We start from the raw sequence: 116,728 nt of genomic DNA, 5'->3' as shown, positions 1-116,728 counted from the left end.
ATGCAAGTGAAAATGCTGCTGGGCATCTCACGCCCAGCACAAAGGCAGCAAGCTCAGCAGCTCATTAAAGCACAACTCTGCTACCTTTAAGTCCTGTGCCATGCAGACCAGAGGCAGTAGGAGCGGATGAGCCAAGGCCCACCACAGATGAAGAGCAGCAGAGGTGCAGGACTGCAGCATTTCACAGCAAAAGATACTCAAATGCAACAGCACAGCATCAAGCAAAGGCCTGTAAAGAACAGGGAGTTCACGTCGAGCCAACCCATCCTCTGGTTTTATATGGACTCAGATACAAGGCTAATAGCTCCATGTCTCTAAAGCCTCCATTTGCATCAGTGATGAAAGGCACTGTAACTCGCTAGATAGTCCTGGGCACTTGCCGAGGCAAAGCAGCTTGCTATCCCGGTTTCTCCTAAACAACCTGCAGCGCTGTCTTCAGAAGGAGAGAGTTCCTTTCCAGTTCTCCTTTGTGAGAGATGCTGAGCGCAGGGAAGGAGTGAAGGCAAGAGTCCGTGACAGTCAGACTATTTATCCTGCCGCTTACTGCTGCCCCTCATTATCTCAATTAAGACAAACCTCTAGAAGAGTGTGGTTTAAAATCCTGGTGACTTAGGAGCCCTTGCATTTAAGTAAGAGCAATCACGTTCCTTTTGCTGAGGAGAACAAACCAGCTGCTGACTAAGGGTCAGAAGCTCCAGAGCTGCCCCATGCAGCAACCAAAGTTCAAGAGCTAGCTTGGACTAACTTGGCACAGAAAGTCTTTGCAGGAACCCACCCCCTGCACTGCAGTGCAACACTGCTGCTCAGGAGTAACAGTTACCTGGGGGATTTAAATAGGCCCTAAGAAACAGCAGAGCTATTTACAACAAGCTTCAATTTTGCTCTCGTGCTCTGAAGACCTAATGAAAATCGTTTTTGGACGATTAATATTTTACCCACAGCTCTATGCATACAGGTAATCACCACAATAGGGCACAACTGGATCTAACTACTTCCTAACCCTGTATTTCTGGTGCCGAGAGCCCCATACAAAGAAACAAGGTGTAGTTCACTGTTGTCTAGACAGCTGATCATTTTCACTTCTAGAGCAACAAGCCTGGCTTGAAGTTACTTAAAAGCAAAAATGCCTTCAGCAACCAGAAGTCTGATTAAAATGGTATGAGCTATATTAATATGTAAACGAAGTACACAGTTCCTGCAGCAAGGTTTCCCGTGCCTGGAAGTGTGTGCTCACTCCTGACAGTCAAAGGCCCCTGTTCCATCCCGTCTGACTTGATCTTTAGGTTCACGCTTTCATAACTGAGGCCGCTTCCCTTCCTCCCTCTCCCAGGCTCAGCTTGTCAGCTCGATCTGTGTCCCTGTCTGCAGGCTGCATGGCCAGGAAAGCCATCCACAGCTGAATCATAGCAGCTTCAAGGTTTATCCACAGATAAACCCCATGCCAAGCAGAAGAGCTGGTCTGCAAACCAACCACCTTAGGTAACAAGCCTGGTTTCTGTGCAGTTAAGGCAACACTTCAGTCACCAAGCCAGTAGTTTTACAGGCTAAACTGCTCGATAACACCAACAGGCACGCTTCCCCCAGAGATCTTCACGGAGAACTTAAGCAAAGCTCCATTAATTCCCTCAAGTGACCACACAGAGCGTGGTCCCACTACATTTAAGAGGTCCTTTAGTCACATTCAAGTCTCAGGGTGCTTCTGCAGGAAAATCAGTAGTCAGATCCACCCTGGAGGCAACAGGACCAGCCTACTCACACCTACTGAGGTTCAAATCACTTGCAGATACCTGGCTTGTACTGCAACTACATAGCCCAGAACCAACAAAATACTCCCATTCCCACAGTAAGGCAGACTGCTCAGATCTCCTCACAGCTCAGCAAGTGGGCAAATTACAATAAATACACACAACAGCTATTGACAGTGAAGCATTGCCCTAAAGATGTCTAACAAACTTTTCTGCGGCCACTTAAGGGGTTTAAGTATCTGCTTTCCCAAGAAAATTTCAGTTGACTCCAAGCAAATAAGCCACCATCAGAAGTTACCCAGAAAATACTTGGAGTGAGACAGACAACCTGATGTAAAACAAACCTTGAGGGCCAAACAGCGCCTATAAACTCCACTGATGCTTCTACGCTAAGCAGGTGATGCCCACCTGACCCAGAGCCCTCCTGTGAGGTTTATCAGGAGATAAAGCTATACACAGCAAGCTACCACCTAGCATGTAGCTTCCACACACATTCATGGGCACATTCATGCTAGGTTTCCACCCCTGACAGCTATTTCTAAAGCAGAAGCTTCAAGCACAAGCACGTTTTTGCTCCATACTCCACAAGCTAAGCATAGGAGCGCTTACGAGAAAGAAAAGGCATAAGTTGGGACTCGCAAGTTGCGAGGTCCCAGCCCCAGCGCCGCCGACTCACCTCGGATCAAGTCGTCCACGATGTACTGGTGGACGGGCGGCGCCTCTTCGTACTCCTCCTCATCCTCCTCGTAGTCAGGAGCCGGCACGGGCTCGCCCTCGCGGCTCCCGGGCTCCCGCTCCTCGTGCCGCTGTGGCTCCGTGGCGTTGGGCGAAGACCCGGCGGCCGCACGGTTCGCTTTGAGGGAGGGGAAACGGCGCCGTGAGCAGGGGGCAGAGGGGTCGCAGCCGAGCGCGGCGCCGCGGGTCCCTCACTCGCCGCGGGTCCCTCACTCGCCTCAGCACTTTCCCGCCAATGGCCGCCGCGCGCGGGCTGCCCTCAGGCGCGAGGCCCCCCCCTCAGGCGCGAGGCCCCCCCCTCAGGCGCGAGGCCCCCCCCTCAGGCGCGAGGCCCCCCCGCCAGGCGCGAGCCCCCCCCTCAGGCGCGAGGCCCCCCCCGCCAGGCGCGAGCGCGGGCTCCCCTCGAGTCCCGGTCTCCCCCGTTCCCGTCCCGTCCCGCCCCGTCCCGCACGCACCTGCCAGCACGGCCAGCGCGGCCATCAGCACCACCGCCCGCATCGTCCGTCCCGGGGTGACAGAGACACTGAGAGAACGGGGGAAGGAGTCGCTGTGCCTCAACAGGTGCCGGCGGCGCACAGCGCTCCATGAGGAGCCGCCGGCCGCCGCCGCCCACTTTATGGGCGGCTGGAGCTGGGGGCGCGGACGTGGAACGGCGTCAGCAGGGCGGAGCGGGGCGGGATCGTAGAATCCCAGAATGACGGAGTCCCGGAATGGTAGAAACACAGAATCTCACAATGTTGGTGTTTTTTTTTTGTTGCAAGGGACGCTGAATACCATCTCATTCCACCCCTTGCCGTGAGCAAGGACACCTCTGGAGCAGGTTGCTCCAAGCCCCGCCCAGCCTGGCCTTGAACACCTCCCGGGATCGGGCACCCAGAGCTTCCCTGGGCAGCCTGTATCCTGCGCGGGTCACGGCGTCGGGGGCGCGCCGGGTTATTGCGGGCACACCTGTCTGTCGGCTGGCTCCGTGCTCCTTGCTCTTCCCGCAGCTGCCGGAGGAATATTTTCCAGGGTTAAACCCGGCCATCAACTCCCCTCTCGCCTCGGTGGCACTCACCGGGCAGGGACAAATGCGCTCCTCGGGGGCACTGCGACTCACAGCTGCACCGGCAGAACTCCCCGGAGGGCACCTCTCCGAGCTGCTGTGTGAAGAAGCGGGAAGCAGACCCGCTGAAGAATCCCAGGATCACCGAGGCTGGAAGAGACCTGTAAGATCACCAAGTCCAACCATCAATCCGGCACTGCCACCGTGACCCCTAAACCACTAAACCGCATCGCACAGATCCAGATGCTTCTTGAACACCTCCAGGGATGGTGAGTCCACCACCTCCCTGGGCATCCTGTTCCAGTGCCTGAGCACCCAAACAGTGAAAACATTTTCCTAGTATCTAATCTGAGTCCCCTCGTCTCATCTTAAGGCCATTTCCTCTAGTACCCTCACTGCAGGCACAGCAGAAGCAACCAGGTGCTCCACATCACTACAACCTCCCTTCAGGTAGTTGTAGAGGGAACTCCTGCTTTGAGGGGAGAAAAACTGGGACAGTGGGCTGCAACGTGCTGGTCTAGCATGGGAACCCAGAGAAGCCCAGGGAGTCAAGGATGAAGGCTGTGGTCCCCCCCTGCTCTGGTCCCATGGCACAGCGGGCTGGGAGGGCAGCGGGTGGCAATGCTGTGTTGGGAAAGGAGCATCTGAACCTCTTAACTGAGAGGGGACAGAATGTTACTCACTGCTCAGGAAGCTGATGGAGACTTTGCTCGAGGTGGCAGGGATCCAAGTCACTCAGTCATCGAACCCTCTCCCCTCGTCCACATATCACATACACGATATGTGGCTCATGGTGCCTTTGCAGGTCACGCCAATCCCAAGAGGCAATGCTCGAGGTCTGGAAAAGAAGATGCTGAATCAGTCGCTCAGCTGTTAAGCTGATACAGACAGCTCTAGCAAACCTTCGACAGCCCTTTGGTGCTACTGAAACTGTCTGAAACAGCTGGCACGACCTGACAGCTTTACTTCTGGGGTTTTTGTTGTGTTTCCCCTTTGTGGTCTGTCCTCAGAGGTACAGCACAGAAAAGGCAAATCCTGCTCATCAATCCTGCAACCCCATGTCAGAGAGCTCTGCAGGCCCTCAACAAGCAGCTCCTGGGCTATTTGGGGGACAGTCAGGGGCTTCACAGGACTCCTCCTTTCCCCTTCAGACTGGAGTTCCCTTCCCGCAAGACCTCTGTAAGTCTCAGTGCCTGAAGTTCACAGAGATCATTTGCATGTGAGGGGAGTTTCTCCAAAGGCAGAGACTTTGGGGTTTGGGATCTCTTCTGCCAAAACATGGGGCTGGTGATTTGAGAATGGCCAAAGCAAGGTTTTTCAGCCAGGAATCCTCCCTCTCTTCCTCCCTCCTGTTGTGCTCAAGGCTGGATTCCTCAGCCAGGCACCACAGCTTCCGCCACAAATTTTCTTTTCTTCAGGTGTTAAAACAAAAATATTTCTATTTTTTTTTTCTTTTTTTAATCAGAGATTCACTGGAAACATTTCAATTTTTTTTAAGTCCATTCCGAGAAAAATACTGAGCACTGAACATTCCAATCCCATTTACTGCACTTGGCAAATTGCTGAGCAATCGGAAGAGGCTTAGTGGGGGGGGAAGGTTGAATGTCCCAAGTGCAATTGCCCGTGTTACCTGCACTGTTTAGAGACCAAACACCCAAACACGGCATATCCAGCAGGTGACTCACCGTGTTCCCTCTCTTCTCCAGTCTCCAGCTGATAGCTCCATCTCACTGACTACCAGCAGTGAGGAATTTGGCTTGCCATGCTTTGAATTTGGCATTTCATCAAATTTCTCCCGCTATTCCTGTGACCTTGAAGAAGAAGCAGCACCCTGACATCAACCAGCACAACTCCTCAGAGTCCAGAAAGTCCAGCAAGATGGTCATGGGTGCTCAGTTATGGACAGAGAGGTGCTGATGGGACATCAGGGGATCTCTTCCCAAATGGCAGCCTCCTGGGAAAGCCCTGCTTGTCTGTTTCTTGGAGAGAGAACACCCTTCAGAGGCCACACATTCCAGGACATTCTGGGTGGGATCTGCCACAAGCCCCAGCTCTTATGTGTGCTGTGAGGGAAAAGGCACTAAGCTTGGCCGTTGCCCTCTTCCAGGGCTGGAAGGACATTTGGATTCTGTCTCCAGGATGAACTTCCAGAGGATATGCCCAGGCGTGGTGCCAGGGGAAAAGCCTTGAGAGGGGCTGCAAGGCTCACCCCCCTGGGCTGCCCCGCTGCAGCGGAGCCTGTGGGTGAGCTGCTGGGGCTGCAGGGGCAGGGCTCACCTTTGGGAAGGTGCTGCTTCCCTGTGAATGCAGAGTGCCACCTACTGAGCCACCACTCGCTCCCGGTAACACCCGGGGTTTTCTGCCAAGACACTCAGGCTGGAGCTGCTGCTCAGAGAGTCCTTGCTCTGGCTGTTCCATGAGGTTGGTCCCAGGGAATAGGGAGCTGCCCCAAAGGCTGGCGAGCCCAAATGGGTGCAGCTTGCAGATGAGCAAGGAACCTGTGCAGGGGCCCGCACGCTCAGCCACAGCTCTTGGCAACTGCTCTGAGCCAGACCTGGTTTTCCGTAGGCTGGCAGTGAAGTGAGGCTCCCTGGGGCAAAACCATCATTTTGAAAACCTTCAGCACAGACTGGGATCGGACAGCACCTGGCAGCACCCAGAGCAGGTGACACTGGTGATATCTCTTTGCCCCTCTGATCCCTATCCTTGTTTGTGGAATAGGGGGTGGCCAAGACACAGCCATCACTTCCCAGCTGTGCCATGATGATCTGGGGCATGGGCATGGACCTGTGGAGGAGCAGTGCCACCCATGCTGACAGCTGCGGGGCCTTGACGGAGCGCACTTGCACATCATTTCTTCCAGGAGACTCTGAGTGCCTGCTGGGATCTTATTCACTCTCCTTGCTTTTGATAAAACCCCTGAGAAATGCGTGAAGGGAAAGGAAGTATCTGAATTACCATCCCATTAATTTTCTTCACTGACATAAAATGTTTATTTTGCAAGGGCGGGCATAGCTGCCCTGGTGTTTGAACATGAGTTATCCTTTCTCATCCATCCAGCTGAGAACAGGTGGAAAAGGGTAATGACTCAAACCAGAGTGGTGTCTGTCTGGGCAGCTCACCAGACTTTCACTTCACTTGTGAGCTGCAGACACCACTATCTGCTGCTATCAGCAGCTCCCTCACAGGCAGGGAGGGAGCTTTGAAGTGAGGCATGTGTGACTCCAGTTCCTGCTGATGTAAATCAAGATTGCTGTAATAAAGAGCATGCAAGTGCATACCCAGGGTGTTGGGGAGGAAGGAAGGGAAAGCCCTAGATATTGCCTGTATGGATATTGGTAGAGTTTGTTGGCCTCTGAGACACGCAGGCATTGAGGTGGCTATACCTCCCTGCCGAGAAAGCCCTCAGCAAAGAACCAGTTTCCTAAGATGGTGTCATTTTCCCTGTGCTCCGCTCCTTTCCTGAAGACCTACCTGAAGCAGGGATTGCATGAGCAAAACTTGTGCAGAAGGGGAATAATATATGCACTGTTCCCCCAGGAAGGTCTGCCCAGTGCTCTGTGTTTTCCATCACTCCACATTAGAGCATGTCTTTTGGAGCATGTTTAAGGAGAAAAATCAAAAAGAACAGAATCTGCTGGCCCTGTGATGACAAGATTTTGTGGCATTTTCTGCCACTTATATCAATACAAATGAAAAAACAGTCCCTCCTGAAAATCTAAGGGGTATCTTCTCAAACAACATCAACTCCAGGGACCCAGAGCATCCCTGCTGAATCTGATGAAGCATGCAGCAGCGCTAAGGAGTGCGATGCTACCAAATCACAGCAGTGGGGTTTTACACTTGCTTTCCTCAGGCTTTCCTGAATGACAGGCAATGGGAAACACAGCCTGATCATTTGTAAAATGCCCTGTGCCATGTTGTGGCTCCAGCTGCTGCCTCTCACTGGCACTAGGCAGAGTTCAGCAGGTCATGCCCGGCTTGGTTTTGACGCAGGCATGGGGCAACGTGCTGCAAGCCTGCCCAGGACAGCCATCCTGCCACCTGCTAGGAAGATTTTGGGGAAACTGCCTGCTGTTAGCACACTGTCCTGGGTTTCAGCTGCTCTGTTTTTCACACAACATGCACTGAACAGCTCTCCTTTGACCAAACACATCCTCCAGCACTCACTCGTTTTTGTGCAATGGCTCAACCTGCAAATGCTCAGGGGCACATCCTGACCCCAGCAGTAATTTTAAGGGCCTTGAAGCCAGGACGTGGGTGAAGCAATACTGGATTTACACTAGGACGGGGAGCTGTCCCTCAGCTAACAATCTTCTTCATGAGAATACCACATCCTGCCACGCTGCACTGAAAATTGCTGCCCTTTCTTCTGTTTCCCTGGGGCAATTCGCAGGAACTTCTCCCAGGGCTCTCTGAAGAGGGCAGGCTCATGGCTATCCCCACGTGCACCCCAAGCCAGGCTCCCCAGTGGTACCCCAGTGCAAACCCACCCTGCTGACACCACTGGACAGAAGGGGGAGGATGCTTTAGATAGGAATCTCTAAGGAAACAAAGGCCTAGCTGTTGTAGCCAGTGCCTGACATTCATTTACCTGGCAACATTACTGTAGCCCTTTACCTTCAGAATGATAGTGCTTCACCCCCCGTGCACATTATTTTAGATATTCAGCTTACCACACCACTGTTAGATGAGCAAAATAATCCGACCATCTCTCTAATGTCTCCATTATTGCAGCCCAGAACAGTGCCTGGCAGAGGAGAGCACCCAGCTCATCAACCTTTCCTCACCTTGGGGGCTGGGGGATGAAGTCAACAGGGAGATGTCTATCACAGCTCATTTGACAGCACAGACCCTGTGAGCAAATTATACATTACTGCCTGTTTTGGGGGAATGCAGCCTCACATAAGGTCTGGCACCATGTGATGTTTCCCCCCTGTCTTGCACATTATTTCCAGCTGCGTTCAGAGGAGCAGAGAAATAAAGAACATGTGAGGACTGTTTGGGAATTTTCTCCTGGAAGTGCACCTTCAGTCTTAGCTTTTTTGCTTTGAGATCTTCCTAGAGCCGTCCCATCAGTGCACCGGGTGGTGAATTTTCTTTACCTATTTGAAGTCATTTGGTATGTGGAGAAAGAATGAATCACAGGAGAAACCTACAGCAATTAGCAACTTCTTTCCTCTCACCTTTGCCATAGCTAAGTTTTTTCCCTAGCACAAAGCCCAGGCAAGGCTTCCTACGCACAACAGTGATTACGTAGATCACTCTGGATTTTGATTTTTTCACAGGCCATGAGCAATCAAAGCAGTTCAGGAGAACACTCCATTTCACAGGCATGTTAGTTATGCTCCCTTGGAAATCCCATTGTTTGCTGGCGGAGCCTGCCTTTGACTACCGGTGCTGTGGCCTCGTGACTCTGGCTGCCTTGACCTGTGCCGGGGTGCCAGCAAAGGAGCATGAAATTTGGCAAACTAGAAAGGTGCTGCTGGAATCAGTCAGTCCTGGCAGCTGGCGCGTTCATGTCAGCTTGCTGAAGCCGGGGTCAGTGAGGGCTTTGTAAGCTGCTTCCATCCGTCAGCAGAACCTGAGCAGGTGGAGCACCTGGTGTCCCCCCCTTCCCCGTGTGTCACCTGGTGTCCCCCTCACCTGTGTGTCCCGGCAGCGTGGGACCAGCGTGTTCCCAGGACAGCGCTGCTGAGACACCGCGTGAGTAAGGGCTCATTTGCATAAAGATTGGACACTCATGCTGCGAAGGAGGTTTCCTGGGCACAGGCTCATTTCCTCCTATAGGCAGGTTTGCCTTCATGCAGGAGAAACCCTATTCTTGAAGGCCTTGGACAGGACCCAGTTTACACTGGCACGCCTGGATGCCATCCTGGCATGTTTGGCTCCGCCCAAGCCTGACTGCAGGGAGGCACACACTGCCCCTCTGGAGCAAAGCCCAGTCTCTGCTTTGAGATGCTCTCAGATATCCCACTCTCAAAGCTGTCTTGTCTTTGCTGACAAGAGGCCTCACCACTCCTAAAATGTCTCAACATCACCACTGTACCGGTGTCTGCACGGCTCCTCTCCTTGTAGGCTTCCCCCTGGACATTTCAGCAGGAGCCCAGGTCTGCTTCAGCAGGGAGGGAGAAACCTGGAAGTGGCAAGTGCAGGGCTGAGAGCTCAAGTTGCCTGGGACTAACATGTTTCAGTGTAAAAAGAGGAATAAAATTCAATGGTGTATGACTACAGTTAAATTTCTTTAGGATTTAAAGACAGTTTATCTTAACGTGCATGACATAGGCCTCTAAACATTGCAGCCAGATAGCCATTTTCCCCTCCCATTGGCAGAGTGGTGGCAAATAAAATAAAAAATACTTAAAAGGAGCTGAGCTGAAAAAAATGCGTAAGACTGTATGAAAATTCGGAACTGGTCCTACAGTGACATTATAAGAATCACATTTCAAGTATCCTGACCCCTGTGAATGCCAAATTCTCCATTTCGCAGGTGTTAGGAATTACACATGAAGCCACGGAGGAAATAAGCACTTTGTTTTGGAAGAAACAAAGGAGAGAAGGAGAGCTGAGGATGCTCGAGGCCCTCTTGGCCTGCAACAAGCGGCCTTTTGCTCAACCAGCCTTAAAATGCCTCCACAAAAGGGATTTTCACGCTGGCTCTGTCCCAGCCCCACTCCTGAACACGGGGTCCTTATCCTCCCAGCGTGTGCCCCAGTGACGGAGCCACCATGCCTGTGCCCATAGTTGCTCTCGTCCCTGCCGCCCTTCCCCAGAGCCCAGCCCCGGCTCTCTGAGCTTTTCAGCCCAACTGGACTGTGCCTGTCGGCTGTGGCTGTCAAGGTGCCACGTACCCACCTCAGTGTCGCTGTGCCCTGCGGCACTGCCAGACCGGCCGGCCCCCACCCAGTCATCGCGGAGCTTTGGTGCAGCAAGTGGGGCACATGGGCAGCCTCTCCCCAGCTCCTGAAATCTGCTGCTGGAAACGGTGACTCTGCACTGTACCATGGGCAGAAACCTGCAAAGGAGACAGACAGGTAAAGCATCACTTCAGCAGCAGAGAGGGGAGGCCACGGGCAGCCTTCTCTGACACAGGTCTGAACCCCATGCCAGGAGAGACACAAACTGCATTTCCTTGCCACCCACAGCCACCACGGCAATCAGAGATCCCGGGTGTCCGTCGGTGGGCTCAGTGCGTCAGGGCTGAGGTCACTGTCAAAACCCTGAGAGGGCACGGTGACTCTTGCATTCTCAGACCATGAACCTGAGCAGCTCATTTGGAAGGTGATGAATTTGCAGGAAGGGCGGCTGTGGGATGAATAAAATCTGTCACAGAGCTTGGCATGGCTTCCAGCCTCTGCCAAAAGCAGGCTGAGCTGAGGGCTCCTGCAGAAGTGATGGAGGAAGCTGACAAACGCTCTTGGTGGCTGCGCAGCTCTGACAGCTGACGCTCACCTTTAGATTTCCAAAGAAAGGAAAACTTTGCCATAAATATCAGGAAACTGAATCTTGCATTAGTGATTAATCACTCCAAGGACAGGTGAGAACTTTGCAGAGAAACTCTGCATTTAAGATCGGGACTGACCAAGGCCATGTATCTGCCCCTTTGGGAAGTCGGGTTTTCCAGCTTCCACTTCTAGTCCCAAACAAGGCATTATGCCAAAAATGTTATTATTTTATCCATGTCGGGGGTGGCGGTGCTCCAAATTTTGCATTAAGAAAATGCTGAGAGCCATAACTTCCACCTTTTTTTCGGATGCACACAAAAATATCAATACTTCTAAGCTCAGAATGTTCGCTGTCTTTTTTAGGATGAGCATAAACCACTGCTTTTCCACAGGAAATTTCCCAGCTAACTGCCCATGGCCTGCCGTAAGCAAGACAAGAAGGCTGTGCTCCCACCCTCCTCCGTCCCGCCTGCCAGCGCGGGAAGACACTCTCACCAAGACCTGGGGAATCTGGAAGTGTAATCTTCCAGGTGGCCGCTAGATGGGAACGAAAGCAGCGCTAGGAACTTCAAGGGTGGCCGAACCTGTAAGGAATACCAGCTGATGGACAGGTATTTTTATCGCCTGTTTGATACAAATTCATTGGAACAAAACAACCTGGGTGAGCTGGGAAAAAAAAAAAAAAACAACGACAAGCTTTGACCAGTGATGAAGTAGCTGAAATGGAATACTCTAGCTCAGTTATCACAGCAGAAAGGAAATCCAAATAAATAGGTGAATGTGCTGGGAGAAGAAACAATCCTGAGTCTGATTACCAGTCTGATTTCTGATATTTGCCCTTCCCCCTTTAAGTGATCCTCTCCTCCTGGTGAGAATTGACAGGGGCTGGGTGAGCTGACCCCGAGTGAGCTCCATGTGTTTGGGAGGTCGCAGGTGCTCTGATTTTGTGAGGTACCAAGACCTCTTACCTCCAGATTTCGCTTCTGCATCTTTTTCTGCTCTCAAAACCCTCACTGGGTTTTCTTGCTCTCACTGGGACTCTATTCTCGAATTTTCTGTCCTCTTATTACAACTCCTCAGTCAGGTTTCCCTCGTCCCCCTCTCAGCAGTGACCTGAAGGCTTATTCCCCTGTTGTTGTGTGTATCCAGATGGATATCCACTCCCATCAGCCAGTTTTCTCTGCTAAAATTAAGCTCCATTCCCCTACCTGTACCACACAAATGACAGCAGCTCTGGGAGAGGCAGCTGAACTGACTTCTCTTCCTCTTCACACGGATTTTCCAACTTCCTCAGCTTCCCATTATAATGTAGGGCATCAATAACCAGCCCAACAAATCAGACCAGAAAGAGCCACTGTCACAGGACCATTGGGAACAAATGTCCATGGACAAACGGTGTTTCAAAATTGTGGCTGGTGCCTGTTCACTACTGTATCTCATCTCCTAACTGCCAACTGGATTTTCCTATCAAGAGGATGATGCCCTCTGGTGGCAGGGTCAGAAGGATCAGACTGGCATCCAGCGGGGTAGGGCACAGGGAGTTCTCAATATTTTTTGATCTGTTTTCTTAATCTTCAAGTTTGCTGGGAAATCTTTTAATCATATAGGATGGGATTATATCATGGGAGTGTTTGGGTAATTTAGGTTTGGCACCGGCTTTATTAAAATAATGATGTCTATTTGTGCAAGACTAAAGTTCTACATTTACTGATGAAACACTTTCCATCTATCCTTCCCTAGGTCCTTCCTTTCTTCCCTTGTTCCATCTGTTCATTGGTCCAGTAACCCATCCTTTCTTCAGCACAGACACAAAGGATGACTGCTACTGACCCAGGTCAGATACGCAATGAATACATGACCTGTGAATCTTTCCAGCCCACTTAAGCTCCTCTCTCCTCCCTGAACTCCATCCCTGCCCTTCTCACGAGCAGCCCCGGGATGAGGCGCCAGATGCGCTGTGCAATCCGAGGCTTGCCTCAGCAGGGACAAGGACCAGTTGTCCAAATGTCCTCCGCCTCTGTGATGTAACCAGGACAGTCACCGAGGCTTCCTGAGCTCTGCGGCTGACGCACTGCGAGGAAACCCGCTGAGGGGAACACGTGAATCCCAAAGCGCTGAGATTGCCCAAGCCGGGGAGGCACGCGAAGGCAGCAGGCCTATGGAGACAGGAGGGTCAGCTCTGGAGCTGCCTGCGCTGCCCTGTGGCTGCAGCTGCAAAGTGTACTGCAGGGGGGCTGCTTTGAAACACTCCCCCAGCCAGAGACGCTGTGCAAATGGCAGTTCCAGCTTTGCTACCTAGGCACGGCACAGACACTAGAATGTTTGTCCCTCAAGAGGTGATCAGGTGGTGGGTGGCTTAATGCTGTGAGGACTGGTGCTCTGATCTTTTTGCAGTTCTGAGGTTGGTAGCTGCTTTTGGAAAAGTTTTTCTTCTGATGCCCTCTTAAAACAAGTCAGCCATGTAGTGACCAGAGGAAGCAACACCAGTGATGTTTGCACAAAGCCAGAGCATTTTGGAGGGTTTACAGTGAGCCTTCGCGCAAGCACAATCCTTCCATGGGACACCAGGAAGGAGCTGTTGCTGTTGCTTTCCAGGTCAGACAGCCCCAGGCCTGAAAACAAGCATCAGCTGGCCTTTGCATGAATCCCAAGAGGCTGGAATGAGTTTTGGGTAAAATATACAGACCTGTGGGCAAGAATCCCAGGGTAGGGTTTACCAAGAGGGCAAATCTGATGAGACAGGTTTGAGAGAGATAGGGATGTCAAACCAAGCACCCCTGCAGCTATGGGAGCTGTGGCTGCTCAGTCCTCCAGAGAGCTGCCAGCACAAGTGTCCCAGGCAGAAACCCTGCACGGTGGCCCTGAGGACAGATTGATGGCCACCCATCACCTACTTGTATGATGACCAGGTCATCAGGTGGGTTTCTCCAGCACCAGCCTTTAGTCCCTGTCCCTCACCTTCTGCTGTGACACAGTTTGTCACAGGCAGGGAAAAACTGCCCTGGCAGGAGCCTGTAACACTCATGCAGCAGGCAAAGCCATCGTGTTGGGAAGGCTTTGGCAGAGCCACCTGGGAGACACCCCACAGGTGCTCTCACCGCAGGAAAGAGACAGCCAGAGGTGACTCTGACAGTGGGTGGTGCAAGTGAGGAAGAGCTGCACCGGAGGGACAGAGGTGGTGCCAGCAGAAACCATGGAAAGAATGAGGGAGGTTCACTCTCAGAGACAAATTATTTGGGGTGTGTCCCCAGGACCCGGCTGTGTGGTAGCTGGACTTGCAATCTACGTCCACCAGTTGAGGTGGCAGGCTGGTATGCGGCCCTAAGCTCTGCAGTTTCTCAATCATGTGCAAGAGTGAGAAAAACACAGGTGTTAGAAAGGGCTGCTGTGGGCTGGGAGACAGATGAGCAACAGGATAGATGGAGAAAGCCCAAGCCAGATAAGGTCAGCTAAAATTTAAGACAGATGAAAAACTCCAAATAAATCCTGCACAGGCCTGGAAGTGGACTACTCCTGTTAGATGTGACTGACCCTAAGTGTTAAGGCATGATAAACCCCAGGCTGCTGCTGTTACTGCAGGTGTAACCTTCTCTGCAAGAGCAGCCAAGGGCATGTGAGTTTGAGTGCTGCAGCAGAAAGAGGCATCTGCAGCTCCAGAGCCTGCTCAGGTCCCCTTTTGGGATTCTTCTGCCTAGTGGAGCAGAGCAGCAAAAAGGTCAGTGTTTGGGGGCCAGGCCTCTGGGCTGAGTCTCTCCAGGAGTCCAGGAAAAGTTTCTGGAGGATAAACAGGGACAGGCCAGAGTAGTTCACAGACAGGCAGGGAAGCCTGAGGGGAAAAAAGATGTGTTGCCACATATCCTAACTGGGTCACAGCAAGAATGGAAGGAAGCTCCAAGAATCGATTTTTGACATATCTTCCCACTGGGAAAGGCTGTGTAACAATGAGGCTGTGGCTGGAATTGCCATTAGCTGCTACCAGTTACCCAGCAGAACAGGTTTCCGTGTCACAACTGGATTACAGGAGAAGGAGAGAGGAAGTGAAAAGCTGAAGAGCAGCTAATAAGGGCCCTGTGACACAGAGTTAACCCAGTTAACTGGGAATGACCAACAATCCTCTTTTAGTTCAAAGCTGAAGGGAGACATGAGGGTCCGGGCAGAGCAGGGAAAAGTTTGCACCAACCAAACTCATCTCAGCCACTGACTGACCTGGACTGAGGGCTGGGCGAAGACAGCCCTGTAGCACTGCCAACAGTGAGCACTTAGGACACTTCAGAAGGCGGCAGAAGGTAGCCACAGGCTACCTGCACGGACCCAGCACGGCGAGCATAATCGCTACGGGATAAACCGCTGTTGCACAAGCCGAGGGATCACAAGTCTCACACCCATGAACACCCAGTAACACAGCCCAACATAGCCTGCCTGGGTATCCGGCAACAACCAGGAATGACGTAAAGGTTGCGCTTTTTCTCACATCTTCTGAAAGTGTGAGAAGGGATGGGATTAACAGGGATGATTCAGGTGCTGCAAGAATCCTTCGTCTTCACAGGGAGCCAACACTTGGTGTTCAGCTAAACTCAGCAAGCTACTTTATCATTATTTTAGGCCAACAAGATATTTATGGTCAAACTCAAAAATTTTCCTTGTCCTGCTCCAAGCTGTACAATGGATGCCGTGGCAGAAACTCTAGAGGGGGGACTCATTTTTGTTCCGAAGCAGGTGTCCTGCTGTAGCTACATTCACACCCTGAGCTGCCACGTGTGTGTTCAGCTACAGAGACTCATCAGCTTGTGCTGCTGCCTCCCTGCTGAAATCCAAAATATAGCCAGCACAACCTTCCTGAGAGTATGGATGAGCCAAGATCCGTGCTGCTGTCACACAGTACATGTTGGCTATGCTGCACTAGGAGCTGTCCCTCAGCCTTCCTCCAGTTGTGCCAGTTAAAACTACCCATTGGAACTAAGGGGCATCAATACACTTTATAAATAATACTGTGGTTTTTCTCTCCAAGAATAACTGGTGAGGCTTCAAAGACACTGCTCAGTCAAGCCACGCTGTGTTTCACTCTAAGATCATAGAGTCCAAGCATTAATCCAGCACTGCCAAAGCCACGAATAACCCATCTCCCCAAGTGCCACATTGACATGTCTGTCAAACCTCTCCAGGGATGGAGCCTCCACCACTGCCCTTGGCAGCCTCTGCCAGGGCTGGACAGCTCTTAGAGTGAAGAATTTTTCCCCCAAATCCAATCCAAACCTCCCCTGGCACAGCTTGAGGCCATTTTCTTTTGTCCTGTCCCTGTTCCCCGGAAGCAGATCCTCTGACCCACCCCAGCTGCTCTGTCCTCTCAGGGAGTTGTGGAGAGACAGAAGGTCCCCTCCGGAGCCTCCTTTTCTCTCTGCTGAGCTCCCCCAGCTCCCTCAGCTGCTCCTCATCAGATGTGTGCTCCAGACCCTCTCCCATCTCCCTTCTCTGGTTATGCTCCATGCTCTCAATGTCTTTCCTCTCATGAGGACTTGTTGATAAAGATACTAAACAGGACAGGTCCCATTACCGAGCCCTGGGGAACACTCCAGTGACAGGCTGCCAGCTGGTGGTAACTCCATTCACCACCACTCTCTAGAAGCAGCAGACATTTTGACTTTGTCTAGAACTTTTATTTCAAGGAATACAATTGCTTTGAGTATATTCACAAGAATAAATACAAAATTCTTCTCTCCAGAGCAAGAAGACGAGTTTTTATAAAAATATATCTCTATCCCAAAGAACCACTTAGGTGGTATTCCCTTTAGGAAATATTATTAAATAAAAAAATAAAACACTGAAAATAAAATGCTTGACCTATGCTTATTGGATCACCAAACAATTGAAATTTTTAAAAGGTTATAAATATTGTAAATATTATTAATAAAAATAACATTTAAATAGACGGGTTGTCACTGAGTTCATCCAGATGAACAGAACACTGCAGGGAGCCACAGTTTCTCCTATAGGGCACCAACTTCCTTGTATTCACTGGCATTTGGTTGTCTCCTCTTGTTTCGGTACCTGGAGTAGAAGAGAGAAATGTGAGTTCCAGAACGCAAGTTGCTTTTGGGGAGTGATGGGGAGTGGGGGGTGAAGGAAGGAAAAAAAAGCTGTATGAGCTCCTCACATGCTTTAAATCTCTAGCAGCTAGTCTCTGTCTGTGCTCATCTCCAGGTCTGATATCACTTGAATGCAGCCTCCTTTCTCGACTCTTCACTGAAAATTCCACATCTGCATTAAAGTCTTCCTGCTGGTTCTAGGTTTGTCTTTGAGAAATCCTTCTGGTTACCATCTAGCTACTTACAAGGTCTGGGGAGCTGAGCTCTCCCTCTGGAGCTGTTCCACCTCCTCAGCTCTCTGACAAATGCTTATCATTTGCTCGTGGTATCGCACTCACCACAATAACATACCAGAGCAACAAATTGGCTGGTAGAAATCCAGCTGCTCTCCAGGACCTGATGCCTGAGGGAATGGCCTTACCAATGAAAGAACTAGAGTTTTCCTATTCCCTGTCTGCTCTCTCCTTGATCTCAACACACCCTCTACGAAGCATCCTACAGAGCCCCGGTACCACAGTGAACAGGTGCCTGGCCTGCAGTCTGGGCCATGCCAGCACACTGCCTGTCCTGAACACTTCAAGCGCAGGTGAGCGGGTCTGTGCTCCAAACTGTCCGGTGAACGAGGTGTTCCAGGCTACCCAGGGGTGCTCAGAGGATGCCTGACGCCTCCAGCTGGCTCGGCCTCCCCAGCCACCAGGAGCACAAGTCTCACCTTCTGCAGATGTAGTAGCCGGCAAGAGAGAGGGCAGCAAGGAAGAGCAGGACCACGATGACGGTCAGCGCCACGTACTCCTTGCTGAGGGGCTGCCGGACGAGCTCCGAGTGCACACACCGCACTCCGGAGAAGCCCACGTCACACCTGAGGGTGAGAGAGGCACAGTCAGAGACACGGTGATGGGGTGACACCTCAGCAGCTCACTGACCATCCCATGCTGCTGGCCTGCTCTTTCCTCAGGGACAGGACACTGAAACGGATGTAACTCAAGCCCATGTGGTCCTAGAGACGGTTGCAAATTGTTCAGGAGCAATACCCTTAAAAATGCCTAAAGCGTCTTTATTTCATAGGCTGGATCAAAGGAGAGACCTTGGTGCTGTGCCTGAGTTCTGGATCTCATACTACTATAAATACAGATGGACAGGGAAGCACATCAGAATGAAGTCTAAGCTGGGTTGGTCACTAATTTCAGGTGTCTGAGACTCTCATAGAGATCACTGGAGGCAGCACATGTGCTTAACATTTCCTTAAATGCAGCTGAGCATTACAGACATGGTGCTCCTCTTCGCTTTCTCGTGAGCATTTAATGCTTGGCTGGATTGGTGTTCCACCTAAGTGCCAATGGCAGCCAGATCAAAATTCACCTCAAAGCCCACCTCAGGGAGATCTGCAGGATGAGTGGGGCCTGTCCATACCTGCAATAGTGCTCATCCAGGTCCACAATGTACACACACTGCCCATGGAAGCAGTAGTCCTTCATTTCAGGCTTGCATCTCGTTATCCCAACTTGGGCCACGCGTGGGCTGTTCTCTGTCTGGACTGCAAGGATATTTCATTAGCACCTCCGGATGTGGGCGATGTTGCTCAGAGAAAAATGATTCCCAAGGGCACCTCTGTGAGGCTGCCAGCCCAAGGAAGATGGGAACCAAAGATCTGTTATTTACAAAGAGCTGTGCAGTACTTACTGAGCGCTGTTGTGCAGTTCTCCATTTCACCAGGCCCACATAACGGGATCACTGTTGTGCCCAGGACCACTTGCAATAAGTAACCTATAAGAGAATAAAAACAAAAGTCAAAACTAGATGCATCTTGAGTTCAGTATTTAAGCTGCAGTAGTAATTAATAAAAGAAGAACAAAAGCTTCTCATCATGGTAGGAAAGACCCAAAATTGAAAGCTGAAAAAATACAGGTCTGAGTGATGTGCTGCCCGCATTACACATGGCAGCCCAAAGAAACATCTCTGAAATACAAACTTAAAATGCAGAACAAAGATTCAACAGAAACCTGGTGTCTGTGACCATCTCTCGCCAACACTCTGAGTGAAACTGGGCAGGAACAGGCTTGGAGAGATTATGGGGAGAGGCAGGAATTAGGCCATTTGATGATTATGTTAGGTTTCTGACTGGTCGGGCATGGCACCTGTGCAAGGGAAATAGCCAGACTCCCACAATTAGGCATGACAATCCAGCATTCATCACAGGAGGAGTCCTTTTGCTGATCAAAATCAGGATATGCTTGACTCACTACAGCCCACAGGAAGAGAATTTCCTAGGAATCTGCAAGTCAGTGCAGTTGGTGACTCAGCACACCAGGTCAGTGCTGAGCCGGGCTCAGCACCCCACCATTGGCTTCAGACACCACTAACTGCTCGAGGTAGGCTTAACACAAAAGCTGCTCTGTACCAGCAGAGAGCTTCCTCATCCCTCTCCTTGCTGAAGACAGCTGAAGGGCTGGACAGTTCCTGCACTGACACCCACTCTTTCGGCAGTTCTTCGGTTAAAAGCCTCCTTGCAAAGCCGCTAACCCGAGATACTAAACACTCCTTGTTTGCCCATGGGCTTGGAGAGGTTTACCAAGCACTTTATGGACCCTGGGCCACTGTTAGTTAGCAGAACACCAGAAGAGACAGGCATAGCTTTCAGGTATTCCCCTAGTCAAAGGAACATTTCCAAACAGGATTCGAAAGCCAGAGCAGGTACCTGTAGCTTCGTGGCTAGTCCATGAGGAATAGTGAATGTCTGCCATGGCTGGCCATGAAATCCACCTGGCTAACGCTCCTGCTATGGTCACAAACTAACCTGTTCATGAACTGCTTAGTCATCAGCCCCATTCCACAGAAGTCTGTAATTTGTGTCTTTGGGCTGTTTGCCTCTATTAACTTGTCAGGTCATGCATGTCTAATGGAGGGAGTGTGCCTCCATAATTTCCTGATTGTTCTAATTCAACTCCAGTTATTAGAAAGTTTCATTACATCTCAGGGTTAAATCTAGTAGTGATAATTTATGGATTTCCGGCAGCTCATCTATTTCTGGGTGATTAGTAGGCTTCCTTTATCCTTCATTCCAGCTACACACAAAACCAGCAGGAATATCTAAGCAGGACAGGGCTTCTTCCCGTGCTTGCATTTTTAAAAACACCATTCCTCCTCCTTACCTCCCTCTACACTGCATTCCTTGCAAAGCTAATAAACCAGATTTCCACCAAGTTCTAGAAGAATGAACGCAGCCCAGGTCCCCCAGAGCCAGATCAACAGTAGCAGATCCATGATGTGCCAGCTGGAGACTCCTGTGCCTGCCGGCATGACTCAGCAGGGCCTGCCTTTCCCTCCAATGGGGCAGGACGTGCAAGTTTACTTTCAGGGTGGGATTTTTTTTTTTTAAGCAGCAGTGTGCTCACTGTAGATTTCCTCAGCAGCAGCAGTTTAACACTTCTGCAAGGCCAGTCTGAGTTGCTAAAACAGAAAGTTCAAGTGTGTGAAAGAAGAGGTTATCAGCTGCCAGACAGTGGCAGCCCAGGGACCTGGGGTCCCAAAAGATGCTGGAAAAAGATTTAGTTATTCTTCCCAGGGATTAGGGGAACATTTCAGGAGTGCTCCATGGACTCAGCTGCTCCCTTAACAAGGAGGAGCTGTGGCACAGGACAGCAGTGTCCCACTAAGGATACCTCTTATCACAGAAAGAAGTAAGGACAGAAATTAACAAAAGTCAAGGCCAAATATGCCAGAGGGATCCCAAATACCCGCTTGTTAAGCAGATGGATTAAGCCAGCTGAGGATCTCATGCAGCCTACACATTTCTGTCGCAGTTTGCGCACTTCCTTGACCTGGGCATAACCCGAGCAGCTGCTTTTAAAGCTGAAATTCCCAGTTTGAGACTTAGCAGACCCTGGCTTTCTCATTTGAGAAAATGCAGGTCCATGGAAGAGACAGGTCAGCTCTCCTCCTGGCCCCACAAGGAAGCATGGCTTTCCAGTTAAAGGCCACAACTCAGACATCTATGAGGGACAAATTAAAAATAACCTCCTCCTCCAACACGGCCCAAGGGCTTTCCCAGTCCCAGCCATGTGCAGGCGCCTCCTCCACCTGACTGCAGGCACTCAGGGCCGGAAAGGCTGGACTGCAGGCGTGGATATTTGCTGACAACCAGCAGTATTTGCTGCTTTTGGGCAAAGTTCTTCCTGCTCTGAACTGCTCTGTTTTGCCCTTTTCCCCATGCACATATTTTCCCTCTGACATCACTGGGAGGATAAGGGATCTGCACACAGCAATGGCAATGGAGAGCCTTTCCCAGGGTATTTATCAGATGATGCAAACTAAACACAACACCTGGGAGAGGTTATATTTTTATTCCTTCGCTGTTCATTAAGCAAACACAGGGTACAAGATAACAGTAAGGAGGTGGTGGATTTTCATGTGCGTCTTGCAGGAATTAGAATGTTACACGTCGCATTCCTACATCGCTGCACGAACACATAATCCCGTCTGGCTTCACAGGTGTTCCTGCAAGGTTAACACTAACAGCACTTGCTGGAACAGGAATAATGCTGCTGCTTACTTGTCCTTCTGTGAGGGAGGAAAGGAAAATGAGGGCCAGTGACCAACTGCCTTTGCTTCCAGCAGCCTCCATCAGAGACGACTCGGAAGGGTTAATCATCACTTTGCCCACTGTGAGCCAGCTGTAGTTTCCAGTGGCAGGATGACTGCTAAGGGTGAAGGATGCACATGTGAGATACACTAAACTGAGGACTACGCTGTGGAGGATTAACACTAGGGTAACTGTCAAGTTTCTGAGAGCTCAATCATTATTTGAGTTGGCTTTGTTTGTCACCGAGATTGCCAGTCTTGAATTAATCCACCTGAACGAGGCTACCTCCCATTTGGCATCTCTGGTTTCTCTGCCACAGCAGCAGCACCTACACCCTCGGCAGGGGTTGCACTTCCAAAGCAGGGGTGCCTGGGTGACAGGCACCTGAAGGATCTCAGCCCATTTTAACTGCAAAGACAGATCAAGGTGCACCCCTATCATCTGATTTTGGACATGCAGAGCATGTCTTAACTGTTTAAGGCCTTCTTTGGGTAAACCAAGTAGGGAGCATGGAAGTTAGCCAATCTGTCCCACTGGCTTTGTGAGCGTCCCTACTACCACTGTTTAACAACTGCAGACTCACAGTCGTGGATGTCCAGGAGCAGGTCACAGCAGCTCTAAGGCAGCCCTAGAAACTCCAGTCTGTCATGGGAAGACCGGTGCTCCAAAATCGCTACAGACCCACACGATCATCTTCAGCATTGTACCAGGACTTACCCTTAAGCAGAGATAATGCAGTTACGTGCACCCAGTCGCCCCAGTACTGCTCCCACCCCTCTGGAGACCTCTGCACCAGTGATCTTACTCACACGCTGCCCCCGTGCCTCGGCCACACTGCCTTCCACCACTTGCATTGGGGCTGAGCTCCCTATGAGCTGCCACAAAAGCAGAAATCCATTATTACTTCCAGCCAGACACATCAGACACTAACACTTTCCCCATCGTCAGATGCAGCGATCTTTATGTTGAGCCAATTTGCTGACAGCCAGGAGGATCTGACAGAGAAAAACATGTCAACAGTTCCTGGAACTGTCCAGTGAGCCTGGAGGTCCAACGCCTGCCCTCCCCACTGAGTGGGCATTACAGTGAGCACAAGGAGACTGGTGCCAAGGCTCCTTCAGTAACTCCCAGAAAAGGCAGAGCCTGGGCTTATCCGCATCACCGCCACTATGTAGCTGGCATAGTACCACGTCTCCTCAGGAGTGAGTGACATCTCTCTCCCACGACTGCCTTTCTGCTGTGCAGTCTCCAAGCCCACAACAGCCAGGATATGAACCTGGCAAAGACTGCCAGTTCAGTAAGGCTTCAGCCTTACACTTCAGCAGGGAACCTCTTCCAGTCTGGCATAACACCAGTGACAGTCTTCCCAGAAGCACCAAGCTCTGCTTACACTCCTGCCCTGGGAGGGGAAGGCAGTAAAGTGCTCATAGCACTTGTTATGATGCCACCTAGCTATGACTAATTCATCCCTTACTATTAGATGTTGTGCCTGCCCCGGAAACAAAGAAATTCATATACAGATCCATGAAGACATACCTGTTCCTACCAGTGTCAGTTTTGTGCAAAGCATGGCTGACTCACAGACTACAAGATGTTTAGCCTGCTGTCCTGGCAAGTGAGATGCTGTGCAGCAGCTGATGCTGTTATGGAAATACCCAGCTAAGATGAAAGACACAAATTCATACTGCAGTGGGCTTAGAAGGTGAGAAAAACATCTGTCCCAAAAGAGAAGTCTCAGGGACTGACTTTGTCCATCAACTACAACCTCGAGCCCAACATCATGAGTGTGAGAATATGCTTTGTCATTAAAGCAAGGTGTGAGTGTGCCAGGTCTCAGAATTTTGCTGCCCACACAGCTCAAGTTGTCCAACAGGGTCAGCTCTCAGCCGTCGCCACATGCCACTGCCAGCGCGCCGTGGAGGTGCGTGACAAGGATCAGCTCTTGCATCACAGCACACCCAGGCCCCAGGACTCTTGATGCTCTATGGATACATGTGTTCACTTGAGACTTTCAGGTAGCTTATGTCATACAATAGAGTAACACGCTCCCAGTAGGGAGGTGGAGAAGTGTCAAGCTGAAGGAGGCCACAGCCTGTTTTGTTATCGCAAGAAAGTTTCTGCAGTTGTGAGGATTCACCCACTGAGCTCGCCCACAGCATGGCCTGGGTGAAGGCAGCAGGACTGGGCTACAAACAGGACAGGTCAAGGTGAAAAAGAACAAACTGCACTGGGAGCAGAGCCGGGGTGAAGGGAAGTGGTCACCTTCACTCAGTCGCAGGACACACCTGGGCATCGCACAAGCAACAAAACAGGCTCTAACAACACACCACAGAGCGTGGCGTGCACTCCACTCCTCAGCTCGTACCAGCCACCCGGGTACACCTGCCAGCGCCTGGGACTTCATCCCGGAGAATGACCCATCAGCTTCATCTGAAGGCAACCTGAACTTTACGCTTTGACGCGGATTTCCCAACAGCCAAAGAACGCTCCTGCCCCAGTTCGCGGCACCCGATGCCCTCCCAGCCCTTGCCCGCGGGAACGGGGACCTCGCCGCTTACCAAGGAAGAGCAGCAGGCTGCGGGGCCACAGGCAGCCGGCGTCCATCGCCCTCGGTCCCCAGGGAGCAGAAGCAGGAGGCAGAAGGCGGCGGCAGGAGCGGCGCAGCGGTGTGGAACGGGCCGGCCGCCCGGCCGCCCTTTTATTGCGCCCGCGGAGGGGCGGGGCCCGGCTCGGTGACACCGGGCCCGCCCTGCTCGGGCCAGCGGCCCGGCTCGATCTCCGCGCTCCCCGCCTCGCCGCCCCCGGCCTGCGCGCCGGGCCGGGCCCCCCTGCTCTGCCCCCAGGGCCGGCAGGGGCAGGGCCAGCGCCCCGGCCCTCGCCGGGAGAGGGGGGCAGTTCTGCCTCTGTCGGCTGGTGCCCGGGTCCATCAGATGTCCCTCGTTCCATCAAGTAGCACTGCAAATAGTTCCTGGAGCCCTAAAATTACCAGAGCCCTGTGAGCAGCCTAGCCCGGGCACTGATGTGCAGGACTTTCCGGGGCTGTGGATGCCTACGCACAGCCTCGGGACCGCTGTCTCTGCCTGCCCTCAAAGCATCTGTGCCATCTGCAATGGCACCAGGTCCTACGGACCCGGAGCCAGCTGCCCGGGGGGCCCTGCCAGCACACAAGGAACCATCGGGCCATTGCATTGTCATGAACACCGCCTGTGCCTAAACCAAGGTTTGGGAAACCCCCCAGGGTGGGCAGCTGGAAACTTGCTGGCCTAATCTCCCATCTCCTGGCGTTTCTGAAGTGAGCCTCAGCCCACACCTGCAGCTGCCACGGAGCCCCGGAGCTAGGGGCAGAAATGGTTTAAGAAGCTACAGCACGGGCACCAGGAATGCCAGCACCTCACCTGGCACCTAGGCTGGCTGCAATGGTCTTGAGCTCAGGGGATGGGTATGCCATGTTTCCCCTCCAGCCCTTGGCCTCATCATGGCCCAGCAGCACAGGCAGCTCCTGGAAGCAACACCTCTTTCAGCTACAAGATCCTTGAAAGAGCAGCCAACCAGTCACAGCTATTTAAAAAACAAATACCTTTCAAGCATCCTGTTGAAGCCCATGCACCCTGTCTATATTAGGCAAGACCTCATTCAGCAGTTACATCCCACCACTGGATAACTGAGGGATCCCACCCATCAAATCCCTACTACACACATTTGCCTAAAATATGAAGTGTGTTTTATCTCAACAAGCTGCTCAGCAATGATGGTTAACTTCTTTTCCTTTTAAAGGAAAAATCATCTTCCCTTCCCTTACTGTTCTCCATAAAGGCACATCGATACCCAGTTTATTGTGGCACTGATAAGCCTATCTCACCTGAGTATTGATACTGACCTACACTGGAACAGATGATGACTCAAGTGTCCCTAGTTTCTCTTTTAGAAGCAGTTATTGATACAAGAGAGGTAACAGTAGAACTGCAGAATATCATACACCACAACTCCATCTTCAGAACGTGGTTCTAAGTAATTAAGACATCCATTCAGGGGGCTGCAGTAGATCTGGTACTTACAAATCATATTCCTTATTTTCAGAGCATTTTCTTAGGTCAACAGAGGCATGGAGCTGCCGAAGTGAAAAAAGGCAGCATGTTGCCACAGAATTGTGTGTCAGCCTCACTTATTAATTGTGTCAGCATCACTTATTAATTACCTAAATGGCATGAGAGTTGGCAAGATAAATGTATTAAAGCTCAGTGTGAAAGTAGCATTTAGAAGGATGCCCTCCACAGGAAGTGGGACATGATATAGCTGGAATCTTTTTCTAAGTCCCCTTTTTTCCCCCCTCTAATTAGTCATGCCATGATGATGGTGCCTTTTTTGATGCTGCATGACTGTTTTTGTTGCTTCTTTAATTTGTGCTGATCTCCCTATTAAGGATTTTATTGTCTGCTCTTTCAGGGATCGTAATGAGTAAAGGCAGGAATTGCAATTATTAGCAACGTGTTTCTGTGTGTGGGCTTACAGATGCCTTAAAAAGCAGCATCACTGAAGAACTTCCACTTTATAATTAATTCCTGCATGATTTATCCTCTGAAGGGCAACATTTAATTACAGCCTTGTACCGGTACCCAGATACCGAGTAACGCTGACACAATTGGAGCAATTCATTGGAATTTCCTCTTTCAGATTCCAGAATACATGGAAAACAAATATCATGGACACATCTTTGTTTCATCTTTCTGTAATGTTCTTTGTTTCACAGTACCTGATTTTGCATCCAGCATCCCCACGTGCGGCTTTCACCATCCCCCCCCTCCACGTGGAGGATGCCTCTTGGGATAAGGCTGGTACACACCTTAAGAGCCAGTTTTCCAAGAGGCCTTGCAGCATCAATGGGGTCATTGTAAGGCAGGCGCGTTGCATCCCACAGGTCCCGGTAGGAGCGACAAGTCTGTGCAATGCTGGGAGGCAGCACCGGTTGGGCAACAGAGCATCACGGGTGCATCTCTGCTGCTGGCCTCAATTTCAGCTGGGGTGAAGAGGCACGCCCAGGGCAAGGCTCCCATGGATTTGTGCCCCTTGGTACCCAACCAGTGAGTAGCCCCCTGAATGCTTTGACATTTCAGGATTCCTTTCTTTACTAAGTGTAATGAGAATGTGAGGAAATACCTTAGGAACTTGCATGAAAGACTTGCTTGCTTTTATTACCTTGCACTGCCTTAATAACCACCTTTAAATTAAGAAAACCTCTCTTTACGAAGTACAGAGGCTCAGCTGAAGCCCTTGCTTCTCAAGCATTTGTCTCCCCTTCTGTGACAGAGCAGCAGATCCACAGCAGTGATTATTGCAAGGGTATGGACTGAGCATTGTCTGTCAGTGCATCCATCACTGACGATGCACAGCACTTCCTATGAACAGCGTGCCCTTTTTGATTTAAAGAGAAAAACCCCACAGTTTAAGTGTATGTTTTATTGTGGTGTCTGTTTTCCTCATGGGGACTTGCTGTAGAGGAATACATGCGTTCACAGCAATGAACTGCCCCTTCATCTGTGTGTTTTTACATAACTAAAATCATACATGGCAAGTGTCTGTACCACTTACTTTAGCTGCCTTCTGTAGGACTCGCACCCGGTTTTATGCATTCCTGCTGGGGGCATGGAACTGCATTGGTTCCATGTCTTGAAAACAGGACAAATTTGTGTAATCAACTTCTTTTCCTCCTAGGAAGTATTTCTGAAACAGAAAGAAGATCATTCCTAGTCTTGCACTGATGCACTCACCCACTGTTACGCCTGCCTGCAAAGTAACAAAAAGCAGTAATTTTGTAAATCCTTGGGAAAATCATCCAGAATTTTTCAAACAGCATGAGTGCCCATGTCAGTATGTCTATAAGCAGACTTACATATAGCAAGCCTTCATTGCACAAAATAAGGGATGCTCAAGAAATACTCTCAGGAGGTCAGACATCAGTTGAAATGCACCTCACTCCTGACAGCATTTTCATTTGAACTACACAAGATTATTATTAAGTTCCCAAAGGGATATAAAAGGCATGTAGATGTGACATTGGAGCCACAGTTCAGCGGTGGGCTTTGCGGTGCTGGGGGGAATGGTTGGACTCAATGATCTAAGAGGGCCTTTCCAACCTAAATGATTCCATGATTTTGTGAAAATCATAAATGGTAGAAGTCTTGGGACTCACGGGAACACAAATGCCCTAAGAAGGGAATCTATTTTTAACTGGAATACGTAGATGGAACTGTCTGGAGGAAATGGGGTAAAGAAAAACCTTGAGCCAAATTACTCCATCTAAAGGTCAGTTTCAAATTTGCTGTGTGAGGGATGAATTAAACAACCAGTCTCTCCTATAAACTGTGAGAGTTCAAATTCTGCACCCACGGCTGAAAGTGGCCAATGCCTCTTCCTGTAAACACAGCATGAGGTCAAAGTTACCGGACAACATAGATGTTTTGCTATTAAAAATAAAGAACAATTCCCCAAATTCACTGATTTCTTTGCCAACTTCTTTGTCAGCATTAACCAACAATTAAAAAAAAAGGAAAAAAAAACCCCGCCAAGCAACTAATTCTCATCCATCTCGGAAGATGGCACTGAAAAGGGAGACAGGTCTCCCAGCTCATGCTGCATTCCTCCCTAAAGGGCAGTTTTTAAAACTTCGTTCTCTTGTCTTGTTTGACTTTGCCATTACTCTCCCCTGGGCAAATCCCAAATGGCTCAACACATCTCACGGGCAGCAAGAACTTCTTAATGCTCAGCTGGTGATTTCCCTTTCCTAATTACAGCCCAGTGCTCCATGCTGAGTGATTTCTTAGCCTCCAAGGGGTTGAAGCCTTTCTCATTTGTGGAGTCTTTCCATGGCTTCTGCCTTTACTTGGTGCTAAACAAACCCGTGCCCTTGCTGAGGGTGCTATCAAGCCAAGTCCCCCCCGTATCACTGTCCCTATATCTATTAATGGCTTCTCCTTGTTTTGGGTGAACTGTTTAGAACAATTACATAGAATGGAATAATAGAAGGACAAAGCTTGAGGCAAAGGGGATTTCCCCACAGCATGTAGTAGGTTGCAAGCAAGCTGGGAGGACACCAGCCCCTTAGCCATCAGTCCTGCGTGCTGTTCTGTTCATCAGCACCTCCTTTGAGTTTATAAAGTCATCTCTTCCACAGAATTTCTTATTCTCCAGGGACAAGGATTAACAGCTGAGAGACAGAACACGTGCAAAGGTAAAGATTGCCTTCTCTGACAAGTCACCATGTGCACACATGGGTGCCCCATCGTTTATGCCCCTGATCAGTGAGCTGAATTTCAGAACTGAAATTTCTACTCGGCAGCATGTTCCCGGTGGATGACTGTACGTCCCACCCACTTGATGGCGCTGCCCAGAGAGGGACATCCACCTCAGGACAGGGAAATGATAGCAAACCCACTTCGGTGGGGGCCGGTGTGACTCACCAGCTGCTCTCAGGTTTTCTGCACAGCAGCCCCTCCTGGCTGTGGGCTCTCCATCTCAACCTTCCGTGCCTCTCTTGTACCTCCCGTTGGGACAGCTGGTGCCTGTATGGGGAAGACAAGAGGAAGGCGCCATCAGAGAGAAGCACAGACCTGCTGAATCACGGTGCCAGCCACGAAGGCCTGCATTAAAGCCTGAGCAATATGTGCTGCACACACACACCATCAGCAGAGCCCCTGACTCCTCACTGCTCCATCTGGGAATCTTGGCCGTCACAGGCCCCAGCTGCATTGGCTTCAATCCCTTTGGCAAGTTTATTTTGGCCCTCGATAAATATTTCACTCTTCTATCTCAAGCATATATGAGCAGAGGAAAGGCTGCCTAGCGGGCTGTTTCCCTGCCTGTGCTTGGCCTGCTGAATCCAAAGCAGCACTGAGCTATGACTCACCCTGTGCTCCAGGCCCCGTTCCACTTCCACCGCTGGTACTCCAGCTATCCGCAGACTCCATGTTTTGGCTGCAACACAGCGGTGACTGTCACCTGCACGCCAGCCATGCACACCAGGAGCTGAGGCACCCTGGACAGGAGGAATGTGTCATTAGGGATGATGGAGTAAACAGCAATCCACCTGAAACCAGCTTAGCCAGCACATGTTCCAGAAACCAAATCTAGGAAAGAGCCACAGGTCTCTGGTGTATTTGTTTGGCCTGGTAACCAGCACTAAGCATTGTAGCAGACGTGCTTAGTGGAATTCCCCCATCCACTAGCATTATGGGACACTCCCACAACTGTTCTGATAATTACTATTAATCATTACTATTACTGAAGCGACAAAAAAAAAAAAAAAAAAAAAAAAGAAAAAAAGAAAAAAAAAGCTGTGGGATCAGAGGATGAGGCCTTTATTGTGCTGGCTGTTGTCATGCAGAGGTGATGAGACAGTCTGCCTCAGGGAGCCTATAAACACTGGTGCCCAATTCATCACTGCAGTCATATTTCAAACTAGGACACCGTGGTCCCCAATGAAGCTCCCCTACAACTCCAGCAAAAATAATCCATGGTCCTCCCTCCAGCTCACATCAGCTGGGAGCCCGGCTGGGTATCATGCTCTCTGCCTGCAGGTAGATGCAGGTGGAAGGGAAAGAAGATGATCAGGAATACTTCCATGTTGCAACACCCAACGACACATCTCCATTCGGTGTTTTCCCTGACTGGGCCCAACCTGCTATAAAACACCATATTCTTTGTTCTCCAGTGAATTCAATACCACCAACTCTTGAGAGACCATGAGTCACATGGTATGTGGAAACCTCTGGGGTTTGGTTTGGGAATGACCAAGATTATATGAAATCATCTAGTCACCTTCTCGTCCCATCAATAGTCTGAACATCATCTCAGGTATCCAAGTCTCCCTGGACACCATTCCCAGGTCACACACAGAAGAAATGGATTAGCCAACTTTGACACAGACTTGGGTACTGAGTGGAAGTCACAGGGAACAACTGTAGGCCTCTGTGGGGCTGAGAAGGGCAGGGAGAGCTCCTGTACAGGTGGAAACTATTCGCCTACAATGCTGATTTTTCCTCCCATTTATGCAGGTCAGGCTGCTGTCAGCTACCAGGAGACAGACCTCAGGTCTCTGGTCAGAGCTGGCTGTTCCCCAGCCAATCTCAAGAGTGCAGCCTGGATTCCTCCCACACTTAAAAAGCGAAATAAAAAGTATTCAGTGCCTGCATGTTTCTCTGCTCTCTCAGTAAGGAGCTGGGATTTTGCCCAAGGGCCCAAGGCAAGGCAATGGCCCAGGCCCCAGGGAACTTGTCCCATCTGTCCATCCATGGGTACAGAGGGTACTGGTCATTTGAAGTGCAAGTAGGAGATGGGACAAGACAGAAATCTGCAACTGGATGTCCTGGGGGGGAGGTGGCAGCAGCCAGTTGGCTGACTGTGACATTTCCCGAATAACTCCTCCATGTGGGATCTACACATCCACCCCCTCGTCCTCCTTCCTGCAGCTTAGTGTTATTTAAGAGAGGCAGATTTCCTTTACGACACTGGGAGCACATGCATGTAAATCAAGTGGGACAGGACAAAAGCCAGGGCTGGGTTCAATTAGATCAGCAATGCTAGTAAATTAACAACTCTAAACTATGGCTGACAGTTCTTGATCAATCCTCCTGCAGCCAGGGTCTTTGTCCTTCATATAGGAAATCAAGGGCTAGGGAACAAGGATGAATTCGCCAAGGCTGCCAATCACAGATTTGGTCTCTGAACTTTGTTAAACTTCTGAACAACAATAGTTCCTCTATAAACAACAATAGTTTCTCTATAGGATTTTCAACAGATATCCCTGAGAACCCCTTTCTCATGAGGCTGCACATCAGATGCTCAGGATGAGACTGACTTGCAGCATGCCCACAGCCGAGGTCACCCCCTCAAGCATCACACACTCACTTTTGCAGCTCCACACCCAGATTAAGGTACCCTGCCCAAACCCAGACCACAAGCAGCCTGACATCAGCCTGAAGCCCATTAAGCCAGCACAGGAGACGACCTGTCTCAGGTGAAGCATGCCAGACCTGAGAGCCCATACAGAACACAGCCCTGCTCTTCTATCTCCATCCTGCCTCCTCCGCTCTTCCCCCCATTTTGTTCCCGTAACATTCCCCTTTGTGAACCAGGAGAGAGACTTCCAGGAAGAGCTACAGTACACAAAGCTCATTACCCATCTTTCCAAACCAGCCACTTTAAAGGGCGCACAGGTTAACTAAACTAAACCAGAGGTCTCTCTGCAAGCCTTTTCCCAGTGTCTCACACTGCACCTTATGCAACGCGCTGTGCATCACTGCACACGTTTAATTACAGCGGAGTGGCTTTGATTGCCATGTCGCATCATCAGAGCTGCCCACTGCATTGCTCGTGTCGGAACTGTTTTTTACGCAGATCTGAGTAACAGTGGAGCCTTTGGGCAACGGCCTTTGATTGTTTACATGGTTCCTATAAACAGGATATCACCAATTTGTAAATATCCTGTCAGAAGCCCCTCAGCTGCACTTAACCAGTTTGATACATGCCCGTCTGCAGCAAGTCTGTCTTCTCCAACTGGTAATATTGCACAACCCCTACTGACCCTGCATAGCCTCTTGTGGTGCGTACCAAGACTTCTACTTCATGGTTTCTACAAGCTGTTTGTAGAGTTGGTGCATTTGGAGAGCGTTTGCTGGAGAATTTTAAATCAAAGGAATGATACATTACTGCTGGCATTATTTCCTGGAGGCTAATGCTGTGTGGTTCTCACTCAGGTAGAGAAGGCAAGGGAGTTACACTGATACCAATGCTTGTTGCTACAGCTTACCTAGAGACAGGGGTTTTTTTCTCTTTCGTATAAACAATCCATTCCAGATGAATGAAGACAGTGACACACAGAGAAAAATCGAAATTTTCCTGTGAGTTTCTTCAGTGTTGCAAAACAGGGTTTTTCAATGGTCAGTTATTAGATACTTGTCTGTAATCTGCAAATTTTCTGCAGTAAATATAAAGACACCTTTCAAAAAGAAGTCATAACACCAAACTCTTAAGTTTTGGCAGTGCACCTCAGGACAGAACCTCCTAGTGGAGCTGGAGAGAAGCTCAAAGTTCCCTGACAGCTAAACACTTTATTAAAAGAAAGGCACACCTATCCTGGTTGGCTCATATTTGATTAACTGAGTAGCCAACTCTGAGGAATGGAGGAATTGCTTTTACGCAGAGGGAAGCTCCAGCTTGGAAGCAAACAGAAGAGCAACACGAAGAACTGTTGAAGTAGAAGTAGAAGCACCGAGTTGAGTCACTGCTCATTCACATGTGAACAACCCACTACTGGCAGTGTGCTGATGCCAAGTAGTCTGACAGGACATCCTTAGCTCCAAAAACAAGTGCCTTGAAGAACTGTAACTCCAGGCTACAATCATGGTAGCATCAGGTCAGATGCCAGCAAAGCATTCAGCTACTTCCCCCAGACTTTGGCTAAAAGTGCAAAACTCATATGCTATGTCACAAGCAAGAAAAAAGTAGAGCAAGTCTCATTTCAGTCTGATTCCCAGCATAATCTCAGTGATGTTCCCAAAATCTTCATAGACAGGACACCATTTCCTTCTCCTCTGTTCCTGTGAGTGGCACAGACTGCTCTGGTGTCATCCCTACAGTCACCTGGAAATGTCAGGCCTGTGTTACATGCCTCTAACCCATCATTAGCTGTGAAGGCCTAGGGGCCTGCCACCAGGGTAGTTATGCCTCAGTCCTGGAGGGACCGATGCAAAAGGGAAGAAACATCCCTCTAGGTTATGGCAAGAAGAGCCTCCCTCCCATGGGCCTTCACAGCCATATGATAACAACTTTTACGTTCTGTTACATTATTGGTTAGTTAGTTGATGCTACCCCTGTTCAGCCCCCATCTACCATTTATGTACCCTTTCCAGAATGTTCTTCTCCCCCTTAACCCCTATTGGCCTAATTTTGCCACACTGCACTGCCCATTATCCTATTAGTTCCCCTGGTCCCTAGCTACTCCCCTGCACCACTTCCCTTTATCCCTATTGACCCTTGACCCTCTGATCTGCCCCTTCTGTCCCCTGTGCCCTCGGCCCAGTCCTGTTCTCATCCCTGAACCTATTCAGAGCTACTCTCATCCCTGGACCCCTTTGCTGTTCCCTGTTCCTGAATAATCACTCTTTGGATACCCAAATGAGAACAAGTCCCTTCTCTTTGTGGTCAGCGACATTACAGCAGTGTGCTCCAGGCTCAGAGACACAGGCTGTGCTCTGGGACCGTGTGACAGCAGTGACAATCAGCACCACCAGAACAGCCACAGCCACTCCTGAAATAGATGTTTGCTGTACAGGAAATCATCGGGTACTTGTTTAATTTAAAACAAGGGGGGAAAGGCAGCAGCGTGAAGTCCTGACCCTACTTGTTCTAAGGTAGATCACTGCATACTGCACTATGGACTCAGCTGGGATCCAGATTGCTCTGCAGATAGAGCAGGAGGAAGTTATAACTTATACTTACTATAACTGCGCCTACAGCCAAGGAACGAGATAACTAAATGCCCTTGGGGAGATATGAGAGGCATTTGAAACATAAAAATTGCTCACCTTTCCCTTACCAGGTAGGCAGATAAACACAAATGTCTCTGTTCAATAGTGCCTGAAATCTGATGCAAGTCCTCAAAAGCAAAGAAAATTCGGGCTTAAGAGTAAACCATGGTGCAAGGATGTGCATCCCCAGTGACAGAACATTCCCTATCATTTCCAAAATAAGCAGTTCCAGAGAACTGCATGAATTGGCAGAGATCATGGGCCCAGTGAGCATGGGGGAGCAGAGGCTGGTGCTTCTGTGCAGGACACGGAACCTTGCCTGTTTCACATGGGCATTCCCAGCCTTCCCAGGCATTGCACGGAGTTCAGACTTTCAGTCATGTGGCTGCTGGGACACACACAGCTTACTGCATGCTAAGGGAGGGTGGGAGCAATTTGCTTTACTGCTCCCGTGAAAAGCCTTGATTACTATATGTTATGAAAGCTCTGGAGAGGCAAAAAATTCTTAAAACCACTTCCTTAAAATTAGCAATGCCTGAAACTCCAACCAGTTGTTTATAGATGTCAGGGCTGAAGGAGGCAAAGAACAAAAGCAAAAGCAGAGGCAGAGAAGGCTCCACTTTCTCTGCAGCGTAAGGCCAAGGGAATATTTGGATAATTTCAGCTGGATCATTTCAGCTGGCTACTGAAACATTGCCTGCTTCCCCCAGAGTTCACGCTGGGAGCAAGACTGGTTCTCCATCTCCAGATGCATGGACTAAGTGCTGGTTTACCATACTCCAGCACCTCTGAACTACCTTCAAAGTCTGTAACAATTTCATCCCCATGGCATCCTCACAGCTATTTGGGTATTTGTCTGATGGCAGCAGGGAGGCAAGGACAGGGTCTGCAACTTACCAAACATGCAGAGGCAGGGACTCCTACCTTTGTCCCTGTCCACTCCTACTCTTCTCATGGATCACTTCCTCTGTGGATGCTGACCCAGAGCAGCACTGCTGCCTCCAAGGCTCCTGTTCCTGATTCTGCAGTCCTGATCTATACTGCAGGAGAAGGGAAATTTAAACGTGACCACGGAGAGCGCTTTAAGAGTGGAAAACCATCAGGTCATTATATATTCCCTTGCCATGACCACTCTGTCCCTTGGGCCTGCTTCCCCTGGGACACGTCAGACCCTGTGCATAGCCTTAGCACAGGGTAAATAAACATTTAGCTCCTGCCTGGCACCCAGGTAGCTTGTTGCGTTACATAAGAGACAGGAGACACATTCAAGCTCAAGGTTCTGAATTAACAGGCCACCTGAAGCAGATCAAGCTGCTTTTGTACCATCTCACTCTTCGTGATATGTGGAAACTTCTGCTTGGACTTCTTTGGCAATGAATTGCATGAAGCATATGGAACTGTAATGCTGTCTTATTTACATTAATTGTAATATCTATCAGTTATCATTTCTGCATTCTACACAGGACCATAGACCTTGGGAGAATTTGTGTGTGGAAAGGACTGGCCTAAATCTCTGGTGCAAAATAAGGAGATGGTGCAGGCCCTGATCTGCACCTTCTGCATCCAGACCTGCCCCTGTGCCAGGGCAGAGCCCCCCACTCCAAACCCTCCACGGGCTGCAGGAGGGACACAGCAGGGGGCACAGGGACTCCAACTACCCCCACATTGGTGGGGTTTGGATTTCCCTGAGTTCTTTGAAGGATAATGGAATGTTTTCTGCAGGGCTTTCTGTACATGTACTGATCTGCATGAACCCAAGCTCTGGGTCAACAAAGATTATTTTTATGAGAAATAAAGACAAACTTGCTGTTCAACATTACCAAACCACCTGACATCTAAGGGCAGAGCCTCAGCTCTTCATCAGCACAAGGTATGGTATGCACATTGAAGTCAGAGGTTGCTTTTTTTTTATCAGACACATACAGGGCACCTCTGTCAATATTTGACTGTGTTTTTCCATGTCACCTGGACACTGATCACAAAAAATATCATTTGGCATAACAGGGATTCAGCACGGGGCTTAAGTGCTGAAGGAAGGGTGTGCAAATAATGAAGCAATGCTCAGTCTTAAACAAATGTATTCCAGTGTTTGAAAGACAAAGGGAATTCGTCTCCCATCTGTGTCATGTTTTCTTTCAATGCACATACACAGAACTATTTGTACTGAGGGAGAGAAGCAGTCTCACTTCAATTTGCTGAAATTATGGACAATGCCCCAGGAACCCTGTGGCAGCCCAAGACTTCAACAGGCTTTACCCAAATTGTGCCTGTACACACACACACACACACACACACACACACACACACACACAGGGCCAAGTGCCCCTGAGTTTCCCCCTCCACCCAGGGTTTTTAACCTTCAAGTAGCATTCAAAGCACACTTACATCTCTGAGTTGATGTCACTGAGTGTCATGCTGGCTTGTACCTCTCACCTTGCTCTTCTTATGTATCATGGTACTTTCCACTCAAGAAACCGCCACAAACAAATAGGAATATTAAGAATCCCACAGCACTCAAAAGCCATGAACGCTTCAATACCCACGGACTGAAGGCAGTGCAAGTAGCCTGAATCTGCTCCCACTGAAGACAACAAATGCTTTATTACAGCCTGCAGCAGGGCTTGGAGTTAGGCCAGACTGGGAAAATCACAGAGCCCTACTTTATGATTAACTGTCTTGAAAAGCCTTCAGTGGAGGCATTCCACCAGCACATTTCACAAATCCTTAATGGTTTAGAAGGCAATCAAACGAACCCTTACTTGGAATCATCTTAAACACCCTTCTAAAGCCCTTTCAGGAGTTGCAGCTTGAACGTGGCACCTGAACTACACAAGGGACCTGCTCCTGGCGGGGAGACACCTCTTTTGGGTAGGCCACGAAGGATGAGGCTGAAAGGAACTCTGCTGGGCCAGAAGGAAAAGGTCAGGGACAAATGCAAGGGGATACCCAGCTGGGTCAGACCAGCCCCAGATTCCTCATTGTCGTGCTGAGGTCACGGACATTTCTGTGCAGGTCTTGGAGTGTGTGTGTGTGTTGGTGTAAGGTTGTGCCCTTCCCCTGCGTCACTCTCCATTCTTCTTAGGAACAATCAGGAAGAAACTCCTAGTGTTTCTTGGCTCCTGCACACACTTTTCACGCACAAGGGAGCACCTAGCCCATAGAGAACATTTTTTTCCTGCTGTAATCTTGATGGAAAACGTCGTTAGTGATGGAGAAAGGAATTCAGGAGACGGCTGAGAAGTGCCCGAGGGAGAACTTCCATATCTATTTGCACAAGAGACATCATGAACATGCCACCAAAGAAGTCAAGAGAAGCATTAACAAGGCAAGGGGAAAGGGCAAGAGAATTTCCTCTCTCTCAGCTCTTTGGGAGTCCTGCCTGTGTTTCAGGGCATCGGTTTGCTCTGGCAAACCCAGACAGCCTGAAAGGGCACAGCCAGCACTGCAGGAGTCATCCATCCTGAGACAGAAGGCAGATTAAACTACTGAAGTACGGTGTCATAACTACAAAGACTTATACCCAAAAACTCAGCACCTGAGATGCTGAGTTTCCAAAAATCACGACCACAGACAAGGCCACTTGGAGGCCCTCCTCGAGTTTCCCTTCCTGAAGAGCATCCCTCCGAGAAACACCCGTGAACATGCAATGCCATAGCCTTGAAAAGAAGGAGAAAAGGACAAAATTCTCAGCCAAATCTTGCATGTTCTGGCATGGCCTGCAACTCAAGGTCCCCTTCCCACCCCGTGTCACTGACTCATGCTGCGCTGCTGCTTCCCTCGCCCGGCTGGCAGATCAGGGATGCCCTCAAGGGAAGCGCTCAGGCCCTCCCTGTCGTGAAGCTGCCACAGCTCCCTGTGAGGCCCAGCTGTTGCCCCACAGCTTTTGAATTCGGTGTTGGCATCTATTAAGGCAGCTTCCTGGAACAGCGCTCACGGCCAAATCCGCTGCCGCGCTCAAACGGCCGGCAGAAGTCAATAAAACGCCGTTCATCGAGGGATTTGCCGTAACAATGCGACACAAATGACTTTAGCCTTACGTACTGAAATGATGTCAAACAAATTAGCTTTGCCCGAGTTACTCAGACACCCCTGCAAAGCTCGGCCCTGTCCTCTTGTGTCTCAAGCCTGGCTGTGCTGTTCGCCAGAAGGAGCTGTGGAGAGGCCTCTCTGCACAACAGCCTTGGCCAAGGAGGAGAAAGGAAAGGTTCTTACATTCCCTGTGCCCCCCAAACAAAACAAACGGAATGATAATTTTTAAAAAAGGCAAAGAGCGTGACAGATTTGGGGTGACGGGGCCCATGCTCTCGCACTCCTATAACTGGATTGTAATGTTCCCCTTGGCTTGGAAGCTGAAGGCGATGGCAGATGAACCGGCACGCAGCAATAGTGCTCCAAAAACTGGGCTTCTAGAGCAATTCAGGCCTGAGGCAGCTGGTGTGGACACTCAGCTCTGGGCTGACAGACATATCCTGCCTAGGAAGCTGTCCCGCACTGGGCACTGCAGGCTGGCTCTCCAAAGGCCTGGCTTCCATCAGCCAAGGGCAATGCTGCTATGCCACATTTTGGTCAGTCCTGGCCAGGAAACACACCTGGCATTTGAGTATCAGGTATTCAAAATGCAGTAAACTGTATTTTTGCTTATTAAAGGAAAATAAACAAAAATTTTCTTCAGAAAAAAATACCTTCAGAAAGAAATGCCACTAGGGAATCTATATAAGGAAACTTCCTTGCCAATATTCACCAGATAAATTCAACAAGAAGTGTTAATTAAAAATTAGCATTTAAGTGACTCAATCTTAGACATGGAATCAAAACCTCACCTTTGGATACCTTTAACCTTTCTCTGAATTAGAAAACTGAGCCCAGAGCTAAGGTAGGTGACATTCACAGATGGCTGTAATTCCACAATAGGGCAAAACCCCCAAACCATCAAATGGAAAACTCCTCCAAGAATGGCTATGCAAGACATGCCTCGACTACCAAGTTCAGCTCATCCCAAAGAATAAGGATTTAAAGCAATTTTAACCCTCATTTGTCTGTGAAACTGTGTGTCATAGGCTATTTTTATGTTTATACCTATGAAAAATGGAATCAGAATTTTAATTTGACGCGAGCAACCTCTCATTTAGAGGTTTGCTTGCCTACAGGCCATGGGCTTCATACCAAGTCAAACCCTGCTCTCAACCAAAACCAGCATGAGCCCCAGCTCCCAACCCCGGCGGCCACACAGAGTGAGCTCTTCCCACCTGTGCAGCCAAGAGCCAGAAGGGCCCGGAGTAGCAGAGCTCCCAAACCAGCCCAGAGAACAGTTCCCTCTTGTGGGTACCTCCTCCAGCTCGCCAAGGTCTGCTACTCACAGAACCTGCTCTCGCTTCCACTCCGTTCAGCGAGAGTAGGAGCAGCCCCAAGTCTAGTCACAGTACATGATTTTATTGCTGTCATGATAATTAATGACTACTTACACTGAGATTTTAATGAGTACCTGCACTTTTTTGTTTGTTTGTTTCTTAACTGGATCATAAAGGAGGAGCCCCAAGTGGTTTCCTGGATTTGCAGTACAATAGGGACCTCTAGAGGCGTTTCCCTGTTCCGAGCAAGGCTCAGGACAGGTAAGAGCAGCCACACCAGAGCTCTGTGATGCACAGACCGTGGGGCAGCCAGGTTGGGTTCCGTGCCAGCATTCACTGAAATCAGCAGGGCTGTGAAGACCCTTACTATGACAAGACTGGAGCTGACTCAGTCCAGACTTCTGATTATTTATCTGCATCGTGCAAATTGTCTGCTTTCAAACGCTTAACACTTTGCCATGATACTTTTCAGAAGTGCTCTAAAAGTTGAAACACAAACAGAAAATCTGCACTCATATCACATGAGAGAGAGAGAGAGAGAGAGAGAACTGAAATGAATATTCAAAAAGAAACTCTTGCTGTTTGTCACCGAACTTGCATTTTACCAAATCTGACCCGTATTTCCCCTCTCTCAACACTCACTGTGTTACTGATCTACGCAAGCATCATTTCTTAAAAGAACTCACAGATTATCTACTTTTTAAAAAGGTTTGAAGTTTGATGTCTCTCCATCATGTGACTTTAATCTCTCCTCGTTTTAGTTTTCCACAGAACATGATTCTTAAAGCCTTGCTTCCTAGGGATGGTCTAAAGGCAATCCATTAAGAACTGCAACCTTCAGGGTGACAGGAGATATTCTGAACTTAATTATGAAATTAATTGCATTGCCAAATTAGCCTTCTCCTTGTGAGATGCTTTGCCACCTACAGTGTATTTCATGGACCAGAAATGAAACAAAACAGGTAACAGGTGTAAAGAATTACAAAGCTCTAAAATTTTGCTGAGAGGAGTATGATTTTTTGGGTTTGATTTTTGGTGTTGGGGATTTTTTGGAGGGGGCTGGGAGAGTTTGGGTGGGTTTTTTGGGTGGGTTTTGCTTTGGTTTCTCTTTTTGCAGGAAGTTGAGAGTCGCTAAGAAGTAACCAGTTTCACAGCTACTTCTTAGCACACAAACACAAGGCAGGACTGCACTGCTGCATTCATCGAAGCAGCACGAACCAGATTTGTACTTCTACTGTAAGTAGGATGGAGAAGAAACCCTGGTGTGTCATTTTCCAAATATATTGTGGGTTTCTACAAGTAAGAGAAAACTTCCAAGGAAAAACTGTCTCCCACTTGCCTGCCAGCCACCAGTGTGCCCTGGCAGGCAGGCAGAGCAGGGACACTGTGCACTTGGAGCATCAATCCAGCTCCTTACACTTCTCTCCAAAACCAGAGGTAGTGTCTTTAAAGCCATCTTTTTCCCAGGCTTGCATCTCACTGTTTGAAACAGACCTTGCTGTGATCAGGGAAACTGCAGGCCACCCACACACCTGAGCAGAAAATGGGAATTGAATTCAGGGAAGATGTTCCAGGGGCAGCCTAGCACACCTGCACAGTGGCTGTAGATGCCAGTGAAGCAGCTTCAGGGCTGGGTGGCTTAAGGGCAACTCAGCTGGAGAGATGTGCTGCAGGAAAAGCCAGTGCGCTTCCACCAACCTGGATCATTCACAGGGCAAGTGCTCTGTCCTTCAGAAAGGAAGATCCTGGTCTCTGATGTCTCTGGCTTGGCCCTGCTGAGCTGCTGCCCCTCACAGCTGAGGCAGCCCTGCCTAGAAGTCACACAAACACAGGGGCTCCTCTTGAAATGACAGGTTTTGGCACATGCAGCTGGAATGGGAAGGAGAAGCTTACGACTCTCTTAATTATGCCACTACAGAAAGAGTCTGAGCCTGATAAATGAGCTAGGAAAGATGATCCTGATCCTCTGACAGGCCTGTTCTGCAGGAAATTCAGCACTGTAAGCAGCAACATACCATTCCAGGCTGGCAGCATCTGTCACTTATCAAGGCAAGGCTCAGCAGGGCTGACTCCATGAAGGGATCTGAGGCCCTGCAGATTCCCTCAGCCAGACTGCACCGTGAGTCACTCGTGCAGCGATGCCTCACAGACAGCTGGGGCCTGTGCTTCTGCAGGATGGGCACACAGCACACAGGTGGAGAGGAACTCACTGCTGAAAGCTGTGACACCACTTGGAAACAGAAAACTAAAATAAAGCAAGCAAGCATCTTCTTTTCCTTCCTTGCCTGCCTGCCTGCCTTGCATTCCTGCCTCCTCATCTTCATCTTTCCATTTTATTCTCATTCTGCCCTGACACAAAGTCTCAGTTTGCACGGTACAGGCTTATCTGGTGTTTCAGTCTCCAACTTTTCTTCCAGTGAAAATATCAGCAAACTCTCACTTCCAAAGCCACCTTGGTCCTGAAAGCCAACTAGAAAAACTATTTCACTATGTGGTCTCCGGCTAAATTGTGGCCCTTAAGTACACATTCCTTTTCACTTATGTGTAACCAAACATTGAAAAAATCGAGTCAGTGTATGTTGTTGTAGGTACAAAATGGCTCACTGCAATGAGTAAACACCACTGAAGAGCCACTTGCATATCCTGCAGGGCACCTGCTTGGCCTCTGGTACACAAAGGGTGTAGCAAACATCAGTACGAGGACATGCAAACAAAATGCATCTCTCTCCAAGTTTTCTTTGGGCAAGGTGAAGTCCAGTTGCTCCAACTTGTGCCCTTAGAACTTCGGTGACAAGTGCACGTGTCCCCTGAGCCAGTTGTGTAGGGAGTGCATCTGCTCCAACACAGCCGCTGCAGTGGAGAAGGGCTGGTCCTTGGGAAGTGAATCCAACACCAACAGTGTGAGCACAGGAAGAGACAAATCACTGGGGACACGGAGATTCACTCACGTGACAAAAACTCTAAGGCTTTTCATCTTTTGGATACTCAGCTCTACAATTTTCTCCAGAGACCAACGAGAAAGATTTCTCACTGAGTTTTCCTAATAACATGGGCATTTTCAATTTCCATGTGAGATGGGTGAAGGGTGTTTTTTGTTTGTGAGGATGTACAGACTGTAATCTACACCTAATTGCCCTCTCACCACATATGTGTGAGAGCACTACTGAAAGCTGACTTGAAGACTGTGAAGAGCACAAGTTATCTGCCAGTGGAACCTAAGAAAAGGTCAGAAGAAGGGAAAGGAGCAAACAGTGCAAAGATTTGAAGATTTGACTGGAGATGAAGACGACAAAAAGGCTGAGAGTTGGAAGATGCTGGTGTTGGTGTGCAGAGGGGAGGACTGGTGTCCATCCACTCCTCACCAGCAATCCTTTTTGTGCGTGCATATGCTGCTTGCTCCCTCCGTTACACAGGATTCCAAGCAGTGTGTGATGTGCTGTTTTATTTACTGGTATCACAGAGCCAAGATGGCTCAGCTACTGATCAGGATCCCCACATGAGAAGACCCCATAACTTCAGACCATTCAAGTGCCACATGCACCTTTACCCTTTCAAACCCCACCGTTCATCCACAATTCAGCAGTGTCACCGTAGTCTCACAAATACACAGTTTTTTCAACAAACAACACGCACCCTTGTTGTGAAAATTAACTCACATAACAAAGAACTTGAGCCTCCAGCAGGGCACCTGAATTTAGGAGCCAGTATTAGCCCACAAGATCTCAAAGTACCAACTGCCTTTCTCTGGTAGATGGCTGAGCACAGCAGATGAGTCTACCATGTGCAACAGCTGAAATGAAAATCTCTGAGAGCCATCTCTAGTCACATCAGCACTGGCAAACACTCCAGCTGTCAGTGAGAAGTCCCAGTTAGTGCCACCATCTTCGGAATCAATTTTCTTCCCTTCTCCTCGAACCAAATCTTTTTAACTTCCCAATTCTTTGTAGAGAAGATGAATAGAACCAAGCATCCAATATGGAATCTATTAGTCCAGGGTGAAACTGAATCCCTAAAATAATTTCTTTCTTATTTGAGTGGTCACATTGTGCTCGTAATTTGCAAATGGAATAGAGAAAGTCTGTTTCCTGGGAAAAGCTGTATTGAAGTTTCATAATGAAATTCCAGATTCTCTAGCAATTCAAGTCTTGTGTAGAAATCAGGGTGCAGCAAGGCAATGTTCTACCTGAAATTCCTTGGAACTGAGGAGTTGCTACAGGATGTTTGGGAAAGAGGAGAGTTCTTTGTCACGAGCACACTCCATAATCCATTTTGAGAAAGGCATCTGGTTGCTTTGCTTATGGAAACAGTAAGAAAATGCCATGCCCAGAGGTGTCACGGTCTGATTTTCCAGGAATCGCCTACTCTCTGCATTCTAATTCAAGGAAGGTTTTGAGAACCGGACATTTTCCTCAGTCCAAAGCATTTTTTGTCCTTTATGGCACCAGAAGCCCATACTTGGTCCAGCACGCCAAAAGTAACTGTTGGATTGGGAGAGGGCTGTTAATCCACACACACAGCCAGCAGACACCAAAATCAGAACCCAAATGGTTTGTGGTCAGTGCATGATGTCCAGAATACAGCTCCACTGTGAGGGAGGTGGTGCTTATCCTCCAGAGGAGAAAAAAGAAAACAAAACAAAACCAAACACACAAAAGACTAAAGCAGAACACTGTAGGAGCGCTTGAAATGTCTGAAAACAGCTAAAACCAACCAGTCCTCCCCATGGCAAACACCGGGCATAGGACAGGGCTGAGAGGCCTGCCAGTGTCCTCAGCTGCTTGGACCTGAGCATGAGCCACCCTCACCCAAGAGAGGAATTCTTTCTTCAACAACACACAGAGCCTGTCAGTCCTGCGGGAGCTCCCTTGGCGCACTTCTCCGCCGTTCCCTGGAGTCCATCTCCTCAGCGAGGCCGGGGTACCTGTCCGATGGCGCAGGGGGCCTTCCTTCTTAGCAGGCAAACTGGTGAGTGTTCCAGCGCCAGGCCTTCACAACGCCGTCTCGCCCACGCACACTTTGTAGGGTGATTTCAGTTTCCTGCATCTAAAGAGGACACCATCACGTGATTTATATCAGCCAAATCTGAAACTGCAGCAACCTGCACAGGACCAAAATCTCATCTTCTAACTCACACAGGCAGCCCAGAGGAACCCCACGTTTCAGACAGCTACACCCCCGGCCCCACTGGTAGATGAGAAATCAGAGGTATAGAGTGTTAGCTCCTTTAAGATCACACTACAGATTAGCATCAGGCAAAAACACAATCCCAGTGCCCTCAAAACCCTGCCCACTGAAATTCAGATCAAGGTAGTCACAAGGTTCCAGATTTCCCGTACCTCTTTCTTACATAGCAGTAGATGATGGCGAGTATCCCACTGGTCAGTATTCCTACACCAATTCCCACAGCAATGTAGCGCTCGTAAGAATTATGTGCGTACGAATTTAGTGTTAAATGTTCACACCTCTCTCCATTGTAACCCGCAAGGCACCTACAAAATAAATACACATCATGCAAAAATTATTCAGAACTTGTTTTGCTTTCTATTTCAAACACGCATTAGTTTTCATCAGTTTTAAACAAATCACAAGAAGTCTAAACAAGGAGGGGCTGAACCTGGTGCTCACTCAGAACCTTTTCCCTCCACCAAGACTACCAGTTGTCCCAGTTTATCTAGTTTAAAGCTAGCTCGAGTACTGCAGTCGCAGCAGCAACGCAGTCTAAACATCCCCTCGTCGTGAAGGGTGTGGACCAAGAGCACTGTGCTCTGCTGATCCTTGCTGCTGTAACGTCTCCAAAGGCCAAGGCTGCCCACTATGCATTCTGGAGAACTGTAAGAACACCATGGTGCTGATTGGTACGTGGCTGTGGAATAAGGGAGTTGTAGCTGATACGTTGAAAGATCTTGTTCCCTTCTTAGTACTCACTGCGAACATCAATTGATTCCTCTACTACTTACTCCAGCATCAGGTGTGATTTGAGATTGCACCATGGCAGTGACCTACAAAGCTGTGAACTCCCTCTCTCCCTTCCTTAGTTTTACACTAGCAGAGCACTACAGCCTTGTCAGCAGTCCTGAGGCATCACAGCACGTGGGTCTGTGCCAAACTCTAATCCTGCAAATACCTGACTGACTCTGTGAGGCTGCATATGCAGCACATAAAGAATCAATGCCAGTGTCATTTCTGAAGGATATAATAGACAGTGTTCCTTACTTGCATATGGGCTTCCTCAGTTCGCTGTGGAAGGCGCAGAGCCCATTGATACAATAGCTGTGGTGTTCCTCAAGGCAGGTCTGCATCAGCTTCAAGAGCTTTGGCTGCTCTGTATAATCTACTGTGAAACAGAATAAAGTCCTGTTATGTTTAGGACAAAACACCATTTGAACATATTTTCACACCTTGAGCAGAACAGATGCTGTGTGCAGCAAACACTCAGTACATCAGTTTACTGTGTGTGTGGTGTCTCGTGAGCTGATTCAGTCAGCACCTAACAGAGCAAGCTTGTGAGACAGTCCAGCACAGCTTTGAGAAAGCACAAACTGTAAATAAATCACTTGCTTTTGAGGAACGTGTACAGAAATGACTATGGGAGATTCATACAGGGTAACATCAGCACTATTCAACCTACAGTCCTATCAGAAAAACTGTCCCAGGAATAGCAGGGGTTTAGGACACAATGAGAGCACTGCACTATTCTCAGTATCCTTCCCAATCCAAATTCAATTAACAGTTAATTAATCTTTTCCTTATCACAGGACAAACTATTGCATTTCTGCTCCTGCCTCCCAGCTCTGCAGCTATGAGTGAGGATGAATGCTGGGACTCCTCCCTCCCCTCCCTTCTCCATGGTTTAATGTCCCATGAAAACTGTAAGCTGCCTAGACTGCCTGGATGGTTTTGCTGTGCAAAAGCACGGTCCATGGCTACCGAGGTTCTGAGCTTGTGCTAAATTCTACACAGCCAGGTCAGCGAGTACACTTATTGAACAGAAAATGCAACCTTACTCCCTTATTCATGATGGCTCAAACGGGAATAAAGAAGTCATGGGAACAGGGGTGCAACAGCTGAGGAGAAAGCTCCAAAGCTTCACCATCACTGCAAGCATCTGTTCCAACTGGTCTCTCTACCCAGTTACAGGAATCACTGGTGGGGTGGGGTGTCCAAGCAATGACTTACTATTTCAGGGGACTGCCTCAGTGACACCTGAAGGTGATTTCCTAACCGAGTGCATGTCAACACTAGCTTTCAGTTATGACCACAAGAAAAACATCTTGCAGCAAGGTGACAAGGTCTGCTCAACAAAGGTGACTCAATAAATGTACAGCAAGCAGAACCCTTCCTCTCTGACTAAGTGCTGAATCAAGGTCTGGATATAGTACACTCATGGAACCATTGCTACGGACAGAAGCCTCAAGCCCCCTTGAGGGCAGCTTGTGATCCCATCAAACACTTTTCAGGATTAACAGCACCAACCCCCTAAATTCCCAACCATGTTCCAGTCTGAGCCATTTAATGGCAGAAACCTCCTTTGTGTGCTCTTCTAAATGGTTTTGGAGTTTTTTTTACCTGCCTCCTCTCTGCAGCTTTATCAGCGATGACAAGTGATGTCAAAAGCTGCTCTCGCTAGAGCAGCTCTCAGCTTCAGTTGTGAATGATGTGGTTTGGACACCCAAAAGGCACGATGCTATCACTGACACTCAGATCAAACACAATTCCTTTGAGAACAGTGCCTCTCAAACCTGACAGAGTAATCAGACTTCTGGCTTAGAGAGAGAGAGACTTAAGGGAGAACAAGTGACAATTTAGGTCTGCTTGAAAAATTACATGTTGGCTTACTGCACTTCCTCAGCAAAAGCTACAGAGGTGGGAGAAGCATGTCCTGGTTTTGAATGAACTTCAAATGGCTGAGAGAAGGCATCTTATCCAACCTTCCACGGAGAAAAAGTTACCCACAAGTTTCTCTTCACACTGTGGGGCCTAGAAACACAGTGCAAGGGAGGGAGTTGGTGCTGGCTAAATAGGAGCTCTAGTATCCAGCCCTGGCTCTTTTCTGGCCAGCTCTAGGAATGCTGCTACCTCTGGAGATAGGCTTGTTGGCTAGGAGCACAGTCAGCCAAGGACCAGGCCTTAGAGGGACAGACTTCAGGAGGAAGCTAAGAAAGAGCAGTTTTCATGAAGACAGATTTCAGGAGCACTGTACGCTGCTCTCTGATGAGGAAAGCACAATGGAAAGCTTGTGGTTAGCAGAGCTGCAGGGCTCAGCATGCCAAAGAGATCCAGGATGCCTAGGACTTGCAAAAACCCATTCTGGTTAGGTCTAAAGTACCTGCAGAACAGCTACCTAAGCTCTGGAGGGAAGAATTTCAGAAAACAGACAATGGCACATTCACACTTTTCCCAGGAGCCTCCTCAAACACTCAGGCACCAACTGTTTTGAATCATCATTTCAGCACAAAGTGCACTGGCAAATCACTAAAAAGAACCCTTCAGTGGGAGCCTTTAGCCAGCATTTCCCACTGCCCTAAGTACCACTCTTCTGGTAGGCTGGGGGAAGGTATCTACTGCACAGCTTTAGTTTTTCATTTCCACCTCTTCCACGAGGGTAAGAAAGAAAATAAACATGAGGAAGGTACAAATCCACATCCCAGAGGCACAAAATCGCCAGCCACCTCTACCCCAGTTTCCACCAGATGGATTTCCACATCACAAAATCCCTTTTCGCTCATGCCAGTGTTGCCGAGAGGTGGCAGACTTCCACCGACTCTCATCTGCAGGAAACCTGGGCATTGTGCAGGTACAGGAACCTCTTCCCTGAGTGCAGCTGTCATTAGAAACCCAGGTCAGCCCGGAGCAGCAGCCTGCCTAGAAAGCGCTTGAGACAAACCAACACATTCCTTTGTCGCTGTCAGGATGAGCAGCTTGGCCCATTGTGGGTAAGATCAGCTACTTAGTCTACACACAAAAATTCCATGTGCTAATTGTTTTGACATTGCAAAAGTACAAATTACCTCTGAAAGAATGAGTCTTGAGAACAAAAAGGATGATTTCCTAGTCTGCCCCAGAGCATTATGCTAATTCCTATCATACTGTCCGCCTAGATACTAAACAAGCTGTTGAATAAACAGGTCCATGTGCCCTTTCATGTCACGTGAGCAGAGAGAAACATGCCGTGTAAGCACTTGACAGCTGCCTGCAACTGAGTCATTCAAATAGATACACCTGGCAAGATCTGACATGAAATCAAGGCTACAGGTACTTGGAAGCCTGGGCTTGCCAAAACTAACAGACTGGCAACAAAAGGACTCAGCCAGTAAGACCATGACAGCTCAGTCCTCAAGAATGGTGCGTCGGGGAGGAAGGGCAATGGCAAAGGAGAGGCAAGGAAGGGCCCAGCCCCAGGTCCAGGGCCTCCTTTACAGGCTGCATGGAACCAGCTGATGGCAATCGAGAGATTCCACTTTTTCCCCAGTGCAACCAAGACCTTCCCTACTCCTGCCTGCCCATTTTGCTACAAAGGCCAAATACCACCGAAAGTTCTCTGTCCATGCCATGCCAGCTCCCAGCTCCTTCCACAACCTCTCCCCCTCTCAGCTAATCACTGAGCCTAAAATTCCCCGGCCCCAGCGCTGGTGACAAGTAAAGCCTATGTGACATAAAAGAAGGAAACAGGACCAATATTCTAAATAGCAGGCAGAGATGGAGCAGAAATTAAAGGTTTTCCACAAACAGCACCTCAGTGCCCCAGTGACTTGAATCCCACAAGAAACTGCCAGTTCCTCCAGTGATACTGAACCAGGAATTCATGTTCTTAGAACCCAGTATTACTGAACCCTGGCAGTAAATCTTACTATGAACTTAGAGCACACAGGAATAGAAGCTACCAGGAAACCGGAGAGATTCAGTGAGCTTCTCTGGTGTCTTTTTAAGCATTTCTTTTCAATCTTCTTTCTGGAAAGGCTGTTTATTCACTTTTCACTGGCTTTGTAAGAGGTCCACCAAAATACACTTTTAACTTCCTGCGTAAATGTGTGCTTGAATGTCTGTGAATCTGATTCTCCCTTTGAGTGGAATTCTCTCAGAGGAAAATGCTGGTGACCAGTTGACTACCACGGCTCCAGCTGCCACAAGGGTTCACAGACTACTGCGGACATGGCTGTGACCCTGTAAATAAGCCTCCTCCTTGCTGAAACATGACCCATTGCTCCGGCTTTCTAGAAATAGCACAAACAGGGCCCTTAACGAGCCACAATGCATTCCCACTTCATTATCCTCCTGTGGGCTGTATGCAGCTCTGCAAGAATCGTGTCACAGACAGACCAAACCAGACCACAGTGCTGCACTGATAAACCAAAGTACTGCGGTCAAAAATCAACACCTTACCAACTTCACGTGCACACGAGCGTGTAAACATATTTTATCTATATACAGATACACATATATATAAGGAACCCACACATATAGTATGTGTATGGATGAATGTATATATAACACTGTACCACTGTGAGAGATTAGAAATGAAAATAAAATGGCTGGACTTATGAGAAAATAAGCTTATGGATCTACTAAAAAAACTTGGAAGACATCCTGTGATGACTTAGAATTAACAGAAGATGATTTGTATGCGTGTTTATACGCCTCTAAAAGTACAGAGACATTAAAAAGTATCGCAGCTAGATTCCTCTCCTCCTTTACTGACCTGCCAAAACCTCATTCCCAGATCGCACAGCTCTCCGAAAGCAATGACATCACCAGCATCTCAGGTAACATCAAGAATGCAGCTGGCAGGATAAACACAGCTCTGCTCTCAGATGTTGGCAGGTAAAAGAGCCTGAGTTCACATTTCAGTCAGAAAAGAGAAAGGAAGAAGGGAGAGAGCCAGCACTCTGAGGAGGGCTGTGAAAGCCCAGACAGCCAAAAGCAAAACTGCAACAAAGACAGAAACTACTGAGTAAGAACCTAGGAGAGGCATTGCTCGAAGTTGTGCCTGCTCATTCTCACTTCTGCGCATTAAGGTGAGCACTGAGGACGGACGGAAACTGAGCACCAGGTAAAAGTAACAGAAATTGCCATTAGAAACCCAGATCATCAGCCTTAAAGTGCCCTCCTCAAATTATGACTGAACTTGAGTTAAATGATCCTTCAGCTGCTCCTTGCTGAGCCTACCCTACCTGGGTGGCAGCTTTTACTCCAGAGGGGCTTCAAAGGCTCCATGAAGAAATCAGCTCATCTCGCAAATAAAACTCACAAATCCAACAGCGTCCAAGGGATGGAGCATCAGAGCAGCTAACATCACAGATTTTGGTGGAGGTTTTGGGTTGTTGTTTGGGGTTTTTTCCTCAGCTAACATCACAGATTTTGGTTTGTTGGTTGCGTTTTTTTTCCTAATTGGCAGATTAACAGAGACAAGGAGAACGAAAAAAAAAGCTATACCTTCAGCGTTGTTTTTTGTCCAATTCCATAAGTCAGTGCTGAGGGATGAAGCAGTAATAGCTGACTCTTCACTCAGTGCCCCCATTGCTGTGTAATGCAAATAGATGCTTACTGGAACAGAAAAGCTCAGTATATCTATTCAAGGTTCATTTCACGCAGAAAGCACTTCATACAAGATGCACTTCAAACAAACCCCAGAGAAGGCAGCAGTATAATAGCAATTCATTTAGAACACTCTTGCCTCAAACTTCCTTTTGACACAGTATAATTATGATTATGGGACAACAAACGACGGCTTGCAAATTTCCCAAATACAAATCCATCCTGTTTTCCATTCTATTATCTTGCACAATTTACAACACAGATACATGTAACATACTGCAACCTTACATCTATTTACCAGTTTAAGTAGCTTGTTTTCAAAGAGTCTAAATTGTACCCTATCAGTTAAAATTTTATCCAGGTCTCAAATGGCTGAAGTAGCTCTGCTTCGCAATGTCTCTGCACGCCTCCCACCCCACTGCCTTTCTTGGAAGGAGAGAAATACTGTTTAAGGAAGCCTTGAACCTCATAACACAGAAAAGCCTCTTCCAAACCTACCTTTCAGCAAAATATAGATTAGCATTCCAAATACCATGGCAGGCAACTGCTTTAAACACCTTCTCAGGTCTTCTTTCCAGGTGGCTTGCTTGCTCTGCTTATCTGGGCTCCCCGTGTTTTCTCTTGCACTTATATGCCAGGAAGCGTCATCTCCTGTTCTCACCAATCAAGAAAAGGTTGCATCTGGTAACAACCTAACCCCCAGGGCAACCACACATTTATTTAGGAAACTGCTATTATCTAGCAATGGCATCAGGTTTTCTTTTGAAACCCTGGTTTCCCATTACCTGTGGGCATAATCGTGCAGGCAAAGGTACAGTTTTAGAGCGAGACCCGGCATCTGACAGAGCAGAACAACAAAAAACCAGCAAAACAAAGCTGAGCAAAACAAAACAGGATGTGAAAATGTGGCGTTTCCTCCCCTTCGCAATGTAGGTCTTATATTACTTCCAGGAGGATATTCACCCTCAGGATGAGTTCAGAGTGCGGAGATCAGTCCCTGCTCCGCTAATGTCCCGCCCCTGGTCCTCCATGTCCCTCGTCCCTGCCATCCAGAAGAGGAACTTCGGGAACAGCAGAGATTAGGAAGCGATCAGGCACAAAGATAATGGATGATGTTCTTCATCAGTGACTGCCAGCGGGAGGCCTTTGATCCCAGGCCCTGCAAGCCTGAGGGCTGTGCTAATCACTTTCCATTCAGCCTTGCTGCGAACAGCCCTGGAAGCAAGGCAGCCCACTGGCCGGTGCGAGGCCTGGGATTGCTGCCTGGAGCTGGCCAGGCACAAGCACTGAGGAAACACACGCTGAAAGAGCAGGTAAACTGTTTCCCCTAGAGTAACAGATCCCTTCATTTCTGCCAGAAAAGCCCACCTCTGCCTCTCCAACAAGTGACTGCGCTTAATGAGGACAATCATACTTTTCACATAAAGTGTTTGCAGGGTCTCTAGAACAGACCTGTCAAACACGCTTCTTGTACTAAACGACTCTCCACAGCTCCAAACACTGTCCAGCTTCCTTGGTCACAGGCAGCTTGGAACAAGTAGGACTGGTCTCCCTGAGGGGTACTGATGTGCCCAGACTAGAGCAGGTAATTGGAAAAGCCCGGTTCAGTAACCCACAGAGACATCAACAGTCTGACTGACCAAAGGAGAGCTGCAGACTTCACCTCAGCACCAACTCTCACTTCCCCAACTGTGAGCTCCAAGCAACAGAAACACTTCACAATTTCTATATTTTAAAACCAAAAGTCTTCTAATAAGTGCCCCAGTTACTCTGGTTGGCTCAAGTTCTCCCTCTCCACTGCATTCTCCTCAGTGATCTGTAGGACTACATCTAACCACTTCACGTTTAAAGGGAAAAACACAAGCTACTTATGCATATTTTAATTACGCATTTTCCTGCTCACGGACTGCATTCCAGAAGGCTTTTCCCTTCCTCTGCATCCTGAATTACTGCATGCCTGCACACTGATTGAGTGCAACTTGCACACTCTCTGGACAGACAGGAGTGTTTATGCCTACCTGGATAACCTCTGCTCTCAGTCCCAAGCAGGGATGAGGTTCGTGAGCCTTGCTTTCAACACTCAGCTGCACAATAGCAGTTTAATCTGGCCTGAATCCGAGAGGAGGCTTTGTCATGAGGCAACACAATGGGTGCGGTAGGCCTGGGACAAGGCTGCAGTGGGCAAGGCCGCGCTCCGTCTGCCGCAGGGCGTTTGTCCTTGGACAAACCTTGACCAGGTCGGGCACACCAGCGTGCTTTTTGGGTTGTCTAATGGGCCCTTCCCTCTGGATGCTCCTTCTGGAAGTTCTCCTAGCGGAGAGCGCTCACAGATGCCTCTAGCAGCTCTGCAGACAGCGTGCTGTGGAGCCAAGCCCAGGCCTCACTGGCTGCGCTAACCCGTAGCGCTGGTAACGCTAACCCGGCTACCACAGGATAAAGGGAAAAGGCTCGTGATGCACAGTGATCTGCTTGTAGGGCACGGCACAGGCAGGCTTGCTCAAGGGACACAAGCACAGTGCCATAAATGGTTATTCTGCCAAAAAGCACGGAGATGATCAGAGTTAAACCAAAGAAAACAAACTGCAGTGCAAACAGATGGACACAGCAATGACTGAACTCGCAGGGTCTCCCCACCTGCTGTGCTTCGAACACACAATAGACAAAGGAAGAACACAACCGTGCCCCAAACCACATCAACACCCTCCAGCAAGACCAAGGTAGCAGTGAACAAGTTTTATTCCATCTTTCAGTCATGGGTTGATCAGTCCAAGTACAGTCTACATAGGAGCCTTGATGCTCCTGCCACTTATATTACCACTTACATTTACATTACCACTTACATTTAAAAAGACAAGCGTCTGCACCACGGCGTTACATATTTATTAATAATCCTGTCAAACTTCTGCAAACACTGCGCTAAAGCAAACTCTCAAAGTCCATCACAAGAACAGTCAGCACAGAAGTGATGCTCCACCTTGATTCCTTTATCACAGTAAGTGCATTTTCCCCTTTAACAGCAATAGGACGTAGCCATAGTCTTTCTCCTCCCCCTTCCAAGTTATCTGCAGCCAACTAGCAAACACCTAAGGCTCCCGACAAAAATAAACCAGTAATCCCAGCTGAGATAAAAACACGCAGAAGTCCAAACTGTCTAGAAGTGCCTTCAGTGGGAATGTCACCAGTGCACACACTCAGCTGAACTGGCATCTCAGCAGTATCTCCGCTACAACCTTTACACTGCATAGGACCGTTCCAGATCCATCCAGGAACCAGCTTTTGGGAATAAAACATACTCGTCTTATCCCATATGCTCTTCTCTAACCAGCAAAATATTGTGGCCATTGAAAGCAAGGCCTACAACATGGGCTAAAAAAGCCCTCTTCACATAGTTTCAAAAAATAAGAGAATAATTAAATGGCTTAAAGTTCCAACACAAATATTTCACCAGGGATAAAATTTTGGTTCTTTCCTCCTCTTCATCTTCTGCCACACTGCGTATGTTGTACCTATACAGTAATTTTAACTACATTCCACTCGATTCCATTCAATTTAATACTATTCCGTTCAATTTCAATCAAGTTCAGCCCAATCAGCTGTTCAGGTTTGAGAGGTTTTTGTGAGATGAGGGTATTATGCACCAAAAAAATTTGTACAGACATGGGAAAAAAAAATCATTCCAGCCTCAATTCTAGCTACTTATTCATGCTTACCTCTTGCAGATGTTTAAAGTCAGAATTTTGCCAGCATTCAAGCTTATTTGACTATTTTAACACATTTACTGAACATTTGCATTCATGTCAACATTACTGCCTGGCCACTGCTGGCTCTAAGTGTTCAAAAAAATATTTAAGGGCTCTGAACTACAACCAGAGTGCTTGGTGACCTCAGAACCCAAACCATGTATTTAAAAGATATCCAGTACGTCTTAGTTTTTATATTGTTTGAACAGGTCCCAAGTGTTTACAAGGTCTTGATAACTGCCCTAATACATAGGCACAGTTGTAATTTATGGTTCATTCTTCATTCTCAAACATGTAATTGACCACCACCACCAACATACCTTGTGTAGGCTGCATTCTCCAAGTCTTTTTTGCTCACAATAAGTCAGTAGGAGGTAACACAAAGTATATGAACATTTTATAAACCATCGGATTTAACATACTTGACATGAAAAAATAAATACAATGTAGAAATAAATATATTTGTAGTAAAAAATAAATGTTTTGTGTATCAATAAATAGAACAACTCCGATTCTTCTTCCAAGGTAACCCGTCTGCTCTAGTAAATGAGCTTTTTAGTGACCAGGAGTGTGTTCTTCAAAAGCATTGCAACAGTCATAGGTCCTACCCCTCCCGGCACTGGAGTGATAAAGGCAGCCTTCTTCTTCACTTCTAAGAGAAAAGAGAAAAAGGCATTGACTAAGAAGAATGTTTCCAAACCCTTTTTCCCTTCCGTAGCCCACATACACGTGAAGGGCAGCGACTGGCAGGTACTGCGGGGAAGGGACAAGCTAAAGCAGAAGCGTCACTGCAGCCACAGCAGCGCTGGAACCAGTCCAGGACTGGGGCTGCGAGTTATTTCTCCCCATCTGAATGTAATACCCAGGGCTAGTTCTGGGCTGGGCTTTCACAACCTGCTCCATCTGATCTACCAGCAGCATGGTGCCCTTTCCTCGTGGCAGCACAGGCACTCATGCAGCCTGTGCTCAGACAGATGGAAGGTTAATCCCAACACATTCCTTTGGTAAGGGGCAATTTTTGTCCGTGGGACCTGGCTGACCAGCTGTCCCAGGAACATCTGGGTGACATGACGTTAGGATGAGCCCAGGAGAGCAGCACTGATGTGCATCACCCCCACCACCTGCCAGCTGGGACGCTGCACCTGCAATATCCAGGATAGCTATGGAAGCTGGGATGCCATTTTGTAGGTAAGGAGGTGACCCCCGACCTCTGTGTTCCAGAGGAGCAGCATGCAGAGCAGGAGGCTGCTGGAACTACTGTCATCAACAGAAGAGCACCAGCAGCAAGAGACATCCAGTCAGCCTCTGTCCCCTACTCTGTCTGCCACATCCTATAAAGACACCTAGGGATCACAGAGGAAAACAAAACTGGAGAGGAAGAGAGTACAATCCTCTGTTTGGTTTATTTTTCTGCTTCACAATATAGATGACGAAGACGAGAGTTGTCGTTGAGGAAAAATACAGTTCTAGTGGCAAAAATCCCATTGCAATTTCAGCCATAAACACTCAGTCCCTCCAGAGAAGAATTCTTTTTTTTTTTTTTTAATCAGTGTTACTAGGGTGCCTAGATTAAACCAGCATGCAAAGGGGCAAGTCTTTCCAAAGCATCACAAAGAAAAATCTTACTGATGAATTAGCTCCAACCATGAGCCATGTTAGACTATTTAAATTCAGTGTACACCTTGAGTGCATTTAAGTTAACTTGTTTGTATCAGGAATTCATACAGTGTAGCAATAAATCCTGACTTGATATTCTTATCTACTGTGCAAAATGCCATCAATTGGAATTGCAGATTTTTTGCAAAAGAATTCTGTTCAATTTTGTAGGAACTCACTGCAGGACAAACTGTAGCAAGGTATTTGCTAATAATGGTCTGACCAATTGGCATTTTACTAACCTTGTTAATTCTGAGAGTTGGGGTATTTTTATGAGAGGTTTTCTTTTTGTTTTTTAGTTTGGGGGGTTTTTTTGGCTTGTGTAGTAATAACTTCTTGGTAAATCATACCCCCCTCTTTCAGAAGCATTGCTTTTTCAAAGGCACACACATAGGAGACAACTGACACAAACACATTCAATCCCACTGAAGCCACAACAGAGCAGACTCTGCCTGGCTATGAGAAGAGATTAAGAGATGGAAAACTAGGAATCTGACTTTGGAACGAACAAGATCACTTGTTACTGCTTAAAGTGTATTTATCTTGAATCTCTTGAATCTACGTGGTGCTTAACTGTCAGGAATAAGAAGGTCTCAAAACCAGAAATATCACAAAAGAATTTGAAAAACTGGATATTGGGGGTTTTGGGAAATGACATTTAGATTTGAAGAGGAGGGATAATTAATGTAATTAATAAAATGCTGTCTGAAACTGCCCCCCACGGCAGGGACCTCACGAGAGCATTCACAAAGCTAATAGCGAATATCTCACTGAACTGAAGAACAGAAGATCAACCCTCATTGAGGAGAGATGGTAAATACAGCCAGGAGGGTTTTAATGATTCTGCTGACTGGCACCACCAGATATACTCTTAAAATATATGGAAAGGAAATCAAGTTACAATGTGGTTTTTCTTCAGATGTAAAATGCAACAAATTAATTAAGATGTCCTATGACAGTTACTCTTAATATTCTCAAACACAAATAATTAACCTTTCTAACAGTCATACTATTTACAAGTACCTACCATTTTAGATTGATGCTTACACTTAATACAGCTACTATGAATTCTCAGATTAATGTCCTAATTATCGAAATGTATCCACATCTGAAGAAAACACACCATTAACACAGAAAATACTGTAGACACCTTAAACTGAAACATGATGGTTTCCACGGCAATGTTTCCTACCTCTTTTTGTGGTGTTACTCAAACTACTCCTACCTTACCTACAAAGAGGACAACCCACAAACCAGACTGTGCCTTTCCTCAAGAAAGCCTTCCAATGACTGTCAGGTACAACATGCATTGCCTGTGGTGTTAGTAATCCTACCCAGCAGGAAACACACAGTGCACTGTTTTCCCAAGTTGTTGGGAAATTCCTCAGCCCGTATTCTACCATTATGAAAATCCCTGTGGGTAGGTGTGGCAGAAGCCAAATTTTTTGTTAGTTAGCATAAAACCACCCAGATAGCTTATGCACAAAAGCTGATCCAGATTTTTGAACACACAACAGGTGTCTGTGCTGGGGAAACTACCATCTGATAAGTTTCCATTGGTAAGAATAAATACAGATATGGTGAGTGCAATTTTCCAAGATGAATGCCAGCGACCAAAGGGGGAAAATAGCTTGGCCCCAAAAACGAATAGACTTTTCTTTTCTGGTCGAGTGAAAGAGGCCAAAGCACAGTTCTCACACAGCATGTAAATGTGTGACTGATCTCATGTAGGCGGGTGAGGTGTTGTGCTGTTAGCTCCATCAGGTCCTGCTTTTGTTTCTCAGGAATACAGTCACTTTGTCCACAGCGTTACTCCTGCTTTCTCCAGAGGGGTGCTGGTCTCCCAGGCCTTCCCCTGACAATCTGGAAAATGCAAATGAGATGCCTATGGGGGAGGAGCTGCTATTTTGCAGCTTCTGTAGAACCTTGAAATCTTCCTTTGATTCTTCAGAAGAAATGAAATGTAGATTGTTTCCTTGAAAAACAGGATCCACTGCTTTGGAAACAGCCCTTCATTCTTAGGTTCCTTTAAAGCTGAGGACATCAGACACCTAATAGGGTTAATCACACAAACCAATGGCAAGTCTGAACCTGAAGGCAGTTCTGGGTCTTGTGCATCTGCATTAAGTGATGCAGAGTAATTCCTGCCTAAGCACTGTTTCCACACGGCTTTACAAGTCCCTGTAAAGCTACACCAGATCCCTGCATCCCTGCAGCACTGCCCAAGTGTGAAACCATGTGCTCAGCAGTCACACTAGATAACCCATGTTCTGCTCCCCACGTTTTGGGATTCTTCTCACTATGCACTGTGGGATACCAACCAGCAGGCATCTACTCCATTTCCCAGAGTTCCTTCTTTTTCTTATCCTTGCTTCTCTTACTGCAGCTATTTTAACGGCAGTATAAAGGAAAACCAAGGAATTATGGCTCAGTGCTGTAATTCAGAGTGTACCAGTTAAGCCCCTAAACAACACCCTCTTCTGAGCAGGAGAACCTTGACTGGCCATGCAGCAGCACACTGACCCCAGTTAGCCAACAGCCATCCTGACCTTCTGGCTTCTGTCACAGCCTAATGCCAACCTTCTGGTTCATTCCTTGCACTCACGGAGCACAACAACAGGCAATGGCTCCCCTAATGTCTGCAGGGCAGCAGTATGGTGACGTGATTACACAGACTGGGCTCTTCTTCATGGCAAAGTGACTGCCAGATCTTCGAAATCAACAGAGAAACAAACTAACTAAAGCTGTAGCAAAAGCACCTGGAACATCCACATTCTGTTTTTGTGACCACTGTTTGGGAAAGTTGCACAGGGAGCTAATTTGGAAAGGATTCAATAAGTGAGGAGCAGCCCATAGCCCGGCAGGTACTGCAATGAACGCGGAGAGGCAGCAAACACCATCAGATGCAGCTGCTGTCACAGAGCCCAGGCTTCCTGCACACTGCTGCAAAGGGCCACCACTTCCATTCATTAATTGGATTTGAAGATGGTGGTCAATCTCATTCAGAGAAAATGCACAATCTAGGCCCATCACCTTGGACCACATCAATTACTTGTTGGGGCTCTCTCTGCTGCTGTTCAGCGCTGGGAATCCCTCCCTGCTCATGGTGGCACCAGTTTTCCAGAATCTCTTTCACACTGTCAAAAGTCAGAAAGTACAGTCCTAATGAGTCAAGCCCTCCACTGATATCACAACTACATCACCTAACGAAGATCTTACACAAAGGATTTCTTTTCTACATTGGCATTTCATGAAGACTCAACAATCAGCACTGCTGTTTCTCAGAAATATGGAAGGAATACAAGCAACTTTGGTTTCATTGGTATTTCCAGTTCCACTTGCAAAGGTGAGCTACTACAGTGGCGTGTTACTATCCTGCTCTACCAGTTACTCCTAGAAATGATGCTCCACCCAAAAGAGCTGTTTCAGCTAAATGTTCTGGGTAAGCTGTTGCTTTATTTCATGTTCCCGGTCCCTGTAGCCCTCCTCCTTCCTTGGCACTATAGCTGTGGCAACAAAAGCCTATAAAACACAGCCAAGTACACCCACACATGCACTACACTGTTCAAAGAAACAGATCTCCCTTTCTGTCACTGAAACTTGCCGCCCAAAAGCAGTTAAAATGGTGCTGGGGATCACAGAGGGATGCCACCGCTTCTTCTTCTCCCTGGCACTTCACTCTTCCTCCTAAGGCTCCCAGAAGCCAGGACAGCCACTCCCCGGACCACAGATTTTGGCAAACTCTTACCATAAGCAGGTACTCTCCATGTGCTGTGGTGGTTTTACATGGAGAGCTGCACATGCAGTTTAACATATCCCTGCAGTATCAGGGTGGGTATCTCAGTGCTTTGCAGCTGACCTCCACATGCACAGTGTTCTCCTGTCTTGCTCTTTTAGATACCTTGGAACTGCACAGTAAACTATTCTGGACCAAACAACTACTGGTTTTGGATGTGGACACAGTCTGGGGTGTCAAAATAAAGAGGACACGTGTGGGGATGTGAGAAATCGCAACTACTGTTTAAAGGCATTCCATTATTATTGCAGCTGTGTACACTGAATTTAACAATGAAATACATGAAAAAGAAGAATTGAAATGCATCCTTTTGCTGTAAAAGAGATAAAAATAACCTTCACTGTCTCACCTACCCTGCAGAGATTAGAAGATGGGATCCAAGTACTGCCAAGATAAGCAACTGAACCAAAACACCTTCCACCCATCTAATAACAATAATTTCCACTACAGGAACTTTTCAGCCAGGTGACCCGGTGAAGGAAGCCATTTCCATCTATTTTTGTAAAAGAAATTTGGATTGCCCACTTAAACCTCTGCTCTCCCCACAGCCACATTTTTCTCCTAAAGAAGTGGACGAAGAGACAATAGATACTGGTGGGCCACGTGATGTTACACAAGTGCCAGATGTCATGCCAGCCATTTATTTATGTGCCTGGCTTCAACCTGCAAAACCCATTTTCACTTAGGCTTAAATATAGATTCAGCCAAATGATCAAACAGGGTTGAAAAGGATAAAATTATTGGCCACACAAACATGCTGGCTTGTTCCATTTCCTAACTGCCAGACAAATACTTGCCAAGGGTGGTTTACTTGCTGGTGCTCAGAACTGTATACACTGGGATGTTTTTTGTTGTTGTTAAGGATTTAGTGAAACTTTCACCGATACCAATGAACCAACAACAACTTCCCTTTGGCAATGCACAGTGAAATGCTACTTGTAACTGCAGTGGCATAATCCAAGCTGAAGTTCCTCCCTCTTTTTTATATCTTCCCTCCCCCCAGGTAAAATCTCGAGAACCCACAGCAGACATGACGAGACAGATACAGCGCATTGCTGAAACTCTGAATCACGGCCTTGCCACTGAATCTACACCTTTATTGCAGGCACAAGGTCCCGTGTTTGAAGAGAAACAAACAAGAAGGAAGCAGGTTCACGCTTCTCAGAGTTACAGCTTTTGTACTCCCACACCCGCTAAAGCAAACCAAATATCTGAAATTTCTCTCTACTTTAGTTCAGCTCTGAAAACAGAAAATAGAACCTTTTATTTATGACACCACAGGCAGGGTAAGAAAAGAAAAAAAAAATTCAAGTTGTCCTCCAAAAATTTTATTTTCTTGGAGCTGTGTTGCACACATCCAGCTACACATTTCCAAACACATTCCAAGACAGTCGCTCAGCTACACTCATGTAGGTAATTTCACAGACTTTAACAGACAGGTAACGTGCATGATGAGTAAAAGCAGCAGGGAACTAAGGGAGTGATGTAATTACAAATACACACAGCTGGCTAAAAACATTCTGAATATAATTAAGCTTTGAGACATCATGCCAGCCAAGATGCTAATAACTGTGAAAAAAAAAAACCCTGTGGGTGATTTTCATACTTATCAAAATAAGGAACTGTTGAGAACCATTAATAATGTGGGTAAATGCTGTCTAAGCTTCCCACACTCAACCCTGCCAATAAGTGCAACAATCCTGCTATTCCAGTCTGGAGCTCCTCCAGAGCAGAGATATTTACTCAACTTACATTGTGAACTTGCTCTGCAACAAGTTAAACATAAAAAGATCAATATGTAACAACAATTTTTATCTGTTAGGCTTGCCTGGGCCAAGACGTTAAGCGCTTTTACATGAACCCACATTAAACTTTAGCATAAAGGATATTTCTAAAGCCAAGTTAACATTTTCACAGACAAGTGTAGAGAAAGAGTGCAAAAGGAGGCTTTGAGAAGCTGTGGTTTAATAATAGTTGCTATGAATAGCAGGAGACCCTATGCTTGAGAAGGAGCAGAAACTGTTTTCATTGATTCCTTTTCATACATTTCACAAACTCAAAGGACTAAAGGAACTGGACCTTCTGCACCACTGCCAGAAGAGTCCACTTGTATCTCTTACAGGTTGCTGGTACCTGTAATTAAAAGTAACACTTTGTTTCCTAACTAACATACCATTTCTTAAGAGCAGATAGAGTTGTGCTCCTATTTAAGTAAATAAATGATGGAAAAATTCCTGAAAACATTGTCTTGAGACACTGCCTAGTCCAAAAATTTACCGTGAGTGAATCCTACAAACTTCAATATATTTAGCCAACAGATTCGCGTAAAGAGTCTTTCACTGACCTTCGAAGTCCACATCCCCAACTAATTTGGTTTTTCCTGTAAGAGGATCATGGATATGGTTGATTCCTACGTCAATCACAGCTGCACCTTCTTTGACCATGTCAGTTGTAATCAACTTTGGAATACCTGGAATCATCAACACATATTTTATTACCCTGGTCAGGCAGTCTGAGGTTATCAGTTCTGAATGATATCAGAGGGTGTGCATGCACAGCTATGCATGCAAAAAATAGAATTCTTTCAGTTGAATATTTCTTGATACATCCCACACTAATAACAACTATTCCCCAATTGCACACAGTTTGCAACTACTACTCCTACAGAAAAAAACAAAACAAAACAACAACAAAATCCCACCAAAATTTGTGCCATGGGATTGGTTTTGGTTCAAGAAACAAACTCAACCAATAAACAATTCTAATTGTTATGGTAATCCCAGCACACAACGCTGACCTTCCAGAGAGGACAAAACACCATTTCCTGCTATTTTACAGCAATTTGGGAGACCTCTGCACCTGACCTGAGAGGCCCAGCCTGGGCACTGCACACCCTGTGGGCTACATCTCTGTGGTGTCCTGGGGTAGGAGTTTTTTGCTATTAAGAAATTCCAGCTAAAAGAGCCACAACAAGCCACCTCAGCTTTTTCATATGCACTGTATTTCTTCAGCACATTTAAATGTGAAGCAGCTTGATATTCATCATGAGTGTGTGCTTCAGTCAGGACCCAGAAAACCTAAAAGGTGACTTTGAAATCTAGATAATGAAATGTATCCACGGCCATATGATTCCTGTCGGGAATTTCTTCCCTACCATGCAACGTCCAACTTTCAGTAATGGGAATTTCCAAACTAAGAATTACAATTAACCTTGCTTCATGAGCAATTCCATCAGGTTTTTGTGAGAGGAATATTAGGGCATCTCCAAAAGGGGAATCTGAACTCCCCTCTCCCCATCGAAGCAGCTTTCTCTCAGGTAGGGAGAAGGCAAAAGGGAAAAGAAACCAAATCCACACGGTTTGAAACTGCAGTTTTATTGGAAGGGAGCACCGGTGTACAAGGCTCTGGCTCCACATACAGTGCTGCAGCACAGCCACTTAAGACATCTGGATACAGGCAATACCAGAACACTCTTTGCCCTCCATTTCTCCCTCCCCCATAAGACACCCGCTGGAAACTATGCTTCTCACGTTGAGCAAGCCAAGATGGCAAACGCTTTCCTAACCCATTTGATAACATCTGACTGCATCTCCTTCATCCCGCTCTGATGTAATCCATGGCAACCTGGCTGGTAACTGGATAATGCCTCGGCCTTATGGGGGTAAATGATCTGTATGTGATAGGGCTGTAAGCATCTTAACGGAAGCTGCACAGTTACACCCTTTGTAAAATGGTTTGATAATAAGCCAAATACTTAATAGCAACAAATGAACTAACCCCCAAACCAAATGAGTGTATCTATTTACTTAAGCCTACTTTACATACCAAGTAGGGAGGGAGAAACATTAGAGCAGCTTCTCCTAAAATGCACTGACTGAAGAATATGGGAAAACCTTTCATTGGCAATTTTTGTAGAAAATGATAAATCGCATTTTAAACAAAGGAAAAACAAGGCCCTACCTAATCTGAGTTTAGGTGCAAGTACCATGAAACAGCCAATTTCTAAGAAAGCTAACCAGAATAAAGGGTCTGATTAACCAGCACTTCCTACACAAGAGGACCACAGATCATGTCCCGAGGGACAGAGCAAGTAGTCCAAGCAGAAGTTCATCTGGCATTTGGCACAGCCATTACTTTTTCTCTTTACCCCCTCTCCAAACGTAGCAGGCAGATGAGTCCTGTTTCTCTCGGCAGACTGCAAAGCCCAGAGAGCAGGAGCAGCAAGCTGACTGGTTCAAGAGTCCTGCTGCTTCCATCACCACCTTGCCTGTCCTGTGGTGGCTCCAGGGGTACCGCTGGGTAAAGCTGCACTTACACTTCTGCCACGGGGCTGAGCCAATGGCAAAAAGAACAGACTCCATGGGATGTCCCTATAGGCAGGTAGAGCAGGCCAAGATGGGAAATGCAATGGTGGATAAAGTGTCAAGTGTGCTTAACAGGAAACACGATGCTCTGGACAGAAATCCAAAAGCTGTGTAGTACTGGAAAAGATTTTAGGGAGGGGTAGGCTGGACAAAAGCAGCATTGTTGGAACTTAAGGTGCAAGGAGTCGGGTAGGAACAAGAAGGAAGGAATAAACTGCATGGATAGTTACAACCCAAGTAAGCAGGAAAACTGCTGCCCCAAGCCTCGGGGCAAAGGAGAGACAGCACAGAAATGGATCTTCTCACGCTACGGAGTAAGAAAGAAAAGAAGCACCTGATTTGAAGTGTTACCAAAACCATGAATGCAAGTGAACAGAAAAGCACTCAGAGGTGGAGCACCACATCAGAACAGACTCACTGCAACAAGTCACCAATCAGGAGCCAGGATGCAGGTGGCTCTTGTAAAAGTACCACATAGGAAAAGGAATCTTGGTCTTCCATGCAGGCACACACAGAAAAACTCTTTTCCATTTGCACATCTTCTGCAGTGGCCTGTAAAAGCTACTGTTCCAACCTGGCAGGGTCCAAGTTACCTTTTTTGCAACACTCACTGAACAGGTCACCCCTTTCCGGGGAGTGCGTGATCCCAGAGGTACAATGTGCACATTTCTCATGTAACAAAAGGAAGCTTGGAGTGATTCCACCTTTCTAAAGCGCAACCTTCCCCAGAGCACCCACTGGGGCAGGGCTGTGTGCTGTTTGCACAACCTAGCCCTGGGTTTTTTCATCATTCCAAGTATATCTCGAGTTGTGTAATGAGTGTTATATCACGCTCCTGTTACAAATGACACAAGGAAAGTAATGTGAAAGGTAAACGTGGCTGAATTGCTTTTACTGGGCCGTTTAACTCCAAGCATAAACAATGACAAACCATGTTCAGCACAAAAATCAGAAGAGTTGATTAAACTGGAAGCGGTGAATTTGGTTGAAAAGTTACTGGTTTGTTTCCAGTTAGCACACCGTTGTTATCTTGTATTCACAGTGGCGAATTCTGGTCAGGCCCACAGCTGAATAATTCTGTGTGGGACAAATAAGTTATTTCTTGCTCGTGGCCTGCTTTAGGAAAGAGGCAGTGAAGTTAAACCCTGAAGGGAAGGGCATCTCACTTCAACAGGAAGGGACAAGCTTTAGACAGATACCTGTCTATCTTCATCTAGAAAATACATAAGGAAGTCTTGGATCTTAAGGATGAGAAAGAGCAGGAAAGAAAACAGAAGAGAGGACAGACACTATCCTCTTGTAGTCTTACAAAATGGTACAAGAGAAGGACGAGATCCCTGAGCTGCAAAGGGACGCAGAACTTTACCAAGGTTATACTAAGCTGGGTTGTTTGATTTGTTAAAATTAATTTGTATTTCTGCTTATAATACCTGCAAACAAATAACAAAGGCTGCTCAGAAGCAGAGTTCCACTCGTTTCTTTGGGACAGAATAAACTCTAAGTATTTCAGTTTACATTGCTTTAAGAGAATAGACACTGAACTTTCAGCCCCTTTCCTCTAGGCAATCACCATTCTCTTTCTCTTGGCATGATAATTGTAAAAGAGAAAAAAACTCCAGCCATTAATGACAGAGATTACCCAAACCTCCAGTTAATTTGGCAAGGTTGGCCTTAATCCCAACAGCAGGGGAATGATACCGTGGTGTTATGAATGCAGCCTCCAGCTGATTTAAAGAAACCCTCCTGTCAAAATTGAAATTACTCATGATTTTTCCATGGCACAGAGAATGTTTTAATTTACATAATTATACCTGTATAAACTATGCACTGACTGGTTCCCGATCTTGAGTTCACTCTGAAGTCTCCCTAAGGGAAAGGTGTCGCATGTGATGAGAAATAGTTTATGAGTCTGCAAATGTGAAGGGCGAGAACAAAGAGCCAAATCACTTGCCCTTCCTACAATGAGAAATTCTACCCACTGCAGCACCCTCAGCGAGCACGAGCACTGATTAGTCAATGAAACGTGAAACGGCCAGTGCCACAGACACAGACTGCAAAGTCCTCTTTTTAGGTTTGAAATGCTGCAGTTGGAGGATTAACAACAACCAGAATTACCTGCAGCAACTATTACTATGTCAGCGAGCTGCGTAAGGATCTTGAGCTGCTCTTTCGGCGTGTATCTGTGAGTAATGGTCACTGTAGCATCACCTGAAATGGAAGACAAAAACAATTAATTGTCAGATATAAAATGCTATAAATGTACAGCATTTACTTTCAGGTGCAAATTACTTACTTTGGTATGTTAACAAGAGTACAGGATGATCAGATTTGTCTCGGGATGCGACTTTTAAATCAGAGTTGGCAGAACACTCACAACACTTTCTGCTCACACATATGAAAAAGAATTTGCTCTTACAGATTCTCCCAGGATGAATTCATTTATATACTGTGGACTGAATTCCCTTCCAAGGGAAGAGAAGCCCTTCCATGGCTTCGTTATGTTCACTGGAACTCCACAAAGCAAACCCAGCACAGAATCCGGTGTCTGCTTTATCAAGCCCAGTTTGTACAGGGTGCCACAAGGCTCAGGTGTTTGCCACACACAAAAGCTTCAATGCAAGACCACCAGTAGAAGTACAAGAAGCACACACCCTTCTGTTCCTGTGGACACCCACATTTCTTGGCAAGAGCTACGAATAAACCCTCCCAGTTGGACAGGAAAAACCCTTGTGCTGTTTGATGGAGATACAGAGGAGAGACCACAACATGAACAGTCACAGAGAGAGGGTCTGAAGTCTCCTGCTGCATCCAACAGCAGGGGTGGTACTCCCTTGAGGACTGCCCAAGCAAGCAGCAAAGAGAACAGCTCTCAAAAGAAGACTCCTCACAACCCTCTCTGCAATTATTTGTACTGCACCGTGTTCAGGTGTTACATATCCTTGCCTTCCACTCATCACAGACACCTGGTGATTAAACTAAAACCTTTTGCCTTCTCAGACATTACCATCACATCTGCTTCCTCTGGAATGTGTCTGACTGATCTAATCTGTGCCTCTCATCTTATTAATTCTCTCAGGCATCGCATCTTCAACCTTTCTGTGCTCTGGCTTCTCTGCTCTTCCCCCTCACCTTTTATCCCACTTCTTTGGGCTCTACAGTGCACATCATCTCCCCAAAGACAAGCAGATCAAGACATCTGCAGATAATGAAAACAGAAAAGTACAGGCTTGAAAAAAATAGAGGAGCCTTTTGCTTTAAGCAAAAGAAGTTTGTCTTGCCCAAAATCACAATCGTTACTCAGCAGAAGGGTTGAGAAAAACCAGTGGATAAAATCCGAAGTTATGAGGTTATCTCTGAGGAATAAAATCGGTGCTAATTTGCCTCTAAGATTTTAGTGAGGAATGTGTCTGTAGTCAGCTCCTGAAACCAAGTAACTGCTCTCACTACCAAAAAGGAAAGGAGAAAAAAAGGGAGAAAACAAAAACAAAAAAAAGACCCCTACCTTGAGAATAGCAGTCCAGAAGCTTACAGATACCTCAGAAAGGGGAGGTCTTCCATTTATTTGTGACCATGCCCAAACAGAAAATAAACAACTATTTTTACACTGCTACTTCTGCTGAAAGAAGAGGAATATATTTAACAATTAAGGTTCCACATCATACTCCCGAGTCAATTCCCCTAGCTGATAAAACAGAGATAGCCTCTTGACCTGCCTACACCGAACATTATTTGTTTTGGAAGGGGTTCACATAGCTTTTCCATCTGATCAGATATTGCCACCTGCAGGATATGAGTGTATCTACATATGAAACATCACAAATTAAGACAGTCCCCAACTTTTAATTTTTGTTCATAATCTATAAAGAAAACCAACCAAAACTAGCAACAAAAAATTAAATAAAAAATAGTACCATATACACACACCCCCCCCCCATCATTTCTCAATAAAAATATTTAATCAAATCAGCCCAGTTGCTGAAAAAACTCTTTCTTGACTGATAACCTGAGAAAGTTCTTTGCCAGCATTTCATTGTAAGTCTTCTATGGTCCCTATAGTCCTGAGTTTAAAAAAAAAAAGAAAAGAAAAGCTGAAACCATGGCCTGTCCTGCCTTCCTTTCCACATGCCATCCAGGCTGGTCTCTTGCTGCTCACAGCAGAAGCAGAAATTAAACCCAAGTGCAGAATATGAACCAGATCTTCAAAGACAGCCCCATCTCTGAGTCAGGGAGGAAAACTCCACCAAATCACCCCAAATACAGAAGTATTTATCATCATGTACACAGCATATACATACACACTTAATGCCAGCTCATTATCAGAGAAGTACGTGTTCTTTTGTTTTCCCACTGCCAGCTGCTTTATACTGTGTGCCAACACTTAGCAGACTGGAAAAGCAGAAAACTACCTGAGAAATAAATCCATTTCTTCAGATTAGGCAAAGATAACTTTAAAATGAGTTAACTCTTTCAGTATCTAGGCTCCAGTTCTTCTGTACCTACACCAAATATGTGATGTACTTAGAACCACTGGCAATGCCAGCAAGCAGGGAAGTCATCTGACGTGTCAGGAACTAGAACACCGGCAGAAGACCATGAAGCACCACAAAAAAATCATGGACGGGGGCCCCCAAAACAAGCTGCACTACCAGACAGTCAAAGAGGAACTAGAAACCCAGGACACAACAAAACTGAGCCATGGACCCAATCAACTCAAAAGCTGGAAGCTGCAAACAGTATTTAGTTACAGCAAAAAACTGCCCACGCAGCTGCTGAGGGGTTTGCAACACACTGCTGAAAGCATCACGGGTCACTAGGTCTCCTTATTTCCATCTGGGAAACGTGTAAGTAGTTTGTAACTTGGACTTTGTGTTGTACCAAGCCTACTTCAAACATCAGCTGCACTGCCAGTAACAAATGACACCCAATATTTGCAGCAAATGGCAAAAATGCTGCTAATTTTCGTGGGAATGAGGATGAGACCAGAACTATGCACCGATGGTAATTACAATTCAGGCACTGAGGGAAGTTCCAAATAGCAACTTTCCCACAGAGGCTGAAAAACCAACTCTATGATTAGTAGAAAGCTTTTAGTGTTTTATTATATTAATAACAGATTTCACTCTGCTCCAATTAAACAGGCCTGAGATTAAATGTCCATGTTTACCTCATATGTGCACACCACCACGGCAGTTTTCTAACACCAACGTGAAGTTGCAAAAGGGCAGCATTCTATCTAAATTATATTTGTTTTCATTTCTACAGCACAATTACAGCAGCACATGTAGGCTTCTGTAATTAGAATCACTTAAAAATACTTCCACCACAGCACCCAGTTTCCAGGGGGATATAAACTGCACTGCAGAAAGTAACCACAGAGCTCACGCTGAAAAGTTCCTTGGTCACCATTCGTGTATTTTCATAAGCAACACCTCACTGACCCAGCACAACACAAGGGTCGTGCCACACCTTTATTTTATTCATACATAAATGTATATTGTGTGTGTGTGTACATACCTGTACGCGTGAGCTCACGTGCGTGCGACAAATGAAATCAATATTGGAACAAGCCTGAGATAAAGGCGTGTAAACATTGTGTAAACATCACAAGAGCCTCTGCAGCTCTTCAAGGCCTCACTGCCAGTACTGCCCTCCAAGATCAGATTGAAAGAGTAGCTGTTTCAAATGGAGGAAGAAGCAATGACAATACCAGAAAAAGCCAAGTACAGAAACTGCTCTCCTGAGAATAAGTTAGGAAATGTGATAGCAAATTTAATTTCTTGGTCTGGTTGCAAGTATTGACAAGAGTGGAAAGCTTTCTCTTTAATCTGAGTCTACTGGACAGCTTTATTTTCAGGACTTCACAAATGGAAACACTGGGACCACATTCCTGGACTTACCTCCAGGCCTTTCGTGCTCTCCATCAGTATGTAAAAGCATTGAAATAGGCATTCCAACATTTTTAGATCTTCCGGCTACAAGAACATTTTTTCCAAATGTCTGTATTCCTTGTAGAAAAAAAAAAGAATTATAAAATTATAGTCCACTCTTTTGATACATCTAAACCTTTCTTCTCAATCCCCATGACAGAATTATTTGTTGCTGTGGACTGCTGACATCAACACAACTTGAAAATCAACAAGGCTGAATTTGAGGGATGAATCCACAAAACAACTTTCAGCTTTCACCTCAGAGAAAGAAAACTGACAACTCATTCAGGTTATCTGAATCACCCTTAGCAAAGACTTAATTTCCTTGCTCCAGCCACAATGGGAAGCACTTACCAGTAAGAACATGTACATTCTAAATAAAAAATTACAACTATTGAACACATGTGCATTTTCCCCCTTCCAGTACTGAATTAAGTGCTTACATTTTTTGTTCTTTTTGGTTTTTTTCCCCCTTTTCCACTAGAACTTCACATTCAAATCTTCTATTTGACAAATAATCGTGTCAACAACAGCACAGAAAATTTCCTGCAAAACTATAAAATTCACAAAGTTACTGAAGTGTTCCACCAAGTACTGCTGGTGGTGGAACTTAATTAATAGTTGTGCTAATGGCACAAGAGCCCATCTACTTGGCAACTCGTTATTATTCAGATTAATCATTTGAACATTTGTTCCTCAATCAGCCCAAAGCATTTAGATAACCTAGACCTTTTAGCTCACACCTGAGTTAATCCTTTGTTCGTGTCCCAGGACAAAAGGAATTTTGGGACAGGTGAGTCCCTTACCCGTCCGTTTTATGATCTCCCAGACGGCAGCAGCAGTGGCAGGGATGATGGAAGGCTGATCGAGACACAGACGTCCAATATTCATGATATGGAATCCATCCACATCCTTCTCAGGGGCGATGGCATTACAGACTGTCCGCTCATCTATGTGATCTAGGAGACACACAGCTCTCAGCTACAGCTCCTGCACTTGTCAGCTGCCATCAATACCACCAGAGTCATTACACAGACAAGCACACAGCCCGGATCTAGCCAGGGTAATTAATTAATTACTGCTCCTGATTGAACAAACTGCACTCCCCCTAAAGGCAATTTCACCCTTCCAAGCAGTTTACCAAAAAGGCATTTGTCACGGCGTTAATACAACAGATCCTGTCAAAATACGAGAGCCCAGAGAATGAGGACAGTAACTAAAAGAAGAAATGTTTAAGCAAGTCACATCAGAGTCACTTCAGCAATCTGGAAGTCTTAAATATGAAGCGGCTCAAAAACCAACAAACCACAGGAGAACAGTTTTATGCATTTTTCTGGTTTCTAAGCCCACAGAGGATACACAAGCTAATTCTTAAACAAACTCGTGGAAATCTCAAGCTGAAGTAACTTTGCAGGTCTAGCTTTCCTTTTCCATCAATACTATTTTTTTTAGTCAACTGTTAATCAGTAGGACCAAAACATACCCAACTTCATTAGAAAACTGAGAATACACAAAACTGTTTGATCTCAAAACACTGGATATGGCTTAAATGGCACCGCCTGCACATAATTTTGTATTCATATCTATTCACAGTGCACATAATTTTGTACTCATATCTATTCACAGTGAATATTTTTCACATGCACTAATGATACAGGACATCTCTGAAATGGCTTAAAGCTTATACTGCATAAACATTAGCACTGATTATGAAAAAATGTGTTTGCCAGACCTCTCTCTTCAGAGTTACAAACCCAAGCATAAACCTGGAATACATAACACCCCAGAGAAACAGCTCCACAAAACATCCCATACTGATCCAAACTGTGTTTAATGACTGACCCAGGGCCTGCTGAGAGCCCCAAAATGGCAGGGACTGACCCATGGCCTGTGTTAACCCAGAGCTGTTGAAAGGTTTTGTCCAGGAGGAAGTCAAGCTGACCCCCAGAGTGGGTAAATGGGGAGAAAGCCACTGACCCTCTCTGGGTTAATGACCAGTTTGTTATCAAACCTCCTGAGAATTTGGTTGTTTCTCTCGAGCACCAGTAAGAGTGAATCAAAGTACCTTCCCCTCAACCTGACAAGGCCGCTGGGGCTTTAAAATTTTCAATTTTTGCATCTTTTACATCACCCATTCTAGCCACAACCTGAACAGAATCCTGCAACTGTGTGGCAAGACACCCCAATGTCCAAGACAGAGAGCACTACAGGAGGTTTAAAAAAAAAAAAAACAAATAAAGGAAAATGCGTGTCAATAAGCAAATTCAGACGCTGCCAGTAAAATATTTTAGGGACATAAACAGAATGTTTTAATTTAGTAGGTTTTTGTGGTTTTGCATCAAAAGGAGCAAGATAATTAAAAGATAAGCATGTAATAGAACTTAAACCATGGTAGCCTCCTGTTAAAAGATTTCCGATTTAAAAACCCCTAGAGTTAAACCAGGTTGCTATGATTTACGATTCAATTCTCCATTTTTTGATGAGAGGACGTTTTCTTCTGAATCCTAACGAGAAAAGACTGCAGAAATTAAGATATTAAGTACATTGATGAAAGAGTCTCTTAGAACTGAAACTTGCCTCACAGAGACTGAAAGCAACCGTAACCTTGTTTTTATGTAAACTTGGGGATTAAAAAAAACCAACAAAACAAACCCAAGAAATTTGAAGCAACCTATTAAATGGCTTTTGCAAAAGAGAACTTGTTACCCTTAGGCAAGTCAGTTGTTCATCCAACACAAACTTGGCAGCCACGCTTTTCCTTGTGCCTGGGATGAGCAGAACACTGCTCTGAAAAACACCTCCTCCACACTGTCTGTCTTCAGCTTCCCAAACCAGACAGATAACTGATATAAATATGTAAAAGGAAAAAGAAATCATGCTTTACATGCATATTTTCCACACTCAAAACTGATTTGCAGAATTTCAGGACAGGATTTACAGCACTGGGAAGAAATGCACAGTTGGGGACAAGTGAGCTGCAGGCCTGAGAAGAGGATGTGGACACGTTCCTTCTCCTTCAGGGACGCTTCCAAAACACTGTCCTGGGCAGGCCACCCCCAAAGCAACAAACCAATCAACCCAACTCAAACTGCAGAGGCGGGCACTGCGTTATTTAGTGAGCAGATTCTGTTTGCCCCAAGAAATGCATTTTCCTGGTTTGCTCCCACGTGACTTCTCCATTTCCAGAGGAACAAAATAATTTCTTAATTGTCAGCCATGATTATTGTCAGTCTCCTAAAACAGCAACTGACACCTGTACAAATTTCCTCGCTGTCATTCCAAGCCACTCTCCAAGGCCAAGTTCCTCTCTGCGCTCCCCCTCTCCCTTGTTAGCTAAACTTAAAGGACTATCACTTGCTAAGCATTTGCACACAGAGAAACTCCTCTTTACACAGCAACTGCCTCTGGTGCTGGCACATGAAAAAGAAAGGCTGGTTTTCAAAAGGGAAGACAAATGAAAATAATAACAAAGCACAAAAAGGATTTGAAAAAAATACTGCATGGATTCTCATCCTCTGTCTCAAATATATCAACATTTCGTGGCCATCTCCCAGGCAATTCAAACTAAGATACAGGAAAGTCCCCAGAAAACTATCACAAGTAATGCACTCAAAAGGTGCACAGAAAAGAAGTTCTCCTCAGGCAAAGACGACAATCCTCAAAGTTAAGTTGCTCCGGCTATTCCTGATTCCATTTTTAACCCAATGTTGATCGAAAGCCACACCTTGTGTGGTCTACTGCAAAAAAGCCCCAAACCCCACACAACAACCTCAGTTCTGGACTAAGTAGCCTCTACTGATAAAGTCTTCACAACTTCTAGGCTTTATATCCTTCCATTACACGGCAAGTTTAAAAAAAAAAAAAAAAAAAAAAAAGGAAAATGAACTAACTTAGCTTTTGGCCCTTTAGTTTATTAAGTTCCTTTGAGGAAAAAAAAAATCAGTTATCTGAGTTATATTTGACATCTGTTATAGAAAGAAGTTACTGAACATTTGCAGTTCATGACAAATTGCACATTTAACGGTACTCTACAGACACTGCAATACTGACCAAGTTCTGCTATTAACAGAATTGTTCTAAGGCTTTTCCTGACACAAGCAACAGCCATGCCTGTCTGATAGGCTGGATGGAGGCTAATTAGTCTTCATGTAGTTACTGTGATAGGTGTGTCACAGTTCACGAGAGGAATCTTCAACCAGTTCCAGGAATAACCCTTATTAAGGATTTCAGCATTTCAGTTTAGAAGCGTCAAACATTTCAACTGACACAGCTAGAATTATTTTCAGGCTTTTTTTCTTTTCTCATGATGACCAGGTTTAAATTCACCATATTTCAAGACTAAAAGAAGCTCTGAACTGAAAGCAGACAGCTCAAGAGCAGACTGTAGTGACCTGATATCCTCCTCATACACTACAAATGCATTTCTGGCACCAAACCATTGCCCTGAGTACCCTCACCAGTAAGACACGCGACACCTGGCACCTCCCATTTTTGGGGAACACAGCACTGGACTGTACAAGCCTGCTTCCTTTGCTACAGGCTTCAGACAGGTTGATTTCCATCCCTAGGCCGCCAATGCTCCATCTTTTGCAGTTCTCATTGCTGCAATGAAACTCTGTTAATTACATCACCTGCTGCTGCTGCTAATCTCTGTTAGATGTTCTTTCAAAGGAAACCGACCACATTCCATCAGCTCCTGCCTCGCTCCTAGCTTGTGTTATACTTCCACCTTGTGGCAAATTTATTTCAGTACATGGCCCATTTCAGGCAGCTTTCACGAATCACCAAGGGCAAACCCTCCTCATCATGAACGCTGCTGTTAATTACAAATACAACCAAAGCATTTCTTCCTCCATAACTCTCAGCACCTGCCCCAGTTTTGCTTTTTTAATAGATAAAAAAAAAAGAGTTTCAATTTTTTCTTTTTCTTTGCAAGTTTAACCACAGCAAAAATACCACTTTGCCAACTACTCCCCGGTGATACTTCAGTGAGATTCTATGACAAATTAGGAGAAGATAAATAAAAACCCCAAAACTTTAGTCAAGGCTTTTAGGACCTTCACACAAAGTTCACCTGGAACACTAGGGCCAGCAAAGAAAACACAAACAAATGTTTAAGGCAAAATCTGGAATCACCATAAGAAAGGCTATAGCCCCATCTGCTACATAGCATATTTTTGCATGACATAGGGGATGAAAGCACGGAACTCAAGGAAAAGCAGTGCAACATGCTAAAAAAATCAAGATAGTTAAACTGGATAAAATTTGTGAAATGCCTTGAAACACCATGCCGACTATTGATTAAAAAAGACAAGTTTTGCCTATGAAATTTTTCTCAGGATTTGTTGGGGTTTTGGGTTTTTTTTCCTTTTAAAATGAACTGCACATTCAATTAAAAAAACCCAAAAAAACAAAAAACCATCTCAGCTAACCTTTCATTATGCATGACTTCTTTCAAAAGTTTCGTATGTCCCTAAGGTACACTTGCAGCCCAGAACTATTAAACTCTTTCCTCTTACATGGATGAACTGCATATGAGGAGTGGAACAAAGATGTCACATACCTGGGAGAGGTAGCTGAACTAACAAACCACTGACTCTTGAATCCTTGTTGAGTTTTACTGTCATATCCAAGAGCTCTTCCTGTGAAATGTCTTTAGGCCTCAGTATGATCTCACTAGAAATGCCTGATAAAAACAAAAAATAGAAGACATGTCAGAATAAGGAAATTGAGTGATGTGCAGCTTAGTCATTTAGTCCAAAAATCTGTCTGATTCTTAATAACTGTTTCCAAACACCATTTTGAGATGCAAAATGAAACTTATGGCTCCATTTCAAATCACACTAAAACTACTTTCTTCTTACATCCATGCAGTTCCCTAGGTCCATCAGAGAAAACATGGAAGAAATTGGTGCAAAATTTAATTAAGACACTGAGGGGATTCCTCCTGCTTTGTTTTTTCTTTTCAAATAAGAGTATCTTGCGCTCACTAAAGGAATATTTATGTGACACACCCACAGCTGCAGCTGCTTTTATCTTGTTCCTGACATAGATGTGACTGGCTGGATTGTCTCCTACTAATATGACAGTGAGGTGAGGCCTCTGGTTTCCAGCAGACATCCACGATTCCACGTCCCTTCGAACTTCTTTCAAAACCTGGTGAGCAAGCTGTGTCCCTGAGATAACGGTTGCTTCGTCCCTATAGAAAGATACACAATATTTAGGTCTAAAATTTCACCAGGAAGAAGACACCTTTAAGTGTGTGATCTACCATTTTAAACACCGCCAGATGTTCTGATTCATGTGTTAGCATTTCAAATATTACTTGAAAACCATGAACACACTACAAATCTCCTTGGGAAAATAAGTGTTTCCCCACTCTCTTATCTGAAGAGCACGGATGTGCCATCAGTGCACGTGGAAGAGGAGCTCACCAGCCACAACTCACCTTCCCCACACACATAGCCAGGCACACAAGCTTACACAAACTCCTGCATTTTGGAATAAAATATGAGAACGTTCTTATGCCTTTAGATTTTATTGGTTTAAGGAAAGTTACCCACTTCCCTCCTCAAATTTCTTAAAAATGGATTTGACATAGGATTATTTACACTATTTTTTGTTCGAGCCTCATTGATAAATTTCTCATATTTCATAGCTGCTGGGAAGGGAGTCAGTAAACAGCATTTCTCACATCTGTAAAATTAAAAAAATAGCAAATACTGAAATATGTTGATGGTTCTTAGGTTTAGAATCTAAAGAGTTTAAGCCCTTTGATGGAAATATCATACAAGAACTGCATGAACAAATAAAGCATCATCTGTACAGAAAGCTTACACTGCAGCAGGCTACTCAAGACACTGAAACTAAGTAACAAATTATTAATATTGTAAATTTTATACACATTAAAACATTGACCAGGTGTTGGTCAGTGACAGGTTTAATGATAGATTTGTGACCAATTTCATGACTAAGTTAAATGACAGACTGAATACGTGTTACTACACCATCCTGTTCCACTGTTATCCCACCCACCCACGGACGCTCTCACTCTGAACCCAGCATGGATTTACAACAGAAAATTCTTCTTGTTTATGAAGCTGGTGACTTGCAGGACATGACAGGAGCAAGGATCTGCACTGCTATTTTAGATCAATTTGTACTCTAAAAGCCAGAGATCATATCAAGCATCACAACAGGACATGTCCCACACCCCATAAAAACCACTAGAAAATTATTAGTGCAGGAACATCTATGTTTTGCAGAACTGGAAAAAACAGTTATTAGCAGCACAGAACAGAAGTAGGACATGTACTGGTCCAGAAATACAGCTGTTTGCAGAATCAATTCTCAATACATGGAATATCCAAGGGGTCAGATGTTTATTTCAATGGCACTTCAGCTCACTCATCTTTTCATCCTTGAAATCACAAAGATAGTACTTTCAGCATTGGCACTTGTGATCTGCTGAATCTCTTTAGTCAACTTTCAGCCAGGTCTTAAGACAATTACATATAAATGAAAAGGGTCACAAGCAGGAGCTCAGAGAGACCCTCCCATGCACACCCAGGCAAGAGCTCAGAGCTGCAAGGCTGTAAAACCAACACCAGAATCCCTTTGCAGACAGCGCAATAAATTAAACGCAGGGGGTGATTATTGTCAGGACACTGATCCCCACTGCACCAAATTATGAATATATACAGTAATTCTGTATAAATCCACTGACAGGCTCTTTAAGGTGCCAGAAGCAAGCGAACGTGTACTCACAGATTCCCCTCTGGAAGAGGGCAGGAAGGTCACATCGCAAGGGCTACTTCAATTTCAAGGGCACCGCTTAAATCCCCGGTCGATCACCGGGCCGGGGGCACGGCCCGCTCGCCGCCCGCTCTCCCGCTGGTTCTTCCCCGTTTCCCCGGGAAGAACCGCGGAACTCAGCGGCGGTCCAAGGGCATCCACCCCGAAGGGCGACAGCGGGGGACCCGAGCCCGCTGATCCCTCAGACGTTTCGCGCCCTTTGGGCCCGCCGCGCCATGAGGGGTGCGAGGATGAGGAGGAGGATGAGAAGGAGGAAGGAGGAGAATGAAGAGGAAAAAAGATCCGACCGGCGCAAGGTACCTGGCGGCGCTGCGAGGGGAGCTGCTTGTGCTGCGAGTGAGGGCTCGCCACCGCCTCAGGGGCGTCCAGCCCGGGCGCAGCAGCGCGGCAGAGGAGGAGGAGGCGGAGGAGAAGGCTGTGGTGGCCGCCGCCATTTCGGTCGGTCGCCACGAACGGAAGCGCCGCCGCAACCAAGCGACGAGGGGAGGAGGCGGGACCTCTGCCGGCACCGGGATCGCGGCGGGAGCGGGCGCAGCTCAGGGACGGGGGGAGCTGAGGGAAGGGCGGACCCGAGGGAGGGGAGACGCTGAGGCACGGGCGGAGCCGCCGGGCGACGTCACAGGGACGTCAGCCTCAGGGTACAGCTGGAGCCAGGCAAACGATGCCCCAAACAAGAGCTTAGGCTGCAGCCTTTGGTTCCCGTGAGCTGCTGTTCCCGTCACAGTTTGGAGTGGGCAGACACAGAGCTCCACGGACAAGCATCCATGCCCCTCATAGTTATTCCCTGCACCCTCGTGTTTTCTGAGGGGGAAGTCTCATGGAATTGCTTGCAACTTGCATATTGGTGCCTTATGGCACGTTCAGTGCCAGATTTTATAGTAAAAAAAAATTGTCTGTGCAGAGTGGAAGAAGAAAACAAACCAAGATCTGAAATAGCATATAAAACCCATGCCAAAATAATAACAGCACCCTCACCAGCCTACTGGCAGTGGGAAAACTCATTTATAAAGCTGGGGAAAGCCTCGGAAAGATGTATCAACTTAGTGAGGCTTCTTGTTCTGCTACAGTCCTGGCAAAGTTTTTGATGAGTTAGGCGTTTCCAAAATGGCTCAGGTGCTTCCACAGACAGTGCGCACGCTGGGTTTTAATGGCTTGTCCTTTCTAAAATATTATTCTTATCACATTATACCCTAGATAAAAACACTACACTGTCCGCCCGTCCCTCAGCACCGCCCGTCTGCCGCGCACCCGGTCCTGCTGCTCGTCCCGGCTCTTCCCTTCGTCGCTTGGTCGCATCGCCGCTTCCACCTGCGCGGTCCGACTGACGTGGCTGCGGCCACCACAGCGTTCTTCTCCTTCTGCTCCTCGCTCCTGCTCTCAGCCTGGCGAACCTGCACCTTCCCCCCGGCGCCCCGGGCCGCCTGCAGCGCCAGCAGCTCCGCTGCCATGTACGCGGCGCCGCTCGGGGAGTTTCCCTCCTGGCTCCTTCCTCCTCGTCCCCTTCACGCTGCGGCGGGAAGCGCGCGGCGAGCAAAAAGGGCGCGAAACGCCTGAGGGGACGGCGAGGAACATTTTATCAGTATGTGGTGAGGGAAAGTGAAACAAAGGTTCTGGTATTACTTTTGGAAAGGAGATAGAGTAAGTATCGGTAAAAACTCTGATAAACATTTATAGTGCCGTAAATATTACTGGTTCATTTAAATGTATGTTTCCATGGAGAAACAAGGAAATAATTTAGATCTGATGTATCTGAAATAGCAGTTTCTGTACTGCCAAATAAGTGATAGACGATAATAACTATTCCTACTACAAGTAGTAACAACTCTTTCTATATAGTGACAGTCTCCAGATTCTGTCAGATATTTGCAGAAGTGCGTGCTATTTTGACTTTTTCACTGGTTTTCATCATTAATCAAACAAAACAGGTAGTCCATTTGAATAGCAAGGAGCATAAAATGAGCTCTAAATTTAAGCAGATCCTGCTCAGACTTTGCCATTTCCCGGTGCAGTTCAGATCAGCTCAATTTGTAATAGTGAAGAGTATTTGCTTTGCCACGACTCTTTCTGAAGACTGACTCATTAACAGGAGTCTGCAGGAGTGACAGTGACGTGTCTTAGTTGGTGCTTGAGCTCCCTGCCAGGGCTACAACAGCGGAGAGCAGGGATTTTCAGCCTTAGGAAGCTTCTCTCAAGCTTGATTGACACATCTGACTGGGTTTAACTTGTCTTTTGTGTTATTCTAAAAGAATCATAAAGAATTACAGAAGTTGCCAAGAATTCTAGTGTGGATTGTAACAACACATTACCAATTCTGTGTGATAAGGGATCTTCCTGTGGATCTTACATTAAGGTTTATTATATTAAAGGAAAAAAATCACAAATTAAAATTCTTTTTTTTTTTTTTTTTCTGATAACAAATCATCAAAACAAACCCAGCATTTTATGTTGCTTTTACTTGGGTATGCAGATAAAATTAGCACTGCTACTGAAGTCAACAAATTTAAAACAAATCAAATCCACACTAAAGTTCCAGCAATGCCCATATCTGTTATGTCCATCCTATTGTCACTTCCCAAATCGTTCTTCAGCTGACTTTGGTTTTGACAGATCTACTCACCAGATGACTTAAAGGTTTGGAATAACACTCATTTATAGAAAATCCCGGGAAGTAACTGCACTCTAGGTCAGTCACATAACTAAAAAACCCGCCCAGAAATTATATGTCAGGTCAAAATTTTCAATGTATTTTCATGTTAAAAGTTCAGCAAAGATGTTTTACTGCTGATGTTATCTATATAAGCCCCTCTAAGATCGATTTTCTTTATCGAAAGTGTATGTATTTTTCCAAAGCATCTTGAAAATTGTAGAGACTCCAAGAGAGTTATGCATGTATTACAGCTGGTAACTCCCTTCTTTATCTCAACAGTGTTACCATATTCTCTGTGGGGAATTAGACACACTAATTCTGTAGCAGTAGTGTCCCACAGCTGAAGAGTTTCCGACTCTTCCCATCTGTTTTTTAGGGATTTTTTTAAACAGCAGAAAGTTTGTATCCAGCAAAGATTTGCAAGTCTTTACCCTTCCCTTGCTGAACTTGCGTGTTAAATTTTCTGTCAGGCAAGGGCCGATGGCCGCTCCCCCCGTGTTCATTCTGGCACAGGTACTTCGTTCAGAGCGAGCAGTGGAGTTGTGACGGTGGGGGTGAGCGGCTGTAAAAGGCCGAACAACCCGGGCACAGCCATGCCCGCCATCCCGCTGGCGGGGGCCGCCCCGAAGGACGATGGCCGGGGAGCCGAGCCCCCCGTCCCCTCAGGCGTTTCGCGCCCTTTTTGCCCGCCACAGCGTGAAGGGGACGGGGAGGGCGAGGAGGAAGGAGCCAGGAGGAAAACTCCCCGAGCGGCGCCGCGTACATGGCAGCGGAGCTGCTGGCGCTGCAGGCGGCCCGGGACGCCGGGGGGAAGGTGCAGGTTCGCCAGGCTGAGAGCAGCAGCGAGGAGCAGAAGGAGAAGAGCGCTGTGGTGGCCGCAGCCACGTCAGTCGCACCGCGCAGGTGGAAGCGGCGATGCGACCAAGCGACGAAGGGAAGAGCCGGACGGGCAGAGAGATCCAGGTCCCGGCCGGGCAGGCGGAGCTGAGGGACGGGCGGTGCTCGGGGACGGGCGGAGCTGAGGGCGGGAGGAGCTCGTCCTTAGGGTAAATCTCCGCAGTCGGTAGGGGAGCTTTAAGAAAACCTGTGTGCCATTCCTTTTTTGTGCCAAGCCGTTTCTGCAGAGGGCATAGGAACCTGCTTTTTATTTATCCTGACTGTGGAAACACCTTTAAGTGTAGCGCCTTCCCTTGCAATGCGTTCAGCTACTTTAATCAAATAGTGGCGGTGAAAACCCCCAAACTCTTTAGTAATTGTTGCTGTCTTGATGGCTGGTAGCTTCTCTTTCTGTGTGGAAGAGGATAGTGAGCTGAGATCCATGGAGCAAGGAGTTCAGCTGGATTTCTGCAGAAGCAGGTGTTCCTCTATTTTTAATGTGAAATGGAATATATTTTTCAAGGACTTTTCCTGCCTTCCTAGAGAGGTCTTTACAAATGACTGACAAGTTATTCAGACAGTGACAGTCATAATTTTTGAGTATTCTTGCAGAATATGCATGTTTATTTTCTCCATGAAAATATTTTGCTTTGATAGTCTGCAGCTATGGAGAACTAAACAATTTCCTAGTCATTCCTCCACATATTTTATGAATATTTTCAGTTAATCATTACAATATAGCACAAAATATGCTATATACTCAAAGCTGGAACTTTACATGGAAACCAAACTCTCTTTCCAGTTCCATGGAGAAAACAAAACACAAATGCCCCCCCCCCCCCCAACAAACAAACAAAAACCAACCAACCAACCAAAAAAACCCACCAAAACCAATTTCAAGTGTTAAATGTAGTTTTAAGTTGCAATGATAGGCTTATTGTGACTTTGTACATTTGACTTACCTACAGGCACTTATGTGGATCTCCTAGGGTGCAGTGAAGATTAGCTTTACTCATGCTTAATATCTTGGGAATTTCAAAGAACAGATGATAACAATTCCTGAGCCCCGTGAGGACTTTAAAATCTTGAGAGGCTTTTGATGTGTCCTGTTTTACTTGCATTTTTTTCTTGGGCGATGTACTTTCCTGCTGAAGACTGGGTGGGAGGCAAAAATCCAGAGTTGCACAAGACATTTCCATTGCTTTTTTAGTAGATTAACTTGCATCTGAAGAAAAACATATGACGTAGAGCATAAGGGAAGAACTGTTGAAGTTTTTACTGAGCCATAGTTTTCAAAAAATAGCTTATGAAATAGGCATCTATTCCTGCAGGTAAATTACACTTTTCAGCTTTTGAAAGAATCTGGTAATTGTCAGTGTTTTAGTCACGGTCTTTGGTGTGTACTAGGCAGGGAAAGCGAAAAATCTGCTGCATTTTGCAGATATCTGCTGCTCTGATGAAGTGAACCTGGATGGGTGCAGCTCTCTCTGGAATCCATGCTGTTCCTGGGACAGACAAGGTGTAACAGGGCAATGTGATTAGGGCGTTTCAGACAGACACCATTCTGAGGGGGAAAGCTCTTATGTGTGCAGACACACTGGAGTGTGCTGTGAGGTGGCCAGTGCAGGTGGGACTTCCTCAAGGTTCTGAAGAGGGAGCTACAGTTGCAGGTCACCTTTAAATGGCAGGAAAAAAAAAAAAAAAAAAAATGGTGACAAGGAAACGAAAGAACGTTTCATGCTTTCTAGCTATGGGTGTGTAAAGGAGATGGATCTCCATATACCTTAATTTGTCTGTCCTATGTTGTGGGGATGAGCCAGCTTTCCTTAGGTGTCACAGGAGAACACTCATGACTCACCCGTGTCAGCAAGGCCAGGATGTGGTTGTGCCTTCAGATAAGGTTTTGTTGGATTTCATGTGCGAACAGCAGTTGATTTGTCTGTCACTAAACAAGTACCACGTACCTAGTGACAGGAGAGATTGTTTGTCCTAGAAATGTGCACTGAAGATTCCAGACAAGAGGATTTTTGGCTTTTAGAAATGTCAGAGAGCTGGGACCTGAACAATTTTTTGAGCTTGTTACGGCTGGGACCTGAACAAGTTTTTTTTTCTGGAAACAAATTTACTGTTGCAAACTTTTACTGTTTCTTACCATAGCAAACACTGTTACTCCCTCCCACCCAGCAAAATGGGCTTGAATTTAAACTCAGCTCACTTCAAGGTAAACCAGAATCGAAATTCCCGCAGATTGCAGGGATGTGCCTGGGTTCAATACATCCATCTTGGGGTTAATCTCTCTTCATATCAGCAGCTCAGACCAGTTTCACATCAGAGGGTCTAAGTAATGTGCCTCTGAATATAGAAACACTTTTGCTTGGTACAAAGTGCGCCTGACATTTCAGAGAGAACTGATCTGCAGATGTGTCCAGGAATCCTTGGATACACAGAGGTCACTGTTTCTCTGCATCCCACTAACCCAACCAACACAAGGTGCACAGGTCCATTTAACATGGAATTCACAAAAACACACAGTATTTTTCAACAGGAAAACATATTTATTGCATTGTGTATTTCATTACATTATTGTGAGAAATCTGCCTCTTTATATACAATTTTCCAACACAGAATAATGAAAATGAGTTATTCCTTATGACAGTATGTCATACAAGAGGACATAAAATGTCTAAGTGTCTCCAGAACATTTACTGTTCCTTTAGATCCTGTGCATAAATACCAAATACTTTAATGTAAACTCATTTAAAAACAAACCAATGAAACAACCTCAACATTAACTGGTTAAAAACAAACCAGTCATGGCACACACCCCCACAATTTCATAGAAATTATTAAACTCTTCTATGTACCGAATAGGGGCAAAAGTCTTCAGGAGCAAAATTTGTGATTTCATTAGACATTATCTCGTGAAAAAAGGTCCAAAGCATTCTGCATTAAAGGCTGGCGAGTTGGACTAAGAAAAAGAGATTCAGCAGAGCATTCTTGCTTGAACCAGGTTTTATTCCCATGTAATCCTGATTCCCATGTAATCCTGAACAGGCATGGAAATGTTAAATGCCAGTCAGCACTCTTGTTATTCCTGACAGACGGATTACCCCCAATCCATTCAAACCTCTTCTGTCACGCTATCTGCAGGCATTTGCAAAACGATCTTCACAATGGGCCCATCTTCTTCTCAGATATCCAAGCTATTTTTTAAGAATTTACTGCCAGATAGCATTTGGCAAGAAGGAGTTTGCACAAAGGTGGAGCAAACTGTGAGAATGTTGCTGAGAGGTGTCCAGCAAAGCTTCCGCTGTCTTATCAAATGGATGCAATCACTTTATCACAGTCAATAAAACCATACACCAGATTAGGCAATAATGAGTATGAGGAGAGGGAATGTTACGTAGAGCATCTGATCGACAAACTCATCAAAACTAGAGAGCTGAGCTATTGCTTTCTCATAGCATCTGTTTCCTGGTATCTTGTGGCAAACAGGTAACTTCATTCCGAGATGTTCCTTCCCTCAGAGCATGTTGGGTGAACTGCAATAGGCAGAATTCAAATTGTAAAGCCAGTCAGGAAATTTTTCATAAGTTTTCTTGCATACATCAGATAATAAATCCCATAGGGGGTGTGGAAAAGATGCTTGATGATGGAACATACAGTAGCTAGATTTGCAATTAATTAGGCATTAGTTGTGGATACACTCCCTGGCAGTGTGCTGGGTTGTCTCTTCCCCAACAAAGAAGCCACTTTCTGGACACGTTTTTGGCCTAACTAACCAGATTTTCCCTACAGGAATCGATAGCAGAATGTGGCTCATTATTCCTGGGTTTAAGCCCCTCCAAAAGCTAAGTTTGGCCCCAGGCGCTGGCAGCACCTGGCCCGGCAGGTACCTGCGGAGGATCCTGGTGACCAGGAGCTTGACCCAGTGCGCGGCGGGGTTCAGGCAGACCATCTGTCCCAGCTTCGTCGTGGCTCTGCGGGTGAGACGGGGAGGGGGTGAGGCCGGGGCCGGCTCGGCGGGCAGGGGCCGGGGCCGAGCACTTACATGACCTCGGGCACGGCGCAGTGCGGCCCCTCGGCGACGAACTCCAGGCGGGCCAGGAGCCGCGGCGGGATCACCTCGGACACGGTCCGCACGCAGCGGCAGCGCAGCTCCCCGGCCAGCGGAGCGCCTGGCGGGCGGGAGGAGCCCGCTGAGCCTCGGCTCCGGGCTCCCCCGAAACCCCCCGGCCCCCCGCGCACCCCTGCCGGCCCCGGACGGATGGATGAGCAGCCCCGGCTCGGCCGCTTACCCTGGCAGAGAGCGGCGGCGGCCAGGAGGAGGAGGTAGAGGTGCGGGTTCATGGCTGGTGCTGGCGGCGGAGACGGTGCAGGAGCCGGCGGGGCGGCCCCCTTCTCTCCCGTGCTTTTATTCCCTGCCGGGAGCTGCCGGGGAATTTCCCGGAGTGGAGCCGGGGGACAGTGCCCCGTTGGCCCCTTTCCACCGGTGGGTGTGTGGCGCTGAAGGAGCAGGGCGGAGAGAGAAGAGCGGCCGCTCCCGGCACAGCAGCTCCTTCAGGTCTGGGAGCGAGGGGAGCGTGGCACCGCACCTTCCCGAGAATCGCCCAGGGTCTGCCGGGACCCCCTTCTCTGAAAAGAGCTGAGGCTTTTTTGCGGGGGTTCTCCGTTAGCTTCCAGGGTGCAGGACGCTGAGCCAAATGGGAATTTGGGTTCTGGAGCTTGCCCTACTGCCTAACTGCGTGTAACCACGCACTCTTATTCTGTGGGCATTGCTCTCCTGAGCACCCCTTTCCTCACCTAGCTTTTGAAAACCGGAAATATTTTTTTCCTGCAACTAGGAGACCCTCAGGTTTCCATACCTTCGCTCCACTACTGAAAGCCTTCTGTTCCACTCCTCTGCACACATAGGTCACTCTCTTTTTCTTCACTCCTGGCAAGGCATTTTTGCTAAATTCAGTTATAAAGAAGTGAAATAGCAGTTTTCTATGAGCTTTTAATGAAAATGAGATGCAGATTTTCTAAATTTTATTTACACATAGGTTTAGATCAATTATGATCAGCACACTTCCTTTTGTAATAAGTTTTAGTAAGAAATATAATATTGCACTTTATTTATCTTGGGTGTTTGTTTGTTTGTTTGTTTGTTTGGGTTTTTTTGTAGCTGATCTGTTTTCTTCCACAGACACGTGTAAACATGAGCGGGGTTCAGCAGGTCAAGTTGTTCCAGGGTCAGGCTGCCATGTGTCTTGTCCTATCTGCCTGAATGTCTTAGATTATAAAATACAGCATATAAATCCTAGCAAGGGATTAAGTAGATAGCAAGCTGATGGGACACAAAGGCTCTCATTCCTGTGCTCCATCATCTGCAGCTCAGCTGCTTCATACAGCTGCTGTCTTAGTCCCCTAGAAGAGCAGCCCTGCGGAAAGATTGTGTGTCCCAATCAAATGGTGATTGCCCCATGTTATCAGGAAATATCTCGTGACTAATTTGGACCCCTTTCCAGACTCAGCTTGATAACGACATCCTTGGAAGCAGTTGGTTTTTAACTTGCCCTTAAAAGGAAGTTACGTGGTCAGTTTAGGGGCAGCCACTAATTAGAAACCTTCACTGGGATCCCTTGAGACCCCTGGAGATAATGGAGGTGGAATTACCATTCCCTCCAGGTTATAGCCACACAAGTCTTGGACTGTGAGTTCCTCATATGGTTGTCCCAAGGAAGTGCCACGTTCTTTGCAGGAAGAAGGACTTACCCAGCTGTAGCAAAATGAGGCAATAAGCAGGTAGGATTATGCACAGATAATCTGCTTCAGGTCAATGCAACTATCATTGGCAGATCCAGCTCTGAATGGATGTGGGGTGCAGATCACTCATGCATGGTGAGATTAAACGTTGTCACTCATACACAGTCAGATTACACACTGTCCTTGGACAGTACGCATGAGTAAGGACAGTTTACGTGACAGCGCTTGGCTTTATGCTCGCATGACTGCTCCCAAGAACTGACCCATCAGACTCATTCCACAGTGGTTACAGCCGAGGAAATTCCAGAAGTCTCCTGGGGTCTGGAGTGTGAGGCTGTTTTTAGACATGGAGCAGCAATGTGTGAAAGTCTGTGGCCAGCTCTCCCTCAGAGCCATGTGCCAAGAAGAGCGGCAGTCAGGTCATGGACATGCTGTGGTGCAGCAGACGGTACGCAGCCTGGTGCTCTGAGTCAGTACTTGCACAAACAGGCCTGGAACAAGGGAAATGGGTGTCTCTGGGACTATTTCAACATGCAAGACCATCTGCCTGAGCAAGGCTTTGTGCCTGCAGACTTCAGATTGATTCTAGCTCCCATCTGTGGGAATGTGAGAAAGTTCCCTTCAGCCCAAATGACAGCAGCAACAAGGCTGAGCTGGGGAGGAACCCTTGAATTTTACCCTTTGCCCTGTCTCCCTTTACCACCTATGGCATAATTCTCTTAGCAAGCACGGAAAAGGTAGGGAACAAACAGCACCACTTTAGAATGCTGAGTTTTTCCCTGCCTGCTGCCCTAGCTCTTTCATTATAGGTGTTTGCCATGCACCGAGTGCAGGTGGTACAGGTAGAATCATGGAATGGTTTGGATTGGAAGGGGACCTTGAAGATCATCTTGAATTTTGTTTAAATTAGACATTGTGAGTGGTAGTACCAATGTAGCTGGGACAGAACTCAACACAACTCACTGAAGTTCTCATTCAAGTCACTCACCTCTTTAGCAGAAGCTGCTGTGCGAAGATACAACAGGATTCTGCGATTCTGTGAAATTTCTCAGTGTCCTTAGCATGGGGCTCGGGGTTACTGGGACACAGAAAGCAGTCCCAGGTCAGGCAGGCCCTGAGTAGGTACATAAAGAGAATAAACCACATGGCTCAGCTGCTTTCATGTTATCCAGTCCTTAATTCATTACATGCAGGAAGTGATTTGGCTGCTTTGTTGCAGACTTGGGACGTGTGCCTTTCCACGGCAGGTATTTATTTGGCCTGACACCTGTAGTGGGAGCAATTCACTGGCAGCAGGCCCAGGAGAGCTACAAGACAATTAAACAATAGATGTCTCACTTGAACAAGTGAGTTGCATTTCTCCTAAGTGCATGAGAATTACTTTGGAGGAGGTGTCCCAGATACAAGTGTAAGGTGAACTGTTTATCATGGCCTAGAAACCATTTAACATGGCCAGTCTCTGAAGGAGTGGTCTTATTTTATTTCCTCTAATGTTTGGATTAGGAATAATTTGTGTTCTGATCTGTAAAATGTCGAGTCACTGCTACCTAGTACTGTCTAAAGTCAGAGAGTGTATACTGCTGCTATCCTCTCATCTTCATTATGTTACCTTTTTTTCCTGTACCAGTATCTTTCATAGTATTCCCTGGCTATGATGAGGTGCTCTTCCCTCATAGCACCTATGATTCCTCCTGTGGATCCAGCTCTAACAAACATATTTTCTGTAGGCAAAGTTCAAGCTACAGGTTTGTGAAAAGTATGTTTTATATCTAGCAGATGTTTTTATTTCCTTCAATTTCCCTGTGTGTTTCTCAAGTTTTGAAATGTTTCCAGCCCATATGCCCTTGAAAATAATACCAGAAGATGTAAGAGGTAGAAGTGTCCTGTTGTTGTGTTGTGGAGAATCCCAACTCTGTTTTGCCAGCTGCATCATGGCACATGTCACACGTTGTTGTGTGCTCATTTCTGTAATACCTTCTGAGATGTGAAAATTCACATTTAAAATACTGATCCACAGCAAATGATGCTCAGTATCTTCTGCCCGCCCTCCTGCATCTTCACCTAACTTCAACATTCAAGAGCCCTTAGGTTTTTTGTTTCCCTTCCACAGAATTAGAGGTTCTTCACCTGAGCCCACTGCTGGGAACCAGCGTGTGAACACACGCACACACTGTTGATAGCAAAAAGGAATGTGTTTGTATTACTCAGGCATTACCTTGGCAAATAGAATGGGTTGGCTCTGAAATCTGTGTGTTTGGCCATCATTTCTCCATTTTTTTTTTTTTTGTTTCAGGTGCCAACTTACCTTTTCTGAGATCATTGATGGGATTGCAGGGGCTGTAGTTTCACTGTTACCTTACTTAGTTGGACTCCTGGACATACAATTCCTAAAAAGTGAGTGGCTGGTGGTGGACTCTGGTTCTGGCATTTTACACCTAATATATAAGGTTAGGACAGGAGGGGTTTTATTTTGAGTTTGGGACCCAGTTGTTTAAGCAATTTGTTCTTCCCCCTCTGTTGAAGGGGAAGAGTCTCTCGGCTTTTTAGGGGCAGGGATGATCCTGCCAAAAGGCAGCACAAAGATTACAACGGTGTGACTCCTTCCACCCCCACATAGTTGTTCGGTTGACAAGCCTTTGAGGTCATCACAGCTTCTGAAAGGCAGAAAGAGCTCCTCTTGGCCTTAGCAGCAGCAGAAAATGCTCATCATCCTATGAATTGCCTGCAGGCTTTTGTCCATGGATCCGTGTGAACTTTAGGAGCACCCCTTTATGCAGCAGAAGGAACAGATGGTCTGCTGTGGGCTCTTAGGTCCTGCAGGGAGGTTTTGTGCTTGCTGGAGCACATCTTGGTTGTGTGGTTTGCAGGTGAATTCAGGCATAACTAAACTGAATTCTGGTTCTAACATCTGACAAACCTTGCCAGTGCCTAGCGCTGGCATGATGCAGCATGTCCTCTAACAGCAAAGTGCTGCTCCTGTAGTATTATCCAAGCATGGGAGAAGTGAAATAGAATCACTGGTATGCTGCCAGTGGTGGATAGAAATCCCTGGGTCTTCCCAGGGAGCGTGATCAAGAGACTGATTTTAAAAACATTTTTTTTTCAGTTTGAGAACATAAACCTATATTATCAGTTCAAGCTGATCAGGACGTTGTTAACTATGTTAACTATGATGAAGCCTTTATTTCCCATGGGGACCCCTCAAAGAAGCCGTGCAAACAAATTCCTCCCATCCTTATGCTTTGAGCCTGATAACAAAGATTTCTGTCAGCTTGGAAATGAGCTGTTTGGAAATAATTACACAAAAATTTGTTCCGTCTGCAGATAGTTGGAAGCAAAGAAAATACGAGTTTCTTAAAAAGTGAACTATTCACCCAAAGAAACCAACCCAGACCAATGCCCCAAAATCAACATTACCCCCAACATGGCTTAAGGCAATTTCAGTTTTCAGACTCAGTGGATCTGAGTAATTTTTGGGAGTGTGCTTAGTTGTGGTCTTTCGGTTAAAGTGATAGCATCACTTGGGAAAACACTGACACGAGGCATCCGACCACAAGAAAATGGGAACGCTCATTGGAATCATCACAAAATCTTTGAAGTCTTCTCTCGTGACACCCAGATTTTAATCCTGTCTGTTACTTTCATTGGTTGTGTTGCAATGAAGGAAAAACAGAGAAGTCATACTTGACTTACACCCTAGGAGACACCCAAGTTGCTATCTCAGGGAACTTTCTTACAGCCCTTTGAGTGCCATGTGCAGTCTCCAGTGTGTTTGGACTCTGTAGTAAAATGAATTGGATTGTTCCTGGCAACAAAAAATGGCTGCTATTTGTTGAAAGGAAGGAAAAATAATACCAGTGAATTTGCTTAATTGTTACTGAATTATCCAAAATAGCCTACAAAGCAGCAATAGGGACATGGATCCTTTCAGCTTGTTATAGGGAGGTGTTTAGAGAAGGAGGCGTTTGGAGGAAACACACTGATAACATTTTTGGTAAATGTGGTCATCACTAAGTTTACTGTCAATGGTTATCTTCCCATTATCTTGTATTTCTTTTTTTTTCCTCAGTTTTTTTAAATTTTCAGGTAATGTGACTCCAAATTGCTTCAATACATGCAGGGTACAGGACTATGCCAACACATTGTGCTAAAAGTTGTGGCAACAAACACGAACAAAGAATTTTTTCTTCCTTAAGAACTAAGAAATTAAAATTTCTAGTGAGTGCTGCTGTCAGGAGTAAACTGAAGTGGCAGGAGATAAAGCAAGCTAGGAGCATTCTATGGAAAACAGGCTATGGGGAAAAAAAACAACGTTTGATTTAATTGAAATTCAGTATTTTTACCTTTGGTTTTCTTCTAAACGTGAAAGTCCCCATAAAATGAAATTGATCAGGACATTGACTGAAAAGAATAATTTTGTGTAGCTCCAAGTACTGTTTTGCTGTGAGCTAAGATTAGTTTAATTTAACAAACATTGCCCTTAGTGCTTCAATGCAAGCTTGAATTTGATAAAATCATTGCTTTCTAATGAGGTCTTTTTTTGTTTGCTCAGATCTTCATTTTTTCAAGGAGAGCATCATTCCACCAGCAGATTTTCCATCTGGATGGCCCTAGCTTGTATTCCTAGTACACAGCATTTGTAACAAACTGTACAGGGTACTTTTCATGTATTTTCTTCTTCTTCTTCTTCTTCTTCTTCTTCTTCTTCTTCTTCTTCTTCTTCTTCTTCTTCTTCTTCTTCTTCTTTCTTCTTTCTTCTTTCTTCTTTCTTCTTTCTTCTTCTTCTTTCTTCTTTCTTCTTCTTCTTCTTCTTCTTTCTTCTTCTTTTTTCTTTTTTCAATAGTCATTTTATTATCAGAAGACACTGCATGCTCTCCCTCATCCTTTCCTGCAGGCAGGAGTAGTATTGTGAGAACTTTTCAACATGGAAATGACTCTAGCATTTGGCCTGCCAGCACGTCAGGTGTGTGCAGGTAGATTGACAGCTCTTTTCCATGTTTCTTCCTCAGCTGAGTCTCCTGCTGACTTCAGTGACAGATCTGTGTACGCAAAAAACACTTGGGTTTTCCTTGGTGATGACAAGGAGTGGGTAAAGCTGCAGTGCTCAATACAAACCAGCTACAACAAAGCCTGTTTTATTTGGCTCCTCTTGCTGAGATTGTGTTCATGGTGAGCAGTGCTTACGTAAATTGCTTCTCTTTCGCAGAATGATGGGCTTTGCTGTCAGAGGTGAAGCATCAGAGAAGAAAGCAGAAAATGAGGAGCTGATAGAATTTTGACCACAGAGACGCAGTAAGTCAAACGTAATTATTGGCTTGATTATTGGTCTGCTGCTGGCAATGTCTGGCTCAGCAATGAACCAGCTGGGCGGCTGTGCATTCCTTTATTGGTTATTGATAAGTCAAACACAAAGCTTTCAAAGGTTTCTTGACAAGTCACTTGCTTTTCACTGTTTGTACTGTGTGCCTTTCACACAAAGGTCTGACACCCTCATGGACAAATTCTCACCTCTCAGTAAGAGCGATAGATGGCAGGGGGTGTTTCAAGTTCTGCTCTTTGGTCTTTTTCTGGGCTTAGTATATCTTGCTTCTCCTGTACTTTTTACTTTTGCAAAAGCCTGACCAAAGGGAGAACAGGAGTCACTCATCTGTTGCTTATGATTATCTGCTGCTACGGCAGGTGGCTGTGCTTTTCTGAGTACCTGTGAATAGCTACTTGCTTTCAGTTAGGAACCTTGCCTTTTAACTGCACCGTAATTGTGTTATCTGTGTCTGTGCTCTGCCCCCACACAGTGGCTCATTCTCACACATTCTTATTCCTTCAAGAAGTTCTGCATCAGGTTAAAGGAAGCCCATGTGGTCCATGCTCTCATTCACCTGTCCTGTCTCACTGTTCACAAAATCTGCCACTGATGCCTTAGACACGCTTCACACAGAAATGGTACTTCAAGCTTTTGCAATTTTATTGATATTTTGGCTTTAGCACAGCAGTTGAATTCTGATTCTCCTGTCTGCTTGCAAACTCGTAAAAAGTGTGACCTTGAAAACAGAAGAGGAAAAGAAGAATTGTCAGTATTTTGGAAGTCTTCTTATTTCTGTGCAAACTTGTAAATATATCTTTAATTTAAAAATCGGGCTAAGAGGGTGGGATTATTCATTTGCTTCTCTTATAAGCTATGAAGCTTTCATCACTCTGGAAATTTATGTCAAAGAAAAAGCTAGAAATTTTGAATCTTTGGAGTGCAGTGTGAATGTTACTTCAGTGTTTAAAAATTATTTGTGTAATTCTGGCATTTTATATTTAGCTGAGTCAGAAAAGCTACTCAACTCTCCTCAAAAACTGAAGGCTCCTTTGGAGGTAAGTTGATTAACTGGGTCCAAATATGCTCTCAAACCACTTGCCTAACCACTTCTTTTTTCCACAGATTTTTATAGGGTGTCTATGTATGAAAAAGTTTTCTGCAAAAGATAAAAAGATTAGATTTTCCCCAGTTCACCTGTCCTCTAGTAAGGAATAGGAGAAATCGACAGACTCATACTGGGGTTGCCAATGTGCACTTTGGGTGCTGTGGTCTTGCTTCACACTTCTGCTAGTGTCCTTGGCTGAGTCGGTGGGGATGGCATCTGGGAAACCTAGAGTAAGTCTTTTCTTTCAGAAAGATATTGATCCCCTTCCTCCTGAATTTGAATTTCCATGAAATAAGGTAATTGGACCTATCAGAGGTTGATGCTTGTTATAATAATATATTTGTATAAATATTGATATTTGTAAAGGTGAAAAGTTATTCAGCATAGCTACGTTGAGATCTGCCTGTACAAAGTTGTAGAGATGTCACACTGCTGCCTGTTTCCTGAAAGGGCAGAGGAACCAGTGGCAGTGAGCCTGGTTATACCTACAACCTTCCAGATTCTTCCACAGAATCTCCCTCTCCAGAATTCCACAGGAACTGTGAAGCAGTCTTTGCACTGACTGACACCAGTGGCTGTTACTTGAAGTAATTCAAAGGTAATATTAAAGTCAATTTTCATGACAGTCTTCAACAGCAGAGGTCTCAGGCTTATTTTTATAGGTGGCAAAACCCTTGTTTCACTTGTGCACGCAGAAACAAAATGCCTATGTGCTGACCCCAAAGTCTCCATGGCAGTTTGTGTAATTTCCAAAGGATCCATTTCCTGTAGAGTTGCTGATGATATCTTGTTATAAACAAGAATAAATTCTTGAAACAAATCTGCAATATAAAGTCCTATGCAAAATTTTCCTGAGGAAAATGGGATTTTCCCTTGTTATGTGATAAGAACATAAAAAAAGCATTTTAGAATGGGAAGCAGTCCACAATCAAAGCAAGTAAAGCATGGATCATGCGTTTGTCACCTAACACAAAGCCAGGATGTTTATGTTAGCCAATATTATGTTTATGTTAGCCAATATTCATCACAGACCGAGAAGCTGAGGCCGAGAAACTCATGTTTGCATTCTCTGTTCTTCTAAGAAGCATTTTTCAGGGACTTTCCAGTATTTCTTCCCATGACTTCCTCTACAGTTTGCAGTGTTTATACATCAGAGAGAAATATACTTTAATTATTACAAGGACAGCAATCATGGAAACTCAAGGAGACAAACTGCAGCTCTCCATACAAGAGCAGAACTCCAGTAACCAGGCATGGGAAGGGGAGTTTGAGGACAGGGAAATGACAGGAGGTCATTGCTCGGTCAGTCGATAGTTGCCAGTTCTCTTGCTCCTTAAATGCACCTGTTGGTGAAAGAAGTTGTTTGAAAAGAAGGTGAAGTAAGGGGCCAAGAGAAGAGAGGAGGACAGAAAGGATATGCAAACACCTCTGCTGCATTTCATTATGTGGAGGGCACTGAAATGAAAGGAAGGTGATAAATGCACACAGCAGCTGTAAAGTGGAATGGTCTTCTGACAGTCTTGTAGAAAGACAGTTTAGATGCTAAATGAAGTGACCAAGGGGAGCAGAAACTCCCATGAGACTGGGAAAAGGAGGAGATGGACAAGAACACGTGGAGAGCTGCAGTGAAATCTTAGGGTCCATCCTTTCACTGCGGTGCAAATGTCCTGACCCTTAATCACCCACTGGCCAGCTGCCTGCTGTGTTGCACAGACGTGCACATGTACACGCACAGACGCTGACTGCACGGGCTGCATGCTTCCAAAGTGTGCACTTCTCCCCCGTGGCTTCTGCATGGCCTGACGGCTGGAGGGCCACAGGGCACATTGTTCAAAGCGGCAGAACTCTTCTAGCTGACGCCAAAATAACAGTGGTGAAGGAGAGGCCCGGCATCAATCTTACTGAGAAAGGTCTTCAAGTGGAAGCAAGCCAGAGACAGCTTTCTTCTTTTATGACCACAAAGTTACCCAGCAAAAATGCTTCTGCTGTTCTATTACTACCTAGATTGTAGATAAAAGTGAAATAAAAGTGTGCATCCCTCAAATAAACAGTTATACTCTTGTTAAAAGCACTAGTCTTTAAACTTATGCCCTGTCTCTCTTGTTCCCTGTTTCCTTCTGGAAGATTTTTAAGAGAGGCAGGCATCATGTGTTCAGCACATTTCAGGGGTCAGAATAGGAAGCAGTTTTTACACCAGGACAAGTGCTTGCTCTTTGGGCACCCAAAGTAAATGTCACAAATTCCCATTTCGATGGTCAGATCGTGGCCTTTTGTTGTAGTAAAGATTTTCAGCTGTGGGGCTGAAGTGGACACACAGCAGTGTTAAGGCATCTGGGGGTAAAACCCTTTTATCTGCAAGGGAATTAAAGAAGGGGCCTTTCCCTAGAGCCCACCAGTCCCCTGGATTGGGAACAGCCTGAAGAGAGGAGAGTGAGCCACTTACCCCACCCTAAGAGTCTGTTACTGTAGTCAGGAGTGCCAGGTTACCATAGCAGGGGGAGTTATGGTACCATGGACTTAAACATTTTCATTTCAGTTCCAGAAATCAGGTTGGCAAAAATAAAGCAGAATTTTCAAATAAAGCAATTAAAAATTTAAAAGATCAAACAGATAACATTTTTTTTAATATAAAACTTTTAATAGTACATTTATAGGAACCATTACACTCTCACGATCAAACTCTATGTATGTAAAATGCAGGCTTTTTTCCATTAGCTGATGGAGTAGCTAATTAGACATACAAGTACAATCATATAATTAGACAATCAAGTACAGAGTAATGAGACTGTGGATATTTCTCCAGAAATGAATAGCAGGAATGAAAAATCCAGTAGAAATTACATAAATTATAATTGTTTTCTTTCTTACATAGAAACTGCACAATAAATACCATAGAAATCACAATACATAAATATTAAATACGGTCTTACACATTCTGTAGGTTAGGTTGTTCAAGTTAGACATTACAGTCCACAGTCTGGCCACAGGCTGACCATGGTTCAGGAAGCTGTTGTTGACACAACATACTGGCGCACTCCAGAGGAGCAGGTGGATTCATCAGTTTGCTGGTGAAATAGCAAAATTATCAGGCTTAGTGTAAACAAGCTGTGCTGCAGGTGCATTGCACCTCACTGCATATATTTGGCTAAAGTGGATGCCAAGGGTTCTCAATCTCCTTCAGGAAACCACTTTTCCTTCAATGTCATGGGCAGCATGTCCCATTGACAACACTGACCATTGTAAAAGACTTCCTTAAATACACAGAGTTAAATAAATAGATAAATAAATAAAACCATCCATAATTAACACCATAACACTGCTGCAGGATGTGGAAGATGGTGCACTGCTTGAATGATGCTTTTCCCAAACACTTCCCTTGACAGAGGAGCAGAAGCAGTTCCAAGATTTTTTCTGTCTGGGTGTTTCTTAGAGAGGAGAGTCAGAATTTTGTTGAGCCCTGTTAAGAGGTGAGGGAAGAGGATAATTAAAAGAAGTTTCAAGTTACTCCTGCTTAGCATTGTGCAAACAATTTAGGATGCGGGGTCTCTTTCCAATTCTTTGTGCTGTCTTGAAGCGCAGGGAGAATAAAGTTGGTGTTTCAAAAGCATCTATTGAAATCCCAGCGTGTGCATGTCTGGCGTCTAGCTGGGAAACCTCTGCAGCATGAGCTTCTGCAGTTACTCACAGCAAGAGCCTCGTTAGCTCAAAATCAGCAACTAAATAAGGGGAAGATGACTTTTTTAAAGCCTTATTTCTCAAAGGGAGACTGACAGCTCTGTGCTTCCCTGCAGACGGAGTTGCTGGTACTCAGAGGTTTAGTGTTGACACAGCAGCTTGAGCAAGGACCCTGAAGCATCGTCAGAAAAACCAAGACTGATTCTATAATGAAGCAGGAAGCTTCCCTGTTCTTTTAATCTGATTAAGAAAGAAGGGGAGGTATCCCTATGAAATCCTACAAACTGGTTTTTTTTTCTGGGAGGTTTGCCACTCAGCTGCCCAGACAGAGAGGAAATGGGACTTACCTGGCCAAAATTGCCTTTACAATCAGCTGTACCCAGGGAGCAGTGGGCTCCAAGCACACCTCTCTGCCGTCCTTCAGAGTAGCTCTGCAAAACAGGGAATAAAAAAAAGTCAGGAAACTACTACATGGATTTGGTTTACTCACAGAATGTAATCTTGCGTTTTTAGACCGGGTAGTATAAATTCATCCCAACTACTCTAGGTTAGACTTGGCTGCTTTGCTTTATGTGTTATACAACTGAGGAGACCAGAACCATCCAGAATTGTGTGAGTCGCTGTGTCTGCTCTCAAAGCAGTCACAGATTCCCAAAAGTCTTTCCCTCTACACATGAATACTTGTTTTGGATTTGTTTATACTACTAAAGCTTTCTTATACAACAATTGAAATCTCCAGTGGTGGAAAGGTGTTTGAGCAGAATAAAGACTAACATTTTAGTGCCTTTGTGCTGTTCAGACCAGGTTAGGTTGGTTCATTGTTTCCTTAAATCTTGTTGGAACTTAGTTTTTCTCCTTGAGACTGCCTGCCTAATAAATGCAGGATTCAAAATACATCATTATGTCATGTACTAAGAGCTGACAAGTCCATGAAATTCCTATTCTACTACTAGAAATTTTTAATCTGTCCCCTGACAGATAAACAGTGGTCAGCTCAGAAATACCTAAGGTCATGGAGATGGTGAAAAACACGGTGGTTCTCTTAAAACCATCCCTCTCAAAATAAAACCCAAGTCTGGCTGCGTGAGGTCAGAATGCTGACTGTGGTACTTGCGAAGCCCAAAAGCCCGGCAGCAGTGCAGGGGAAGAGGAAGGAGCCTCTTGCAGAGCTACTTACATGACTTCAACATTCTTGCAGTGGGGGCCGCTCTGTGTCAGCTTCACATCTTGGATGGATTTCGGGGGAATGAACCTGGAGTGAGTGGCGATGCACTGGCACCGGAGCTCGGTTGCCATCCTTGCCAGAGTCCTGCCTGGGAGAACAAAAGGCAGATCGGGGTTTGACGGGTGATCTTATGGCCAGTGTATCAGACCTAAAGCACAGCTGCTCTATTGTAACATTCCCGGTTAAAACATTGCATTTGTCCGAGCTGCCTAAATCCTCATGTTACAGGGAGGGTTACTTAGGTTTCAGGAAAGCTGATGCCTAAGTTCTTTGGGAACTAAATTAACAAATCTTTTAAAAATGAACCCACTAACTATTTTGTGGTTACTAACCATACTGACTACAGGGTATGGTTAATTTCATTGTTTTAGTATCTGGGTCAAAAAACTTTGCCACTCTGCAGAAGACAGAGGCCTAGATTTGCTCATTAAATGGAGGTTGCCCATGTTTCTGTCTTCATATTGTTTGCTCTCCCTTTCCAACTGTGTATAGCTTCCTTGAGGCAGCATGGTCACTAAGCAACAAATATGAGATGATAAACTGTTATTTGTGTGGGAAGGGAGAGAAAAATTAAAACACTTCAGAAAAAAAATCTGTCTCTAGCCACAGAAGGACCTGTCTCTAGCCACATACACTTCAATTGAAGCAAAAACAAAGCAAATGCAAGTTGCATCCTTAATTTTTTTCCCACAAGATGTCAGTAACTCTTCAGTCCAAGGTATACATGATAGATTTCTGACTGAGGAGAGGTGCTGAAAATCTCTCCAAAGAGACTAACTTAGTGAGACAAATAGAAAGCTATTCTGCAAGGACAAGCATCTCAGTTGATGCCTCGGCAAAGCTGCACTAAGGGGGCTTTTAGGAAGCTTTACTTACCTTGAGACACAGCTGCTGAGATCAGGAAAAGAGCCAGGACAGCTACGAGTTTGCCGTTCATGGTGGGGCAGGAGTTTTCTGCTGGGTTCTTTAGGTCTGGTGCTGTGAGCTTGAGTCTCAAAGGATTGTTGATTCTTGCTCTGTGTGAGGATTGTTGATTCCTGCTTATATACTGTTTTGTGCCCAGCCTCTGTACTCTGCTGGCACGGAGATTGCGTTAGAGGAATTTCCCAGATGCAGTAAAAATGAGTCACATGACTGTTGCGAAACTTCTTCCTAGATGACAAGAAATTATTCTGCGGATAATGATACAATGTATTAATTCATTAAAATATGTCTGTGATAGTCACGCATTCCTATTATTTCAGGAGACATGCAAATTCTTGTGCTTTTTCTAAAGCCTATCCTTATTTAATAATATCACTTTGGTTTCCGTTACATTTACGTTATCACTCATTATTATTTTCTTCAGGGTTATAACTGTTCTTTGTAGACATATCAGGTCTGTACTTGAGATACTGAATTTCTTATTCCCACTTACAGTGACAGCTTCTGCTTACCTGATATAAGCCACCAGAGTGGAATTCAGGCAGTGCTGAAATTACTGAGAAGCTCTTTACTGGGTTTAGGATTTTACATCAACATTATTTTGATGTTAAAGATTTTCATTTTAGTTAATTTTTTCCTCTGTTCAAGAGGCATGATACAAAGTAAATTCATCACTAATTCTTTGTTTCTGGTAAGGAACCAAGGCTGCAGCATTCAAAGCTTTCTGTGGGAAGCAGATATGGAATTCTGAATGGATTTGAAAATCATGCCTTTACTTTTCATGTTACACATGTTAATGAATGATAAACACAGGATGCTTTATATGCAAACTAAACAGTGTGACCTGCTGAACACAACTGATTTTGTTTCCTCTGCAAGTCCTGACATTTTTAATAAGTCTTTTTTGAAATATTTTTCAGTGACCTAGCAAACCTAGGTCCTAGTAAAGGGACACAAAAGTGAGAGTTAAGGCACTGTACAAATTTTTCTGTTCGAGAACCTTGTTGCATGAATGCTGAGCTTTTATTTGCTGTGGCTGGGGAAAATACCTTGCAAGGGAGACAATTCCAAAGGAAGATGTGCTCAAATGCTGAACTTCTGCTTAAATTAAGATCTGTATTTTTAAATCCAGCTGGAATGTGTGTGATTAGGAGACAGCCTTCTGTTTCAGTGCAGTAAAAACATCATCCTTTTGACATGATGACTTTTGCTGCTTCTTGTCTTCGTACTCAAAGCTTTGTGTTTTTGGGATCTGTGGACTGAACGAGATATTTCTCCCCAAATCTGGGGACTTCATAAAAACTCATTCAGCATTTCAGTTTATTCACAGTAAGAATGGAATTGTTTGCCCATAATTTATTGTAGCTTCCTGTGTGCCGCTTTAACTTGATAAAAGGGACTTTGTGATAAAAAAATCATTTGTTTCCCGTTGCTGCATGGACTGTCCCAGGAAAAGATCCAGCAGCTTTGTCTCTCCTACCTCTTACTGAGTATTAAGTTGACAAAAGATACTGATTCTGACTCCTGATGGTGCTGCTCTTTAGCTATGTCTCTTAGAGAACTTCAATAAAAAAATACATTTAGTTCTCTGTGAACTTAATGTTCACTAGGTGTGAACAAGGAGAGGGTTTTGCTAGGAACTTAAGGTTATGTTTCATTGCTTATGTTCTATTATGTATATGTTGTGTTCTATTAACGTGTGGTTTCACTGGTGCCAGAATGTAGATGTTGGAGTTTTAACCAGTTTACCTGGAAGGTTTTGCTGCTTCTTTTTATTTTAATTTCTCTCTTGTGTCTCCACATATGTATGCACACACGGAGAGGTTAAATTAACATTTGATTAGAGAACCCACTTTTCTTAGTCACTATTTGCAGCCTTATTATATAATTTTGGTGTGTGCTGAAATGTTATTAATATCTGAGGAAATAAAAGAGAATTCCCCTTCAGATCCCCAAGTGAAATCAGCGAATGCTTGTGCTCCTGACCACCAGGCTCAGCTATTTCCTGCATGTGACAGCAACGGATCCGCAGAAATCCCCAGGGCAGAAGTGAAGCCAAGAGCCTGCTCCACCGACAGTGAGCCCTGCCCCTGAACTAAGAGTGAGTATCTGTCTAAAAGAGCAGGATGTTTGTAATGGAATAGAAATCCCTGCACTTTTTCACCAATGTTACGGTTTCATTGGGAGTGTGTGAAGCGGGAGTTAGAGAGACAATTGAGGCACGGAAACATCGAGGCATGAGATCAAGCCCAAAGGCCAGGCACTCCTAAGCTGCGTTTCTGGGAGTGCCATGCTTTGCCCAAGTTCTCCCTACATGCCTTCCACACGGTGCCCAGGATCTCATCCAGGCTTTTGTCGTCATGGGAACTACAAATCCATTATGGGATTCTGGCAGCTTGTTTTCCTGCCAGCCATCAGAGATGACTCGTGCACATGGAATTGCTGCTCCTTTTGAAGGATGGCATCACTGAGTGAGCTGATACCGCCGCGAGCGGAGACCTTCCATGCTAAACCCTGTAACAGCCACACTGGCAGTGAACAGAACAACGCTTGCACAACAGTCTGATTACTGAAAGACTGCAGAAAAGGAAGCAAATACCTCCCATGCCTATGCTCTAAGGCAGGATATAGCCTGTGTTCTCCATGTTGCAGGATGGAAACCAGTGGTTTGTCATGACTCACGACCTTGTCTAATGAGCACAAAAGTCAAAAGGGCATTTTTAGGGTCTTGACTGGGATCCGTTAATCTTTGTATGCAGCAAAGGATGCCCATGCACGAGGGACACACCAGGTGTACTGAGGCTGAGCTTCAGTCCATTACTGGTTTGAGTTGCTCCAGGTCCAGAGGAATGTTCCAGCTCCCGGGCTGTTGAAGTTGCTCTTAAAAAAATTAGGACTCTGTCTTGTTTTAGACAAATTCCATCTTCTCCTTTGAGAAGTTGTGCACACAAGACTCAGAGGCCCAGGGGGCAAAGCTTTTGCTGGAATGAGGGTTTAGCCTGTCTGTCAACTTCCGCCTCCCATGCGTCCTCTGTTCCAGATACTCTTGTATCCAGGGAAAATCTCACTCTGTCTTGTGAAACCACCTCCTTTTCCCTACAGATGCCTTAGCATTCAGCTGCCATTCTATTTGAGCTGCAGAGAGCTGAAAGGACAAATATAGGAGCTGGGAAATAATCACTACTGCTGCTCAGAAGGTGTGCCCAATGTTGTGCAAACACTGTGTGGAAGTCTACGATGAGGCAAAGCTTAGGGAAGAGAGACGTAAAGAGCAAAATATCTGCTAGACATCAGAATTGCTATAGGAGGAAGTGTTAGCAAGGAAACGAGAAAGGCTTAGGTCATCTTGTGGGGTTTTTCAAACTTCGGTGTTCATGGGTGGTTGTGTAGCCTTAATCAGATCACAGCAAGTGCTGGACTTTCCTGAATCCCTCTGGAATCACTGAGTAGCAGCTTTTAAGTTGATTTGCCTTTTAATATATGCATTTATAAAAACAGTAGTATGTTACTGCATATTTATTTTTGATGCACATTTCAGCTCTGCTTGAAAAGAGTCAATTCTGTGTTGTAGCTTCCACTTTAAAAATTGTTATGGATTAAACAAAATATTTAATTTGCTCCAACTCAAAATGAAAATGTATTGAAAATATTAATATAAGGTATCAAGTAATATTAAAAAAGGATGCATTAATATTACCTGTAGTGTTAATATAAAACACTAGAAAGTGTTAACAAATACACATACTACAAATAAAATTTATCTGCCTGATATGAGCAGAAGAGATGCTAAGTCCACCTAGAGAATAGTTAGGCAGCAGCAGCTGGGCTTTACCTGCCCTGTAAGGCTGCATTTATCGCACGCTTGCATTTGCCTCTCATCAGCTCGGCCAGAAGCATTTTCTAAATATGCAAGTAAGACCCGGAAGTGGCAGGAGGAAACACATGGCAAGTTTCAAGAAGTTAGTGCTGGGAACTTTCGATTAAATTAGAAGCGGTCAGTTGCCAAAGCGCACATCACACCTTCATCTCTGACTCTTGTAAGTGATATCTGTTCAGCATAAAAGCTGTAATATGTAAATTTGGTGATCCAACGGATCTCAAGTTGATGGGCAAGTGAAATCTTGCTCACCAAAACCTGGTGGTGCAGCAGCAGGAAGGAGCAGTGGATGTGTTCAGTCAGGTCATGGATTCAGATCTGAGTCCGGAGCCGCCTCAGTGAGGGGGCTGCTGGGGGTCAAACTTCAAATCCCACCTCCCACCCTGGGGCTCACAAGACTGAACCCCACAGGGCACTCGTGGCATTTTTGAGCCCTCCATCACTCTCACCATGTGTGTCTAGTCTGATGAGCACTGCTAGAATCTGCACTTCAGCACTTACTGCCTCAGAAATTAGATTTATGTGGCCAGCCATAAACAGTGTGAAGCAAATCACTAAGACAAAACATCCTTTTGACTGTAGAAAGAAATTAACAATAAATCAATGGGAATTGACACATTAACAATAATGATCAGCCATATAAGCATTCCCCTGGACCTGGGAAAAACAACACAGAATAAATATGTAAGCTGCAAAAGCTTTTTGGAAAACAAAAAATGTGGTCTATTAAGATGTCAAATAGAACATGGTGTTCATAATGTCAAGGTCACAATTTCAATCCTCATATTGGCCTTTCAGTTAAGAGTTAGGCTTGATGATCCTTCTGGGTCCCTTCCAACTCAGACTAATCTGTGAACTAACATGAGAGAAAAAAATTGACTTTCTGTTATATTGAAATAAATAATGTGTTATTTGGTTTGGAAATATGACTTCTAAACTTCTCTTGGTATGTATGCATATATGTGTCTCTCTGCTTTCCTCTTCCTGTCTGTGAGTGGAAACTGCAGCACAACAAATAGACGTCACACAGGTGAGGCAGTCTCTCTATTTTTAGCTGCTCTCTTCTGAAAGCCTTGAGCTCCCAGTTTTTACCCTGAGGCTCAGAGTGACTTGGAACTGCTGATGAGGCAGGAGGTAGGTTAAGCATCAGCCTGTGCTTGCTTGCACCTTCCTTACACCCAGTCAAATATCGTTTAGCTAAAGTCACTTACAAACACTCTTCATTCCCTGATCTGATATTCCTATCATACACCTAGCATCATCCCAAGATTTCTCTCCTGAGTGCTGATTGTCAGCCTAGAGTGTTTTACGTCTATAGGTGCTTTGTAGTTTTTTCCTATGTCAATCACTTTGGCTACTTCCTGCAGGGAATTTCACCTGGTAGTTTGTTTCCTAATCAGTGAATCTCCTAAGGTCCTTCTGAAGTCCTTTATAGATGAGCCTTGTTTTCAAATAATCATTTAGCATCACCAGAGTTCTTCAGCTCATGGCAAATGACCTTGCCAGATCCTGTGTGGGATGGCCGAACCAAAGAGGACCTCACACAAGGTGATGTAAGAATCCACGGCTGATGTTCTATGTACCAATGAAAGTTGATCTTTTCATTCTGCCCTTCCTCTCTATGTATTCACCTGCTCCTTATCCATTTCCAACACATGTTCCTTAGCCTCATTATTTCCAGTGTCTAGTGAGGCCTGTGAAAGTATTTCAGAAAGGTGGTTTGACTCTACCTGTGAGACCTGCCCCGTCTATAGCCTTGTTTGCACCTTCAAGCAGCTTCAGCAAGCGCGTGAAAGACGACTTCCTTCAAAGCTACAGATGCTTCCTTATTTTGTGTTTATTCACGTGTTTGCTAATTGTATCCATTCTGTTTCGGTTTTAAGTAAGGCCATTTAGGGGCAACTAATTTCATCTTGTTTATTCTCATCCTTACAACACTTTCATTAACCTTGAACTTCTTGATCTATCACAGACAGAAGTTTAGAGAGAGCAAAAGCAAAGAAAATAAGATGAATCAGCAACCACCTCAGGGAAAGAAACATAATCAACTTCAGTAATGTAGCAGAGGGGGCCTCCTCATCAGAAATGATGGCATTCTCAGCAGCAATGTTTTCTCTCATTTCATATGCTTGCAGAAATCCAAGGTTTATTCTTCCTTGACTTTTCTTTGACTGGTGACTCAACATTATTCCTGGCCCTGTAATTAGATTAAGTATAAAGTGAATTCAGAAATTAATTAAAGAAACAATTACTATTAATACAAGCTAAGGGAGAGCAATATGTGCTCGCAAGTCATTAATGATTTATTTTTACTGTACCAACCAATTGACATTTGTGCAAAGAAAAAACCAAAAACAAAAAAACCCAAACCAAAACAAAAAATAAACAAACAAATAAACAAAACTGTTCCAGCACAAACTACTCCAACAGAAAGAATTTCTGTCCGCCTGTGTGCAAAGTAGGGATTTGACTGTCCCTGTCTACAGCAGTGAAAGCTCTTGGAAATGCCAGCTGCATGTCTGAATTATACCCAGAAAGAGGAAGAGAGTCTTTGAGAACTTGGTTTTTGGAAGTGTCAAACACACAAAATGTGTTGTCTCTCAGCAGAGGTTTAGGGGCATCATTGCCATGGTCTTTTGGGTGGTTTAACACACCAGGACGATATCAAAGGAGATTATTTTGCTCCTTGGGCATGTAGAAACATTGCTTTAGAGAGAACTGATGGAAAGAATTACTGATGCCTGAGGAGGGTGAACATTTCCAAGGCAAGAATTTAAGAAGCCTTCTAAAATGAGCTTTTAAGTGCAGGTGTTCTAGGAAAGGAAACAGCTTACCTGGCCAGCAGAGCCTTTACAGTGAGCTGGATCCAGGGTGCAGTGGGTTCCACGCACACTTCCCTGCCATCTTTCAGCGTGGCTCTGCAGAGAAAGGAGCAGAGAAGTTAAGGCCAGGTGTGTTCCTCACACTTCTCCTAAAGGCTGGGAATTTCTCTTAGCCAGTAGATGAAGGACCTGTTTGGTTTTGTCTAATGTGTTTGGGGGTTTTTATGAATTATGTCAGTGCAGGTGTTTGTTCTGTAATCTTATAATGACCCTAATGAATTTTCTATTTGGTTTCAGTTCTCTATCTGGCTGTACTTTAGCAGATCTTTCAGGAACTTAATTATCTTGAGAAGTATTTTTTTTAACCAAATCTGGCTAAGATTACCAATTCCTAGTGAGGTGGAACGGGATGCCATGCAGTGCTGCACAGAGGGTGTGATTGCAAAACCATTATTTGCTTAAGATCATTATTTGCTTAAGAAACCATAGCAAGACCATACAAGCCTGACAGAGCCCTTCTGTTTACTGACTGCACTGGTCTGGTTCCTGTGACTAGTTCCAGGAGTGGCTTTCAATGGAGCTTACTGTATCTTTTATTTTGTACCCACATAATATATTGGAGTATAATCCAAATTCCCCTCTTCCCAAACAGGGAAATGCTCTATGTGCAATTTTGGCACAGGAAATAACTTGGGGCCTTTCAAACTTTGCTACAGGCAGGCCAAGTCAGAGAAAATTGTTTTAATTCATGTCAAGAGGACCAAGTTTGTATCTTTGATGGATTCCTCATTGTCTGAGTCATTAATTGTTCCCTGTATCGTGGGAATCTGATTCTCCCCTCTGATGTCGTGCATAAGTAAGGTAACAGCAGAAATATATTTAAAATAACTGTCTGGAAGCTGCTTGTTACACAGGCTGGGAATTAGCTTATTGCTTTGGATACAAGGCCTCACTCCTGTCACTCAAAGCACATAAGTAAATAGGATGAGAAATGCCCAGTCAGTTCCTCCTGTAGGAAGCAAGATGCTATTTAGGAAAAGTGCTCACATGATTTCCACACTTTTGCAGTGAGGTCCTCTTTGGCTTAATCTCACATCCTGAATAGTCTTGGGAGGGATGAACTTGGAATGAGTGCTTATGCACTGGCATTGAGAGCCTCTTTCATCTGTCTGCTTCAGGGCCTTACCTGTGGAACAAAGCTCTGTTATGTCTAGGTACATAAACAATCTCTGTTTGCTCCCCTGAAGCAAAATGTATTCCCTCCTGTAGCCTCATTCTTGTTCCTCAGATACTCTGATTTGCTGGATGCTGAGATAAAATTAACTGCATCTGCACAACAGAGCAGTTGGTGCAGGTGCATTTGAATTTAAACTTGGATTGCTAAATTTCTGCCATGATCATCTGCTCATATTTCTTAATCTTTCTTGCAAACGGGATAATTCTTGCTCTATCATCAACCTGCCTACCAAGAATAAAATTGCAAAAAGGATAAAACTGTCATTTGTAAAAGAAGAGCTATATGCATGTATTTAGGAGAAAAGGTCCTGTTTTAATTCAAACACTTTTTTTAAAATCTAGAGACAAGCATATATTGTGGCATAGGAAAAAACTCATCTGCAGACAGAAGCATATTTTAATCCTGGAAATATCCACAGCATCCTAACAGGTACAAATTATCCTTTTTACTTCTGAATGACAGTTTACTGAGGATGCTCTTCTACTGCAAAAAGTCATCATGGACATAGTGTAAGCCCACTTGCATCTGCATGTGTATACTTATTAATTGCTTACATGAGATTTAAGAAATAATTTTCTTACCTTCTGACCCTGCCATTGAGACCAAATAGAGAACCAAAGCGACAGCAACAGATTTGCCATCCATTGCTGCGCACGTTTTCTTCTTGACGGAGGCCCCGCTCTGGTGCTGGTTCCCATCAGGTTTTTTATATCTGAAAGGTGCACTCCCAGCAGCCTGAGTGCTGAGAGGGGGGCTCTGCACATGCAGGTTTCCTAACACATGAGAGTGTTGCATAAGAAATCTGAACCTCTGTGCAGTCCATTCAGTGGCACTTCAAACTTCTCTAGCTTTTGCTGCTGTGTATTTTCAATTAATCTTTAAATTGTTATTGTTATCCATCGCTTTCTGTTTGCACTTCATGGGATATTTGCTTTAGCCAACAATGTTAAGCTTTTGCTTGGACATCAATACAACATTACCAGATGGTAATTCCTTGGAGCCAAAATAAAGGGACTTTTTTCCTCCTCTGTGAATATAGAATTTCTGTTCAGGTCTTTGCATCATACTTAAGTGCCTCGTGCAAAAACATTTACCCAGCATAATTGTAAGAACTTTTTATCCCAATCTTATACACTATATTTTGATATGAATCCAATTAAATTATTTAGTCAGTGTTTTATGAAGACAAGACACAACTAGTTTCTCTTGTTCTCTGAAAGGATTTTGTCTTTTTCAGTTTGGATTTAGATGATTTATTCTGTACTGAAAAGTCTCTCTAGTCATTAAGCAGGAAATTATGAGCTTAAAATGACTAAGGCATTGTCACCAAAGTCACTTTAAACTCTTCTGAAACTTTCATATATTCAGAATATGAAAGGAGAAAGTATCTGTCAGTAAGGGCTGTAATGGTATCTGGTTGAAATAAGCCCTTAGGAAGCTGCTTGTTTTTCTTTCTAACCTCATGCATTTAGAATAACCACAGGTGTTTAAGACAGCAGACAAACACACGTCATGAGCTACTTCTACCAACAAGGAAGAGCAACCCCGTCTGATGAAGGTAGACACCAAGCCAGAAGAGCCACAGTGCTTCTCTTAGCAGTCTCCAAGAGCACTGAAACACATTTTTGGAAGCATGAGGGTGGTTGTTGAGCTTCTAAGGAAAGTATTCTGTGACTGCACGCAGAACAGAGATGTGACATATTGTCATTTCTACCCTTGGAATCACATCTCACTGATGAGCCTGAGAAGGAAGGTGCAGATACCCAGGGTCCTACAAGTGCAGCCATTGCTGACACTTTGGACAAAAGAATTGATAAGAAAAGCGCTTTCTCAGCCATGGTTCAGCTCCCAATAACCTGACTGGGATTTTGCTGGTGGCAAAGGTTATCTGTATCTGTATTACACTAAAACTGATGGCAATCCTTTAGGATACACCCATACTTTGATGGCTGTGCAGTTCCAGTGGTCGTTCCCAACCTCTCCCCATTCTTGGCTGATACTTGCGACATTCTCATCTATAAATTAAATCTCTGAAAGAACATAGCTTATAAAAATCCCTTGGGAAACAGGAAGGCTTAGACTTGTAAGACAAGTCTGAACAAAACCTGTCTCCTTGAGAAACTTTAACTCCTTCCCATTCTGAGGTCCAGCGAGCTGTGCAAGGTTGTGCGTTGGGACAGGGGCAAATATAGGGACAGGGAGCAAAGTGTGGTCAGAATGGTTGTCCTCTTGCGCAAGAACTTGCTCAAACACTGCCAAAAATTCCCTTTTTGTCTTGCACCATGAGCAAACATGAGCTGATTGTGCAGAATATGGAGTGGCTCCTTGTTGGAAAAGACCAAACCTAAACAAATATCAAAATATTTGCTCAACCTTCCCATTTCTCAAGTGCTCACTGCTTGAATTTCAACATTCCTCTGTAAACTGTTGTGCTACAGGTAGATGTGAGGCCATATAATTGGAGCTCTGTTTCTTAGGGTTTCCCCTGAGGTAGTCCTCCCTCCTGACTGGAATTAGGGAGGATGCTCAGTGACTTCCTTAATGTTTATCAGATTTCCCCGTTTATTTAAGTTACTGAAAACCCTTGTTCACGGCCACGTTCTCAGCTGCTGTGCTGTCAGAGGACCACACTGCTATGACCTTGCAATTCCTGTGACTAACCAGTATTTGTTCATTGCTATCTGGGAATTTTATTGTCCAGACTTCTGAAAACGTTGAGTCTGACAAGAAAAGAGGAAGAAAGTAGATAACTTTCATAAGTCCTCTGATTGTTAATTATCTACACTTTACAGAGGCAACAACTCGCTGTTTTAATTCGCTGCCCCCCCACAACTCAGACCCCCCCCCCCATTGCCCTTCTGGGAGCCCATTATGTGATACAAACGGAAAGAAAATGATTCCTCTTTTTTTCAGTTCTCCGTTCCAACAAGGAAATTAATAACAAACAATATGGAAGTGAAAACATTTTAACAAGCATTTATTAAGTACATAAACATAAAAACCTTAAATAAATAAATAAATAAATAAATAAATAAATAAATGTTATTCTATAAATAAATAAAGTGCTGATTTATAGCCAAAAGATGGCATTAAATATATGTTTATACCTTCATGACACTCATTGACAATAAATATTATCTTGAAAATGATGACACAAAACCTGATGTATCAGAATTTTGACATGTTAATTCTGGAAGCTCCCCTCTTCAGCCAGTATCCCACTCTGAGTGGCAATGACCCAGGTACAGTTGAAGTTATCTATCCACGCTTTGCTGGGGAGAAGTTGTTGCTGGTCTTTTCCTAAACTGTCAGCAAAAAGGGAAAGAGTCATTTAATGAAAGCTCTGCCGGACGTGCACTGCACTGTTCCAGCTGTGTTTAGCAAAAATTATTCCAGAATCATCTTCATATTCCTTCACAAGCCATTTCTTCTGCCTTCTTGTTGATATCGCAGAGGTTTCTTTCCTACATAATGAGACCTGTTTAAAAGACTAAAAGTATTGCTGACAACTAACTACAAACCAGGTAATACATATTCTAAACTCTGTGACATTGTGAATGTAGGAGGCAGGAGGAGGTGAGCTGTCAGAAGCTGAGTGAGTGTCTTCTTTAATTTTGCCTTGCTGGAAGAGTTAGGACATTTTTCTTCTTTGTTTAGGATACTGTCGAAGGTTTGGTGTTGGCCCTAGAAAGAAAGAAGATGGAAATAAAGAAGATGGAAAAAATCAACCATGCAGCAGGTAAGACTTGCTGGTGTCAGCTGAAATCCACCACTTTGTGCTTCTCTGCCCAAGCCCCCGAAAAGCTGTGACAGAACCCAAGAGACACTGGTACGTCGTAACATTCCCAAAAGGACTAGATAGGGGTGAATTTCCACAGTTTGATGCTTCACTTGATAACTGCAGCCTGATTTTCCCCCCACTTATCTATATGCCATAAATTTGAGAAAGTGATTGCTGCTTTCTACCGCTGCAGGTATGAGAAATCCAGTCAGCTAATGCTTGGATTTTCTGAGCAGTTGGGCTGCAAGTTTTCAAAATGCTCGTGCCTTAGGGGAGAGGAAGGTAACACAGCCCAGAGATGTGTGCCACAGTAAGGCTTCAATAGCAAATGCTATAATTAAGGCTCAAAGCAATCACAGTGGTTGTCACAATTAGTGAACACAGAAGGTAATACCCGCCCGAGGACACAGAATTTTGGAGCACTTCACACCCGTCTGTGTTTGGTAGTTCAATTAAAATACCGGTTTTCAATAAGCTGTGCTTATTGAGGAGAAATGACTCACTTGTCCAGAATTGCCTTGATTATCAGCTTCACCCAGGGAGCAGTGGGCTCCAGGCACACTTCTCTGCCGTCTCTCAGGGTAGCTCTGCAACAGGGAAGAAAGGAAGGGAAAAGGGCTATTTAGTGAAATCCAAGGCAATGTCACCTTTCTCGCATAACCTCATTCGAGGGATACACTGACATGTTCCACTTTAAGCTGTATAAACTGAGGCTGTAGCCTGATATAAAGGATCTTTTTCACTGGTTTAGTATCTTCTCATATCTGTTCATTTGATGCATCAAACCATCTGCAGGTCTCTCCCTCTTTTCAAAACTGCTTTTTTCCCCCCAACTGGCTTTGTACTGATATATTGGTCTTCCACTGCAGAGTTAAATCTTTCCATCTTGATTCAGAAATTATATTGCCCAGTCCATAGGAATCTGGTTACTTACAGTAAAAGTTCTGGAATGCAAATAGAATTATTTGTATGCTAATGGTAATTTTTCATTGATCTGAGCAGAAGCGTGATAATGTTTTTGACTTAGCCCTTAAAAATTATGTTTTGATCTCTTGCTCAGCATGGCTCCATGCATTTTCACAAGCCAATAGAATTCAGAGTTTTAGAAAGTTGTTTGCTGCCTGATGACTGCGACTTTAGGTCAAAATATTGCACGTGTTTAAAAAGTAGAGATTGGCAAAACTGCACACAGTTCACAACACGTAGGATGTCGTCTATAGGAGCAGGGAAGGTTGCTGTTCTGCTTTCTGAGCAGCTGCTTCTGCCGGCTGCTCGCACCGCTCACAGAACACTTGCACCCTATCGAGAGCAAAATCCGCTTCCTTCTTGTTGAGTAATCAGGAAGCCTTTGCAAAACACTTACATGACTTCAACATTCTTGCAGTGAGGTCCGCTGGGGGTGAGGTTCACGTTTTGGATGAACTTGGGATGGATGAACCTGGAATGGGTGCTTATGCACTGGCACCGGAGTTCAATGGCCGAGCGTGGCACTGCCTCACCTGGAAAACAAAAAAACGTGGAGTGTTTCACTATTTTCACAGGAAGCACAACATGGGGTTTTGCTGACAGCATTAGGAGAGTCCTTTGCTGCACTGGTAAGACAGCACAGTGTCTCACCACCAGCATTTGCTCCGGCCATTAGTCAGGAGAGCTTTAGGAAGGGTTTCCTTACCTTGCGTTCCAAGCGCTGAGATCAGGAGCAGGATCAGGACGACAGTCACATTCTTGCCAGCCATGATGCAAGAGCGTGCGTTCCTCGTGTGGCCTGGGCCTCGGTCTGTGGAGGACTGAGCTGTGGCAGGTCCTGGGGTGGCAAGTGCCTGTGCTCTGGGACCGGCCGTGTTTATATCCTGCCCGGGCCAGCGGGGGCACTCCGGCATCACGGGTGGGTCATACCCACGGAAACTCCGAACCTGCGAGATGCTGCTGAGCGCTGAGTCACAGGTGAGTGGGTAAGCCCCTTTCCCTTCATGACCACAAAACTGCTTCCCAGTAATAGAAAGCAGTTTATTAAGTAAGGACATGTAGAGTTGCCCTGCACCGAGCTTTGTGGAGTTTGTAGAGGGTTTGTAATTTCTTGGGATAATTTGAACCTGTACTTGTGCCCTCCTTGTGACTTTCCACCACAGGTTGAAGGTATTTGCTCTGTGCTTTTCCATCTCTGTGTCTTTGGACTTCAATTTTTTTTTTTTTTTTTTTTTTTTCCTGTTTTAAGACATGATAGAAGTAGGGGCCAATAATTCTAGAAATTATAGATACCAGCTCTCCTTGTCCTTATATTCATGTACATTTCAAAGAAACCTCTTTTGTATGCAGAGATCACTTTAGCAGAAATACTTACAGTATTCTTTCGATGAATTCAAATCTAGCTTCACTGAAATAAGCAATAGTACCATTGAGAATCTGTAGTACCATTGAGAGCACACAGAATATGTAAATATGATATGATGAGTTGCTTTGCCTAAGCTAAGGTGGATTTTGTTTTTTGAGGATGGCTGCTTCTTTTGAAGCAAAAACCTCTTAGTTTTTTGCCACTTTGAATCTGGGCAAAGGAAAGTTCTAAAAGCTGCTGTAGGATTCTGCTTCTGAAATAAAATGAGGCACTTTGGCCCTATAAAGAGAAGATTTCTTCGGATTATGATGAAAATAGAAAAAAATTGAAGATGGAATCACGAAGAAGGATTATTCAGGCAAAGTCAGAGGTGTTCAACCATTTCTTTCAACAGTAGAGACAAATACTATAATACAAGTTGGCCTTATTTGGGTTAAACATTAAGGACTCCCGTTACTGTTCCTCTGCCAGGTAATGGGGAAGTCAAAGGAACAAAGCATGGGGCCAGAAATGAATGTATGTTATTTTTCTCTGCCTGATCATGAAGGTCAAAGAGATTTACATATGCCAGACTGAATTCCACTTACTATTACCATATCTATCACTGTCTGTAATTTATAAATAGCATTAGAGCATCATATGACCTGAACAGCAGCTATTCCAGAAGCTATGGAATTAAGCACCTGGTTTTCCTGTCACTTTACAGCTGGATTAGCTAACAGATAAACAGATAAACCCTAATTACAGCCCTTGCTTGTCAGACCTGAGGTCTGCCTAGGGATCATGCTCTTCAACCATGGCAATCAGGTGTCTAGGAATGCGTGAGAAAAGATTAAGAGGCTTGTCTTTGAGACTTAGCCCTAGTAGTCTAAATCTGATTTCATTTGCTGCTTCCTGATTGTTTTACAGGATATCAAGAAGTAGATATTGATCCTTATCCCTGATTTCCACTGGCTTCATAATTCCTTAGGCCTTTATCATATCTCCTGGTCAATCTCTTTGTAAAAAGTGCTGTTCTGCTGCCTGACAGCAGCATAGACTGGGTTGTTTGTTCCTAACTCTGGACTTTTTATTTTCCCTTCACACACTATTTCCATGCACAGCAAGCTGTTTACCAAAATGCAAGCTAGTGCATCAATGGAAAAGTCTTCTGGCCTGCATACAAGGAGAAAATGGAAGGATGAATTGCATTGCCTAAGGAGTGTGGATTTTTTTTTTCCTAATAAATCCATGAAACTCTTATTCCTCTTTAATTTCACTAACGATTTTCAGTACCTCAAAGAAAAAGTTATTCTTTTTGTGCTCTATATGCAATGAAGCTTTTATCCTTTGTCTTCTTTGTTCAAAACTTCCTGCCTGTTCTGTTTCAAGGAAGCATCATTTCTGCTTTCTTGGGTCCAGACAGACCAGGTGTTTGTGGCTCTGTGTGTTTCTATCCAGATATAAAGAAAGGGCTTAGGTGTTTTACGTTTATAAAAGACAACAGAATTACAGCATAACAAATCTTGATATGGAGCAGTGGGAACAACGGAGTAGTGTTCTGGAGGCTGTGCTTTGACTTTTAATTTAGGCTGTAGGGAGCAGAGTGCACAGGAGTGGCCTGCAAAAGAAACCTCAGAGTGGACAAAGATAAAATATCTCTTGTGATTACAGAGAGAAGTCAGAAGAGATGAACTCTGAATGAAAGGGTCGTGTGTTTTAATGTAAACTGTGTGATTTGGGCCAAAGAGAGTAGCTGCTGTTCCAATTGATTTTAAAGGACCTTGTTTTGGAGATGTGAGGCAGGTGAATTAAAAGCTGCTGGAATTCTACTTCACACACACTCTGACTGAAGAGAGCCATTGCTAAGCCTTAACTATGAGTGTCATAAATGATACCTGGTAGCCTTCAGCTGTATAAACATTTAGTCATAAAGATCATAAATACAGTTATTGAGAAGATTCCTTTTTCTTGGCATGAGAGTGCCTTAACATCTACCAAGCAATAAGATTTCTGAGTACTGATGCTTATCAGCTGTATATGACACACAGGAATGCAGACTGTCCTGCGTCCAACTTTTGACACTGGTGTGCCGTCCAACAGTCCCTGTCCAAATCCCATGGCAAACTGACACAGGCAGGATTAGCTCAGATCAATCTGGAGGTGCTACAGTAGGCATAAAATTTGGTAATTCCACTAATCAAGGCTTTCACATCAGTTATACTATAGAAAACAAAAGGCAGGAGTGAGGCTGAGGTACCCAAGTGAAAACGCTGTAGTTTCTCAGATAATTGTCTGTGTGCTCCTGCCCTTCTCTGACTCGAGTGCCCAGGAAATTTACATTTCCTTATGCTGACATAAGCAGTAAGGAATTCATTTCCCCTGGGGGGGCTCCTTGCAATGCCCTGTCCTCATTTCTCTCAATGATTGTTCACCACTATCTTTAGTAATCCTGCGTCATGCTTGGAATTTTACATCCAAACATGTAAAAAATTATTTAAAAATTGCTGAGCAGCTGAGTCAGTCCACGTGACCTGACGGGGCTTTTTTGAAAGGGTATTAGGTTCAACAGGAAAGGGTTTCACTTTAGATTTCCTTTAGGCAAAATCTTCCTCTTAATTTCTTACACTTCTGTGACCCTGTGTGTAAAATCTCTTCATATTTTTGATCTGCAATAGGAAAATACCTCAACTTCTTCGTGGAATTTTTTTTTTTTTTTTTTTAAATCCTGGCAGTTGGGGTCTTTAGTGTTTTGGCAGTGAGATGGTCTCTACCGTGAACCTTTTCTGAGGCAAGCTGGCTGACTCGAGAGGGCCAAACAGAGAATTAATTACAGTTACAAATGCCTTTCCTCACTATGTCTTTCC

At 45.5% G+C, this 116,728-nt stretch overlaps 8 protein-coding genes across 9 annotated transcripts in view; all 8 read right to left on the bottom strand.

Moving 5' to 3' along the window:
* Positions 1 to 3,050, bottom strand: part of AREG (amphiregulin) — a 7,772-nt gene extending 4,722 nt beyond the window's left edge. Inside the window, exons 1-2 of the mRNA XM_040064992.1 lie at positions 2,936 to 3,050; positions 2,422 to 2,598 (exon numbers count right to left, since the gene is read on the bottom strand). Of these exons, the coding sequence (XP_039920926.1) occupies positions 2,422 to 2,598; positions 2,936 to 2,978 (220 nt within the window). The 5' untranslated portion in view covers positions 2,979 to 3,050. The remainder of the gene's footprint in view (positions 1 to 2,421; positions 2,599 to 2,935) is intronic.
* Positions 3,051 to 16,650: 13,600 nt separating this feature from the next.
* Positions 16,651 to 24,286, bottom strand: EREG (epiregulin). The gene is made up of 5 exons (XM_040065128.2): positions 24,191 to 24,286; positions 18,734 to 18,817; positions 18,464 to 18,587; positions 17,766 to 17,912; positions 16,651 to 17,015 (listed from the first exon to the last, which is right to left on the bottom strand). Exons 1-5 carry the CDS (start codon positions 24,234 to 24,236, stop codon positions 16,955 to 16,957), a joined length of 462 nt encoding a protein of 153 aa, XP_039921062.1. The 5' UTR covers positions 24,237 to 24,286; the 3' UTR covers positions 16,651 to 16,954.
* An 18,728-nt stretch (positions 24,287 to 43,014) lies between these two features.
* EPGN (epithelial mitogen) lies at positions 43,015 to 51,742 on the bottom strand. Its single transcript, XM_058420694.1, has 5 exons — positions 51,532 to 51,742; positions 50,932 to 51,018; positions 45,715 to 45,835; positions 44,838 to 44,990; positions 43,015 to 44,544 (listed from the first exon to the last, which is right to left on the bottom strand). The coding sequence occupies exons 1-5, from the start codon at positions 51,566 to 51,568 to the stop codon at positions 44,490 to 44,492; spliced, it is 453 nt and encodes a 150-aa protein (XP_058276677.1). The 5' UTR covers positions 51,569 to 51,742; the 3' UTR covers positions 43,015 to 44,489.
* A 2,009-nt stretch (positions 51,743 to 53,751) lies between these two features.
* On the bottom strand, positions 53,752 to 78,848 carry MTHFD2L (methylenetetrahydrofolate dehydrogenase (NADP+ dependent) 2 like). Of its 2 annotated transcripts, XM_040064781.2 has the most exons (8): positions 78,632 to 78,848; positions 76,531 to 76,715; positions 76,080 to 76,202; positions 71,323 to 71,475; positions 70,487 to 70,594; positions 66,705 to 66,797; positions 62,570 to 62,695; positions 53,752 to 55,425 (listed from the first exon to the last, which is right to left on the bottom strand). In XM_040064781.2, exons 1-8 carry the CDS (start codon positions 78,763 to 78,765, stop codon positions 55,313 to 55,315), a joined length of 1,035 nt encoding a protein of 344 aa, XP_039920715.1. In that variant the 5' UTR covers positions 78,766 to 78,848; the 3' UTR covers positions 53,752 to 55,312. The 2 variants fall into 2 exon arrangements, with proteins under 2 accessions (XP_039920715.1, XP_039920716.1); XM_040064782.2 differs by lacking the exon at positions 62,570 to 62,695.
* Positions 78,849 to 85,377: 6,529 nt separating this feature from the next.
* Positions 85,378 to 86,204, bottom strand: LOC120753312 (growth-regulated alpha protein-like). The gene is made up of 4 exons (XM_040065398.1): positions 86,153 to 86,204; positions 85,906 to 86,032; positions 85,751 to 85,834; positions 85,378 to 85,396 (listed from the first exon to the last, which is right to left on the bottom strand). The coding sequence occupies exons 1-4, from the start codon at positions 86,202 to 86,204 to the stop codon at positions 85,378 to 85,380; spliced, it is 282 nt and encodes a 93-aa protein (XP_039921332.1).
* Positions 86,205 to 97,372: 11,168 nt separating this feature from the next.
* On the bottom strand, positions 97,373 to 99,895 carry LOC120752974 (interleukin-8-like). The gene is made up of 4 exons (XM_040064822.2): positions 99,786 to 99,895; positions 98,862 to 98,997; positions 98,032 to 98,115; positions 97,373 to 97,466 (listed from the first exon to the last, which is right to left on the bottom strand). Exons 1-4 carry the CDS (start codon positions 99,844 to 99,846, stop codon positions 97,436 to 97,438), a joined length of 312 nt encoding a protein of 103 aa, XP_039920756.1. The 5' UTR covers positions 99,847 to 99,895; the 3' UTR covers positions 97,373 to 97,435.
* Positions 99,896 to 105,782: 5,887 nt separating this feature from the next.
* Positions 105,783 to 108,424, bottom strand: LOC120753109 (interleukin-8-like). Its single transcript, XM_040065051.1, has 4 exons — positions 108,351 to 108,424; positions 107,580 to 107,718; positions 106,545 to 106,628; positions 105,783 to 105,907 (listed from the first exon to the last, which is right to left on the bottom strand). Exons 1-4 carry the CDS (start codon positions 108,412 to 108,414, stop codon positions 105,832 to 105,834), a joined length of 363 nt encoding a protein of 120 aa, XP_039920985.1. The 5' UTR covers positions 108,415 to 108,424; the 3' UTR covers positions 105,783 to 105,831.
* A 2,998-nt stretch (positions 108,425 to 111,422) lies between these two features.
* On the bottom strand, positions 111,423 to 113,286 carry LOC120753087 (interleukin-8-like). The gene is made up of 4 exons (XM_040064995.1): positions 113,223 to 113,286; positions 112,914 to 113,049; positions 112,054 to 112,137; positions 111,423 to 111,453 (listed from the first exon to the last, which is right to left on the bottom strand). Exons 1-4 carry the CDS (start codon positions 113,284 to 113,286, stop codon positions 111,423 to 111,425), a joined length of 315 nt encoding a protein of 104 aa, XP_039920929.1.
* Positions 113,287 to 116,728: the final 3,442 nt, after the last annotated feature.

This window comes from Hirundo rustica, chromosome 5 (genome assembly GCF_015227805.2).
Source record: "Hirundo rustica isolate bHirRus1 chromosome 5, bHirRus1.pri.v3, whole genome shotgun sequence".
Lineage (NCBI taxonomy): Eukaryota > Metazoa > Chordata > Aves > Passeriformes > Hirundinidae > Hirundo > Hirundo rustica.
Note: the sequence above shows the minus strand (reverse complement) of the source record. Positions and strands in the feature narration are given on the sequence as shown.

Bases quoted from the DNA above. Each gene is read 5' to 3' on its own strand.
- EREG (XM_040065128.2), bottom strand. From the start codon at position 24,236: ATGGACGCCGGCTGCCTGTGGCCCCGCAGCCTGCTGCTCTTCCTTG. The intron at 18,588-18,733 runs GTAAGTACTGCA...ATATCCTTGCAG, and splicing joins GAACTGCACAACAGCGCTCA to TCCAGACAGAGAACAGCCCA. The intron at 17,913-18,463 runs GTATGGACAGGC...TCTCACCCTCAG, and splicing joins CTGGATGAGCACTATTGCAG to GTGTGACGTGGGCTTCTCCG.
- EPGN (XM_058420694.1), bottom strand. From the start codon at position 51,568: ATGGTATTTGGAATGCTAATCTATATTTTGCTGAAAG. The intron at 51,019-51,531 runs GTAGGTTTGGAA...TGCATTACACAG, and splicing joins AATCTATATTTTGCTGAAAG to CAATGGGGGCACTGAGTGAA. The intron at 44,545-44,837 runs GTACGGGAAATC...TGTCCTCTTTAG, and splicing joins TACTGCTATGTAAGAAAGAG to ATGCAGGAAACTGAAATCAC.
- MTHFD2L (XM_040064781.2), bottom strand. From the start codon at position 78,765: ATGGCGGCGGCCACCACAGCCTTCTCCTCCGCCTCCTCCTCCTCTGCC. The intron at 70,595-71,322 runs GTAAGGGACTCA...TTTTTCTACAAG, and splicing joins GGAGATCATAAAACGGACGG to GAATACAGACATTTGGAAAA. The intron at 66,798-70,486 runs GTAAGTCCAGGA...CTTCCATTTCAG, and splicing joins AGAGCACGAAAGGCCTGGAG to GTGATGCTACAGTGACCATT.
- LOC120753312 (XM_040065398.1), bottom strand. From the start codon at position 86,204: ATGAACCCGCACCTCTACCTCCTCCTCCTGGCCGCCGCCGCTCTCTGC. The intron at 86,033-86,152 runs GTAAGCGGCCGA...CCCGCCCGCCAG, and splicing joins CGCCGCCGCTCTCTGCCAGG to GCGCTCCGCTGGCCGGGGAG. The intron at 85,835-85,905 runs GTAAGTGCTCGG...TCTCACCCGCAG, and splicing joins TGCGCCGTGCCCGAGGTCAT to AGCCACGACGAAGCTGGGAC.
- LOC120752974 (XM_040064822.2), bottom strand. From the start codon at position 99,846: ATGAACGGCAAACTCGTAGCTGTCCTGGCTCTTTTCCTGATCTCAGCA. The intron at 98,998-99,785 runs GTAAGTAAAGCT...TTGTTCTCCCAG, and splicing joins CTCAGCAGCTGTGTCTCAAG to GCAGGACTCTGGCAAGGATG. The intron at 97,467-98,031 runs GTAAGTCCCATT...ACCTCTTAACAG, and splicing joins GTAAAGGCAATTTTGGCCAG to GGCTCAACAAAATTCTGACT.
- LOC120753109 (XM_040065051.1), bottom strand. From the start codon at position 108,414: ATGGATGGCAAATCTGTTGCTGTCGCTTTGGTTCTCTATTTGGTCTCA. The intron at 107,719-108,350 runs GTAAGAAAATTA...TTTGTTCCACAG, and splicing joins CTCAATGGCAGGGTCAGAAG to GTAAGGCCCTGAAGCAGACA. The intron at 106,629-107,579 runs GTGAGCACTTTT...CTTTCTCTGCAG, and splicing joins TGCAAAAGTGTGGAAATCAT to AGCCACGCTGAAAGATGGCA.
- LOC120753087 (XM_040064995.1), bottom strand. From the start codon at position 113,286: ATGGCTGGCAAGAATGTGACTGTCGTCCTGATCCTGCTCCTGATCTCA. The intron at 112,138-112,913 runs GTAAGTGTTTTG...TCCCTGTTGCAG, and splicing joins TGCAAGAATGTTGAAGTCAT to AGCTACCCTGAGAGACGGCA. The intron at 111,454-112,053 runs GTGAGTCATTTC...CTTTCTTTCTAG, and splicing joins ATCAAGGCAATTCTGGACAA to GGCCAACACCAAACCTTCGA.